Raw genomic sequence first — 144,179 nt, forward strand, 5'->3', positions numbered from 1 at the left:
GATAGGTCCCTTGTAGCGGAAGTAAAACGGAAGTCACTGGGACACTCTATAAGACTACACATCATGTTAAACTGTTTCCTCTGTCCACAACTGTTTCAAAATAAAAGTCCTCACTACAATAATTCCCTATTAAATAATTTAACCATTTAAACTATCCAACTATTTAACTGTTCAGTCATTCCAACTATATTAAACCTCGTCTACCTAGTTCAGTCATTCCAACTATATTAAACATCATCTACCTAGCAAATAATTTAACCTTTTAAACCATCCACCTATTTAACTGTTCAGTCATTCCAACTATATAAAACCTCATCTACCTAGCAAATAATTTAACCATTTAAACTATCCACCTATTTAACTGTTCAGTCATTCCAACTATATTAAACCTCATCTACCTAGCAAATAATTTAACCTTTTAAACTATCCACCTATTTAACTGTTCAGTCATTCCAACTATATTAAACCTCATCTACCTTTCAAATAATTTAACCATTTAAACTATATTAAACCTCGTCTACCTATTTCAGTCATTCCAACTACATTAAACCTCATCTACCTAGTAAATAATTTAACCTTTTAAACTATCCACCTATTTAACTGTTCAGTCATTCCAACTATATTAAACCTCGTCTACCTAGTTGTCATTCCAACTATATTAAAACTCATCTACCTAGCAAATAATTTAACCATTTAAACTATCCACCTATTTAACTGTCCAGTCATTCCAACTATATTAAACTTTGTCTACCTAGCAAATAATTTAACCTTTTAAACTATCCACCTATTTAACTGTTCAGTCATTCCAACTATATTAAACCTCATCTACCTAGTTCAGTCATTCCAACTATATTAAACCTCATCTACCTAGTTCAGTCATTTGAACTATATTAAACCTCATCGTGTTGGTTGCCAATTAGCACATCATCTGTTTTACCAATATATTTCACACCATATGTTTTGCATTTTCATGCACTGGTAATTCCCTGGAATTGCATTTTCTAGTTACAGTGCATGAAAATGCACTGTACTGTTCTTCCTAGGCTTCTTATTCTTATACTTCTTATTACAGTGCATGAAAATGCACTGTACTGTTCTTCCTAGGCTTCTTCTTATTACAGTGCATGAAAATGCACTGTACTGTTCTTCCTAGGCTTCTTATTACAGTGCATGAAAATGCACTGTACTGTTATTTCAAGGCATTTTATTATTATTACAGTGCATGAAAATGAACTGTACTGTTATTCCAAGGCATTTTATTACAGTGCATGAAAATGCACTGTACTGTTCTTCCTAGGTTTCTTATTACAGTGCATGAAAATGCACTGTACTGTTCTTCTACTATGTTACGTAGGTCTTACTTAGGACAAGAGTGCTATGTATTTTTCAGCTTTGTAACTTTTATACTTTTTAAACTATTAATTAAAAACTGTTCAAAATTTCCCCATAGACTTAACATGGGCTGATGACATCACAATAGAGCCGTTAAGCAATTATAATCCTATGGCAGTTCAGGCCACCTGTCCCAACTGCCATTCTCAGGCTTTAAGCATACAAACTGGCCCTATTAAGACTACACATCCTGTTCAACTGCTTCCTCTGCCAAAAACTGTTTCAAAATAAAAGTCCTCACTACAATATTTCACTGTTAAACAATTTAACCCTTTAAACTACTGAACTTTTTAACTGTTCAGCCATTGTAACTCTTACTTATCATCAACTATGACTCCTATCCACTGTAGCTAGTTAGCATGGTTAGCATAGTTAGCATATTAGCATTGTTAGCATTTTAAACAAAACTGCTAAAAATGATTAGCTAAGTTAGCTAAGTAACGTGGTTAGCATAGTTAGCATTTTAACATTGTTAGCATGTTAGTTAGCAAAGTAACTTGGTTAGCATTATTATCTTTGTTAACATAGTTAGCATAACTACTAGCAAACATTAGAGCCATTCCAAGTGTCAGTTATCGTCAACTATCTACCTAAATAATTTAACCATTTAAGTATCCACCTATTTAACTGTTCAGTCATTCCAACTATATTAAACCTCATCTACCTAGCAAACAATATAGTTTGTTTTTACTCTGTATGATATTTCTCATATATTAGTATCATATTTTTGCATTTTCATGCACTGTATTTCCTTCAGGAAATGCTTTTCTAGTTCTTATTCTTCTTCTTAACGCACTTAAAGCAGCTTCAACCGTTTAACGTAGAAACTTCATTCAAACTATGTTACGTAGGTCTTACTTAGGACATGGGTGTTATGTATTTTTCAGCTTTGTAACTGTTACTTATCATCAACTATGACTCCTACCCACTGTAGCTAGTTAGCATGGTTAGCATGTTAGCATTGCTAACATGGTTAGCATTTTAAACAAAACTGCTAAAAATGATTAGCTAAGTAACATGGTTAGCATAGTTAACATACTAGCATACTAGTTAGCATAACTGCTAAAAATGATTAACTAAGTTAGCTAAGTAACATGGTTAGCATGCTAGCATACTAGTTAGCATTTTTAGCAAAAGTGCTAAAAATGATTAGCTAAGTTAACTAAGTAACATGGTTAGCATAGTTAGCATACTAGTTAGCATAGTTAGCATAACTGCTAAAAATGATTAGCTAAGTTAGCTAAGTCACATGGTTAGCATACTTAGCATTTTAACATTTTTTTGCATGCTAGTTAGCATAGTAACTTGGTTAGCATTATTATCTTTGTTAACATAGTTAACATAACTGCTAGCAAACATTAGAGCCATTCCAAGTGTCAGTTATCGTCAACTATCTACCTAAATAATTTAACCATTTAAACTATCCACTTATTTAACTGTTCAGTCATTCCAACTATATTAAACCTCATCTACCTAGCAACCAATATAGTTTGTTTTTATTCTGTATGATATTTTACATCATATTTTTGCCTTTTCATGCACTGTATTTCCTTCAGGAAATGCTTTTCTAGTTCAAAGTTTGACGTTCATTTGAATGATTAATATAACATCGTATTTTGTCATTTTTGGCAAAGACATGCATTCTGTTAGGGATATTGAACATATTTAACATTCTCTAACCATCGTGATTTCGAATTGGTGCAGTTTTCAGCACAAAAACTCATTTTATTCTTTTGCTCTTTTGCATTGCTCTATGCTGTTTTATGGTGCTTTCTGCCTCTTGGTTGCGCACGCATGTTTTCATGACATTCCATAGAAATCCATGTATAGACGAACTATGGACCCTTTCAACAATAAAAACAAAAACAATGCTTGAACGTTCTATTTGGGCCCCAATCTACTTCCTCTACATTAAGATAACATATGGAACGTTAAAAAGGAAGTCTTGTGGGGCCAACTATGATGCTGATGTTTACTTAGGCTACGTAAGAATCAGGAGCGTAGAATGAAAACGTAGCCTGGCCTATTTGATACACAAACAAGCGGTGTACAACGTTAAACATTTGTTAAAATAAAAACAAGGACCATATTTGCTAGCTTTAACTAAAATGTGAAAGGTAGAAGCTATAACGTTATGACCATCAACAAGTAGCTAACGTTATTCATGCCATGAATGAAACCCATGATGGGTTTCATCAGGTCCCTTCACACAGTAGCCTAGGCTACAATCAAGCACCATGCAGTCTGCATTCATAAGCTATTCTACAGTAGGTGCTTGATTCTGCCGAAAGTGACCTGATAGAACCAGAGCCTAGTATCTATATGCCTAACATTACTTCTCTGGTTTACGTTAACGTTGTAGTTAAAACGTTAGGCCTATGGTAGGCCTATGAACTAATGCACTAATTAGTGCATTACGTTTGATTGTCGTTCGCTATCGAAACCTACAGCTAATCGGTCACTGTAAAGTTGACGACATATTAACGTTGATTAACAGTGGGTTTCTTTACATAATACATATCAACGTAGCAAAGTGCTAACGTCAACTATTTCACTAACGTTACCTAACGTTATAACGTTAGTTTAGTTATTTGTGACCCATCATTTCATACATATAACGCTAACGTTACATAATGTTTGACGACATAAATGACTCAAATACCAAAAAACCGGAACACTTACCTTGTCTCTAGTTAGAGAAATGTGCCTCTGAAGGTTTACGAGCAAATAAAGTGACCACGGCACAGCAGGCGAAGAAGTTCAGAAGATTCACAGCTCCAGCGGTAGCTCGCGTTCAGCTGTTAATTGTTTTCAGCTGCAGGTCACGTCATAATGCTTAAAGTTGCCGCCATGGAGGTCAATGTTAAGTCAATGGGAATGTATTGCTCTTTTATCGTAAATATCTCAAAAAGTATAAAGTTTACAAATGTAAAAATTACGTTGTACAATTGTTACAAGACCTTTGTAGGAGTGTTTCAATGACGTCAAACGGTTCAGTGGTTTTAGTGTCATTAAACGTCAAATTTGGTCGGAAGAAGAATAATAATAAAAACAGATAAGAAGAACAGTGATAATAGTCCATTGCATTTACATGCAATGCAATAATAAAATGCCTTGGAAGAACAGTACAGTGCATTTTCATGCAGTGTAATAATAAGAAGAAGCCTAGGAAGAACAGTACAGTGCATTTTCATGCACTGTAATAAAATGCCTTGGAATAACAGTACAGTGCATTTTCATGCACTGTAATAAGAAGCCTAGGAAGAACAGTACAGTTTCATGCACTGTAATAAAATGCCTAGGAAGAACAGTACAGTGCATTTTCATGCACTGTAATAAGAAGAAGAAGCCTAGGAAGAACAGTACAGTGCATTTTTATGCACTGTAATAAGAAGAAGAAGCCTAGGAAGAACAGTACAGTGCATTTTCATGCACTATAATAAATCGGATAACAATAGAGTGCATTTTCATGCACTCTAATAAGAAGCCTAGGAAGAACAGTACAGTGCATTTTCATGCACTGTAATAAATCGGATTTCAATAGAGTGCATTTTCATGCACTATAATAAAAAGACTTGGAAGAACAATATAGTGCATTTTCATGCACTATAATAATAATAATAAGAAGAAGAAGCCTAGGAAGAACAGTACAGTGCATTTTCATGCACTGTAATTATAGATATAGTCACCTACAAATGAAACAGAGGGCGCTTGTTTTATTGAGCAGGTCTTGCATAGAAGCCATTATAAGGCCGTATCTGTGTATTATTTGACATTTTAGGCTATGGTATGTTTATTTTTTCTTCAAACAGGATGTTAGTGTGCCATGGGACATTTTAGGTGTCAAAAGTGAAAAGGTTGAAAAACACTGGTTTAAATGGTTAAATTATTTGCGAGGTAGATGAGGTTTAATGTAGTTGTAATGCCTGAACAGTTAAATAGGTGGATAGCTTAAATGGTTAAATTATTTGAAAGGTAGATGAGGTTTAATATAGTTGGAATGACTGAACAGTTAAATAGGTGGATAGTTTAAAAGGTTAAATTATTTGCTAGGTAGATGAGGTTTAATATAGTTGGAATGACTGAACAGTTAAATAGGTGGATAGTTTAAATGGTTAAATTATTTGCTAGGTAGATGAGGTTTAATATAGTTGGAATGACTGAACTAGGTAGATGAGGTTTAATATAGTTGGAATGACTGGACAGTTAAATAGGTGGATAGTTTAAATGGTTAAATTATTTTCTAGGTAGATGAGGTTTAATGTAGTTAAATTGACTGAACTAGGTAGATGATGTTTAATATAGTTGGAATGACTGAACTAGGTAGATGAGATTTAATATAGTTGGAATGACTGAACAGTTAGTGGATAGTTTAAAATGTTAAATTATTTGCTAATTAGATGATGTTTAATATAGTTGGAATGACTGAAAAGTTAAATAGATGGATGGTTTAAAAGGCTAAATTATTTGCTAGGTAGATGAGGTTTAATATAGTTGGAATGACTGAACTAGGTAGATGAGGTTTAATATAGTTGGAAGGACTGAACAGTTAAATAGGTGGATAGTTTAAATGGTTAAATGATTTGCTAGGTAAATGAGGTTTAATATAGTTGGAATGACTAAACAGTTAAATAGGTGGATAGTTTAAATAGTTAAATTATGTTGTGGACAGAGGAAACAGTTGAACAAGATGTGTAGTCTTATTAAGAGAATGAGACTGTATGTTTAAAGCCTGAGAAACTGACAGTTGATGCAGGTGGCCGGAACACCTGGCCTAGGATTCTAATTGCTTAAGTGCTCTATTATGATGTCATCAGCCCATGTTAAGTCTATGGGGAAATTTTGAATAGTTTTTAATTAATAGTTTAAAAAGTATAAAAGTTACAAAGATGAAAAATACAAAGCCCCCATGTCCTACGTAACATAGTTTGAATGAAGTTTCTACGTTAAACGGTTGAAGCTGCATTAAATGCGTTAGCGGAAGAATAAGAATAAAATGCCTAGGAAGAACAGTACAGTGCATTTTCATGCACTGTAATAATCGTAAGAATAAGAAGACTTGGAAGAACAGTACAGTGCATTTTCATGCACTGTAATAATAATAAAAAGATTTATTGCTTGAATGATGGCTTTGTTCGTTAATTGAGGCTTTGTGTTATTGGGGGGCAAGCAGCGAAGCTGTGTAGGCACCTATTGTGTTTGTATGTTTTCTTCCCTATTATTCCGCCATGGGAGTCTGGCAGCCCATAGAACCGTTTGGTAAAAAGTTGTGAAATTTGGCACACTGATTGGGGACAGTCCAATTAATAATTTCACCAAATCAAGTTTCATGCCGGCACCTCTAGCGCCACCAACAGGCCAAAGTTGGATGTGCTGCTCATACAGAACTTTTGACCCATTGGCCTGATTTTCAAAAATGAGGTATCTTTGGAATCCTTGGACCAAGCCGAGTTCTACACATCTAATGCAGTCAATTTCCGCCATGATGGATTTTCCGCCATATTGGATTTTATCAAAATTGAAACTAAATTTTCACAGGTCACAAATTTCATCTAATCGTCACCAAACTTGACACACATTATTTTCAGACCATGCCTTATCAATGCATTACTTTCTGGAACAATTGACAAAAGCATGCATCTGTAACAGCCAATCGAAATTGGTAGCGAAGCCGCCAAACAGGAAGTGAGCGCATATCTTGGAAACCCTTTCAGGCATCAAAATCAAACAAGGGTCAAAATAGGAGAATGCTCAAGAAATTTGGTGACCTTTGACCTCTTAGCAAAAGTGCATTTTTGCTTGAAACTATTGATGTGTTTGGAATTAAAACTTACTAGTGGTGTCTGTTAATACTGTGGGAGGTCTGAAAGATGACAAATGGCAACTTCTGATGTCACTGTAATCGATCTAGCTGCCATCTTGGATTTTGACACAAAAACATTTTCACAGGTTACGCATTTGATCCGATCTTCTCCAAAATTGGCACAGACCATCTTCACAGAATGCCTTATTAGTGCATTCATTTCTGAAGCAATTGACAAAATCGTTTGCTCGTGACAGCCAATCGAAATAGGTGGCAACGCTGCTAAACAGGAAGTGAACTTAAATTCTAACCAATCTTCGGTTGTTTGACATGTAACTTGCTGTGACTGCTTATAGCCATATATCCACTGTAAAAAGTTCAACGTAAAATTTACAGCAACTTGCTGGCAGCAAATAACCAGTAAGTTGCTGTATTTCACTCTACAGTACACCTACTGTATATGAAAGTACCTATGCCTGATACTGTAAATGCAAACTACAGTAGTACTACCAGTGCTGTAATGTATACAGTATTGAATTGTCTACCGCATTTTTAATCACAGTACTTATGGATCATACTGTAACTAAGTACAGTAGTAATACCAGTGTTGTAATATATACAGTAATTTTGGGAAATTCATATCCTGCTTTATCTAAAGCCAGGATAAATTTGGCTAGGCCTAGGTATGGTTTAGGCTACACAAACTTGCATAAATAACCATTGACAACTTGTTATCAGTTTGAAAAGCAAGTACATTTATTCACTTTTTCCGTTTAGAAATTCTCGGTGCTGCATCCTAACGTTAGACCAACGGTTGCAGTCAGCCTGATCCACCACCAGTAGCAGAGTGAAGCAGCACCTAGCAGAAATAGAAGAAAAAAAGATAAACAGTGTTAGATAACAATTTTTTTTAACTGAAACTGAAGGCTACTTACAAGTGAAACTTTAGAATAATCATTTATATATATATATACTGTATGTTTTTTGAGTTTACTGTCAAAATGCCAGGCTGAAGATGGTGTTAGCATAACTCAGTTTCGCAAGGTATATTTAACGTTAGCCAGCTGAGTGAGCTCATTAATGATGTTTGCTTGCAGCAACAGCCATTCGTGCTGTTCGTCCGAACAACGGTTAATGATAAGTCAGATGTGACTTAAAGTTAACTTATATCAATATTGCTAAAGTTAGCCTATTAAACTCACAAAACCGTACATAATTACAAGGAGTTAACGTTAGAGCTACATAAGTTAGCTGGTAGCAGCTAAACCTCCACGTTAACGTTAACCAGCAGCACATCATCTTCAGCCTAACATTGTGACAGTAACATACTAGGCCTAGCACTACTAGCGAATGTTTTATATACATTATATGAATATAATAAACTGTAACTTACTGAGAACTAAGGTAGGCCTAATATAAATGAGACTGCCATAACGTTAACGTAACATAAAACATTAACGTTAATGCTACCGTCACAGCAACTATGATAGCTAGCCTAACATTAACGTTACTTAGGCCTACTTAGTTGATCCAACAAGCATGGATGAGTTTGTAAGTTAGACAGTACAACGTACATAGATTGTACACATGCCCGAATTTAATGTAGTACAATTTCACGATGAAACATTAACGTTACATAAATAAATGCTTGCTTACCATTAAGGTGGAGCTGCGAACTTGACAGAGTGCTGAACACCGTTGGTCTGACTCTGACTGAACTGTTGCTCAAAAATGATCTCCCACCGGACAGTTCAAACGTCGTCGCGCGGTGCACTACATTTTAATCACCACGTCAAAATTTCCCAGTAAACCCTAAATCCATGACTTTTCAATATCTTTGTATTTATGTGCAAAAAGAAAACAGAAAACCCCAACTGATTTTCCGCCATGTTTTTTCAAAATTTTCAAAAAGCTGACAAGTGAGGGAGGAGTCAGATTTATTACTGTGTTATGATTCACAGCTAATTTTTATTACTGTAGTTTGACCATTTTTGACCATAATTCATAGCGAAACCACAGCAACATACTGTATTCACAAATACAGTACACATTTTTCCCAAAAACAGCAGTGATGCTGTGAAAATCACAGCACAGTGTCTCAGTGTCTGATGTAACAACATTGAGTTGCATGGCAACTCCAGCTTGTTTGCTTGGCCCCCTCATTGCTGCTTGCAGCTATATTTAATAGTGTTTTTCTTTCTCTCTCTCTTCTCTTTCCCAAGGTGTTTCTATTCCATCAACCCAGCGAATAGATCTACAGTGGAGGAGACAAACACATCTGTCTTCATATGTACCCCAGAGTTCTCACCCCAATTCTGATGTCATGATGTCTGATTATTGACTAAGCTCAGTAAGATTTTACTTTGAGGTCTTTATCTGTTTAGTTCTTCAAGATAAAGAGTTTAAGATATATTTTTGTTCACATTCCATTGTTACTGAGTGCTTTTTGCCAATGTCAGTTGGTAGTAAACTAATGTCTGTAAACTCTTTCCCTAGAATTTACAGAGGTTTTGCTCCAATAAAGTATTTTTGATTAAAAAAAAAAAAAAAAAACTTTGTGAGACAACTCTAGATCTGGGTATGAAAAGATGATGAAACATACTTATATAGAAGGCTGGTATTTCAGATCTATACTAAAGTCTTTATACCATTGCAATATTCAGATATTGCTTTTGCATGAATAGTTATTAATGCATCAAAAGACATTACATCGTAAATAATTGTTGAGGAGTATCTACAAACAAATTAAATTAAATAACACTCCTATAATGAAGCTTTTACAGTGAAATAATGTTGCTTGTTTAATATTTTTCAGTAAAATTGAATGGGATTTGATGTACAAGAAGTGGCAACTGGTGTTAATTTTGTCACCTATTTTTAATTTAGTCTTGGTCTTAGTCTTGTGACGAAATGTCCTTTTTAGTCTTTATCATATTTAGTCATTCAAATATTGAATTAATATTGAATAAAATTTTTGTTAGTCAAGTTTTAGTCAACTAAAAGTCTCGTCATTTTAGTCTAGTTTTAGTCAAAAGAAAACTAAAGCTATCTTAGTCTTAGTCAGTTTTAGTCAAAACATTTTAGTCTTTTTTTATAACAAATTATTTCTGATTACCATTTCAGTCAAATAGTGTTTCACACATCTCAATTTTCTAACAATATTGTGTGTCCACAGGGCTACTCGACTGTTATAATTACTCATTCTGATTTTTTTTGTCAGTCAGTACATGCACAGGTACAGTGATGGCCAAAAGTATTGGCACCCATGCTAAAGTTGACTGAAAAGAGGAATATAAAATCATCTTTTGGAAATTGATCTTAATGCCTTAAGTGAAAAATGAGGAAATATCTAACCTTTAAGGACACCAATTTTCTTAGTGAATGAATAATGTATCATAAATAAATAAATGACGTAAAACTACGTGAGATCGCGGGAATACGTCCGTAGCGGCGGCTGGTGCGGCGGCCGGTGCATCAGGCCGGATTCGAACCGGTGATGCAATTCTTAAAGTGCTATAGCACAGCGCTGCCTTTTCTATGTGTGCCACGGAGACGCTGATTAATGCAGGATTCTCCCCTAAACGCCAAGATTCCACGGCTCCTGACAAAATATAAAACTCACAAAAAGAACCATTCCACCCTCTAAACTCTAACTCTAAACTCTCGAAAAGAACTTCCTGATGGTTTTATTTTAAAATTCTGCACTTTGTTCTAAAATAATAAAATATGTTGAATTACACTCTGTTCATTGTTGTTTAACCAAACTTTAATGTTTTCTGAAAATAGATGTCTTTCCCATTAACCCATGTCCAAATACCAATATAATACAATATTTTTTTCAGGGAAGGCATAAACCAAACATAGGGGTACACTCTGTAAAGTGAAGCTATAGTGTAATTTAGTTGCTCAAATGCTCAGTACTAGTACCTAGCAGTGGTAATAGTAGTGGATTGGTCTTTGTAACAGTTCTAACACTGCTATTATGAGGTATCACCATATTTCATTCTGTTTTCTTTAGATTAGATTATATGATATCAAGGGGAATGGTTATACTTATACTAAATCCTGGGAGTTGTGACACTGTAGATCTTTTAGATCAACAAATAATAACAATGATTGTCTTAGATACTGCCATGCATATGACTTGTTTTTTTATGTCCTAGACTCGGTCTCGAATCTTTTTGGACTCGGTCTTGTCTTGGACTCGGGCCTCTATGGACTCGGTCTTGACTAGTCCTGGTCTTGGACTCGACAAAGGTGGTCTTGACTACAGCCCTGCTACATGGTATCCAAATTGGAGCTGGAATTCCAATGCAATAGTAGCCCAAAATAATGACGTTTCCATATCAAAGAATCAAAAGTTGATTATGACTTTTAGTACAGATTACACTAAAAACTCCTAACCCTAACTCTCAAAAGACTATATTATATTTTACAGTGTTTACTATTAATTTATAGCCTAGAAATCTAGACGCACCCTAGCTCTAGCAACTCTCCGTTGGTTTGTGAGCTGGAAAAATTAAACTTCTATCAGGCCAATCAAATCGTGTATAGAGACAGTAGGCGGGCTTACCATAATGATTGATGGCAGAGTTGCAACGGTTTGACTTGAATTCCTTGCTACTTGAAAACAAAGAAGATGGATGTTGCTGTTGGCGAGCAGCATGACACGAGTTAAGCTTTTTTTAAGTTGGCAAAAGTTTGAACTAGCACCTGTTAAACATTTTCTGGGGGCGCCACAAGCAACATACAATATCAGTCACCGCAGACTGTTGTTATAACCAGCAATATAATCAGCAATATTGTGAGAGTGAAAACTAATGACATTCTGTCCCTGTTAATGCTATTGTACCAGTATATCCTTCAATTCATTGAAGCCCTTTAAAGGTGTGATAAATGTTTTGGCGCACGCATTACCTCCAACTCTTGGGTCTGAGCCCCCCTGTCTTTCAAACCTAGTGACGCCCCTGCTCAGACCGCCAGTAATAAAATGCAATTTGTTATGCAGGAATAATAATATGGATGATATCAGGTGCGTAAAAGACATTTGGATATTTTGTGTAGCCTAGCCTACTGTTGGAAACAATAGGCTATGACCAAAATGAAGGATCTTCGACAGGAAGTTCCTAGTAGGTGGGAATTTTCAGATGGGAGTGGGTAGTCAGCGCCTTATATGGCTCTGGGGGGTAGTAATATTCAAATTTCCCTTATTTGTGACATCTCAATAAGGGAGATTTTTGACTGGCTCACAGAAGCGCATAGTTTCAGACATCAACCTTTCTCAACTAACTCGCAAAAACTCAATGCACGGTTTTGTTTTGTACCTGGAGTGTTTGTAGAAGCATTAGAGACTCAAATGGAAGTACAAAAGCACAGAAAAAAATGAGTTTTGCATAATATGGCCTGTTGGAACTACATTAGTTTGCTTTCAGTAGTGGTAATTTTTCTAATTAATTTGTTTATTATTATGATTTTGCTCATTATAAGTTAATTGTTTTGAATTATATGTTTAGTCTTTATTTTGGTTAGTTTACTACAATATTTGGTTTAGACACCTGGGGGCAGTAGTGGGCACAGGTAAAGGTGAATATAGGTAGGAGGGGGCCTGTATGCACCTGGGTGGAGGGCATGTTTTTTTTTTTTACCAGTGCGAGAGAACAAATAAACCAGCCACAAAACCTTAATCCAGCCTGCTGCTTGAATGTTTGATTTAAGTTTAATTTCTTTTTGTTGACAAACAGGCCACTACATGGCCCCTTTAAGGGAAAAATCTTAAGGTGCTTTGTTCAACCGGGCCCAGGCCCTGGGACCACATTCCGAAGTTTCAAGTTTCTTGGTCTGATGGGTTTTGCTGCACAAACACTTTTAGGTGGAGAAAAATAATAATAATAATAATGAGAACAAAAACAATAGGGTTTCTGCAGCTTCGCTGCTTGGACCCCTAATGATGAGAACAAAACCAATAGTTTACCGCAGCTGTGTTGCTTGGACCCCTAAATATAGCCGTAAGCAGCAACGATTAGGCTCTAAGCAGCCCTTTGGGAGCCTTGTTGCTTATTGAATAATTTCTGAATTTTGCAGCATTTGTTGCTGCTGTACTGTAAGCCACAGTGTCACAGCAGATCTCAGCCTTAGAATTTTGGGCACTGATAATATAGAATTGTGAGAACTGAGGAGGAGTCAAGGTAACATCATGTCCTTTAAACAAACATGGGCAGCGCCCGCGAATCGAACTCTGGTCTCCAGCATTAAAGGCAGTGAAGTTAATACTGCACCACCATGCCCAGAAGGATTGCAGGGTGTGTATGTCTGTATTTATGTGTAACATATTCCATGATAAAAGTTTCTATGCTGAAATTCAAAATGTAAGTTTGAAGTTAATCCACTACTTGTCCCTTATTTTTTACATATAAAATATATAATAGTAGAACTGTTTACTCTATAAATAAATCAAACATCATAGGCCTATATGAATGCAAGTAAGGAAACAAAAAACAACAAAAACATCAAAACAATCAATTCAGAGTGCAGTTAGAACCAGTACATTGGCATAAAGCCCAGGTTTTATTTAAAATACTGTCTTAAAACAAGACACAATATGCACACACACTTACACACAAGCACACAACACTGTGGTACTATCTGGTGTTTCTTTGTGGGGGTGATGAGGACGACATCTGTGGTTTCCCCTCCTTGTTGACTACAAGAGCATTGTGAGAGAGTCCATAACCTCTGACCTCTCTGAAGTTCTCATTTATTGAACCAAACTTCTTGAATGGTGATCAGAAAAAGATCATGTAAGTCCAGTGTTTCCATCCATCTGATGAACGCTTCAGCTGTCAACAAATGTGAAAATGCTTTTACTCTAACTTTCTTTAGACATACAGCATTAAGAACAACAGTCTGCATGCAAGAGTTTTGGTATCAACTCGAAGGACAAACTAACAGACATCTCATTCAATGTAGTATATGCCCTGTAGTACATAGTACCACATAAAACTGAAACAAACAACCCTCTTATCCCATATCTCAAAATTCCGTAACCGTAAGTTACGGTCTCTGACGTGAATATTGAATATCGATATTTTTACTCCATTCAACATGTAGTTATAGAAAACGTGAAATTACAGATTCTGTCAGAAATGTCATTAACTTATTGCCTTTCTTCAGGTTGTTACCTTGCTAGGCAGTTTGTAGTGAAATTTTAGCTTGCTAACCTCTGTGTAAATGACAAACATCAGACGTGCTTGTCTGAACATTTTCTAAGATAGCATAACTTGAAATAGATGATAGCTATTCTACTCCTCTCAATATGTAGTTATAGAAAACATGATGTGAAATCACATATTCTGTCCGAAATGCATTTCAGAAGTTAGTTACTAGGTAATGTCTTTCTTGATGCCAGCCAGGTAATCAGAATTAGGGTAGCTAAACCCTTGTGTAATAAAAATGACTTTTCATACTTATACATATTTTGAGTGATTCAGAACGCTTCAATAGTTTAGGCTACCTGTTCTTGCGTGTGTGTGTGTGTATGTGTGTGCATACACACATGCATCTGTGGTTTTGTGATTTTTTTTTTTTAATGTATTACATTTGTATGGTTTTGCTGTTGTTTCAGATGGAGGATGATAAGATTTCAGATTTCATTTATTAGTTTGACATGGCAAAAACATTAGAAAAATTTAATGTTTTTACATTCCTGAATTTAGTCAAGCAACAACGTAAAACTCATAAATAAGGGCATATATAAAACAAGCTAAATTTATCAAGAGGACAAGTACAGTAAGTATAAAATTACTTATAGTACTGTTTAAGAGCACGAGGGATAAAATAGAGTTAATGTTTTTTGGTTCTGCTCCTAGATGTAACCACTTCCCTATGTTTTCTCAATGAGTAGACAGTTGTAGACAGGTCTGACTTGGGAAATCATATATTTGACATGAGCGTCCCAAGATAAATCTGATGAAATCTGTACTCCAAGAAGTTTGAAGGTTTAGGCTCTAGTGATTTCTTGTCCAGCAATCAAAGGTATGGGAGGACAGGACAAGCCCTACACAGACCTTCTTGTAAGCCTGAAGAGGAAGAGGCAGCTGACTTCTGATGAGTGTGCGCTCACAATGCTGAAGACCATGAGGGGATGGAGGAAGAAGGTATAGATTTAGGTGGTGTGCATAGGGCGGTGCAGACTGCCACTAAAACACAGCATGAAATATACTTCTTCAAATGTTTTTCACTCACACTATTGTCTCAGACATATGTGGTTTTATAAACTGGAAGGGGTGGGAGCTTGTGCTTAGTAGGCCGTCGTATGCAAACAGTGCAGGGACATGGGACGAAGAGACCCCCAGAAGAGTTTCACAGGTTTCTGGGATTGATCATTTACATGGGGTTCACTTCCCTCCTTAATATCCACTGCTACTGGGGAACCAAGTCTCTGCAGAGATCGTGTGCCAAATTGTTTATGCCACGTAATCATCTAAAGGCTTTTTGGCTGCTCTGCATGTAGTAGATCCAGCTACAGAAAACAATTAAGATCGTCTTAGAAAACTGCATTGGACCATTTGATGGACCACCTCAAAAATAATGTTGTGGGGACATGAGGTAGTGTAGAATAGAGGGCAATGTCTTAGCAGTACAGTGGAAGGACACTTGTTCATTAACCTGCCTGTCCAATTTCCACAATGTGAATGATTTGATTGATGTACTGTATGTAGACTAATGAAGAACAATTCAGTTTGGGACCCAAAAACCCAAAAAACAATTCAGTTTGGGACCACTCAATAACCCGAAAAATTCCCTTTGGTCCTACAGCCCACTAGTCCGACGTCCCTTTGTTTTGAAAAAAATAAACCCTTTTAACCATGCAACGATTGCTCCCTTACCACAAAATTTTAAGGCACTTCAGAAACTGCTCCTGACTCAGATGCTGATCTGTTTATTATTATTTCTTCTTCCTCCTCCTCCTTCTCCTCCATCCAGCCACCCAGTCTTCTATTGCTGGGAATTGAGTGGTTGTCTGGATTGATGGATGCCACCTGACCTGCAGGTGAATGGAAAGGAAGAGTAACAGTTTTTTCCAAATACAGAAATGTCTTCAGAAGAGGTCACATGCACCTAGCCTGGAAAATCCAGACCCTGTTAACCTAGAAAGATTAAGGGTCTAGCCACGAATAATGAAATTGGCCCAACTCGAGGGGGGGCACCAAGCATGTATTTGAAAATCTCACTGCCCGCAATTGGATAACACTACGACCAATGTTTACTGACTAATTCCGGACTTCGACGCAATTGGATGACACTACGACCAATGCTTACTGACTGATTCGTTGCAGCGCTGTCGTCATCTGTTTAGCTCGCCATTGGCCCGCCTATCAGATACACCGATGTGACTGGTTCCTCGCGATGAAAGGGGTAAAAGTAACGTGCATCATTACTCATTGCCAGAGTGTCTTGCAGAGACAATTCAAATTGGGCTCTCGCGAGTACTCTGGATTTCCAGGGTAACATGCACCACCACTGATGAAAATAACTGTTTTTGTAGTATTAGAAAATATGCAACAATCAATTTGACACTCTTTCAAAATACTATTCCTGGTTGTCTTGGACATCAACAATATTGTCAGTGAATGTTAGCTGTTTGACTATAAGTTAACAAAATGGGGTTCTGGGATTCTGCTCCATGTATACTTATTCCGGTATCTAATGACACTTTGAAAGTGGATGAATTATGATATACTCTTACACTCATATCTCAACTCTGAGTAGCTCAGTAGATAAAATGGTAAGTCTTCCAAGGAGCCCAGGAGACCTGGGTTTCGAAACCCACCTGAGACATTGTAAGTCTTGTTTCAACCGTTTAACGAAGAAACTTCGTTCAAACTTTGACAAGTAGGTCTTGAAAAGGACACTTAAGCGATGTATTTTTCATTTTTGTAAACTTTATACTTTTTGAGATATTAACAAAAAACAAGCTTAATTTCCCCATAGATTTTGCATTTAGCATTTTGACATCATAATAGGCTATTTACGATTTAGAATGCAATCAACTGCACCTGTGCTCTCTCACTGACTGCAGCAACTTCAGTGGAACCTCTCCTCTGTGTCTCTCTCCATTCAACTGGATAGCTCACTTTTCTCTTCCCCACTTTCTTTCACTTATTTTTCTTCACTGCATCCATTAAACTATCTGTCTATCAACATCCATCAAACTATCTACCTATACACATTCATTAAACTATCTGTCAACATCCATAAAACTACCTATCAACATCCATTTCTAATGTAACTCCAGAGCAACCAACATGATTACCCTAGCAACCAGCATAGCAACCACCATATCAACCCTAGCAACACCCTAGAAACCATCACAATTACCCTAGTAATATAAATACAATATACTTTCCATTTAATTATCTCTCTATCCATCTACTTCCAACCATTTATTCATATATTAAACTATCTGTCTATCAACATCAATTAAATGTTCTATCTATCAACATCTATTAAACTATTCCAATATATTAAACCATCCATCAACATCCATGTCTAATTCAATTACTACTTAGCAACCTCCATAGCAACCAACATGATCACCCTTGCAACCAACGTAGCAACGTAGATTATGTTTTATACCGATTTTTTGTCAACTTCACTGTACATCTATGCTTGCATTATCTTGTTTTAACTACATGATATTTTACATAGCATTTTCATGTACTGGTAATTCATTGGAATCGCATTTCTAGTTATTCTTGCAACCATTTTTTCTACATATAATTCAGCAAGATCCATTTAATGTAGAAACGTTGTACTTCGTACAAACGTACAAAGTTTCGACATAAGAATGACCTGACACGGTCATGAACACGTCACTTAATAACAGAAGCGTTATGTCATAAACATTTTTTATGACTTGTTTATGACACGTTCATGACAATGTCATGTCACTCTTATGTCGATACTGTCAAGTAAAGTGTAACCCTTTGTTCAAACTTTGTAACATAGGTCTTGTAAAGGACCCATGAGCAATGTATTATTCATCTTTGTAACTTTTATACTTTTTAAACTATTAATTAAAAAACTATTACAATTTTGTTGGTGATTATGACATTACAATAGGGCCATTAAGCAATTAGAATCCTGTGCCAGGTGTTCAGGCCACCTGCAGCAACTGTCACTGTCTCACACAATGTCCTAATAGGATCCGAGCGAGCGACTGTCTTGTATGTCTGTCCACGCTGAATCCGTTAAATATGCCGTTTATTGCGACATATTTCTTATTCAAAATAGCAGAGCAACAGAAAGAAAATAGACACGGGGCGGCCGACAAAAGTTCTCTCAAAATGTTGCATTGCATCGCGCTGTTCACTTGCAGTCAGGACACTCCAACAAATTTTATCGCTAATAATCGCTCGCATCGTATCCGGTTAGGACATGTTGTCAAGCTTTAAGCATACAATTTGGCTCTCTTAAGATTACAGATCCTGTTCAACTGTTTCCTCTGCCCCACAACTGTTTCAAGAAAGTCCTCACTACAATAATTCACTATTAAATAATTTAACTATTTAAACTACTGAACTATTTAACTGTTCAGACATTTCAACTGTCAGTTGTCATCAACTATGACTCCCACCAACTGTTTCAAAATAAAGGTCTTCACTACAATAATTTACTATTAAATAATTTAACTATTTAAACTATCAAGCTATTTAACTATTCAGCCATTCCAACTGTCAGTTGTCATCAACTATGACTCCTGCCAACTGTTTCCTATTCCCACAACTGTTTCAAAATAAAAGTCATCGCTACAATAATTCACTGTTAAATAATTTAACCATTTCAACTACTCAACTATTTAATTGTTCAGCCATTCCAACTGTCAGTTATCATCAACTATGCCTTCAGCCAACTATAGTAAAGAAGACCTCTGCAACGGTGGTTGAATGACATTTGTATGGTAAATGGTTCGAGCTGAATTACTTTGGTTGGAAGAAGAATAAGAAGAAACCCAGTGATAACAGTACAGTGTATTTTCATGCGGAGGAAGAAGAAGTAGAAGAAGAGGAAGGAAAAAAAGAAGACGACAACGACTAGTGATAACTGTACAGCGCATTTTCATGCACTCTAATAAGAAGCCTAGTGATGAGTACATTAATATCAGATTTTACCAGGGCTGCAGCTGGATTCCTTCAGTGACACAGGGATCTGTGAAAGTGCTACCCCTGCACGTTGAGACAGTGAGTTCAGCTGGTGTACCTGTATGATACACAACTCCATTAGTGATATCTATCATATAATGTATCTTTGATACAGAAGAGCAGAGTTCACAGAGATATAGACAGATTTTGAAATGAAAAAGGTCAAGCAAACTCAACTTATACCATGATTTGGTTGATATCTACAGATCAAAATATAGAAATGATATCCACAAGTGGGACATAAGTGGGGCAACAGTGGTATAAGTTGTATAACAGACTTCACTGCATTATTTTCTACTGCCTAAATGTTGTACATGATATAACTTTTGCAGAAATCATCTTGTTGTGTGCACCAATGTATTTCATTGTGAAATTGTATTGCTCAATGATAATATGTACTGCACCAACAGATGACATAGTAAAAGTTTAGTAAAAAGTAAAACATATTTATACATACTTTATCTACGCTCTCAGAATAAAAATAAAGAGCTTCATGCACTATGGAGACTGTCTCAATGTATTACATGTGTACTTATTTATATGTGGAGCTTACCTCATGCATGTAAATAGCATGAAGGCTCATCTCTGCAGAGGCATACTCCATCAGCAGTGCCGAATTATGGAGCCTTGTAGCTTCACTAGCAGACATGCTGGCAGACACACAAAATAACCATATAGGGTCAACTACACAGATATAACCAGGTTGTATATAACATGCATCAAGCCAAATTATTCACTTTGGGGATCAAAATTACAGTGTTTGCAAAGCAATTTTAGTACTTAAATCTGAAGTGCTTAACATAAAACTTTCTTGTCTTATATGACACTTGTTATTTAGATTTTTCTACATTTTGTCTCTTTAAAAGGCATACTATGCAGTTTCAGGTATTTTTGGTGACTATACAGCTCCTCCTAGAGTGGTGATATATTTATATTTTACTCTGCCGTTGTAAATAGCCTACTTCTCATGACTTGTTCCCCCTGTACACAATGAAATGCTTTTGTTGCGGAGGCGAAGGATTAACAACAGGCAAAAACTCCAAGAGCTATATCAAGTTAATGTTTCACGATTAGCGACTCGCTACGGCTATGCTGTATGGCTATGCTAGGTGAAAGATTCCCATATTACAAGTTTGTTTACCATAAAATTGGCTTTGTAAAGGTTATATTAAGGTGAAAATGTTGCATAGTGTACCTAAATATGTATGTATTTTCATCACATTTCTATACATTTTTTTCTATTCTATTTTCTACATTTCCATATTTGATTTGTTTTGATAACCTTTCCAATACAATTGTCCTCACACAGCTTTGCTTTTCCCTACCTCTCCCCACTCTCTGCGCATACCATAAATATAATTTCAACTTTGCAAAAACAAAATATTTGTTTTACGCATCTTATTTTTTGTAGTATTTATTTCAGAAAATGCAAATGAAGTAAAGTCCTCAACATGTGATAACTCTTTATATCACATAACTTCCAACCATTATGTACTTCAGACCAAGATCAGAATGTATTTCAGAAAAAATTCAAACCATTTACCCAAAGATCCTTTATAACTAGCTCCGCTTTAACCCTCTCTGATTTACCATTATGTCTAAGTTTATGTTCTAAACAGAACTCCTACCAGCATCAAATTGGACCTCACCTGTCCACTACAGTGCGGTCACTGAAGTACATAGTGCTACCATGGTGCTGTGATAAAGAATGGCGGCTGTTTGAGGGCAAAAGTGTGTTCACAGAGTGGGTACGGCTGGCTGGGGAAGGTTGTGAAGCAGACAGTGAAGCCAGCACGGAAGCAGCAGCTGAGGCAGTAGTGTTTTGGGGGAGGAAACGCCAGTCCCGGCTAGGCAGACCAGGTGCTTTCAACCATGGATGAGTGAACACACTAGCCAGAGGATTGTTTGGCTGGGAACAGAGAAGAGTGAGGTATAAAATATAGTTCAACTTATTCGTCATTTTGAACACCACTAATTTTGTGTTAATTTCAAAGAAAATGTATCTGCCCTTTGAAAAACACTTCATTAATTAAGTTCAGCTACTCACACTAGTGTCGGACTCGTTTGAAAACAGTGACACACAGAGTGGGGCCTCAGACAACAAAAGTTGGGTGGAGGGTCCTGATTGGGCATCCTGCTGGACTTTCTCTTTCAAGTGACTTATGAAGACAGAACTATCCTGTGGTGGCTGCCAACGTGGGTTCTTGATAGTGAAATGCATCAGCGACAGTTCTGTCTTTCCATTTTCTGCTTGCTGATAGACAGAAGCCTCTGTCTGGCCCTCAGACAGCCACTATAATAGAAGATTAGTCATTACATATTCTGACTTAAGAGCAGATCTTTAGTGGTTTAATCATATTCATATAGAGACAAAACAGGTATTTCATTTCAGATGGCATCAGTCACCTGTGGATTTCCATGGCGACGTATGTCCATTTGGGCAAAAGAGCATATATCCCCAACGCCTACCACTTCCACAGTGAAGTTGCGGAAAAAGTCTATGATCTCAAGAGATTTATGGCGCAGGAGGAATATAAGGATGAATGGAGTAATGACTGGGCTAATCAGTTCCTCCAAGATGAATACCTAGAAATATATGACATTTGATATGTGGGTGAATACAGCACTTTGAGTAATAATACAAATGTCTCCATGTGCAAGTTTTGAACATGAGCCAGCAAAAGCATATGATTGAGTATGCATAATGTCAGAGCAATCCAAGTCTACCAGTGGTAAATGTATCATTGCATTACCTAATAATATATTACAAAGAACCGGTCAACAGTTAGGAGATGTGTTTCTGTTATACAAAAAATCGTTGATAACCAACCAGATGTATTTTAATTTATTGTCATTTCCTGTTAATGTCTTGTCATTGTATTAGCAAATACTGTTGAAGTAAAACATAGTCATTTCCTGCTACCCTACATAAATATTTGTGAGGTAAAACACCCTAGTTTCAGTCTCACCGCCTTATACTGAAAAAGTTGAGCCAGCTCATCACGTGTTTCACACTTGTTGGCATTTCCCTTCCAGTGGTCAGGCATATAGTGGATATGTGCTAGGACACACTGCAGCAATTGCTCTGGACACCACACCATGTGTTCATCTGGGATAAATGATCTATGGACCACAGAATATAATGTTGACAATTAGGCTTTCTGCTGTCAGCGTTCAGATGGAATGACCCTTCTGAATCAGTTTAAACACCATCAGCTAAAATGCCCACCTTGTTACAGTGATGACAACACCCAGCACTGTAATTGCTGTTAGAATGTGTTGCACCGTCAGCACATCCTCATCATAGACTGTGAGTGCAATCAACACAGCCAAAACTGAGCCAGAGAAGAAGGCTACATTACGGGCCAACACAGCAAGCAGTGGAGAGGCAAAAGAGTTCATGTATTTGGCAGCTGGTTTATAGCCATGTCCAAGCCGTCCTTGCAGTTCATGGTCTAGTTCGTTGAAATGGCGGAGGTAGAGTCGGCCATATAGAGACCAGCGGCGTGCTCCCAGGCTGCCTGGTTCACGCTTGATCACTTCAGCATAGCTAAAGAATGCATAAAGTACCTGCCAGACTAGCACCAGAGGGCAGAGCAACAGGTTTGCCACACCTGCTAATAGGATTACCCGGCTTAATTGCTGTGCCAACTCCAGTCGATTGCTTGCACGCTTGTATTTAGGATGAAGGTTCCATTTGTTCTGAAAGAGTGAACCAGGACCCCAAAAGAGAATAAGTTCAAAATTGTATTTGAGTCCCTGTGTGAGAAAAACAACTTCACCCAACATGGGGAGATGTAGCCGCACAGGTAGCACTGATTTGTTGACCATGGCCACAGTGTAGTTCTTGAAACGTAGGATTCTGTGGTAGATATCCAGTTCTGTGAGCTCTTTTTTGTGGATGCATATCTGCTGTTCACGCTGCAAGCTGATGAGACGGTCTTGCACTTCCTGCCAAGTAAAGTTACAGAGCTCATCCTGAAGACATAAGACACAAAAGCAATCATTACTTTTAAGATTTGTACACTACACTTAGATAAGACATTTGTGAGAACAAATTTAATTTACATTGCATAAATATTTGTAATTCTACAACAAAACACACTTGGTAAGGTCCTAGTATTATCTTCATGTAAAACTTGTAGAACCATGTGCATGCACAGTTCCATGATTAATGCATAGAGGCTTTTGGTCAGAGCTACTGAGCACAATGCACACACGTAATATGCCTATTCCCTTCATAAGTGGGTCAAAATAAAATCATATGGTATGTGAACATACTTAAAGGATAATTCCAGTATTTTGGTCAGTGACATATAAGGGTTGGTAAGATGAGAAAATTAAAAATATGTTAAAACCTTTAAAACAAAACATGCCTGAGATTTGCTAAAGTGAATACTTTGTATTTCTGTTGTATTCATATTATTTAATATGACGTGTATACTATTTTTTAACAAAAGATAGAACTAACAGCCTGTTAAATTGTCAAATGGTCACAAAAATGACAAATATCTAATATATCTCACCTCCTAGAGTTCATGCAATTGCTCTCATGAAAGTTTATTTTGTAATATCCTATAAGAATATGTTTATTATATTTATTTCTAAATTTAAATTATATGGGTTTTTCATTGTACTGAGCAAGACCATATGCTATAAACATCTTCTTTTATGTCTATTCTTTGACCATTTGAGTAAAAATGGTTTAAACAACCATTATTACAGTGAAGTAGAGTATTAAATCATTATCCATATTAACTTTTTTGTACATTATTAGTCTTTTAGACAAAATACCGGTTACACCAATTGACATAAATCGGTTACACCAATTGACCATAAAACGTTTATAGCAATAGGACAAGAAATTGACACAGAAAATAGGCATCAAGGTAAACTGAGTTGGATATTTTGATATTCATGTCATTCATCATATTCCATATCAAATATCATTTCATAACATCAATGAAGAAACTTGTGTTATATTTGATTTCAGATCAGTTCTCATACAATTTCAGTCTATACCCATTATTTTCAAAGAGAGTGAGATAAAGGGCCCTATTTTTGCGATGCAAAACCTGGCGCAAAGCGTATTATTATTCTGATGCAAAGTTTTTTCCTATCTTACACTTCACTTTTATTAAATAATGCGCCCAGGGGTGTGGAAATTACGTACATAAGGTGTGGTCTGGCACATGATCTAAAAATCGCTATCTTACATCTAAAAATTATTACGCCACTGACCAAGAAATGTCTGGTCTATGGCGAAAGGCGCATATGAAACACAACTGAAGACGCACTGTCACGAGATGTAAGCAGCAATTCCTCTGCAGAATAAATGACCTTAGGTTATTTATTCAGTCATTCGAACATTATAGGGGGAAGTTTTTCAGGCTATGTTTTTGCTGGTAACCCATTGTCAGTCAATAGTGAAAGTAATTAACTGTGTATAACTGTTTTGTCGTTGACTATTACACCACGGTGAAGTTAGTTTCACTTTGCCTATAGTTCAATTAATAGACAAGTGCAGATGTGTGTAGCCTATACTCTGCTAGGTTTTAATAAAGAATGGCTTAGTGGAATACCTGTTCCATATGGTCTTGCGTACAAGCAGATTCCTTCACCGCTGACTATCAAAATACTGATGCGCTGTTTGATGTTGCCCTGCTTGCTGTTAGAGGGAATGACAGATGTCCTCCTCATTGGTTTAAAGGATGTTAAGCCCAAAACACATCCATGACTGATTAAGAAATATAAGAGCCACCTTTTTACGCCAGGCACCTGACGTTTGATAACAAAACCACCCCAAATGTGGACTGGACAAACCCCTAAATGTATTTACGCTATTCGATGGTGACCATGCATTTTAGATGGCTAAAATAGGGCCCAAAGTGTGTGTCAGAGAGAATAAGAGTGAGTGAAAGAGTGGGTATGATCTTTTTTTAACAACCAACCAACAGCAGGATCTGCGTTCACTTGCACTCTGTGGCGAGTTTTCCTTGCTTGTAAGTGGCATCCATTGGGGGACAAAAGGTACATTTTATATATAATAAATGTATTTATATTATTTATTTATAATTTGAACATACTGTTTACATACATCATAATAAAATATTAAAAAATAATTATGGAAGTTTAAATTTAAAATGAAAAGCTTTGACATTTCAAAAATCGCTTAAATTGCAATCTAATTAAACCCTTTAAAAGCTATTGTTCATGCTAAACAGTTAGTCACTATTTAAATTATAAAAATAATATACTTGGCACCTAAAATTACATACTCTTGGCCCTGAATCTGACCAAACTGGTCTCAAACAGAAAAGAGTATGAAACTGCATATAAACTGCATATAAACTGAAGCAAATGTAAACAGCCCCGTTTCCGGTGGTGCAGTAATATCAACGTGCAATGAGTCTTCCAACAAAAATCAATGGGATTTTACAAAATGCCAAATAAAACATGACAGAAACTGTATTTCGCTACGCTACTTGTTTTGGAACATCAACGAACACCACTAACCACTCGGTGAGTTGCACAGTTTTGAAAACGAACATTAAGGGTTGTTTTAAGGACATGTTTGTGCATGCCCATAGGCAGCCACTGAAGCAGTAAAGGCGATTCAAATATCATTTTGAATCAACCTAACTTTTGAATTCTATGAACCATCACAGTGAGATAAATTGAAAATAGTTGTATGAAGCAATTGAAAACTACCATGTAGTTAAAAACTGAACCTAGTCTGCACTCACTTAACACGTTGAGTGCCAAAAATGCAATATTGCGTTTTTAGCTTTTCTTTTAAATTACGAAAATAAACACACCTTATGTGCGATTTTGGGAACTCTATCATGAATAGAACTGAAACAGATGACGATTGAAAACTCATGAAAACGCACAATCTGGACATTTTATCATAACTCGGCTTTTGATGGTTGCCGCCAGGTCAAAAACATTAGAAAGTGTGACTGATCATGGTGTTTTGACATGGAACTATACTCTCCTTCAAGTGTAATAATCAAGGAACACCATGGGCGCAGCAGCACAATGGTATCATGCAGCACCTGAAAACAGTCCCTGTAGGCTAACTTCCAGCAACAAGGTTGAGCTGCAGCAGACAAATTGGTTAGTGACTGGATTATTACGCCTGAATAAGAGTACAGTTCCATGTCAAATCAGCCTACAAAATCGCCACGTTTCATATTCCGTTGGTCTTATTACACTTTCTAACTTGAGAGGAGACAAGTTTTAAATAGGAAAATTACCAGAAATCTTTGTCACTTTTAAATGTGATGCTAGCAGGCGAGATGCTAATGGTCTAATCCAATTCAATGATCTACTGTATGCTAGGCTGGAGCTAAAAGTGGTATCGCCAGACTCAGAGAACAGCTGGATGAACTGGAGAAAGGTAAAAATCAATTTTTTAACTCAAGGGGAGGAGGCAAATGGGTGTAATTCCCCAAATGGTGGAATATCCCTTTAACTCATTGAATGCGGCGCTGTTTTCGGAAGCTTTGGCCCAGAGTGCCAGCAATCTTGATCATTGTTGACGATTTTTGTAGAGCCACAGCGTATTCTATGTTATAGCTATGGACACATACTATGGCTTGTTTGAAAGGTGAGACTTTAAGCTCTCAGTGGGTACAAACTGTTTATTTATTATACATGCCTCTGTTCCTAAGAAATCCCAAGCTAAACAGTGGCTAGTTTTCATCAAAATCCCTGTTTTATTTCTAGAAATGGAGATGTAGCGTCTTTGATGAAATATGAAGTGTTGCCTGTAAAGTTTCCGGGAAGTGACCTAGTGAGACCTGGCGAGACTGCCACCTAGTGATAAACCCACGAAAATGGCCTGGTTTTGACCTGATGTGCATGTGTCACTGATTCAACCCAAAGCGGCAACCATCAAAAGCAGAGTTTTAAGATTAAATGTCCAGATGAAAAATGTCGCGATTGTGAGTTTTTCGATCGTCATATATTTCATTTCCATTCATCACAGGCTTCCCAAAATACATATAAGGTGTGTTAGACAGCTAGAGTGTCTAGTTTCGTAATAAAAAAAAAAGCTAAAAACGTAATATTACGTTTTTGGCACTCAATGAGTTAAGTGCCCCCTGCGTTCCTCCAAAGTCTGGCACTGCTGCCCCACACCCACAGCAATCCAATTTTTTTTTTTTAATCTGTGGTCCCCCGAGGTAGAACAATCTGCCAAGTCCTACCAGCTGTTTCAGACGTTGCAGCAAAGGATTGTGGGTAGTAGGGATACATCGATGCTGCCTTCAAAAACAACTACTATTCAGGTAATTTTAAGAAGTCTTATAAGGCAGCAAAAAGTCTTTTTTCAGTTTTGAACAGCACTTGTTGCCTCGCTCCCCAGTTAGATGTCTCTCGAACAGAGCCGATGTCTTCAAAAAACTCTTCCAAGAATACCTCCTCTCTGACAGCCTCACACACCTGATACACACTTACCATGCTCTCCCCTCCTCCCTCTCCACTTCCCTCTCTTCCCTCCTCTACCTCTTCAATAGACCAAAGAACCTTCTTCCTTTTGACCTTGGAGTTTTCCCACATCTTTGGGCAAACTTTAGTAATGATTTAATACGAGCTTTGCCACTTGCCCATAAAGCTTTGACTGGTGAACACAGGCAATAATTGTTATACGCAGAGTCTCTCCCATCTCAGCTGCTCAATCTTTTAACTTCTTCAGAAGTACTTTGATGGCTCTCCACCTGTCTTCTTGCACTATAGAGTGATTTTTCTGCCACTAGAAACTGAATGTGAATATTTTGTATTTCCATTTGAATTGATGAATTTGAGCAATTGTATTGAAAAATAATATTTGAATGTTATATTTGGAAATTAAATTCATAAGTTTGTAACTGAATCCCATGAACTGAATGTAATGTTTTGAAATTGAATTAATTTGCTCTGATAGAATGCACTTCCACGTTCAGTTCTCACACAGTTTCTCAGTTTCAGACCGCAGATCGCAGCTGTCTCTACATAAAGCCTGCGGGCCAAATTTGTTGCCAGTCTTGATTACAGTGACCTGAAAAACTATAGGCCTATTTTCAAATGACCTTTTGTTTCAAAGATCCTGGAAAAAGTTGTTCTCTCTCAGGTCACTTCTTATTTGAATGCTTTCAACATCCTAGATAAATTTCAGTCAGGTTTTAGAAAACTTCATAGCACCGAATCTGTTCTACTTAAGGTGCAAAATGATATTCTTTGCTCAGTAGATAATAGTTTTTGTGCCCTCTTAGCACTTCTTGACCTTAGTGCTGCTTTTGATACCATTGACCATAGCATCCTGTTAAAACGTCTGGAGGATGAAGTTGATCTGCAAGGGATGGTGTTGAAATGGTTCACATCATATCTGAATGATAGAACATCCTCTGTAAGATTAGGTAATTGCTCTTCGTCCATTGCTCCTATCAAATGTGGTGTCCCTCAGGGTTCCATTTTAGGCCCTCTGCTATTCTCCCTATATATGCTGCCTCTTGGCTCCATTTTTAACAAACATAACATTCAATATCACTGCTATGCTGATGACTCTCAATTTTATCTGACATTAACAGCCGACAGTTCCTGCATCTTGGAAAGCCTGTTTAACTGCCTTAAAGGAATTATCCGGAGTAAAATGCACTTTAGATAAATTTACGGATGATTGGGAGTACATACGTTGAGTTGACATCCAAATCATGTCATTCGGATGCGTTTTGAGAAAGTTCGATGTTACCATTTTTAGTCAAAACTCGTTAGCCTGGAAGTGACGCGGGCATGTAATTTCGCCCCTACAAAACGCTATTTTTATACCTCTTCTACAGTTCCAAACAACATTACACTTACGTGGTAGTGAGTAGAGGGTCCCTAAAGCCAAACCGAAGTATCCCGAGGTCTTTATGTGGTCGGATAAAGAGTCCAGAATGAATTTCATCAAGCCAGTACCTTTCCGGAAATGTTGCCATCTTTGCTGCCCTCTTCAGGGGAAAGTCCGTAGGAGTCGATTGCTGAGTGTGGAGTAACACGCTCTGGAAATTCACAATTTCGTCGCCGTTTTTTTTTTTTTTTTTTTTTAAACATAGTCCAGTATTTCCTTCTAAATTGAAATGAAGTTGTATGGACTGGACTATGTTTTTTTTTTTTTTTTAAAACGGTGACGAAATTGTGAATTTCCAGAGCGTGTTACTCCACACTCAGCAATCTGAACTAAACTGAAGATGGCAGCAAAGATGGCAACATTTCCGGAAAGGTACTGGCGTAAGTACGTATGTACTCCCAATCATCCGTAAATTGATCTAAAGTGCATTTTACTCCGGATAATTCCTTTAATGACATAAAGAGTTGGATGGCTGCAAATTTCTTACAATTAAATGAAAAGAAAACAGAGATAATTATTTTTGGTCCACTCAGCTCTGTTCTTAAGATAAGAAATGCACTTGGGCCACTGGCTGTAAATTGCCACAGTGAGGTCAGAAATCTAGGTGTTTTCCTAGATTCCTCTTTGAATTTCAATAAGCAAGTCAGTAGTGTGGTTAAGGGAAGCTTTTTTCAACTAAGACAAATAGCTAAATTAAAGCCCTGGCTCTCATATACTGACTTAGAATCTGTAATCCATGCTTTTGTTACATCTAGGCTGGACTATTGTAACTCTCTATATTTAGGTCTGAACCAATCTACCCTTCTTCTTCTATCAGTCCCAAAGGCAACCCTTAAAACTAAAGGTGATAGAGCTTTTTCTGTTGCTGGAACTCTGGAACAATCTCCCTATAGAAATTAAGTCCTGTCCCACCATCAGTAGTTTTAAATTAAATTTAAAGACCCATCTATTTTCTTTGGCCTATAATGTCCATTAATTTCTCCCCTTGTTTGGTTGTTTATTTTTATTTTATTTAATCTTATTACTATTTTTTTTCTGCATTATATTAACTGGCATCTAACTTTACTGTCCATCTTTCTCTAGGCCTATATTAGTAGTAGTTTCAGTAACCATATGTTTATTTTTATCTACAATCATAATCTGTTTATTATTATTATTATTATTATTATTAGTGTGCTTGCAAGCAGCACACTTATTGTTCTTCTTAAGTTTTATTATTTTTCCCTTCTCCCTAATTTTTTGTCAGCTCTAGCGCCTAGGCCCTTTGAGACAGAGACACCGTTCCAACTTTAAAACGTCTGGTCAGTACCGGTGTAAGTTGCTCGCGAAGATGATGTCAGGTGGGCGTGTCGTTCGTCCGCCTTATTGTATTGAACAGAAAGTGAAACTAAATTTTCACAGGTCACAAATTTGGTCCGAACGCCACGAAACTTGACATACATTATCCTTGGACCAAGCCTCACAAAAGTAACCAGAAGGATTTTTGATTTTTGAAAGCGTTTGCCCGTCACAGCCAAACGAAATCGGCGGCGAAGCTCCGAAACAGGAAGTTGTCCATATCTCAGGAACACTGTCACATATCGATACCAAATTTTGTATTTGAACTCAGGACTCCAATGTGAGGGTGCATAAGCTAAAAAAAAAGAAAACATTCCAGTAGTTTACAGCATTTGGCAAACCACCCACCCGTATTTGGCAACTATCACCTTTCACATTTGCACTTGCACTCCATTCACAATGCCTTCCAAGTATGCACAATGTCTCTGGGCAGCCACAATGTTTCTGGGCAGCCTTGCCCAATCATGATATCCTTGCTCAGCCATGGGATAGTATGGACTTACGAACTGAAGTGGTAAGGAGAACATTAGCTGTTTATTGCTGACATAGTACAGTTATTTTCACATTGACGGTATTCAAAATAAATTTTTCATTATTGCTAAATATCATGATGGGAGAGTATTATTAAAAATGTTACAAGTATGCAAATTCATATTTTTACGGGCATTTAGGTTTTACTGTGTTGTTTTGTTGTAAAGACATGCAAGGCATTCTGGGCCATGTAATATACAAACAGTGGTCGGCAGCATTAACTTGATTTCCATACGTATTAATATGAATAGGTGTTTCTGTAAACCTAGGGACAATAAACAGCCATCTCTGTTACAAAAACGACCTGGTAATCGCTCACTGAAGAGGAAACTATGATAAAAAGATTGTTTTCCTCAGAGCATGGAGTTGACGACACAAGCAAGAAATGTCACGTTAATGTATACATCTGAACGCTAGGTGGCAACGTTACATTTCACATACATACAGTGACATCATTAGAATTATGTGAGCTTCACAAGTAAGGAAGGAAGGTGCAAATATTATGTAATTTATAATGGGAAATTATTGGAAATGTTATTTCTTGTTTATTCTAATTGCAAACCACACCCATTCGGAATCACACGTAAACATTTAATACTGAAAGACTCATTTCGTTTATTTGATGTTGCCTAGCAACGCAGCCTTCAGAGCAAAGATTCTAGAATAGGGCTTCAGAGAGACACGTTTTGAGTTTGTGGCCAAGAACCTAAAATATCGGTTTCCATGTCTATGTCAGTGTTTTATACAGTTAACGTTACAGACATAATGAGTCATGTTGTAGTGGTCAACATAAATGTGCCCCTTCTGTTATTAGAATGCTAAGCGGAGAAGCATGCTAAGCAGAGATTTAGTATCATTAATTTCTTGTGTGGCTAGATATAGGGAGGAGATGTATGTTGCTAATTGGGATTTATGTTGTTTAGCGTAATGCCATGGTCATTTGATATGAGATGCTTGCACTCGTAACTTCGTCACTTGTAACTTTAGGACTGCTATTTAGCACATTAGCCCTAAAAGTAGCACCTGTGACAGCTTAAAAGAAGTAGGGAGGACTTCTAACTCCTACCGCGATGTTTTGAAATGCGTCTAATATTGTCTACAGGAGCTTCCAATCGGAACTTGGCATAACTAAGGGATGCAATAACACCACCAACAACCAAAACTAGCCTACTCATTGTCAATGTGTACATTAAATGTAACGTTTCATGTGAATCAAATTAAAAAGTTTTCTTTGCAAACGTAGGCATAGGCATATGGTGACAGATTAATTTAATAATGCTGCTGTGTGTGCTGCGCGAATGAAGTGGCCACTTCTTAATGGGACCCACTGTATGGAAGTGGGCTAAGTAAAATAGAGATGTTTCAAATAAGGTTAATCAGAATTCTACGATATGCCCGCTTGACAACGGCAGAGATAGAACTGGCCTTTGGCCATAGCAACCATCCATTTAGAACGATTGGCCTTCATAGCAACCAAAGATCTGAGCTGTGTTGCAATGTGAGGCAAAGTATAGAAAGGTGATGAAATATACAGAGACAGGTCAAGAAATATAGTGCAATGTAGACAGTAGTATACAGTTGATTTACAGATGGTGGTTTAGAGTAATATGAAGTATTCCTTTATTCTGAGATACATCTAAGGCTCTCAAAACAACCCCAGGCTCACAAAACAATCCCAAACAAATATAAGGTCTTTATAGAGCAAATCCATATAGATTATTTGTCAAATAAACCAGTAAAACATAATTTGTGGGATGGAATATATAACATTCACACTCATAGCTCATATTTTTTTTAAATAAATCAGTGAAAAAGTATCCTGACAAACAAGCAGCTTTTTAATGCCTTGGTCATATTTCATAATTTCAATTCCTCTGTAGGTTACCTGATAGCCCAGTTTGAGAGACGCAAGACGCGTGACATTATTTATTTTTGCAGCCAATCACTGCTGTCGTTTTATTTTATTGATTTGATCTCAGTTATAGAAGCTAAATTCGAAGGCAGGCCAAAGGTAAAATCCAACAAACCGCATTCAACCCGCATGCCAATAGTTGAATAGCCCTCTCCTAGAGCTTTTGAGATATTGCCACTGCTCCAACACTGAAAGGCACTGTTACAATGTCTGGATCAAGCCAGGTTCAGCATAGCGTATGCCACTGTCTGCTCACATTGGTGACCGGACCAGGGCAAGCACACTTTCGCAGTTCCCGCCGGAAATGCAGTCTAGTTATTATTATTATTTTGTATTTTCATTTATTTATTTTTATTTTTTGTCATTTATGTCTTTATTTTTGTTTTTATTACTGTTTATTTTATTTCTGAGCACCTTGGGTCAATAACATTGCGTTTAAGTGTGCTATATAAATAAATATGACTTGACTTGACTAAAGTGTGGTCTGGTGCATGATCCAAAAATCACTACCTTACACCCTTTAAAAAAATCATTCCGCCACTGACCAAGAAAAACCTGGTCTTTAGCAAAAGGTGCATATAAAGCACAGCTGAAGATGCACTGTGACAAAATGTAAGCAGCAACTCCTCTGCAGGATAAATATCTTTAGGATTAGGATTCGAACATTATTGGGGTAAGTGTTGCATTTTTCAGGCTATGTTTTAGATGGTAACCCCTTGTCAGTCAATAGTGAAGTAATTAACTGAGAACTATTTTGTCGTTGACTATGAGACCACTGTGAAGTTAGTTTCACTTTGCCTATGAGTTCAAACAGACGAGTGCAGATGCATCTATCTATCTATCTATCTATCTATCTATCTATCTAGTCACAAAGCCAGAACTGAGAGACTCAGGAGAAGTTTTTATCCCCAGGCCATCCGAACTCTGAACTCACACTATACTGACTTTGCACACATTCACTCCTCAGCACTCTCAAACATTTCCCAACTCTGAACTCACATTATACTGACTTTGCACTCATTCACTCCTCAGCACTCATGACCCCCCCCCCCCCCACACACACACACACACCTACAAGACTTTTAGCACTTTTACATCCCTCACCATATGCTATAGACCTTTTTATTTATTTTCTTATTTCATCACACGTCAAAACACACACACACACACACACATATCTGACTTTCTCCAACTTTTGCACATCTCCATAGAACACACACACATCTCCCCAACACACACACAAAAAACACACACACTTACATCATCACTGTCATCACCTCACATACATACAGCACACTGTTTGCTACAGTAAGCCTCCTCTACTTGCTGCACACTGCCCCCCCCCCCCCCACATACACAGCACATTGTCTTCAGGATCTTCTCCAACACACATCCTCTACATACTTACAGCACACTGCCCCCACCTACCCACACGCACACTACACACACACAGTCACTGCTACACTCCCCTCCCGCCCACACACACATCTTCATCACTCACATACATCGTACATACAGTACTCTGCTTGCAATAGTAAGTCCCTTCACCATATTTGCAGTACACTGCCCCCTTCTCCCCTACATACACAGCACATTATTTCATCAGGAAGCTTCTCCAACACACATCCCCAACATACTTACAGTACACTGTCCCCCCCACACACATATTGCACACTGCCCTCTCCCCACATACACAGCACACTATCCCATTTCCCCTGTCATCCCCCCAACACACACACCAAGACCCCTGGCAGTTGGGTTAGCCCCTTGAGCCGTGGATCTGCCCAAGGTTTCTTCCTTGGTAAGGGAGTTTTTCCTTGCCCCTGTTGCTCTTGGGTGCTCCTTGTTGGTGCCCCCCCCCCCATTCCAATCCTCCCCCACCTTTCTTATGCAGCCCTTGCCACTTAATCTACTAAACCCCTCTTCTACTGCACTTTTTACCCCCCCACTTTGCACAAATAGGCTGACACCAGACATAATTTCACTGCATTTCTTACTTCCAGTAACTATATGCATGTGACAATAAACTTCCTTGTATCCTTGTATCCTTGTATCCCTGTACACATCTGACTTCTGCTACAACACCGAGTCATGCCACATGCAGAAGTTTTCTGATGATACTGCAATTGTGGGGTGTATCAGGAACGGGCAGGAGGAGGAGTACAGGAGCCTGGTGGAGGACTTTGTGCAATGGTGCAAACTCAATCATCTTCAACTTAACACTTCAAAGACCAAGGAGATGGTGGTGGATTTCCGGAGGTCTAAGCCCACTCTGCTACCAGTCCACATTGATGGGGTCAATGTGGAGGTGGTTAGCACCTACAAGTATCTGGGTCTCCACCTGGACAATAAACTGGACTGGTCAGCCAACACTGATGCACTCTACAAAAAAGGGCAGAGCAGGCTGTACTTCCTGAGGAGGCTGCCGTCCTTCAATGTGTGCAGTAAGCTCCTCAGGATGTTCTACCAGTCTGTTGTTGCCAGCGTCCTCTTCTATGCAGTAGTATGTTGGGGAGGAAGCACAAGGAAGAAGGATGCGGGGCGAATTGACAGGCTGGTAAGAAAAGCTGGCTCTGTAGTGGGAGCTGAACTGGAGTGCATCACTTCACTATCTGACAAAAGGACCCTGAACAAACTGATCAACATCTTGGACAATGAGTGTCACCTACTCCACAGCACTGTTGTTAAGCAGAAGAGCCTGATCAGCTGGAGACTTCGCTCACTGCCTAGCACAACTGACAGACTGAGAAAGTCATTTGTCCCCAGGGCCATTGAACTGTTCAATGCCTCACTTAAGGGAAGAGGAGAGATAGACTTCTCTGCATAGTCTGTCTGCCTCTTCACCCCCTCCATGTTTGGTACTGTCTGTCCACTAGCCACTTTTCCCACTGTCTATATCAAGTCAAGTCGGCTTTTATTGTCAATTTCTTTACATGCACTGGTCATACAAAGAATTGAAATTTAGTTTCTTACTTTCCCATGCAGACATAGACATATTTTAAATACAGACATAGACATACTATAGACATAGCCATAGACAATAAACATTAAATTAAAGTGCAAGACTGAAATATAGAACATGTATGTATCAAAATAGAAATATAGGACATATATATATAAAAAAAAATAGAGGTAGTTGTGTTGTATATTTATATAGTCTTAACAGTTACATGAAGTTTAAACTTGTGCTTGTGTGACCTGTATATTTACATTGATATGCAGTATGCAGTAATTTCAAGTATATCAGGCTTGATGTGAAGCAGCAACACGTTAGGGGCTGCGCAGTCACAGTGCAGTTCCACAAGTTGGGGGGGGGGGGGGGGGGGGGTTAGGGTAGACAGGATCCTAGTTTCCCAGGTTCCTGGCTGGCTGGTGGGTGGGGGGGGCTGTCAGTGATGGGAGAGTGGGTAGAGTGTTCAGCATCCTGATTGCTTGGTGGATGAAGCTACTTGCCAGTCTGGTGGTGCGGGAACGGAGGCTCCTGTACCGCTCTTGACAATCATTAGTGCTTTGGCGGGTGAGGCGGGTGGTGTAAATGTCCTGCAGGGAGGGGAGTGGTGCTCCAATGATCCTCTTAGCTGTGTTAACAGTGCTGGAGGGTCTTCCTGTTCTGATCTGTGCAGCTTCCGCCCCACACTGTGATGCTGCTGGAGACGATGCTCGATGGTCCCTCTGTAGAATGTAGTCATGACGGGAGGCGTGGCACTTGCCTTCTTCAATTGGCGCCAAGAAGTAGAGGGCTGCTGGGCTTTCTTAGCCAGTGATGCTGTGTTGGTGGTCCAGGAGAGGTCGCCGCTGATGTGCACCCCCAGAAATTTTGTGCTGCTCACTCTCTCCACAGCATCTCCGTCGATGGACAGTGGTGGCAGTTGTTTGTGGCCTCTCTGAAAGTTGACAACAATCTCCTTGGTCTTGCTGACATTTAGCAGGAGGTTGTTGTCTTTGCACCATTTAGCCAGCAGGTCTACTTCTTCTCTGTAGTAAGCCTCATTGCCCTTAGTGATGAGGCCCACCAGTGTTGTGTCGTCCGCAAACTTCACCAGATGGTTGGAGCTGTGAGTGGTTGTACAGTCATGTGTTAGCAGTGTGAAGAGCAGGGGCTGAGCACACACCCTTGAGGGGCCCCCATGCTCAGGGTCAGAGTGCTTGAGGTGTTGTCCCGACACGCATTGCTTGTGGTCTCTGCAACAGGGAAGTCCAGCAGCCAGTTGCTGAGGGAGGTACTGAATCCTAGCTTGTCCAGTTTGCTGATGAGTTGTTGTGGTATTATGGTATTGAATGCTGAACTGAAGTCTATGAACAGCATTCTCACATATGAGTCTTTATTGTCTAAGTGGGTGAGGGCTGGATGGAGGGCAGAGCAGATTGCATCCTCCGTGGATCGCTTGGCTCGGTATGCAAACTGGAAGGGGTCCAGGGTGGGGGTAGGGTGGCTTTGATGTGTGACATGACTAGCCGCTCAAGCACTTCATGATTATGGGCGTGGAGTGCTACAGGACGGTAGTCATTGAAGCATGATGGTGATGATTTCTTTGGCACGGGTATGATGGTGGCAGTTTTGAAAAGTGATGGGATGACTGCTTGCTCCAGAGAGGTGTTGAAAATGTCTGTAAAAACATCCTTCAGCTCTTCTGCACAGTCCTTCAACACTCGTCCTGGTATGTTGTCTGGGCCTGCTGCTTTGCGTGGGTTAATGGTGGCTAGTGTCCTCTTCACGCTGGCAGAGGACAGGTACAGGGGTTGGTCGTGGGGGGGGAGGTGGGGTTTTCTGTGGGTGAGTGTCATTTTGTGCTTCAAAAAAAAAACTGTTCAGGTCATTTAGCAGAGAGGTGTTGTTCTCACAGCTCTGTGGCGCAGGCTTGTAGTCAGTGATGGCCTGTATGCCCTGCCATAGGCTCTGTGCATCTCTGCTGTCTTTGAAGTGTGTTGTTATTTTGTCTGTGTAATCCTTTTTTGCCTTCCTGATGCCCTGGGACAGGTTAGCCCTCGCTGTTCTTAGGCCAGCTACATCTCCAGCTCTGAAGGCTTTGTCTCTGGCCCTCAGCAGTCTGTGGACGTCTCCTGTCAGCCATGGCTTCTGGTTTGCCCGAGTGGTGATGTGTTTTATTTCTGTAACATCATCGATGCATTTGGTGATGTAGGAGGTCAGTGTCTGTGTATTCCTCAATGTCAATGTGGTTGTTGTGGGTGTCAGCTGTTTTGAAGATATCCCAGTCTGTTGTTTCAAAGCTGTCCTGAAGTCGTGAGACGGCCCCCTCCGGCCACATTCTCACCTCCTTCAGAACCGGTTTGGTGACTTTTGCTCTTTGTCTGTATCGGGGCAGCAGCAGGATGCTAATGTGGTCTGATATTTATTTATTTACAATACATGATACATTTAAAAATAATTGATGTCCTTAAAGGTTTGATTTTTCCTATTTTTTTTTTTTTAATTAAGGCATTAAGACAAAAGGCAAAAGATGTTTTTTATTCCTCCCTTCAGTCAATTTTAGCATGGGTGTCTTAAAGGAGAATTCCGGTGTGATTTTGACCTAAAGTGTGTTGAAACATGATACCGAGTGTCAACGTATGTCTCATAGCCCATCTCGGCTTGTCCCCTGCACTCCAAAATCTGGCGCTAGTTAGCCGATGCTACCAACAGCTTTTTCAATGGTGGTGCTTCGGCATCGGGCTAGCCATGCAAATAAATCACTGTTTTACACCATTTACGAGGCTCAATGTATCTCCACACTTCATTGGTAGACTTCCGAGGGCCCTGGCATTTAAAACGAGACATTGAGAACTTTGAAAAAGCACTCGTAGTTTACTTACAAGACGATTTATACAGACAGTATCTTCCGCGAAGTTTAGCGTTTGCAGCCATCTTGAATTTAGTCACGATAAAGTCGAAGCGACGAGTAAGAATGAACAGGTATGATAAGATCAGATTCCAAAAATAATTCCGTGGAAATGCATGGATTCCAGTTGCTGCTACTGGAAGAAACTGGAATCCATGCATTTCCACTTAATTATTTTTGGAATCTGATCTATATTATTCAGTGAGGCGTGGTGGTTTATGGGATGAGTAGTTCCTTTGCTCGGAAATGAAAATATGTACACAGTCTTGTACCTTTGACTTTTTTTGGATTTTCTCTTCGTTTTTTCACTCGAAATAATATGTTGTATGCTTATGAGTTATGCCGTAGCTGGTTAGCCTAAGACATGCTGTAAAACTCTTTAAAAACGGATTTTTCCAAACGTCAATGGGACAAATGAATGGGAATCTTACATCCGGCACCTAACCGCATTTTGGCTGTGGGCGGGACTGTGCAGCTCTATAGGCTACACCTTAGTTTCTTAGCCTAGGTATGTTAGCAACACAGGGCTTGAAAGCATTGACTGACAAAAACGAAACAATGTGTGGAATTGACCTGACTCTTCGTTCCACCGAGCTAGCCTAAAGGTAGGGGCGAGCTACCTCGCTGGCGTGTTTAATTTGGTTCCTTCGTTAACATAATGTAGGCTACGTTTTTTTTGCACAAAATTGCGTCTGCTAATAAACTTAAACATAAACACAAACAAACATGATCTCCTGTGGAATCCCTGACTGCGCCTTCAACGTAGCCTACTATTATTTGTTGACATCAAACCTGAATGAACGGCAGCTGTTCCTGAAGTTCACTTGCATGTTTTTTTTTTTTTAAATTAGGCAACTTTTTTGCAGCGGCACTTGAATTCCAGGAGTGCCGCTGCGCCACTGCTGAATACATTGTAGGGGAAAAACTGTATTAACCTATAATTATTAATGTGCAGTAGGCCTAAGCAGAATTTAGGCATGGCTGCATGTGACATTTCTACAGATCAGAATGACATATTATTAAGCCTAATAGCTGTTTTGAGTTAGGGCTATATTATTGTTAAGCTTTTTGGTTCGAGAGATATGCGGCACATACACACACACACGTTCCTGCAATTTATAGATAGATAACCCTTTCTACTCATATTTAGCAGGGGTGCAGTAGAGGGCACTGTATTATATTACTCATAAACTATGTGTTTTCTTACCATCCTTATTTTCAGAGCCTTAATGTAAAACTGCCGGATCTCCCAGTAACTGAGGATATTGAAGATGACTTTTATAAGACGGTAGATCCAGAAGACGGCTGCCATTATCAGCAGAGAAATAATCCAACTACTGCCTTGAATTCTGAGAGGGAAAAAGACATGTAAATCAATGATCAAGTCTGGTACAGGCAAGGCAAGGCAAGTTTATTTCTATAGCGCATTTACATACGCAGAGGCAATTTAATGTGCTTTGCATCAACAAAAGCAAATTATAGATGGTACAGTCCATGTATTACACTGATTGTATTAGTCTTGTGCGTGTTTCCCATCATAAGAGAAGATTATTGGTTGAGATTATGTGTGTACGATTGTCACTCGATTTTAAAATGGTATAAGATTTAAAAATCCTGTACACTATTAAAACAAATGTGTTGTCCCTATCTGGACACAAAGATGTGTTAAAAAACAAGGTAACACTTTATTTTAATGTGTCGCTGTTACAGTGTACCTACCTAATTAGGTACAGTGGTACAACCTGTGCTACAACATGTACTATCGGGTACTATCATTGTACTTGCATTATGTATTTGTGGGTACCTACATATAGTTGTTACATTGTAATACTGAGTGCTTTTACAAAACTTTGCCAATTTGCCTAAATTTTCATCAGAGGCAAAGAGCTGACCTGAGACCTGCTGGATGGGGTAAATCTGGTCATGATAGATTTGATATACAAAGCATTCTTAGCTCCAGTCAAGGCCTCATTGTCTTCAGTGTACATGTAACAGCTGTGCTGCTACAATCTTGTTACTCTTGTGATTTGGGGAAAGCATTTAATAAGCATAATTTTATTGCAGTAATTTTACCTACCACCAAATGATGGACAGAACTCATAATAGTCCTCAATAGTATGGCAGTCAACAACATAACAGCCTAGCCCTACAGTATGTGTGGCTCCTTTAAGTGAACCTGACGTGAATTGCGAGTGAGTGGCTAGAGAGTTTAAATCGTTTTCATTTAGGACTAAACGCTCATAAACGGCTCAGCTTGGAATAAGCTAGAGTATAGCGACCAAATCAGAGTTTGCGAGGGAAACTTTCAACTGCGGGTAACTGAATAAAGCTGCAACTCCTCAGACTGTATCTTATGTCCGTCTACTCTGTTGCGCACAACCTGCTGCAGCAGAAATGAAAGGCGTTAGCCCCGAAGGTTTTAATAACTTATTATGATGACCTGTCTGGAACTGAAGCACGAATGGTTAGCATATTTCTAGGTAATAATACAAAACCCAAGCTAAAGTAATGCAAATATAATACTAAAACACAACTTAGAACTAGGCCTTCTTATGTACTCGTCCCACTAACGAGTTTGTTTATTTGTTTCCCGACCAGCGGTAAAGCATAAAAACACACCAGCACAAGGCGGCTCTAGATGGGGCTGAGCTCCGCTCTGTTAAGGTTAAATGGCGGATCATTCACGAGAGGATTTTGAGATGCACAGATTCCCAAATGAACGCATATCCACAGATTTTGTTAGAGTGGTGAAATACATTCACACCTCTAACATTATATTGAGGAAAAAGTATAGCCAACCAAGCTCAAGTAGCTCAGTGTAGCAGGACAGACCTTACGTAGGCCTAAATTAGGACTTTAAAAAATATCGGCGCAAATTATCGGCCAGAATTCTGTTATCGGACCGATAATAATATTTTCATTTTTTCACTTATCGGCTAATAATATATCGGCCGCCGATATATCGTGCATCCCTACGATAGAGATAATTGCCCAAAATGTTGGCATGTTCCTTTAAAAGTATGTCAAAGGTATTTGCCAGTATAATGACATTTAACAACATGTTAACAGGGAAAGTAGGCCAGTGCGCACCGTGTATTACTAAAAGATTCAGTGGCGGTATGCAGTATCGGAAAGAGGAAAGGAGCTGCCTGCCAAAACCAAGGCTGAATACTCTTAAGCACTGAGCGTGAGACTCGCACTTGACACCTTAAATCTTTCACACTACACATGCCTTTCGTCACACCAACTCTTTGTCTACACTTACTCCAATGTATTTCTGATTTTTAAATTAAACTGACAACAAAATCTGCACATTAAGGCAGATATAAAGTGGATTTAAAACATGCTGGTAGCTACAATATGTATTTGTACTATGAGTGCATCTGACCCGGTCTCAAATCAAAAGTGCAACAGTGTCTAATTTATTATCGAACTGTCTAAACAAATTAAGGAATGCAACTCACCGCCTTTTATACGATGTATTAGTATGTATCTTCATTCACACTGAGAAATATCAGTGACCGATTGAAACTAACTAAGCTTCTAACTAAGCTTAGCTATTTGGAAAGGTACTCTAACATGAAGCCATGCAAAAAGAAAGAGAGGTGAGTTAAGAAATTATACATTTTAAGAAATCAGGGAATGCCACATTTAATTTTTATAAAAATATATTAGCTATATATTTTTCATGAACATGTTAAGAGTGGCATAAGAAGCCAAGGAGGCTTTCCAAAGAAGGATGGAAAGATGAAGGAGTGAAAGAGTGAGCCAGATAACAGATCCTGATGAACACTGTAAACTAGATGTAACGCAAAAAAGGTATAAAATATGACCGCCGCTCAGTCCTGCACATTCTATCCGCAAAAATAAATCATGCTTGTCAATTTGTCTCCATCTCCTACTCTTGCAACTTTTGTGTAAATGAGTGTGTGCATTTGCTTTTGTATGTGTGCTTCTCTGTGCATGTGTTTTTGCTTGTGAGTGTGTGTGTGTGTGGGTGTGTTGCATGTCTGCTTGCCTGCATATGTGTGTGTGTTTTATGTGTCTGTGCGTTTGTGTGTTCGCTTATGAGTGGGTGTGTGGGGGTAATGGTGTGTCTGTGCGTACTGTACGTGCGACGTGCGTGCATGTCTACTGTATGTGTATGCGTGTGTTTTTATGCGCGTGCTCGTATGTACTGTACGTCCGTATTGCGTGCTTGTGTGCATGCATGCGTGCGTACCTCTGTGTGTGTGTGTGTGCGTGTTTGTGTGTGTGTAGTGTTTACTCTATGTTGATCATGGGCGTAGGTTTAGGGGAGGATGCTAGGTACTAGTCCCAAACAATATTTTGAGATGACAAAATTGTCCCCACCAATATTTTAGCGAACTCCTTTGTGCTATTTGGACTGATTCCGACGGCCAGGACAACAGTAAAAGACACACTGTCATTTGATTGGCTGAAACCGAAAGGTTTATCTGACACACACAACAGTGTCAAAGCATAGCCTACTTAACTTTGTGGTGACACTGGCAGACAAGCGAGTGAGTGTGTCGGTATAGGCCAAGTTATCAGGGATGTCTACCAATATATAAGGCCAGTGTAAAACATTGTAATATTCCCTTTGTCCTTCAGCATGCACATTTTGCCCCTTTTGTGCTTTGTAGATCAGACATGGCACCAAAGAAGAAAAGGAACATACAAAGCTTTTTTTCATTATGCAGAGTCTAAGTAGGCTAGGCAAAATAACTAGCCACACAAAGTGGCAACTAGACTACAACTGTTTCCAGATAAAAGTTTGTTTTGCATTTTAATGCACTCTTAATTCCTCGAAATTACATTTTCTAGTTATTTATAGTATTTTATGATTTGCATTAGGGCTGGGAGAACGCGTCGACATAATCGATGACATAGACGCAAAAAATACATTGACGCAAAATATGAGCGTCGATTCGTCAAGCATAACGTGTGCTGCTAAATATTTTTAATCTTACACATTCAGTGTTTTCCATACGTTGACTAATCTGTGGCTGGGCACCACGAAATCAAAACCGGCCACTACACGTTGATGTTCTATGTTGTAGGCCTACTATTTAAATTAAAGATAAGATAAAATAATTTCATTGAGCTGCACTTTTTACTCACACAGCCTTTCCTCGCCCCGCCCGCTCTCTCTCGTAACGAGCCCGCTGCTCCTCCCCTGCATGGGCATTTAACTAAATATTCACGGTTGTTGAAGGATTGTTGTTGCCACATAGAAGCACTGCATAGAACACAGTGGGCTAAATTGCTATTAAATCCGCTTAGCATCGTGACCATGCTGCGCAAATTTGTTCAAAACTGCTGCATTAAAGTTAAAGTAAACTCTGCTAGGCACTCAATTAGACATACACTAACTTTATTGAATGCTACCTCTGACTAAGAATGCATTACTTTGCACTTGTATAGTCTTTTATTTTGTATCTTTTATCTTAAAAGCAATAAACGTATATTGCAATATTAAAGAATTCATGTTTTTTCATTCAGATTTGTAAATAAACATGTATAAGTTGCTATTAGTGAATTAATGGGGAGATAATCGATAATCGAATCGAAATCGAATCGGACAGAAAAAATAATCGTTTATCCCAGCCCTAATCTGCATAATTACTAATAGCAAATTTCTGTAAGCAAATTTAGTAATTTGAATACACCATATTGATATTTATCACCCGGAGAGAAGAAATCTCTTTCTTACTCTTTTCCAATTGGCTGACGGGGTGGCTTTTAATTCTGAATAACGGGACACCTATGAAGTAGATCTGGTAAAAAGAGTTTAATCGCCGTTCCATATCAATGCCTGTGAATGGTAACTATAACAACAATAGCAGGACGACGGTTGAGCTAGTTTAATGGACGAAGTGAAGAAAAATAAGTGAAAGAAAGTGGGGAAGAGAAAACAGATAATGTAGAGATAGTTACAATGATTTTGCTTAGGTAGACATGGTTGTTGCAATGCTAAATAAAGCTGTTTCTATGACAGTTGCTAGGGTAATCGTGTTGGTTGCAATAGAAACTGACATAGATGCTTTATTTCAATGGTTGCTATGTTGGTTGCTAGGTAGGTGGTGGTTAAATATAGTTGGCTAGAGGCATAGCGGGTGATAACTGACAGTTGGAACGGCTGAACAGTTAAATAGTTGGATAGTTTAAATAGCTAAATTATTTAATAGTAAATTATTGTAGTGAGGACTTTTATTTTGAAACAGTTGTGGGCAGAGGAAATAGTTATTGATTTATGTTTAAAACTCATTGAATGCCAAGCTGTATTTGGAAGCTTTGTCCTAGAGTGCCAGCAATCTAGACCATTGTTGATGATTTTTGTACAGCCACAGCATATTCTGTGTTATAGCTATGAACACATACAATGGCTCGTTTAAAAGGTGAGACTTTAAGCTCTCAGTGAGTGCAAACCGTGTATTTCTACACGCCTCTGTTCCTGAGAAATCCCAAGCTAAACAGTGGCTAGTTTTCATCAAAATCGCTGTTTTTTTTCTAGAAATTGAGATTTCACGTCTTTCATGAAATATGAAGTGTTGCCTGTAAACTTTCCGGGAAGGGATCAGTGAGACCTGGCGAGACTGCCACCTAGTAAAAGACCCACGAAAATGGCCTGGTTTTGACCTGACGTGCATGCGTCACTTATTCGACCCAAAGCGGCAACAGAGTTACGATAAAATGTCCAGATTGTGCGTTTTCATGAGTTTTCGATCGTCATATATTTCATTTCCATTCATCACAGAGTTCCCAAAATCACATATAAGGTGTGTTAGAGTGTCTAGTTTCGTAATTTAAAAAAAAAAGCTAAAAATGTAATATTACGTTTTTGGCACTCAATGAGTTAATATCTCAAAAAGTATTAAGTTTACAAAATACGAAAAATACATTCCTCAAGTGTCCTTTTCAAGAACTTACAAAGTTTGAACGAAGTTTCTACATTAAACGGTTGAAGCTGAATTAGATGCAGAAATTTGGTGGGAAGAATAACTAGAAAATGTAATTCCGAGAAATTACCAGTGCATGAAAATGCAAAACATATATTAACATAAAATGCAAAACAAACTTTTATTTGGAAACAGTTATGGGCAGAGGAAACATTTAGCGGGAGTCACAGTTAATGATAACTGACAGTTGGAATAGCTGAACAGTTAAATTGTTGGATAATTTAAATAGTTAAATTATTTAATAGTGAATTTTTGTAGTGAGGACATTCATTTTGAAACAGTTGTGGGCAGAGGAAATAGTTGAACAGGATCTGTAGTCTTAAGAGAGCCAGATTGTATGCTTAAAGCCTGAGACAGAGTATATACTGTAGTTTACAAGTTGAATGTAGATAGTGTAATGGATGTTTATAGACAGAAAGTTCAATGGATGTTGATAGGCAGTTGATACAGGTGCAAATCAGTTTAATTAGCCCTTTCTGATGTCATAATGCCAATGCAAAGTCTATGGGGGAAAATAAGCTTGCTTTTTGCTAATATCTCAAAAAGTATAAAGTTCACAAAAAACTAAAATTTGTTAAGTGTCCTTTTCAAGACCTACGTTCCAACGTTTGAACAGTTTCTGTGTTAAGCAGTTGAAGCTGAATTAGACACAGAAATTTTGGTTAGAAGAATAATAAAAAGAAGAAGAAGAAGAAGACTTCGGATAACAGAACAGTGAATTGTCATGCACTGTAATTAACAAAATATAGAGTTAATATGAATTCTAAAATATGTAATAGAAACCTGTGACAACCATCACTTTCTATGTGTGTGTTTGTGTGTGCCTGTGGAGGGTCAATCAAATTCTATGATTGCCACTGATGTGAATGATCACACAATATTCAATATTACTGATGGCGTCAAGGTGGTGAGGGCCCCCAACTCAAAGCTGAGACCAAACCTACGCCCGACACAGCAAAATGAAAAAAAGCTTTTAATCTCTTGGTCTGGTTCAGTACACACAACCATAATCATGGAAAAGACTGCTGACTTGACAGTTGTCCAGAAGACACTCACCGACACCTTCCACAAGGAAGGTAAGCCACAGAAGCTCGATTGGAAGTTTGGAACAAAAGTTGATTGGAAGGGAAAAGTTTGGTAGGCAAAGGTGCACAAACAACGTGGATGACCACAGCCTTGAGAGGATTGTCAAGCAAAACCAATTCAAAAACTTGGGGGAACTTCCACTGAATCAGTCTAAATCAGTGGTTCTCAACCTGTGTAGCATGGCAGAATGCCTTGGAATTTTGAGGAACCCAAATATTTTTTATACAGGCTCATGAAATAGGCTAGAGGTATATTTCTAAATGCATCAATGACACAGCTTCTGAATCAAAACGGTTTAGGTTTAGGTAGTCATGAAGTGATTGCTATAAAGTACCCTGATAGTGATCTATTATACGGCTCCGTCAACATCATAAGCATATGCCTATCACTGTGGTCTTAGCTCATGAATCATGTATGGAAAAAAATGGCCATAAGAATGAACACACCTGTTATAGCCTATAATAATGTTTGTAACATGCTTCATAATCAGTAACAATTAGTCGGTATGCCTTGATGTGTTGGTTTATGTTACCCAAAATGGTTGAGAACCTCTGATCTAAACCATATCCATATGGATATGACCAGTTTCAAGTTAGATCATTATCTTGTAATACTAGAGTCTACTAGACTATACTATTCATGAATAAGTAGTGTCTGAATGCCCACTCCCACACTACAAACGTTTAAATCAGGTTGTTGTTTTAGGTCAATGATATTGCATATTATCCTGTGACACTATTTACACATTGCCTGTGCTGTAAATAGACACTTAAGTTGCAACATGGCTGTAGACATCAATTTTAGGGAGCTAGTTGTTTGTGTATTTTAATACTATGACCACTATCTCTATCATCCTAACTTGTAATGGATAGCTGCTTAAATGTGCTGATATAGTTGACAGTAAGGAAAGCTGAGCTGACCTGTAAAAAACCCCCCCCCCCCCCTTTTAGATTATTTTTTTTTTAGATTTGAGATGTAATGTTGACTCATTGCACTCCTCCTTCTCCTTTAAGAGTAGCATGAAAATAGATCAAACCGGTTGAGACACATCACATATTAACAGCCATGTAGCTACACTGCCTTAGTGCCTCATTTCACTGTGTAATCTGATGTTATCTAATTCACAACAAGGATTGTGCTAGTGTTCAAGTAAGTTGTGTGAAAAGGTTTATAAACCAGTTAATAACAAGAGTTGTGTAATGAGTGTGAAATGCAACCTAAAAGCTGATCTGAATGAAGCATGATACTGTGTTACGTGGGAGTCACTAGACCCTTTTTACAGGGGCACATGCCCCAGTATTTATAAGCTGATTTACAAATGCTAATAAATGAAAACAGAATAGGCTTATGAGCTGTACAGGTCAGTTAGGCTAACTCCCATAGGTCAAAATAAACTGATTTGATCCTATGAAATGTTTCGCACACAAAACTGAACTTAACACAGCAACCTCAAACACCACTGTTGAACCTACTGCTTCAGTCATGTAAGAAATAAGCAGTTTATGAATTATCCTTACCCGTTTATCAATCAATCAAGTCCACATGCCCAAAATGACAGCATATTTAAAGGCTGTTGAGCTAGCATAACAGCCTAATATAGCCGAACTTTAACAATCTCACATTCTGAGTTTTTCTGGGTGTATATATCCATGCAGATCGACTTTGAATAAGCCATCGTTGTTTATATATATATATATATATATATATATATATATATATATATAGGTCAATGACGTGACGCTCATTTTTTTGTGTACATATGGGTTACATACATTTAAAATTGTTAAAATTTGAAAATAATTGACAAATTGATCAAATTGTCAAGTGGTGTAACCACCATTTAAGGAACAATTTTGTATGTATTATGTCAGAGAATCATGTGACAGGAAATTATGTCATAGAGAAGGACCCTTCAAGACCCCAACTGCTATAAGTCAAGGTTAGCAACTCTCTTAAAGTAACATAATAGTGTTTTTAGGCCATGACCAGGCAAGCTTAGGTTACATGTCAAATGGTATGACCTTTTAAAAATGTTGATAAATCATAATAATCATAAAATATTCAATTTAATGTAAAAACTGTGTTTGAATATTCACATAAAGGTGAAGTGTGTACTTAGTTGTCCATAATAAAGCCTGCAAATTTTGCTTTTAAATAGAAATGTCAAATGATGTAACCGGTTACACCATTTGACTTATTTCTGTTTGAGACAAGTTTGATCAGATTCAGAGCCAAGAGTATGTAATTTTAGGTGCCAGTTACAAACATGTCCTTAAAACAACCCTTAATGTTCGTTTTCAAAACTGTGCAACTCACCGAGTGGTTAGTGGTGTTCGTTGATGTTCCAAAACAAGTAGCGTGGAATTTAAATACAGTTTCTGTCATGTTTTATTTGGCATTTTGTAAAATCCCATTGATTTTTGTTGGAAGACTCATTGCACGTTGATATTACTGCACCACCGGAAACGGGGCTGTTTACATTTGCTTCAGTTTATATGCAGTTTATATGCAGTTTCATACTCTTTTCTGTTTGAGACCAGTTTGGTCAGATTCAGGGCCAAGAGTATGTAATTTTAGGTGCCAAGTATATTATTTTTATAATTTAAATAGTGACTAACTGTTTAGCATGAACAATAGCTTTTAAAGGGTTTAATTAGATTGCAATTTAAGCGATTTTTGAAATGTCAAAGCTTTTCATTTTAAATTTAAACTTCCATAATTATTTTTTAATATTTTATTATGATGTATGTAAACAGTATGTTCAAATTATAAATAAATAATATAAATACATTTATTATATATAAAATGTACCTTTTGTCCCCCAATGGATGCCACTTACAAGCAAGGAAAACTCGCCACAGAGTGCAAGTGAACGCAGATCCTGCTGTTGGTTGGTTGTTAAAAAAAGATCATACCCACTCTTTCACTCACTCTTATTCTCTCTCACACACACTTTGAGCCCTAATTTAGCAATATAAAATGCATGGTCACTAGCAAATAGCGTAAATACATTTAGGGGTTTGTCCAGTCCACATTCGTGGTGGTTTTGATATCAAATGTCAGGTGCCTGGCACAAAAAGGTGGCTCTTATGTTTCTTAATCTGTCATTCCCTTTAACAGCAAGCAGGGCAACTTCAAACAGCATATCAGTATTTTAATAGTCAGCGGTGTATTTGAAGGAATCTGCTTGTACGCAAGACCGTAAAACAGATTTTCCACTAAGCCATTCTATACTAAAAGTAGAGTATAGGCTACACACATCTGCACTTGTCTATTAATTGAAGATATAGGCAAAGTGAAACTAACTTCACTGTGGTGTCATAGTCAACGACAAAAGTTATACACAGTTAATTACTTTCAACATTGACTGACAATGGGTTACCAGCAAAAACATAGCCTGAAAAAAGCAAAACTTAACCCTATAATGTTTGAGTGACTGAATAAATAACCTAAGGACATTTATTCTGCAGAGGAATTTCTGCTTACATCTCGTGACAGTGCGTCTTCAGCTGTGTTTCATATGCGACTTTCGCTATAGACCAGGCTTTTCTTGCTCAGTGGCGTAATGCTTTTTAGACGGTGTAAGATAGCGATTTTTAGATCATGTGCCAGACCACACCTTATGTCGGTAATTTCCACACCCCAGGGCGCATTATTTAATAAAAGTGAAGTATAAGATAGGAAAAAACTTTGCGTCAGAATAATAACAACTTTTGCCAGGTTTTGCATCATTGAAAATAGGGCCCTTTATCTCACTCTCTTTGAAAATAATGGGTATAGACTGAAATTGTATGAGAACTGAATTGAAATCAAATAGAACACAAGTTTCTTCATTGATGTTATGAAATGATATTTGATATGGAATATGATGAATGACATGAATATCAAAATATCCAATTCAGTTTACCTTGATGCCTATTTTCTGTGTCAATTTCTTGTCCTATTGCTAAATGTTTTATGGTCAATTGGTGTAACCGATTTATGTCAATTGGTGTAACCAGTATTTTGTCTAAAATACTCATAATGTACAAAAAAATGAATATGGATAATGATTTAATACTCTACTTTACTGTAATAATGGTTGTTTAAACCATTTTTACTCAAATGGTCAAAGAATAGACAGAAAACAAGATTTTACAGCATATGGTCTTGCTCAGTACAATGAAAAACCCATATAATTTAAATGTAGAAATTTAGTAATAAAACATATTCTCTTAGGATATTACAAAATAAACTAATAATTTCATGAGAGCAATTGCATGAACTCTAGAAGGTGTGAAATATTAGATATTTGTCATTTTTGTGGTTACACCATTTGACAATTTAACAGGCTGTTAGTTCTATCTTTTGTTTAAAAAATAGCATACACGTTATATTAAATAATATGAATACAACAGAAAAACAAAGTATACACTTTAGCAAACCTCAGGCATGTTTTGTTTTAAAGGTTTAAACATATTTTTAATTTTCTCATCTTACCAACCCTTATCTGTCACTGACCCATATATTATAATATGCTACAGGATTCATGATTTTTAACACCATTAATGTTACATGATGCTGACTGACGCTGGCTATAACTGTACCGTTTAAACGTCTACTGGGTCTACTGCCTACCAAAACCTGTCTGTTCAGTTAAAGTTAATGATCAAATATTGTTTAATTTAGTGTCAACTTTCAGAGGGAAACCATCTATGACTCCTTTCTGGCCAAATTTCACAGTTTCTAAGAAATTCTATTGTCTTCGTGTAAACAGAGTTTTGAACAGAGAAAAAAAATTTAGGCTCCCATTAGCCTACATCTTTGCCGGTTCTCCCATAACGTTAAAGATCAATGCACCAAGCCTGACGTAGTCATACTCAATTCTAGTCAGAATATGAGTCTAATACTGCTCCATTGGGACATAATTATGGGGCGTGTTTCAACCGATACGGGGGGGGGGAATACCTCTGCACTCAATTGGATAGACCTACTGTCACCAATCAGAGCAACGAAATAGCTTACCGTGAGGTGTAGGAAGAAAACACACAAACCATCCTTCTTCTCCACAAATGCCTTAACATTGTTTTCTGCTCTTTTGTAGTTAGTGCTGTCAGTAACTTCTAGCCTACAACACTCATTAGCGAAATCTAAGAGATACGTAGTAGGGTAGGCCATTAGGAAAAAACGGATAGCCTATATCCCCTCCGTTTTTAAAAATAATTCTGTTGAACACTGATATGCGACAAACATGGTAAACAGCTGGGAAAGGCTGTCGCAAATCCCTCGAACAGGTGGTCTATAACATGTCGCAATGCAACAGCGCTGTTTTCCCTTGATGAAAGTGAAACCACGAGTTTTCCCACATCTCAACTTTGGCCAAAGTTTTCAGAAATAATCGTTTTCAGTGATAAAACCTCATTAAATAATATGCATTTTCCATATGGGGTCTTAAAAACCATGTATCCTTCTAGCCACAGCGTTTTTGTTTCAAACATAAGCCTAATCTAAGTGTGCTCAGATGACGTGATAGACAGGTGAGCAACAGCGCCTGGTCTATCATCGTAAAGCCCGATTTGATTGGTCCGCCTGATCTAGGGCGAGCATACTTGCTCCACAATGGAGCAATGCCAGACCGAACTTCCCGACCTCAAATGTTGTGGGCGGGACTAAGTTCGGAATGGCACCCAGGCTACCAAATCAGGGCAATTTTAGCGAAATAACGTTCCTGTGACAGGCTATCAAATATTGAACAATGGGATTATGTTTCATCATAACCTTTATTGATGCCTGAAATGTTGACATTGCTGAAATACAGAGATGTAGCCTACTGAGAGGTAGCTGCAGACAACGACGTTCAATAGGTTCAACGTGTCCCTTGCCTACCAGGTGGATGTAAACAAAGTGTTATAGAACCTAGAATACATCACATGAAAAACCTTAATAGGAGCTGGGCTGAGCTTTCCGTGTCTGTCAAGGTGTGTGCATGTAACTTTTGACCCGTATGTCCGATTTTCAAAAATGAGGTACCATTGGAATCCTGGAATCCACGATCTGTGGAGCTTACAGACAATATTAATGTAAGAATGGTTCTGTATGCTATTTATATAATGTTTGTCATGGCATGAAGACTGCAATTTGTTCAATAATTATTGCCCAGATGTAGGATAGGTTACCCGAAATGAGCTAATTAAAGCCCACGGCAGGCAGGCATAGATAGATAGATAGATAGATAGATAGATAGATAGATAGACAGATTGACAGATAGACAGATAGATAGATAGATAGATAGACAGACAGATTGACAGATAGACAGATAGATAGATAAATAGATAGACTTTATTGATCCGCAGGGGAAATTCAAGAAAGCATAATACCACTGAAGCGTGTTGACTCCTAATAATAGCGGCTTATTGTTACGTGGTAGCAAATAATGTTATCAAGGAAATATACATAGGCTAGGCCTAATGTACACAGATATATTGCAACAGGTAATGGTGTAGGCCTATCGTATGTCGTATTTGTACACTTGGAGCAAAGAAGACTATCTTCACCTTTTCCCCTTTGCAACTGTCAAAGAAATCGCATAAACACGGGAAGGTCTAGAGTAGCCTACATCAGATGGCCTAAATATTAGGCCCCTCTGCATAGCATTCAGTGATTTGCATGTAGTAATTTCTACACTGACCTTGATCTAGCCTACTTTGGCTATTTAAAGGTACACTTTTGCCAAAACACAACACAATGTAAATGAACTATAACAAACAATAAAGGACTTAATCACACACTTGATTACTATTTATATTACTATTTATACTATTTATATTACTAGATATATACTAACTATTTTACTGACTATAAAAAAAATGATGTAGGAAGTTTAGAACCCAGAATTGACCTGCACACTACAAAAGTGCACCAAATGACTCAATACTCTTGGAGGAGGTCTGCGTTAGCCTAGAAATCTAGACGCACCCTAGCGGCGGCAAATTAATTTGCTCAGCCTGTACGTCTAGTATCAAACCATAGGGATTTCTATTGGCTGACGCCGTGGACTTCATCCAATCACAGCGCTCTATTTTGTTAGAGAGTCTTAAGGCAGGCTGAACAGGATAACGACAGTCCTGTGACGGTGAACAACATGGAAGGTGGCTATGGCTAACGAAGAGCGGTTGTTTGAATCGGCGTTGTCGTCAACTTATATATAGGATATAGGATGGCCCGCCAGGCTAGGTCTGCGTCCTTTCTATTCCAGATATTTAAGGATTTCGCTTTGGTATCGTTTCAGTATCGAGCATCGGGATATTTATGGCAGGTATCGTATCGAAGTCATAATTTTGGTATCGTGACAACACTACAACCAACGTGATTAACATAGCAACCATCATATGTACCCTAGCAACACCCTAGCAACCATTCAAATCACCCTAGCAACCACCATAATTACCCTAGCAACAACCCAGTAACCACCACTATGTCAACCTAGCAATCACCATAGCTACTAACATGATTACCCTAGCAACAGCCATAGCAACTGCATTATTTAGCATAGCAACCACCATATGTACCCTAGCAACACCCTAGCAACCATCCTAATTACCCAAGCAACAACCTAGCAACTGCATAGCTAGAATGTCAACCTAGCAACCAGCATGATTACCCTAGCAACCACCATAGCAACCGCTTTATTTATGCATTCTGGCTTATTGGATGTTGCGTTAATGCAGATAACTTTTGATCCTTGTGCCCGATTTCCAGAAATGAGGTACCATTGCAATCCTTTTGGCGATCTGCATCTGATCAAACCCACTCTTGAAGTTCCTCGGAAATGCAATTCTAGTTGTATTGTGAGTTTAAGTCAAATCAAACATATTAACACGGAACTTAAATAATTAATTCAGTAGACAATTCAATAAATTACCTGCTCACGGAACAATCCAAATTAAACCATTTTCCCCCATACAATCGAAAATAAAGAGTTGTACTGTATTTAAACAAAAAAATAGTGAAAGTAATTTTATGGAAGTGTTTTAATTATTTGCGGAAGGGGAATGTGAATCGGAGATGAGTGATGAGTGTTGTGAATTTAGAATTATTTTCCAATTAGGCCCTGACCTTATATTATTTTACAGTCCTGTACTATGGATGGACTTTGTGTAAACCCCTAGTTTGAAATTACAGGAAGTAGAATTGTGTGTGTTGTTTCCGCAAAATCTTTAAGTTCCTGTGTGAATGTACAGTGAATGTATTCTGCGTGAGATTCGTAGTAAAGACGTTAAGTTGAAAACACTCGCCTTGTTCTTTCACTATAAGTTCATTACAATGAGTGTTACCAGCGGGAGACCAGCCACTGCGGCCAGGTGAACTGGAGAGTAGGACTACGAGTCGATATTGAAACAGGGATTTCAGCAACACCCCAACAAGAGAAAGGAGACATCTTGCCATAACGCCGATCCATTCCTGTGTGTGCAACACAAAGTAGTTTGAGCCTGTCCTATTCTGCGCAGGATCTGTAATGCTTCATATTAATTCCCTCCAAGGATTAATCCACATGGGTACAATCCAGAGGAATTCAGTGTAACTATAATCTTCAATGTGTACTCTTTCAAATGCTCCTACCACATCTCATCCACCCTCGGCAACCACTCTGACTCCAATAGAGCTTCTGTGTGCACCTTGCTGTTGATCAGGTAATTAGTTTTCTACCGCGCCGGTTTGGCCGGGCAGCGTTTTACCCCAATTACATTTAAGTAAACCCGGTTGTATAAGCCTATTGAATATGGGATTAGATAAGATAAAAAATACAAATAAGAAATTTGACTGTCACAACAGCACTGTCCTGTGCATGTGTACAAACAAACATTTGCATCCCTCGCTTTAATGGCACATCCCCAGCACACCACTGCATAAAAAAATGGCACTAGATATGACGGACTGGTAGAACATCTGTAGCATCTTGTTGCAGACGTTGAATGATCTTAGTCGCCGTAGAAAAAGTAAAGCCGGCTTTGTCCTTTCTTGTAAAGTGCCTTAGTGTTCATAGACCACCCAGTCTATCATCTAAGTGCACATGGGTCAAAACAGGCTTTTTCCTCTGGAAGTCCACTATCAGCTCTAACCAGCTCTTTCATCTTGTTCACATTCACATTCTTGTTCAGTAGAAATCGTTCTTTACGATTCCCTCATCCTCTCAAAGGAACTCTGGATCTCATTCATAGTGACCATTGGGTCCTTGGTTACCTTTCTGACCAAGATCCTTCATCCCGGACTACTCATTTTGGCTGAATGGCCAGATCTAGGAAGACTGTTGGTTGTTCCAAACTTTTCTATTTGAGAATGATAGAGGCTACAGTGCTCTTGGACACTTTCAATGCTGCAGAAATGCTGTTGTATCCTTCCCCAGATCTGTGTCTTCACACAACCCTGTCTCACAGGACTACAGACAATTCTCTCAACCTTTATGGCTTGGTTTTCACTTTGACATACACCATCAAGTTGTAGAAGCATCTCAAGGACCATTGATAGAAGTAGGATGCACCAGAGCTCAATTGCAAGCATCATAACAAAGGGTCTGAATACTTATGTAAATGGAATATTTCAGTCTTTTATTTTTTATACATTTACGAAACACTCCAAACACCTGTTTTTTATTAGTATTGTGTGTAGATTGTGTAGTGTGTAGAAATTTGAAAGGGTCTGAAAACGTTCTGGTTGCACTGTACCTCCTCTTCTTTAATCTTTGTTTAATGCCCACTCTGCAGCCACAATATTTTCTTCTTATTTCAGATGAAATATGTTGTAGATCCTTGTTCCTATCTTACACCCATGGCGGTGATGGATTTTTCCACCGAGTTTGGTGATCAGTTTGGAGAGGATGAGTGTATTGAAAGCTGAACTAAAGTTAATAAACGGCATTCTCACATATGTGTTGCAGCAGCTCAAAGAGACATCCAACATGAATTAGGCATGAATCTGTATTTTCTTAAAGCAAAAATATGTTCACTGGTTACACAAAGACTTCAAAAGTTTTAAACTAAATATGCTAGGGCAGGGATGTCAAACTCCGGCCCGCGGGCCATTTTTGACCGCGAGGTCATTATTCAATCTGTATTAGAAGTGGCCCGCCACGTAGTTTATACAGCGCATCCATATCTGAGCTGGCCCAACAGTATTCTCTTCAGCGCATCCACGTTAGAGCTGGCCAAGCACGCTATTCTATTCAGCGCATGAGCGCAGCCCAGGGCAACGCAGCCCATCAAGTTGCTACATACTGTACATATAATGTATCATACACCGATAACACTTCAAATCCCAAAATGCGTTGCATCGTTAATGCCGCCTTTTCTGTTCATAAACAAAACACGTATCCATGCAACCAGACAAACTATCAACGAAAATGGCGGTTTTAAAGATTGATAATCGGAGACTTTCAAGATAGGTGGGAAAACGATTATATGTTCATATTATTCAAGGACAAATCCGTTTGCTTGGTATGTGGATTCACCGTAGCTGTCACTAAAGAGTACAACATAAAACGGCACTACAAAACTAAATATGAAGACAAATACAAAGATCTGGATGCGAAGCTTAAGCTACAGAAAGTGGGAGAATTGAAAGCAAGTCTGCTTTCAAGGCAGACAAGCCAAGTCACAAAGTAATGCTGCTGTAAAAGCGAGTTTTACTGTTGCACAGGATATCGCATGACGGCCATTCTCAGAGGGAGAGTTTGTTAACTGTTAATAGTTACAATTACAATTTTGATAATTGTTAAATGTTATTTACAATTTTTATAGTTCACCTGCAAAAAATAGGCCAATATATTTTTTCTATTCAGATATTCAATGTATTTTTTCTATTAGGCTGTATTCAGAAATGCCTGCATTCTATTTTTTCTTGTGTGTATACAGTTTTAATTCAATAAAAACATCGGTTATTCAATAAATGTTGAGCTTGGCCCGCGACATACTCCCAGTTCTTAATTTTGGCCCCCTGTGAATTTGAGTTTGACACCCCTGGTGCAAAAGGAAATTTATAGGGGTGTATAGATTAACGATACGAATCGGTATCCGTTTTTAACGTGTAAGATACGGCTACATCGATATGTGAAGCCCCGTATCGGAATAAAACTGAAATGAACTGGTCGTTATATCGATTTACTTGTTACGAATCGGTTCACAATCTTTTCTGCTCGTTCAGACTCTCATTTACGTTGCAAGCAGCGCGTTCATCCCACTTCCTGTTTTGAAACTACACGTGGCACGGATTTGTGGGTAATGCAGTTCGTTTGGGGTACATTCATTGCCCAAAGTTGTCAAAGGACTTCATTACCCATACATCTACTGCAACTTAAGCATGTGACAACTCGCACTCGGTCGTTTGTTTGACAGTTTTTATTACTCTTTTGTTTTCAAAAATCCTTTAAATTAAACACTTACTATAGCATTTTCTAAACGGCAACGATAGTCTGTAGAGTAGCCTTACGTTTGATGAAGGGATTTCCTTAATGTTAAAGAATAATTTGGCCCTTGCTGCTAAAACGATGCACAAATTATTATTATTTTGTTCATATTCACTCAGACTTGGAACAAAATAGGCCCAGTTCATAGGCCTATTTTATTCTTGTAGGCTAGGCTATATGAGAAGATTGTCTTAAACACAGTTTTATTTTATTTTGGTATTGTCTTACCTCAACAATAGGTCTGTAAAAATGTATTTTTATGTTGTATTTGACTGCTGTGTTTGACTGAAATGTAGACTATTCTTTTTTTCATTTCAATACAGCATATGATACAAACCTCAGTTAAGATAATCATATTCACACATTTGTTTTTGCCTAATTGACATGACCATGATAATTGATAATATAAAATTAATGTGCACCTTAAGCAAATGATAAAAAATCTTTCAGAATGCTTTCCATTCTTCAACTGCATCGAACTGCATCGAATCGTACTGAATCGTTTTTTATGAACATGTATCTTTTCTTGTATCGAATCGTGCCCATGTATATAGATGTGAATCGTATTGTCTTTAACATGAGAGATTCACACCCCTAGAAATTTAGCCTAATAGCCAAACCAAAACACTTGGAATAAGCCTACAGCAATAGGATATATTTAAAATGAATAATAGATTATTAGAAATCAACACAGACTCACTGACTTGAGCCTGGTGATTAGCGTAGAGTTTTTTAATTCTCGGTGAGATTGATGAGAGGGCCACCCGCAAGTCATGCTCTACTGAGAGGCGCGCTCTTCTGTTGTTTTTCATGTAGGCGAGCGAGGAGAATGCAATGTCGTATAGGTAGGTGGTGGGGAAATGTAAAAGTTCAGGAATAGCATGCCTGGAGATGATGGGGTATTCAACTGCTGCAGATAGCCAGAATACATGAAGAGCCACCTGTCCAAACTGCAGTTTTAATGTGTCCATTCGGCGCTGTGCACACTCCTCCTTTTCTTTAAACGTGAGCTTCTTTGTGGAAGACATCAAGTTGAATGGGTCACATATCCAGTCGTGCTCTTCTACATCAGTAACAGGAAAGTAGCGCTCAAACCTCTCTCGCAAGGATTGCAAGTGTGAGGCGATAACTGCGTGTTGGCCTAGGCCTTATCGACCTCCTTGTTGGCCTAGCACTATCGTGGCCAGAGGGAACATTTCCATGCAGCCTTCACGCAAAGCTTCTTGCCAAAGATCCAACTTTGCCATGAATCCAAGAACATTTCTGCCCTGCATCTTTGTGTTTAGCTTGTTCAGATGAGCGAATATGTCGGCTAGATAGGCGAGCTTGGCGCACCATATCTCATCAGATAACTGCCCCTTGTGTGGCACATCATGCTGCTTTTAAAATTCTACAAGTTCTTCTTGTAGCTCATATAAAGTCAAACTTCACGGCCTGGCCTAACACCTCTGACAACTCAGGAGGCAAGGCTTTGGCAACTAGAGCTTCACTGTGGAAAATGCAGTGGTTTATTTTCACATTGGGATGTTGTGTTTTCACTCTAGATTCAAATCCTTTCACTCTCCCCTTCATTGCGTCAGCGCCGTCTATGCACACACTGGAACACATCCTTCAAGACAGATTTTTCTCCCTTAGGTAGTTATCTCCTCTCCTGTAGCCCAGCAGCACTCCTGCGATTTTCCGACATGCTGGCAAGATCAGGTCTCTGCAATAGTGTGAGGTATTTTCTGCTTTGCGATAAGTTCAGCGACTAAGTAACTCCTCCTGCGCTGCATCATACAGCTTCACACAGTTCGTCATAAGGTCCTGTTGCCTTTGATTGTGGTCCATTGATCGTCTGAAAAAGGACACGTCTGTGTCTTTCAAGTGAGGATGTTTCATTTCTAAATGCCTCTTCAGCTTACTTGGCACCATGTTAGAATTAGCCAATTTCTCCCGGCAGATGACGCACTCGGGTTGTGGGCAAGTGCTATTACCTGACTGGGTAAAGCCAAAAGCAAGGTAGCTCTCATTATACTGCCTGTTTACAGTTTTCGTTTTTTCCTGTTGCATCTAGGCCTGGTACTACCTGGTGTTTTGCGGTTAGAACTAGAATTTTTTCCATTTGCAATGTCAACGTAAAATAGTCCGTTTTTTTATTTTTATTACAAGGAAGTAGATGTTCTATAGATCTAACAGCTCAGACAACGCTCATTGGAAGGTGCAGCAACTTCAGGTGAAATTACAACAAGAAAGTCAACGAAATGAGAGCAATGACATGATGACAGGGAAAAAAGGGACACGTTTGCCAGCATCTTTCAACAAGAACATTGAACTAAGGAAAGTAGGCTACAACTTAATTCACAAGCAAAGCAGATAGTTCAAAAATTGAACCTATAGCATTCGTTTAGGCTATGTAGCTTCAATGTTGTCAATGCAGGTTAATGCAGGACTGTCGGCTGAGTAAAAAAAAAAGAAATTCAATCGATCTGTCCGAGTGACATTATATTATGTAACCTAAATATATCCAAAATATAGCCATTGCCGTAAGGGCTAATTGTGTGTAGGCTACCCTATGGTGAAGTTATAATCAGACTTAAAGCAGTGCAAAGCAGATGCAGCAGTTGAATAGGTTGGAAATGACTGCTTTTCAGCCACCTGATGCTCATTCTGGGGGAGGCTGTGACAAGATGTATCAATTAATGTTGTTGCTTATGAGTGCAGGTACATGTAGGCTATACTCTGCTAGTCACACACGTTTTAGTAAAGCAAGGTTTAGTGGATTCCTGGTGTTATATACACATGTCAGCAGATTCCTTCAGATGACTGTTAAAATAATAAATCGCTATTTGATGTTGTACTCCTTACACTTAAAGGGAATGACAGATGTCACTGTAATTTGTTTAATGGATGTTACGCACAAAAAACACATCCATGACTGATTACGAAACATATGAACAACCCTTTTGAACAATGCTAACGTTTTTACGCCGTCAAGAAAGCTATTTTGGACTGGCCACCCCCTAAGTGTATTTAGACCATACGGTTCAGACTGTGCAATTCAGATCGTTAAAATAGAGCCCTTAAATTCTTAATTGCAAAAATGTCATTTCTATTAAATGATAGCTTGCTAACATGATTGCTATTTAAAACATTATTAGTTACTACACTGAGCAGCAACTAGACAAGTAGGAAGATTTGCAAAAATACCACTGTTGGCACAAAAAAACATGTTAATTTTAAGGTTTCATCACTACATCACTTTCTTATACATTCTGTTGTTAAAATCATGACAATTCTGTACATCACAATTGTAATAGAAATGGCGGCTATTCAAAATATAGGCTATATTTTCATCCAACTTCAGTTCAGAAATATAGCTGACCTGGTTGAAGTTATTTAGCAGAGGAAATTCGTCAGATATGCATCAAACAGCCTACCAACAAAATCATAATAACTGATGGAATTGCAAAACTTAACCACTAATGTTTTCGGTCAAAAAGTTTTCTGTCCATTTCTTTAAATATGCTATAAAAGTACAATTAGGATGATGCAACTTACTTAACCAGTCCTACTTGAATAATGTTTAATTAACCTTACAGTGTTTCCCATAAGTTGACTAATTTCTGGCAGGACGCCACAAAATCAAAACCGGCCGTCACACATTAATGTTCTATGTTGTACTATTTAAATTAAAGATAAGATCAATTCTTTCATTGAGCTGTGCTTTTTACGCACGCAGCCTTTCCTTGCCCCGCCCTGCTCTCTCTCGTAACGAGCCTGCTGCCCCTCCTCTGCATGTGGATTTAACAAAACATTAACGATTGTTAAAGGATTGTTGTTTGTGCCACAAGGAAGCATTGCATAAAAGACGGTGGGCTAAATTATTTTACTGTCTATGGCTAAATTGCTATTAAATCCGCTTAGCATCGTGACAATGCTGCGCAAATTTGTTCAAAACTGCAGCATTAAAGCAAACTCTGCTAAGGTCTTATTACAACATTGAGGAGATTAAACTAAAGTTAAGCTGTGCAATCAAGCAGTATCTCAAAGCTAACATTAGAATACGGTTTGGATGTCGAGTTTAGCATGCTTACTTACAGCTGCTTGTCAATTTCGTTACTCACGCAGGGCTCATTTTATTGACTCGGTCAATGAATGTTTACAAAATCCCGATGTAAATGGAAAAGTGTTTTCCAAGACTCCAAGGCCGATATATTATTAGCCGATAAGTGAAAAAATGAAAATATTATTATCGGTCCGATAACAGAATTCTGGCCGATAATTTGCGCCAATATAAGTCCTAATATAGGCCTACATAAGGTCCGTCTGGCTACACTGAGCTAGCCTACTTGAGCGTGGTTGGCTACACTTTTTCCTCAATATAATGTCAGCGGTGTGAATGTATTTCACCACTCTAACAAAATCTGTGGATATGCGTTCATTTGGGAATCTGTGCATCTCAAAATCCTCTCGTGAATGATCCGCCATTTAACCTTAACAGAGCTCAGCCCTATCTAGAGCCATCTTGTGCTGGTGTGTTTGCACTTTACCGCGCTGGTCGGGGAAACAAATAAACAAACTCGTTAGTGGGACGAGTACATAAGTAGGCCTAGTTCTAAGTTGTGTTTTAGTATTATATTTGCATTACTTTAGCTTGGATTTTGTATTAGTATTATAAGTTATTAAAACCTTCGGGGCAACGTCTTTCATTTCTGCTGCAGCAGGTTGTGCGCAACAGAGTAGACGGATATAAGATACAGTCTGAGGAGTTGCAGCTTTATTCAGTTACCCGCAGTTAAAAAAGTTTCCCTCACAAACTCTGATTTGGTCGCTATTAAGGTTTTGCACCTACGTCATAATGTCATGTGACCGTTTGTTTACAACTAGAGTGGTAGGCAAGGCACTGCAGAGAGTGGTAGGCAAGCCTACAACAGTCGGGTTGCATAGGCTACACTTTACAAATAGCTTCAAAATTGAAATTTTAATATCAAATATAGCTGCAAGCAGCAATGAGGGGGCCAAGCAGAATAGGCCGGAGTAGCCACGGTGAGAAGATAGAACTCAGCAGACACCCGGGATCAACAGGGCTGAAACAGGGCTGAGTATTGCCACCGCCTCCGCCAGTCAGCCCCCCCCCACCTAATCACCCCAGCCCGTCCCAGCCCGTCCTGCCCTGCTCTTGCACGCACGCATTAGAATTAACTGGATGGAACATGTCGTCATCAGTTTCACATCAAAAAATAAAAGATTGATAAAACACATCAGCAACTACACATCAAAATGCAATATTGCTAATTGCAGCACCACCTACAGGTCAAAGGTCACCAAATGTTTTGAGCGTCCTCCTAATGGGGTCATGAATATATGTAGTAAGTTTGGTTATGATACATGGAAGGGTTGCTGAGATATGAGCTCACTTCCTGTTTGGCGGCTTCGCCACCAATTTCGATTGGCTGTTACAGCTGCAGACAACGATGTTCAATGGGTTCAACTTGTCCCTTGCCTACCAGGTGGATGTAAACAAAGCTATAGAACCTAGAATACGTCACATGAAAAACGTTAATACTGTAGCTTATTCCAAGCTGAGCCGTTTATGAGCGTTTAGTCCTAAATGAAAACGATTCAAACTCTCTAGCCACTCACCCGCAATTCACTGACGTCAGGCTCACTTAAAGGAGCCACACATACTGTAGGGCTAGGCTACTGTTATGTTGTTGACTGCCGTACTATTGAGGACTATTATGAGTTCTGTCCATCATTTGGTGGTAGGTAAAATTACTGCAATAAAATTATGCTTATTAAATGCTTTCCCCAAATCACTTTTCACAAAAGAGTAATATTATCGGTTATCGTATCGGTATCGGCCACAACAAACCAATAAATATTGGTTATCGTTATCGGCCCTAAAATTCCATATCTGTGCATCTCTAAACGTTATGAATTGCATCCACACACATCAGCAGCCTTTAACTGTGTCCCCTTACGAACGTCTTAAAGTGACAGGCACTCAATTAGACCTATACCTATAAAGGGCTAGTAACAAAAGAGGGATGCCCGTCAACTATTATACAGGAATTTTGCATTCAGGAGAATTACGGTTCTGTTGAATTGCAGGAAAGTTAAATAAGTCAGCTGATACAATGTAGTACTTATCCAAGGGCCGAGGACAACCTAGGACACCTCAGTTTCTGTCTGCCCTGCTATTACAAAGACAAGCCAAAGGTCCTAATAATATTGTGAACATGCAATAAGGAGTGTAATGTAATGTAAAAGTAATGTAAAAAGTAATTGAACTAACCTCTCGAAGCACTGATGACTGGGCAAGATGGCATCTGGCAGTGTAACCTTACTCCTGTCCAGAGGGTTGACACTGGGTCCCGTGTGGTTAACTGCCCGATTACCAAAAAGGATATCATACTCAACACAGTTGAAGAGAAAGGTTGTGAATGTGACCACAAACAGCAGCTGTCTGCATAGGAGGGAAAAGGTTGTATTCAGCATCTTACGGAAGCAGTCAAGAGGTTGAAGATTCTACAAACAATATCTTGGTGAAATATCTCATAGTTTCTATACTGGATATCTGATTATTCACCCTAAATTGCTAACACTTGTATTAGTTTGTTAAAGGTGTCTGACTCAGGCGGTCTTGGTGCCCCCTTTGACCTTGATGTTGAGATATCCACCATATCTACCCTAACAACATCATAGCAGCCATCTCAGTTACCATAGCAACAACTCAACCTAGCAACCAACATGATTATTCTAGCAACCAGCATAGCAACCGTTTTACTTGGCATAGCAACCACAGCAACACCCTAGCAACCATCGCAATTAACCTAGCAACAACTTTGAAACCACCACTGTGCCAACCTAGCAAGGAGGGTTAGCTTCAGTCAATTAGCATGGCATTTGGCCGTTGCAACTTCCGGCACCAGTTTTTACATGCTGATTGGTAGATGACCGCTCATGCGCGAGTTTAGAGTTGGACACGGGCATCCTTGCGCGTTCATGTTGGTTAAGCATTTCTGGAAGACGACATATAAAACGACTGCCTATTTAGATTAAGCTACGGATACTTCACTTAATGTCAACATGGTTTAGGCTGTATTATACCAGGCTTTGTGGTAAATAAAAGAAAAAAGTAAATGTTCATCATATTAGGCTGCTATTATTTGCATTTGTGGGTTGGCAAGGTCACTGACTATGACAATAGGCCTACATTTTAGCACAGGAGTGGGCAAACTTTTTGGCTCAAGGACCACATTGGGTTTAAAATCCCATACATGCTCTCCAAACATCGAAATACTGACTGTCAACATACGCCCATATTACATCCCTCACGAATTTTCACACGTGATCCTGGTGGCGGTGTATGTGCCGCACAAGAATGCTTCTAAGGAAGCGGCTGAGAAAATACAGGAGGCCGTGCACAGGATCGAATCAGCGTCACCGGATGCATTTGTTATGATAACTGGGGACTTTAATCATTGCGCAGTAAAGACCAGTGGGTCATACTATTACATACAATCCTCAACCACTGTTACACCAAAGTCAAGGATGCCTATGTGTCCCAAAGTTGCCAAGTTTAGGCAAAGCCGACCATAACTTGGTGCCGTTATGCCCCAAATACATCCCGCTGGTACAGAGACAGAAAATGAGAAAGATCACAGTGAAAAAGATGACCAACGACTGGGCGATTTTTGAGAACACTGCAAAGGACATTAATGAATTTACTGAGTCTGTTTGCGGATACTTAAATTTGTGTACTGATGTGGTTGTCCCACATAAAAGGGTCAAGCTGTATGCAAATTGTAAACCCTGGATGAATGATGAGATTAGAAGGTTAATATGGGAAAAGAGAAAAGCCTCTGCTAGGGGGAACAAAGAGTAATTTGAAAATGGTCCATAAAGAACTTAATTAATAAAGAGAACTATATAGTTAGGCTGATAAGCAAAACAATTGTGCATTTTATGACTAAAGCATTAAAGTTTCACCATATAATCTTCACCCCCTAAGGTTTAATTTCAGACGTGGAGCCACTTCAGATCTGACATCTGGGACTAGATATTTGCTGTATAATATACACATCTTTGAGGAGTAAAATATTTTTACAAATCATTCCAGAATTCTACTGTGAAGATCTAGAACTTACATTAACTGCCATTCAAACTGGTTGCTTAAATTCATTATGACAGTATCAAATGGAACCTTTAACTGGCAACATTCTAATCACATAGAAATGTGATTTATTTTTTCACCTTTAGGCCTATACTGCTATGCCTATAGATAGATAGATACATAGTGGAATGGTAGATAGTAAATAATATGATAAAGAGCAATTTAATAAGGACCCCTTTCAAAAAAACACAAGTATTTGTCTCAACAATGTTTTCCTTTTTTAATGTCATGTCTCTATTGGCTGTGTCCAGTCTCCTGAGCAAGAGCAAAGATCAGTGCACTTGAAGGCAGCCTTCTTGCACCTGCAACGCATAGTACACCCTTTTGCAGCCACAATGGATCAGTTCATAACAGCCATGGGAGGCCTCTGGAAGAGTGTTCTAGAATGGCTGCCATCCTGTCTGATGTCTGAAGTTGACTATGATTCACGACTATTGTTCAAATAACTTAGAAATCAGTGTTATTGTCCCATAAACTAGTGGCACAGTTGATACAAAGCAGTTAGGGATTATGGGTAAATGCTAATTTCCTGTTTATAATGTTTCTCATTACTGTTTATTGTGGCTTTTTTGGATTTGTATGAGGTAGAACAAAATTAGTGTGTAAGAGTTTCAGAGAATTGTCAGGATTACCTACCCTGGAAATCCAGAGTTCTCACAAGAGCATAATTTGAATTCTCTCTGCAAGAGACTCCGGCAATGAGTAATGATGCACGTTACTTTTACCATTTGCATTTTGTGTAACCAATCACATCGGTGTATCTGATATAGGCGGGCCAGAGGCGAGCTAAACAAATGACGGCAGCGCTGCAACGAATCAGTCAGTAAACATTGGTCATAGTGTTATCTAGGGATCGACCGATATATCGGCCGGCCGATATATTGGGCCAATATTTACGTTTCTTACGTGTATCGGCATCCGCCGATAAGTGGCTGCGTTCGTTAGTTTTTTCCCCCGCATTATTTACATACAGGCGTCCAGGCAGCTCTGTGTTGCTGGAGACGCTGCAATTCACGTGGAGACTGCCCCTCCCCCAAAAGCAGAGTGCTGAAAGCCTGCTCTTCAAGACAACAGTGAACTTTAAACTTTCAAAGCATCTTTTAACTGTTTGACTTAGCTGAAATATTGCCATACACTTTGAAGGTGGAAGCAAGTATGTGGGTCCAAATGGAAAACGTGAATGATAGATAGGTAGGCTACTTTATTTAATGCTTAATGCCTCATTTATAGAACTGCTTGCCATTGTATTTAGGGAGCTGCAAATAGCTAAGTTGTAGGCTAGGCTATCCATGCATGCTGTAGCTATTACAAACACCGGTCATTTGATTAAGTAGGCCTAATGTCAACGTTGTTCTGTGGTATTTGTGGGAGTTTTATTCAGCGACCACCTGGCTGAGTGTTGGACGCGTGGGGGTGTGTGTGTGTGTGTGTGTGTGTGTCTCCCTCCCTGAATGCCTCTTCTATAAAACTGCTTGCCGTTGTAGGCCTATTTAGGGAGCTGCAAATAGCTAAGTTGTAGGCTATCCGTATGTATGCGGTAGCGGTAGCTGTTACGAACACTGGTCAATCATATGATTAAGTAATGCCGCCGGTGTTCCGTGATATTTGTGGGAGTTTTATTCAGCGACCACCTGGCTGAGTTTTGGACGCGTGTGGTGTGTGCGTCTCCCTCCCCCCCTCCCTTCGAGCTGGGCGGAGTTGCCATCGCAGTGATATCAGAACTTTAATAATGAGACGTGTTATATGTAGTTGACTATTAATTCGTGTTAACGTTTACCATGTACCAGACATACTGTGTTTATGCCTTACTTGTTTAGAGCCGTTTGCTAACGTTATCATTATCAATCCATTTCAATGGTGGTTCGTCAGCTACCAAACAGAAGTTTGTGTGTGCATCACAGCTTATGAGAGTGCTGCGCTACCTGAAGGAGAGATTTTAAAACTTTGAGAGATATATGTTTTATACCATTTGACGTTAATGCCGTTTAGAACAGAAACATCTGACACCACATTATTTTCTTCTGCTGATTTATGTTCTGAGCTTTTAAAAAAATACAGAACATAGAAAAATTGAAACCATGCAGTCTTAAATTACAAATCAAGCACTTTATTTCAATAGCTACTTTTCAGGCTTATTGTTTTCTTAAATTATTTAAATGTGTTGACAAAGGACATTTTGTGATGACCTGAATTATGTCTTATAGTCAGCAAGCAATGCATCATCAAGGCTGTGTTGTAAGATGTTGATAAAAGCATTTTGCACAGTTAACCATATCCAGTGCACCCATCCATAAGTTCAATAAATGTTCCTTTTTTAAATTGAGACTTATAACATTTGTTATCATCATTTGTGTAATTATGTGTCATTTCTATTACGTAAATTGAGGGAGCAAAATTAAAGCAGGCTAAGGCTGATGGGAAAAAATCGGTATCGGCACTAAAAAATCCATATCGGTCGATCCCTAGTGTTATCCAATTGCGTCGAAGTCCGGAATTAGTCAGTAAACATTGGTCGTAGTGTTATCCAATTGCGTGCAGTAAGATTTTCAAATGCATGCTTGGTGCCGCCCCTCGAGTTGGGCCAGTTTCTAGATTATCAGGGTCTGGATTTTCCAGTCTAAAGATTACCATTAAGGAGAATACCATTATTAAAATATATAGAATATTTTAGAGAGTAGACAAATCTCCTTTCCGGGTTCAATGCAAAATTGATTACTTTCTCAATTAGTTTTGACCTGCCCACTTGGAGGTGTCACAAAGTTGGGCACTCAATGCTTACTTGCATTATGTGTCTGTGTACTTCCTCCTGGGATTGATTTTATCTTCACCATATATGGTTGTGGTTCTTGGACTTTATATGTTTACTATGCATATAATGGATATGAAAGCTGTAGCAACTGGATTGATAGTTGTAAAAAGAACGTTTATATTCATGATGTCAACACTGCACAACTAAGTTTATATACATCTGTTCCTGACTTCTGATGATGTGTCGACCAGACATAAACGCTAGGTCAAATTCAAGACTCTTTTCCTCAGTGGTTCCTTGTTAGTGGAATGAGTTGCCCAGTGCTCTCTGTTCCTGAGATAGTTTTGGGTCTTTCAAGAGGGGTCTAAAGGCATATCTGTTCAACATTAGTTTATTAAGTCTTTCTTATGCATTATGGTTTGGCCCGCTTAATATGTTGCTCAAGTGCAGCCTTTGTGGGTGGGATGTTCTCTAAAGCTCTAGATTTCTTTGCAAACAGGTTTTCTGGCTTTATTCACCATGATGTCACTTGTCCTATACATTAGCACTATAAAGCGCTCCAGCAGTTCACTCTGATCATTCTTCAATTGCATGAGCTCATAGAAAGCTTCAGTAACTTCTGTGGAAGATTTCCATGTCTCCCATGCAGTTTGAGGTCATTGGTATCAAGGACCAGCAAATCTTGGCTCTCTTCAAGAAATGGGTTACCCATCTCCTCAATCACTGTTATGAGGGACCTAACACGCTTCCTGTGCTGCTCTATGCTGGTGATGGTTTTCAGGTTGTGGTGACCTTCCATTTTCAAATTCAATAATTATTCTGGCAATTTCAGGGCCGGGCCAAGCCACCATCCAGCGTCGCAGTGTCCCGGGATTCTCTGTTAGTCTAACTGGTCCACCAGATCCTTTGATGAGTGCATTGTTCTGTTCATGACACTGGTCTATTACAATGGCTGAGAACTTGTTGCATGTCTTATGCACAACGAACCTCCCAGCATGGAATTCTTTCAGGATTGCTGGGTGTTTCTTTGAAATGTTTGTAGCCATGGTGGTCTGTGTTGAGCTTGGTGTTTGATGTTTGCTGCATCGAAGATCATAGACATCAATGCAAAAAGTGATGGTGGGACAGAATAATTCTGACTACTGGGATGGAATGAGTCGTCAAAGTGAAACATAGAATCAAAAATCTCTTTGCGCACCACTTGTGCTGCTCTCACCAAATGCATAGCATCACTGTCATGATCGTGGTCACAGGCCTTCATGAGAACATCTCTGATATCCTCTTGAATGTTAGAAGTGTTTCTCTCACCTTTGCATGAGCCCTTAAGTCTGGTTATACTGTACATCTTGCCTAGATCTATATATCTGTTATAACTTTATAAATTAGGCAAATTTCCAATATTAATGAAGGAACAGTGCTTAATACATTAATAAAATGTGCAATAGTACTGCCTCATGTGCTAGACTTTGTGTCATGTCTATGTAGTGTTTTATTATGGTTTATCTTCATGTAATAAATCCCACTTGTTGGGTACATTTTAAAAGGTGTTACTGATATTTATTAGGATTTGGGGTCAGTGGTGGGTTTTTGTTCACCCCTAAAGGGCCACATAAAGGTGGGGTGTAACAAATGGGGGCTCGTCCGGGATATGAACCCGGGGTGTAACAAATGGGGGCTCGCTGGAAATTAACCATCCATGAGATTAGGTAATGTCTATGTAAGTTTGTGTAGCTGTGATAGACTTGTGTGACCTTGTGGTAACTGAACTCCACATTTGTTGGGTCACTAGTTGGTTGCAGCTTATGGTGGGTTTCCACACAGCGAAACACCTCGCAACTTTCGGCCAGCGAAATTTCGCCTCGGGGGCGTGACGGTGAAACCGCTAACCTTTTGACTGCAGTGTCTAGCCAGTGGTGGCAAGCGAGCTAATTACGCTAATCAGCTAGTTCAAACGTTTAAGTACTTAATGAAGATATCCAGGGGTCATTATGCCTCGACTAAGTTGATGTTGCCTATAAACAACAATTCATGTTCATAGAAACAACAAGGTCATAAGACATAATATATTTCATACCTGTGTTGCAGCATGTAGCCTAGCTGTCTAGCTAGGTTTACAATGCAATCCGATGTCCTAAAATACTAGCATTTCGCCTGTCAGCTAGCTAAAAAGCTATGATTGAGTCCTTAAACTAACATATATAGTGGTCTATTTAGTGGTGTATGTACTCTGACTAAGTTCGTGTAGCATATAAACCACAATTCGTGTTGATACAAGTGCCAATGTTCGTGTAGAAACATTTGAATCGCATACAAATTTTCGTGTTACAGCTCAGGTAGTCTCCGCCATCTTGGTCAGACTTTTTTGTAACTCCCGCCTCCAAACACAAAGACGCGGGCGGACCTGATTGGTTCTCGAATGGCCCTCATTTAAATAAAGTTAAACTTTGGCCAACTTTGTTTCGCCTGCCTCGGCGATTCGCTTTTATTTCGCCCAACCAGAGCGAATTTCGTATCTATTCAACCTCAATAAGAGCGACGCGAAATGTCGGTGTGTGGAAACACACCGTTAGGTGTAAGTTGCCAACATTTTTGGTGTAGGGGTTGACTACACTGTGGCCCATTTTGTGTCGTGGTTGTGCAGTCCACTTTTGGTTAGGTCACTTGTGTTACTGTTTTTGTTTGTCTAGTCACAGCTAATTAATGGTTTTGTGACCTTTGTGTGGGATACAGTCACTCCACAGATCAGTGGATCTTTGTTTAGTGGGTGTGGCTTCCCAATTTTGTCCAGTCACTTTGTGTTACTGGTTCCCTATACACATCCGTTGTTAGGTTACGGGGACGCTGGCGAGACGCGCCGCTCCGTCTGGCATCATGTTTTTGTTAGTTTTTATGTAATGTTCGTAATTTTATGTAATGTTCTGTTTATTTTTTTTGTATTTTTTGTCTAGTTAAATGTATTCTCTCTTTATTTGTGTTATTTTTGGGTAGTTTTTGTGTTATTCTTAGTCCTTTATTTGCTGACAAGTCTGTTGATGCTGTGACGTTAAGTGCTGAGGACCTAGCCATGGCTAACGTTGGCGTTGGTTTTTGTCCTGGGCCTCTGGTGTACTCCATCCGTGAGCGCCTAGCGCGCCGGAAAGGGATTTCTCGCTGCGCGACCACTGGATTGACCTGCGAGCTGCCATGCTCTGCTGCCTGGAGTCTGGATTGAGTAGGCTAATGTTAACGTTAGAAGGAAGTTTAAAGAACTCTGGCGATCTCACTGAACAACAAACGGTCGCTGTCAATGTTCACCGAGTTGCTGATCTGTAGGATCACCTACGACTTCAGACTGTTCATTGCTTCCAGTGCTCTCCAGACTGCCAGGAAAACGTTAAATCCTCCGGGTTGGACACAGCTGTGCGCCTTCATCATTGCCCTTGGACTATTCAGCCGCTTAACTAGATCCAACCAACTGGACTACTAAGTTAACATGAGTTTTCTTTTTAAAATGTCTTAATTATTTATTTTATTATTTGTTTTTGTTTGTTATCCGTCTTGAATGTTTCATATGTTGTATGTTTCACGTGTGACAGGTACGCTGGCGATTACACCGCTCCGTTAGGCATTTTTGTTATTTGTTTGTTTAGGTCTTGTGTGTGAAGCACTTTTGCTGCACTTTGTGCATAGAAAAAATTCTCTTCATGTTTGTCTGTAAGCACTTTGTGTTCAATGCTTGAAAAGTGCTGTATAAATAAATATTATTATATTATTATTATATTAGATAGATAGATAGATAGATAGATAGATAGATAGATAGATAGATAGATAGATACTTTATTGATCCCCAGGGAAAATTCAAGGTTTCAGCAGCAGCATACATACAACACAAACACATTCTTTAACAGCAGAAAGACTAATTAAAGTATATAATATAAAAACACAACTAAGCAGTGAGGACAGTAGAAGATAAAGAATATGCTAAATATACTAAAATACAAATTATACTAACACTTAATACAATATATAAAAATATACTAAAATACAAATTACAAAAATACAAATTATACTAACACTTAATCTAAATCAATTCAACAGTATCCACATAGTGGTGATTAATAAATCAGAGGCGCTTGCAATGACTGAGGCAGGGACTGAGCCTGTGATTCTCTGTGCATAGTAAGGTATGGTAAGGTGCTCTAAGGTGCTCTGTGTGAATGAGTGTCATGGTGGTAGTGCAATGGTGATAGTGGTCATGGTGATAGTGCAAATGAGTAAGTCAACAGTGCAACAATGCAGAAATAAAGTAAAGTAAAGTCTATATATTTAACTATTTAAGAAAATGTATAAGTGTGGCCACAGTTCCGCTGTGGCATGGAGGGGGGGGTATGCATATGTGCTGATGTGCTAATATAGCACGCAAACAGTGAGGCATAAAGACAGTGGTACAAGTGGCTAGTGGACAGACAGTACCAAACATGGAGGGGGTGAAGAGGCAGACAGACTATGCAGAGAAGTCTCTCTCCTCTTCCCTTAAGTGAGGCATTGAACAGTTCAATGGCCCTGGGGACAAATGACTTTCTCAGTCTGTCAGTTGTGCTAGGCAGTGAGCGAAGTCTCCAGCTGATCAGGCTCTTCTGCTTAACAACAGTGCTGTGGAGTGGGTGACACTCATTGTCCAATCCTGAGGAGCTTACTGCACACATTAAAGGACCGCAGTCTCCTCAGGAAGTACAGCCTGCTCTGCCCTTTCTTGTAGAGTGCATCAGTGTTGGCTGACCAGTCCAGTTTATTGTCCAGGTGGAGACCCAGATACTTGTAGGTGCTAACCACCTCCACATTGACCCCATCAATGTGGACTGGTAGCAGAGTGGGCTTAGACCTGCGGAAATCCACCACCATCTCCTTGGTCTTTGAAGTGTTAAGTTGAAGATGATTGAGTTTGCACCATTGCACAAAGTCCTCCACCAGGCTCCTGTACTCCTCCTCCTGCCCGTTCCTGATACACCCCACAATTGCAGTATCATCAGAAAACTTCTGCATGTGGCATGACTCGGTGTTGTAGCTGAAGTCAGATGTGTACAGGGTGAACAGGACTGGAGAGAGCACAGTTCCCTGTGGCTCGGTGCTGCAGATCACAGTGTCAGAGAGACAGTTCTTCAGTCTGATCTAACTGTGGTCGCTCCGTCAGGTAATCTGTAATCCAGGTTACCAGGTGAGCGTCCACAACCATCTGCAAGAGCTTGTCTCCCAATCTGAGGGGCTATATATATATATATATATATATATATATATATACACACACACATCACAGTAACTTGTAGATGTGGTTGAAGGCCACATGATGTCCATTTTGTTGTGGTAGTGGCAGATCACTTTGGTTGGGTCTTTGTGTGTTGCTGTGGCAGCAATTGTAGTTGGTCTACTTGTGTTGACCCTTTTGGTTGTGACTGTTGCATTCCACTTCTGTATTGGTCACCTTTGTTGCTGTATGTGTTACAAGAATGTAGTAATGTTTGTTTCGTTTGATTTTGTTCTGTTCATCTCATGGTAGGTAGCCATTTTGTCTAGTGGGAGTGGCAACCACTTGTATGGCTACTTGTTTGGCTGCTCAATTTAAATCCAGTGGCAGCACCTTAACCCTTTAGCCGCCAGGGTTTAAAAAATATAAATTGGATTTTTTATATCAAAATTTCAAAAGGCCATGGCTTTCAAGTGGTCAGAGATAAAGTCCTACCGTAAATGTGAAAATCATTGAGTATGACCAGAAGTTTATGAAGGGGGTAAATTTACTCATCTAATTTGCATATTATGACGTCACTGGATGGCAACCACCGTGAATTATGCACATTTCAGTAAATACTAGATGTTGAACATATTTGAGCAGTTTTACTTTCTTTTTTTGTGATTTCACCGACATAACAAATTAACAGGAAAACAGTCTCATGTAAACCAACAATAGTAAACTATTACTATAATCACAAACCCTATGCTACTATACAATAAAGTAGCCTGGTCAAATCAGTTCCATATTGCGGGTGACTTTGAAGTTCTTCAGAGCCCTATTTCTACAACCCCTGCTGTCTATACCACGTCCATTACGGACACTATCATCACTACTGTCACTGGCACCTCCAGCTATGTTGGGCAGAGGGTCGAAATAAGCATGGTATGCTTAGTGGACACTGTCGAAAAAGACGCACCTCCATTCACAGACGCTCGGTGACAATCAGTCAATAGACGATCGATCATATTCTCCAAAAGGCAGATATTCTCCTTCAGAATCAGAATAGGTGAATAACAGACCCAAGACTTCATCACACGTGAATTTCTTTTTCAACATTTGGTGTATTTCTGCTTCAATTTGTGCAAAACTAAGGCCTGCATCGCTTCCGCGTTATGGAGGAAATGCACGTCTTCTTCGTGTGTTTCTCGCGTCTCTCGTCTGTTTTATTCATTAATGACGCTTGTCGCAATATTGCGACATGGGCGGTTAGAGGGTTAATTGGCCCATCTTTTGTAAGATCTTGTTTGAACCACCTTGGCCCTAGTTAACACCTTTTTTGTCAGCAGCAGTCCCAGATTGTTTAAGTTTTATTTAAAGTTTAAAGTTTAAAGTTTATTTAAAGTTTAGTTAAAGTTTACTGGAGGCTTGTCTCATTCATATGGCCATTACAGTATGCCTTAGTAATGTTGAATGCCAGACAAGTGTTTAATTGGCATTAGTCCACTTTGTTTGATGGACTGGGATTTTGGTCTGACCTGTTATAAGTATATAGCCTTCAGTACATTTGTTTTTGCAATTTGTGAAGTTCCAAGGTGGGACTAATGTATGTTTGTCTATGTCTTTCATACTGGTGGTGGTTACATGTTTTCTGCATTTTTGTAGCTCAGGTTTAGTAAGTGCAGAGTTAAGAAGTGGACCGGAAGACTTCACTACTTTTTCTTTTCTCAGGAGTGAGGTAAGCTGCTGTATACCTTAGTAAGGAAGCGTGAGGCTTTTCTTTTGTTTTTCTGATCTGTCATATGCTCTGTTAACTGACCAATCTTTTGATTCACCTACTGTATGTGTAAACATACAGCCTTAATAGTACCCATTCGTAAGTGACCATGGTATAAACGGGATAATGCCCTTCGATGCGTCCATTATCAGAAATAAATGGACTTTGCGGAAGCGTCGGACGGTTCACATCTCTGCGTCGTCCATTTATTTCTGATAATGGACACCTCGTCGGGCATTATCCCTTACGTAATAAATCCCACTGGTTGGGTACATTTTAAAAGGTGTTATTGATATTTATTAGGATTTGGGGTTAGTAGAGGGTTTTTGTTCACCCCTAAAGGGCCACGTAAGGTGGGGTGTAACACTAGTCTTAGAGAGCAGTTAACCAGCACCCCAGAAGGAGATATACCCTACAAACTAATGAGCATGAGGTGTATAATATGTTTAGAAAGTTGAAGGCCACCAAAGCGGCAGGTCCTGATGGGCTTACAGCTGTGCTTTTCAGTTAGCCAGTATCTTCTCTACTTTGTTTAATTATTGTTTTTCTGCTAATGTTTTGCCTGATTTATGGAAGGAGTCCTGTATTATACCGGTACCTAAAAAGAAAGCAGTGGAGTGTATGAATGACCTGAGACCGGTGGCCCTCACCTCGGTCGTCATGAAAGTGTGAGAAAAAATAGAGAAATATCTTGATACCTGCCAGTTTGCATACCAGAAAGGAAGGGGGACAGAAGAAGATGCTATTGGACCATATTACACCAGGACACTAGTGGGCGTTGCGTCAACATTTTATATTATAGTTCAGCCTTTAATACTATTCAACCACATATCATGGGTTTTCAGTTTATTTATTTTACATTTTTTAGAGAACAAAACCCAATCTGTCAAATTGAACATAAAGTCAGGAAAAATCACAACAAATACAGGTTCTCCCCAAGGCACAGTTTTATTCTTCTACAAAAAAGAACACACGTGCAGATGTGGAAGCTATCGCGGACCTCGTCCTAGAAAAGCAACGTGGTTTTCTTGAAGCACGTTTTGACCAACTCGAACAAATTGGGAAAGATACGGAAGAGAAATTGTCTGCTATACAGGGAGATTTGACAACTTTGAAAGGAAGTATTGGAAAGGTGAAGGCAGAAATGGGGAATATTAGCTCCGATGTTAGACATAATGGTGCTATGCTAAGCAACCATGAGTCCATACTTGAGCAGATGCAACTCAAGCTAGCAGACATGGAGGACTGCAACAGGAGATGCAACCTCCGTGTCATCGGCTTAGCTGAAGGACTGAAGGGATCGAATGCAGTGCAATTTTTGGAAAATTCCCTACCACAGTGGTTCCCCAGTTTGGGAGATATGCATGGGGAAATCATGAGAGCACATCGGATATACAGTGACGATAACAAAAGCGCCGGTCCCCGTACCATGATTTTTAATGTTCTCCGCTTTACCACCCATCAACGCATCCTGAGGGCAGCGAGGAAGTCACCTGTTACAGTGAACGGACGGAAGATTCGCTTTTCCCCTGATTACAGCGCCTACACCCTCAAGAGACGCCAGGCATTCTCTAAAGGCATGGATACAGCTAGAGCCAGGGCTCCGAACCGGTTCAAGGAACGAAAACGAAAAACGAAAACGAACGGAATTTTACGGAATTTTACGAGGAGCGGAAACGGAAACGAAAACAAAATGGTCTTCAACTGTTCCGGAACAGAAACGTTATTCTGAAATCCACAAAACCGGTTAATAATGTTTTTTTTCGTTCTCTATATATTTTATAAAATTTCACAAAAGCATATCCTAAGTGTTCTACTCGTTTGATTGTAGGCGAACAGCCTAATAATTTGATTTCTGCAGTTTGAAAAAAAAAAAATAAATAAATGGACATTTGGTCCAAATGTGTATATTTTGTCTTGCTGTTGTAATGTAACCTATCCGTCTGCCACTTCGGATGTTAGGCCAGCTCGTAGCGTAGGCTACTGAAACTGATTTGGAAATTGAGTAATAATGAGTACGTCTATTCTAAAGTCCACAAAAATAGACTTGATAGGCCCGCCAAACACTGCCGGAACTTTAAGAACGAACGATATTTTGCGTTCCGAACCGGTTCAGGACCGATATGTTGGTGGCAGAACGCATGCAAGAACGAAAACGTTAAACATAGGCCTACCTGAACCGTTCGGAACGGAACGTTTGAAAAATTATTTTGTTTTCAAGCCCTGGCTAGAGCTAAAGGAATTGACTTCTCCCTACGCTACCCTACCGGTGGACAAACGGAGTCGTTCCTCTCTCCTAACGACGCTGAGGATTATGTCAATTCCCTGCCGGACATTGCGACCGGCACTACGAATAATCTACCCCAAGACGTTCAGTTGGAGACGGAGGCTGATGAGGAGTAATTGCAGATGAAGCAGGGGCTAGACTACTATCCTCACCTCTCCATTTGTTATGTTTTGTTCAAGGATGCTACATCACCTGGACTGTATGGTGGTTTGGTTTATTTGAGCTAGCTAACCTATATGCTAGCATTTGCTAGCTGTAACCATGTTATAGCTAGCGCTTATCGATAATTTAGCTAAACCTGGCTGCAGTTGAAAATTGGTCTTTTGAACTGTTTGGATCCTTGCTTTCTCGGTTTTTTCTGACGATTCCGAGAACACAACATTTTCTTTTTGGATTTTTCCTTTTTACTTCTGAATGGACACTATGGTTGGCTACGATCTTTTCAGTTTTTGGACCATCATTATTAATAGACTGGTCGGACTTGTCTGACCCTGATATCAGAGGTGAGGAGTAAGGATAGCCCTTCATTTTGTACGTGCATTGTTGCATTATTCTGTATTTTATGCTGTTTGCTTAACTTAACACATATTTTGCGGATTGACATAGTGATACACAGTTAACTTTACAGTTTGATAAGTTTAGACACAAGTCATTGGGTTGAGCTTTTAGATGTTGCTGCCCCATATCCACGCTTGATCACGGATCAGCTTATAACTATTTTGTTTGCCTGCCTAGTTTATTTTATGCGTATTGTCTTGTGTTTTTTGTCAGTGTTTGTCTCCCTTGTTTATTGTCTTCGTCTTCAGGGGATATTTTACAATATGCTATTAGGCATATTGTAAAACATGTATACCACGTCAGGGCCGTTGTCTATTTATCTCATTTTCCACGGGATTGTTGTCTTCGGTTGCTGCCAATGTTTTCTATTTCCCTGTTTTGTCATGAGATTTTACCGATACGATAATGGGTGAACTGTCTGTTTTCGTATGGAATGCTGGCGGTTTAAATGCACCGCATAAGCGGGCTAGTGTGTTGTCATTGCTTCGCCGTAGGAAAATTGACATCGCCCTTCTACAGGAAACGCATTTGTTAAGCCATGATTCTAAGCGCCTGGCTAATAAATTCTACCATGTCATTGCATCTTCATCAGTCAATGCGAAAACTAGGGGAGTGGCAGTAGTAGCTAGACGTAATCTTCCGATTAAGGTTCTGGACGTCAGGGCAGACACTGTAGGCAGAATGGCAATTGTCAAAGCAGAGCTTTATGGACTGAAAGTCGCTTTTGTCTCGGTTTATGCTCCGAACAAATACAAGAAAGATTTTTATGATAGTTTAACGCGTCATATGCTAGAACTGACGGAGTATTCAATAGTAGTCGGTGCTGACATGAATGCTGTGTGGGATGTTGCTCTGGATCGCTCCCATCCAAGAGCCTCAAGGGATCAAGAGTTGGCCACTGCTGCTCTACGATCTTGGGCACAGAGCCTAAGTCTTGTAGATGTTTGGCGATCAATGAATCCGACCCTTAAAGATTATTCTTTCTTCTCTCATAGGCACAAATCATTTTCTAGAATAGATTTTCTTTTTTCATCCCCTCGTCTTTTTCAGAGGATTGATGCAATTATGTTGCTTCCCATTGCTCTGTCAGACCACAAAGGTGTCTTCTGTCGCGCTACTCTGAAACGCTTGTCCAAACGCGCCACTAGGTGGCGTTTTAACACTTCGTTACTAAAGAAAAAATTGGTAAAATATGTCTTGTCTTCACCGTGGGATAGTGAGAAACGTAATTTCGATCTCTTTGTATGTCTGGAACATGTGAAGAAATTGACAATAAAGCTGACTTTGACTTTGACTTTGACTTTGAATGAGGCGTTTAAAGCGCAATTTCTGTCTGGGTTGGACGAGTTCCTTTCTTTTAATGTGGGCTCAGTAGATGACTCTAGGGTATTATGGGATGCAGTGAAAGGCTTTATCAGAAACAATGTTACACTTTTTAAGTTCCAATTTGCGTAAAACAAAATCCGCCAAATTACAAATCCTTGAAGCGGAATTTTCTAGACTGGATTTTCTTTTGCAAAGTAATTACTCTTTAGACATAGAGACTAAACGTGATCTTGTCAAAAAAGAAATTAATGACATTTTGAAACAGCAATCCGAATTTCTATTGCACAGAACTAGCCAAAGGTACTATTTTCATGCATCCAGACCCAGTCATTTACTGGCTATGGAAATTAGATCTAATGAACACTTTGCAGACATCCCCTCCATTAGATCTGCAAATTTACTTATTACAACAGAACCCAAACAGATTAATGTAACTTTTAGAGATTTTTATTCTACTTTATATCAGTCTGAGGGGCAACTAGATGAAAATGGATCTCAGAACTACCTTAAACAGCTAGATTTACCATCTTTGTCAGCAGAAGATTCTTTGAGCCTTGACAACCCTTTAACATTAGAAAAGCTGGAAAGGGCAGCATTGTCTATGCAGTCTAACAAATCCCCTGGGTTGGATGGAGTTTTATGTTACATTTTGGGAAAAATTAGGTCCTCTACTTTTAGATATGATCATGGCATCAATTGAGAATGGTGGTTTTACAAGAGATTACAGCTCTTATTTCACTTCTCTTAAAGAAAGGAAAAGACCCCACAGACTGTGCTAGCTACAGACCTCTGAGTCTACTAAACGCAGACCTAAAAATCTATGCTAAGCTACTTGCACGGCGCATTGAAAAGTTTATGCCACTTCTGGTTCAGTGCGATCAGACTGGTTCCAGACTTGCCTCTGATGTTAGGCGACTTCTTCACGTTATTGATGCTGTGACAGATGTAAAAGTTCCAATAGGTGTACTGTCCATTGATGCCATGAAGGCCTTTGATAGGCTGGAGTGGGCCTTTTTATGGTCTGTATTGGAAATTATGGGATTTGGCAAAGGGTTCATTCATATGATTCAGGTGTATACTCTAGCCCCTCAGCTCAAGTTCTAACCGGGCAATTATTCTCCACTGCATTCCCTGTCACTAGGTCATCAAGACAGGGCTGTCCCTTGAGCCCTTCGCTCTTTCACTCGAGCCCTTGGCGCAAATGATACGACAATCTGCCTCCATAAAACCCATTTCCATTTAAAATACAGAACATAAAGTAGCTCTTTTTGCAGACGATATTTTAGTTTTTGTGGAAAACCCAAACCAGTCTATACCAAATTTGTTATCGGTTTGTGAGGAGTTTGGTGCTTACTCTGGATTTAAAATCAATTGGTCCAAATCTGCTCTTCTTCCTTTGAATGCCACTGCAAAATCACTGCCTTCTCCCGCTAAGGTCCCTGTTGTCCAGCACTTTAAATATCTTGGAATTCAGATTTTTCCTTCTCTACATCGTACCACAACTCATAATTTTTTGGAAATAAACAAAAACGTTAAGAGTGATATGGATAGGTGGACTATTCTGCCTGCCTCACTTCAGGCCCGAATTGCCATTGTAAAGATTAACATTTTGCCAAGAATGAATTTTGTCAGCTCAATGATTCCGCTCTGCCCCCACAGATTTTTGGAAGAAATTACATTCTGACAGTTTATCTGGAACAAAAAACTATTTATTTTATATATTGCAGAGAAGTAGAGGAGATGGTGGTTTAGCGGTACCTTATTTTAAATATTATTATTGGTCCTTTGTGCTTCGTCCTATTATTACATGGAGGGATGCTAACACACCAGTATCTTGGCGTGGGTTAGAGGAAAAAATGGTACAACCATGGAGTTTAGAGGATGTCCTCTTTTCTGTCTCAGATAGACAAACCATGATTCGAACATGGCGCTTAGTAGAAAAAGAATGTAAGATTTCCTTTAAGTGGCATACACTTTCCCCTCTATTCCAAAACAAAGGGTTGCTGATTGGGGGGGGGAGACCTATTTCTCCATCACATTGGAGGGATAAAGGTATCCGTTATTTAAAAGATCTATACACTAACACCACCTTAGGTTCTTTTCAGGATATTAGAGCCACATTCAATCTACCAGGCTCCTCTTTCTTTTTTTACTTACAGATCAGATCAGCTATGAAAGCTTATGGAGTTCCTTGGCAGCAACCATTGCCCATTCACCCCTAGGTAAATTGATTTCAGTGCAAAATGGAACCAAGGGCAGGGTATCTATGTTTTACAAGTTTATTTTAGAATCCTCATGTCCTGCAATGCCTTTAGACAGAGTATGGAGACAGGATTATCCTGCTCTGGATCCAGAGTTTGACTGGGAGGATGTTTGGGAAAGTATAAAGGAGGCGTCACGTAACCCTAACCATCAGCAGATACATTTTAACTTCATACATAGAACTAGAAGTGTCCTGGGACATTTTTGCATATGATGTGGGAATGCCCACCAGTGGCACAGTTCTGGAATGAGGTCGCTTCAACGCTGTCAGATCTAGTGGGTGAACCAGTGTCAGCGACCTTGCCTGTTCTGATGTTAAATGACTTATCAGAGCTAAACACATCTAGGCTAAACAAGCGCATCTTTCTAGCTGGTCTGACAGCTGCGAAAAAGCTAGTTGTTACGAGATGGAAACCCTCACAGACGCTTAATGTTAGACAATGGATCCTGACCTTCTTGGACGTGGTTTATATGGAATTATCAACTGCCCGTATTCACGGTGCCACAGAAAAAACTCTATGCACTTGGCAGACAACTGCAGAATCTTTAAAAGGCTTATTGAGGTAACTTTTTAGTTCCTGTTGTTGTTACCCCTTGTATTGTTGACTGGAATAACTTCCTTTCCCTGAAGTGGTTGTGTGTGTGTTTTGTCTGTCTATGTCACTATTCTTGTATGTGTGTATGACATTGTTTTGGATGCATTCCCTTGCATACAGGCAGGAGTGCATGGGACTGCCTTTTCATTTATCATTTGTCTTGGTATTTTTTTTACATTTATTTATCTTTGTATCTGTATTACATGTTGTATGTTATTTGTTGTGTTAGTTGGGTATTACTTTGAGTTTTGAATGGGTTGGGTGGGTAGGTGCTGTTTTGTTTTCTTTAAGTCTTCAAGTTGTATTATACTTTATTTTGAATTTGAATGCTTACATTTGTGCTAATTAATGACTTCATATTTGTCTTGCCCACTCGAATTTATATTTTTGTACTTGATGTGCAACTTCTCAAATAAAAATTTGATCACAAAAAAAAAAAAAGTTGCCAAGTAGTGAAATTTGCAGACGACCCTAGGTGACACGCACTAAGCGGTATGCTAGATAGACAAACTTTTGTCACAATTGTGGGGGGCGTTGTGGTGCGGCAGGCTGCAGCGCCCGTACCGTGTGCGGGTCTGAGTGCCCATTGGGACCCAGGTTCGGATGCGACCTACGGTCATTTCCCGATTCCCACCCCATCTCTCTCTCCCACTTACTTACTGTCACTCTTCACTGTCCTGTCCAAAAAAGCCCAAAAAATATACTATATAAAAATAAAAAAAACTGTCACAATTGTGTCCTTTCTTACTGGTTCTGGTTATATTTTCATTAATATTTAAACACTTTAAACCAATATTCTTGCATATAGCATCTTTAAGACAAAAGGGCTTTACACTCACATTAGTTCAAAGAATTCAGAGAGCATCATACAGGCGAAGCCATTTTTCTGGTGAAAGTGATATATGTGAGGTCATGTTAAGGAAAAGCAGAAATACAAGGCAAATCACATTTAATCACATTACACACGGCATACGCTTCACTCACCGCTAGGTTGCTCTTGGTTGAAGTAATGTCCCAAAGATTTTTGTTGTGCTTGCTGCCGGGCTCAGCACAAAATTCCTATGATTTACAGTGCACCGAGGTCAAAGTTCAACATGGTTGAACTTCGACCGCGGTACACGCAAGAGCGGCAAAATGCCGCTTGCGCTGCGCTTTGCTCAGCAGTGGCAGACCAGTTGTTGTGCAAGCAAGCCATTAAAAATAATGTGTTTCATAGTGCAGCGATTTGCGTGTGCAATGTGAACTCTGCCTCATGGATGTACCAACTTATGACTTTTTCTACAATGCACTGGGAAAGTTCAGACCCTTTCAAGTTTTCCACATTTTGTTATGTTTCAGACTCATCTCATCCAAACTTTTCCATTTGAGAATGATTGAGGCTACCATGCTCTTGGGCACTTTCAATGCTGCAGAAATGTTCTTGTATCCTTCACAAATGTCTTGACACAATCCTGTCTCGCAGGTCTACGGACAATTCTCTTGACCTCTTGGCTTGGTTTTCACTCTGACATACACCATCAACTGTGAGACCTTATATTAAGATGTGTAAGATATAAGATGTGTGCCTCTCCTAATAATGTCCTAAACCTAAATGAATTCATTTAGGCACAGGTGGACTCCAATTAAGATGTAGAAGCATCTCAAAAACCATTGATAAAAGTAGGATGCACCAGAGCTCAATTGCAAGCGTCATAACAAAAGGTCTGAATACTTGTGTAAATGGAATATTTCAGTCTTTTATTATTTATAAATGAACAAAACACTCCAAACACCTGTATTTTGTGGATATTGGAGTATTGTGTATAGATTTATGAGGAAAAAAAATTCATTGAATCCATTTTAAGTCTGAAACATAACAAATTGTGGAAAACTTGTCTGGTATGAAAACTTTACAGGTGCACTGTAAATACTGATAAAATCAAAGAATGACAAAGATTTTTTCTTTGTCACACATGGTGATTAAATGCCTGTAACTGACACAAAGACTTCAAAGGTCATGTGTGACAAGTGTGTGTGTGTGTGTGAGAGAGAGAGAGAGAGAGAGAGAGTTCTGTTCAGACACATCCAAAACATGCACTTCCAAAACATTGGTTGACTAAGGATAAGCTAGCAAAACAAAATAACTACCCTTAAAGGAGAAATCCGGATGATTTTTACATGGTTCTTGATCAATAGACTTCGTTGAGTAGTGTCGATAGGAAATTATCAAAATTGGTGCTACTGAACAGAAGTAGCCGCAGCTAACAGTGCTCCCAGTGAGCTACAATGGTAGGTCAGGGGGCATCATCTAAAGGTGCTTTTTTGCCTCTTAACAGACTCAAAAGATCCATGTAAAAATCGGCCGGATTTCTCCTTTAAAACATGCAGTGTTATGACCTCAATTGTAAGGACTAATACCCTGGTGAACCCTTTATTCAGAACCAGTAAATGACTGGCCTTGGAAAGGATATCCGTGTGAAAAAAATGTCCAGATTCTCGATGTGATGCCATGAATCTGTGAGAAAGATAAGTATTATTTAGTAACAAGTTCAAAAAAAGTTCAAATGTGTGCAGAGGTTGTGATTTAATGATCATCAGCACCAGGAGTGTACCTCTCAGGCCTTCAGGAACATGCACAAGTAAATCCTCTTCTCCTGGTGGGGAGTCTTCAAAGTCCTCAATTCTTTGATACTCCTGATAGGCCTCAAAGTCAGCCATTCTTCCTTACATACTCACTGATGCAAGCTCTTTAAAATCATGATACAAATAAGAATAGACAAATACAAGCAGTCAAAACAACAAGCAGTCTAAATACACCGTAAAGACCAAGCAGCTTTTGGTTCCCAAAAAAAGAAAAAAAACTTTGTCTGCTTTGATCTTACAGATTTCGCTCAATAAAAATGATCAACACTACTCATAACACAGACCCATATAAGTTGGGGCGAGGGCGTCTATGCAAAACAGTAAATTCATGCAGATAATAATACATTCACAGCGATAACAATGGCTGCCAATCTACAGAACATTTATTGTTATGCCGTACCCTACCATTTTGATGCAATTCTATGGCAGTGAAGGACATTCAGCCAAGCAAGACACCAATGCGCCAATAATGGGCCTGACACACATCTAATTTTTTGACCAAAACTATATTTTTAGCCTACAGTGTCACAATAACATATTGTATTTGTCCAGACAGGAGCAAAGTACTCCCTTCTTGGCTCCTGTGTATAGTGTTTTGCAGACTGCTAACGCAAAGCAGGAATCTGCCTGACTCACACTCCTTTTTTAATTTGATGTGATTAGTAACAGCAGAAGGAACTACAGTCTAGGGGTGGTGTTAGTGTAGTGGTTAAGGAGCTGGTGGTTAAGGAGCTGGGTAGGGCTGGTGGTGGTTAAGGAGCTGGTGGTTAAGGAGCTGGTGGTTAAGGAGCTGGTGGTTAAGGAGCTGGTGGTTAAGGAGCTGGTGGTTAAGGAGCTGGTGGTTAAGGAGCTGGTGGTTAAGGAGCTGGTGGTTAAGGAGCTGGTGGTTAAGGAGCTGGTGGTTAAGGAGCTGGTGGTTAAGGAGCTGGTGGTTAAGGAGCTGGTGGTTAAGGAGCTGGTGGTTAAGGAGCTGGTGGTTAAGGAGCTGGTGGTTAAGGAGCTGGTGGTTAAGGAGCTGGTGGTTAAGGAGCTGGTGGTTAAGGAGCTGGTGGTTAAGGAGCTGGTGGTTAAGGAGCTGGTGGTTAAGGAGCTGGTGGTTAAGGAGCTGGTGGTTAAGGAGCTGGTGGTTAAGGAGCTGGTGGTTAAGGAGCTGGTGGTTAAGGAGCTGGTGGTTAAGGAGCTGGTGGTTAAGGAGCTGGTGGTTAAGGAGCTGGTGGTTAAGGAGCTGGTGGTTAAGGAGCTGGTGGTTAAGGAGCTGGTGGTTAAGGAGCTGGTGGTTAAGGAGCTGGTGGTTAAGGAGCTGGTGGTTAAGGAGCTGGTGGTTAAGGAGCTGGTGGTTAAGGAGCTGGTGGTTAAGGAGCTGGTGGTTAAGGAGCTGGTGGTTAAGGAGCTGGTGGTTAAGGAGCTGGTGGTTAAGGAGCTGGTGGTTAAGGAGCTGGTGGTTAAGGAGCTGGTGGTTAAGGAGCTGGTGGTTAAGGAGCTGGTGGTTAAGGAGCTGGTGGTTAAGGAGCTGGTGGTTAAGGAGCTGGTGGTTAAGGAGCTGGTGGTTAAGGAGCTGGTGGTTAAGGAGCTGGTGGTTAAGGAGCTGGTGGTTAAGGAGCTGGTGGTTAAGGAGCTGGTGGTTAAGGAGCTGGTGGTTAAGGAGCTGGTGGTTAAGGAGCTGGTGGTTAAGGAGCTGGTGGTTAAGGAGCTGGTGGTTAAGGAGCTGGTGGTTAAGGAGCTGGTGGTTAAGGAGCTGGTGGTTAAGGAGCTGGTGGTTAAGGAGCTGGTGGTTAAGGAGCTGGTGGTTAAGGAGCTGGTGGTTAAGGAGCTGGTGGTTAAGGAGCTGGTGGTTAAGGAGCTGGTGGTTAAGGAGCTGGTGGTTAAGGAGCTGGTGGTTAAGGAGCTGGTGGTTAAGGAGCTGGTGGTTAAGGAGCTGGTGGTTAAGGAGCTGGTGGTTAAGGAGCTGGTGGTTAAGGAGCTGGTGGTTAAGGAGCTGGTGGTTAAGGAGCTGGTGGTTAAGGAGCTGGTGGTTAAGGAGCTGGTGGTTAAGGAGCTGGTGGTTAAGGAGCTGGTGGTTAAGGAGCTGGTGGTTAAGGAGCTGGTGGTTAAGGAGCTGGTGGTTAAGGAGCTGGTGGTTAAGGAGCTGGTGGTTAAGGAGCTGGTGGTTAAGGAGCTGGTGGTTAAGGAGCTGGTGGTTAAGGAGCTGGTGGTTAAGGAGCTGGTGGTTAAGGAGCTGGTGGTTAAGGAGCTGGTGGTTAAGGAGCTTAAGGTGGTTGCTAGGCTGTTGCTAGGGTAATTTTAGTGGTTGCTATACTATGAAAGTGGTTGCTAGGTTGTTGCTAGGATATTTAAGGTGGTTGCTAGGCTGTTGCTAGGATAATGATAGTGGTTGCTATGGTATACAAGTGGTTGCTAGGCTGTTGCTAGGGTGGTTACCATGCTTTAAAATGTGTAAATAGTAAATAAAAAGTAAGAATAGTTAAAAGTTATTGAAATTGGAAGAAATAGAGAGAGGGATAGAGAAAATGGGGGAAAGTGAAGAAAAAGAAGTGAAAGAAAGTTGGGATGAGAAGTGAGCTATTCAGTTGAATGGAGAGGGACACAGAGAAGAGGTTCCATTCAAGTTGCTGCAGGCAGTCCGTGAGAGAGCACAGGTGCAGTTGATTGCATTCCATTTCCTTAATAGCCTATTATGATGTCATAAAGCCATGTTAAGTCTATGGAGATTTTAAGTTTAGTTTTTATTTAAAATGTCAAAAAGTAAAAGTCGTAGAAATATGAAAAGTCATAGAATGAAAATTTAGAGCAAGAGCTACATGACGAAATTTGAACCAAGTTTCTATGATAAGCGGTTCAAGCCAAATTAGGGCCTGGAAGAATAATAATAACTAGAAATGCAATTCCAAGGAATTACCAGTGCATGAAAATGCTAAAGTTGTGATGTAAAATATCATGTATAGTTAAAACAGATAATACAGAGATGGTTACTACGGTGATGCTAGGATAGACATGGTGGTTGCATAGCTTAATAAAAGTTGATAGTTTAAAAGTAGACTGTTTAAAAGCTGAATGTAGATAGTTTAAAAGTTGTTGATAGACAGTAGATAGTTTAAAAGTTGTTGATAGGCAGCTAGTTTAATAGATAGTTTAATGATAGTTTAACCCTCTATACCCCGTAGCGGCCGTCGACGGCCGTTCTGTATTCTCCTGTAACGGCCGCGGCCGGCCGCAATTCTTAAAGAGACATCTGCTACAGTATAACCTTCATACATGAAATAATACAGCGTTAGTGGATAAATAAACACCAGACTTTTATTTTGACACACTTAAATGGCTAGGTCGCTATTGACATTTCTCCGGTATTTTTGAGTTTAGTCTGTTGACTGACCGGCTGAGGACTTACGGTGGCTCTGGAGTTATGGCTTCTAACAAGCGTCGGTATTGATGTGCATCCACCATGTTTTGATGTAAGTGACGATCATATTGATGTAAGAAAATGACAAAATAAAAACATGAAAGTGTAATAAATTTAACGTTAGCATCCTCCCGTTTGTCATGACTGACTTAGCTGCCTCTCTGGCATAAAAAAAATCGTATGGCTGTCACTGTGAAAGTCAGTTTGAGTTTAGCTAGCACCAGCAAAATATAGGCATAATTCAATGATGGGTCATGGCCTAATTAACAATAAAGTTTATGATAAACCCATGCCAGGTTTATTTGCAGTTATATCTTAACACATAACATTAACATTACCCCTTTCTGGCATGTACAGTAAAGCTAACATTATTGTTATCCCACTTACAGATAGTTATTGCAAACTACTACTTATGCATGTCTCTCTAAATGAGTTTTTGTTGACTAATAACCAAAGTGGGAACCACCGTTGTGTTTTCTGCTTATGGATGTCAGGAAAATGTATTTGTATACAAGTAGGCCAATGTCTCGTCATCTTCGTGATTACAAAAAAGCCTGCTAATTTGCTACCTTCCCTGATGTAACGTTAACGTTAGTCTGAGACTTGTAATGTTAGCACAGGATAGGTTGAAGGTTAGTGAACGAGTGCAACAGGTTCATTATCATCAACTGATCAAGTTTAGATAAATTATATAACATGATGTGCATATAAAACAAAAACGTAAATCCATGTCAGGATTAACAGTCCCTGTTGTTGGTGACATGTTTATCAAATGAGTCACGATTTCATGCGCTATGCTTCATGGCCTACGTTAGTTCATATCCTCATCATTTTTTAGCTGTAAGGCTCACTGTCCAGCTAAATCCCAAATAAGTGCAAGATATGCCAGTCTATTTCAATGAAATCAGTACTCATATAGTATCTTGTTTCCCAGCTTCTAATACAGAAATATGTGAACCATATTTATAACTTTTTCTTAGTGAAAAACTTTGAGACTGTAAGTGAGTAGGCCTATGGCCGTCTATGGGAAACATGAATATATAATTTTTAATGGATCATATATCATTTGAAAGAGCAATTTCTAATCTTTAAACTGAAAGAAACTTACAATTGACACTTTTCATTAGATTTTTAGTTATTCTTGGTTATTTGAAATGTTTCTCAAAATGCCCTTTTCTCTTAGAATTCCCAGGAATCTGGGGCATTGTTGTAGAATTCCACTGGGGTATAGAGGGTTAATAGATAGTTTAAAAGTAGACTGTTTAAAAGTTGAAGGTAAATAGTTTAAAAGTTGTTGACAGACTGGAAGTTTAATGAATGTTGATATTCAAATAGTTTAATGGCTGTGTATAGGTAGATATTTGACGATAACTGAAAGTTGGAATGGCTCTAATGTTTGCTAGCAGTTATGCTAAGATTTTTAACTATGCTAACCATGTTACTTAGCTAATGTTTTATAGCAGTATTAGCAAAGCTAACATGCTAACCATGTTACTTAGCTAATGTTTTCTAACAGTTTTGTTAAACATGCCAACTATGCTAGCAATGCTACTTAGCTAACTTTACTAATGTTTTCTAACAGTTTTGCTAAACATGCCAACTATGCTAGCAATGCTACTTAGCTAACTTAACTAATGTTTTCTAGCAGTTTTGCTAAACATGCCAACTATGTTAGCAATGCTAACATACTAACTATGTTAACCATGTAACTTAGCTAACCTAGCTTATCATTTTAGTAGTTATGCTAACTATGTTAACTAGCATGTTAACATGCTAACTATGTTAACCATGTGACTTAGCTAACCTAGCTAATCATTTTTAACAGTTATGCTAACTAGCATGCTAACAACGCTAACATGCCAACTATGTGAACCATGTTACTTAGCTAACTTAGCTAATCATTTTTAGCCGTTTTGCTAAAAATGCTAACTAGCATGCTAACATGCTAACTATGCTAACCATGTTACTTAGCTAACTTAGCTACTCATTTTTAGCAGTTTTAGCAGTAACATGCTATGCTAACTAGCTACAGTGGGTAGGAGTCATAGTCGATGACAAGTAACAGTTACAATGGCTGAACAGTTAAAAAGTTCAGTAGTTTAAAGGGTTAAATTGTTTAATAGTGAAATATTGTAGTGAGGACTTTTATTTTGAAACAGTTTTTGGCAGAGGAAGCAGTTGAACAGGATGTGTAGTCTTAATAGGGCCAGTTTGTATGCTTAAATCCTGAGACTGGCAGTTGATCCAGGTGGCCTGAACACCTGCCATAGGATTCTAATTGCTTAACGGCCGTATGCAATGTCGGCAATGTTAAGTCTATGGGGATTTTTAAAAAGTTTTTCTTTAATAGTTTAAAAAGTATAAAAGTTTCAAAGTTGAAAAGTCATACCAACCCGATCTGTTTGAAGACCTACGCTACAAAGTTTGAATGAAGTTTCTAAGTTAAACTGTTCAAGAGAAATTGCGTACGGAAAAAGTGGTAAGCGGAATAAGAAGAAGAAGAAGAAGAAGAAGTAGAAGAAGTTGCCTAGGAAGAACAGTACAGTGCATTTTCATGCACTGTAATAAGTCGGAAGAAGCCCGTGGAATAACAATACAGTGCATTTGCATGCACTGTAATAAGTCGGAAGAAGCCCGTGGAATAACAATACAGTGCATTTGCATTTGCACTCACACAGCCTTTCCTCGCCCCGCCCGCTCTCTCTCGTAACGAGCCAGCTGCTCCTCCTCTGCATGTGCATTTAACAAAATATTCACAATTGTTGAAGGATTGTTGTTGCCACATAGAAGCACTGCATAGAACACAGTGGGCTAAATTGCTATTAAAGCCGCTTAGCATCCGCTTAGCATCGTGACCATGCTGCGCAAATTTGCAGCATTAAAACTGCTGAATGAAAGTTAAAGTAAACTCTGCTAAGGTCTTATCACAACATAGTACATTGAGGAGACTAAACTAAGTTAAGTTACAGTATGCAATCAAGCAGTATCTTAAAGCTAACATTAGAATACTGTTTGGGTGTCAAGTTTAGCATGCTTACTAGCAGCTGCTTATTCGTTGCAGGGTTCATTTTATTGACTGTTTGCAAAATCCCGATGTAAATGGAAAAGTGTTTTCCAAGACTCAAAAGTGCTTGTCCAAAGGAGAAGTACGAACCGTTATTTGAACTAACTACGTTATGAATTGCATCCACACATCAGCAGCCTTTTAACTGTGTTAATGTTAATTGCAAGGATTCCCACACGAACGTCTTAAAATGACAGGCACTCAATTAGACAAACACTACTGAACTTTATTGAATGCTACCTCTGACCAAGAATGCATTACTTTGCACTTGTATAGTCTTTTATTTTGGAATCTTAACAGCAATAAACAAATCGAACTGAAAAAATGAATCGATGCATCGAAAAAATAATTGCTAGATTAATCGTTTAACCCTTACAAGCCCGACTGTTCTAATTTCGTTAAAATTTTAACGATGACCAATCATCTAAAATCACAAATGACTGATTTTATTTCTGAAATCTTCCCCGTAATGCTGACAACATAAGCTTCAATTTGATATGATTGGTTAAGGGGTTTATGGCGCGAAATGTAATGTGGATACTTGAAGATGAGTCGTGAAAACAACTTTTCACTTCATTCGTACATTTTGATATGGACCGCCAGATGCCACCTGCACTTTGTTGGATTTTACCTCGACTGGAAACCACACAGCTGGATAAACTGAGGTAATATATGTTTTTACATCGTTTCTAGTTATGGTTAATCTCAATTTGTAGTCATAAAATCATGTTATTTGACAGTTGTATGCTTTCTCATCAGCGTCAACATTATGGCATAAGGGGCTAAGTGCATCGTCATGTAACTTTAGCTAGCTGCATTACTCTGAACTGCTTGCAGTATTCTCGTTTGCTTTTGATATCAGTTATTTTCATTTGACAATTTCATTTAAAAACCTGTTAGTATATAACCTATAAGTAAGTTTGTTTTCTAGTACCAATTTGCTTGTTAGGTCAGCATTATATTGGCAAGTCAGTATAGCATACCAAAGCTGAATAAATCAATGGGCGCCGCGTTTTTAAGTTGCGTTCTCTTACATGAAATAAGTTGAGTGATATTTTTACTCCACTCAATATGTAGTTGTAGAAAACAAGATGTGAAATCACGGATTCTGTCAGAAATGTAGTGCTAATTAACTTATTGCATGACTTGATATTCTACTCTTCTCAATATGTAGTTATAGAAAACATGATGTGAAATCACATATTATATCAGAAATGTCATTATTGCATTTCAGCAGTTAGTTACTAGGAGAAATGTAATCTGTCTTTATCTTAATGCCAGCCAGGCAATCAGATTTAGGGTAGCTAAACCTATGTGTAATAAAATTACTTTTCATACTACATGCTTCAATAATTTAGGCTACCTCTTCTTGTGTATGTATGTGCACACACGCACGCATCTGTAGTTTTGTGATTTTATTTTTTAAATTAATAAAGGTATTACATTTGTATGATTTTACTGTTGTTTCAGATGGAGGATGACCTACACAGACCTCAGCCTGAAGAGGTAGCTGACTGCTGATGAGCTTGCGCTCACAATGTTGAAGACCATGTGAGGATGGAGGAAGAAGGTATAGATTTAGGTGGCGTGCGTAGGGTGGTGTGGACTGCCACTAAAACACTGTGAAATAGACTTGTTATGTTGTTTTTTATATGTTGTTGTCCCAGGCATATGTGGTTTTACCAACCGGAACGGGTGGGAGGTTGTGCTTAGTAGGCCGTCGTATGCAAACACACAGTGCAGGGGCACGAAGGGGACGAAGAGAAGAGACCCCAGAAGAGTTTCACAGTTTTCTAGGATTGATCATTGACATGGGGAACCAAGTCTCTGAAGGGATAAGGGAGCATTGACCAAAGAAATACATATTGTGTACACTTTTTCTCCATTGACATTGCCGTTGTCAGTAGTTTCTTATTATTTCAAGTAGGGCTGCACGATATAAAATCTATCGTTATCGCGATATCAACATTTGCGATGGACATACCGCAAAGATTACTTAATTTTCGATAAATTTCGATACATTTTCTGTGCCGTGCGCATTCCATACAGTCTATGGTGTATTCACATTCTGAATGTCAACATATTTTACCAAACCGATGCGGTCATGCTGCCCTAGAAGCCCGTCCCCTACCAGTTTAGGTGTGTGGTGTTTTAGGTGTTGAGGCGGGAGCTAATGTCGTGATGGCTGAAGATAGTGAGTCGAGCGAGGTAGGCTACGCTTGGGTGAAGAGGAATTGGTGACTAAAAGGAAAAGCATGTCTGTTCTATGGAAATATTTTGGTTTTATTAAGGATGACGTGTTACAAACACAGCGCCAAATGCGTCCTTCTCCACTGTGTTAAAATAAACAATTTCTTTCGTTATAGGATCAGAAGATATCTGTCTTTCACTGTAAGGCTTGTATTTCATGATTTGCATTTAGCAAAAGCCCCAGACAGCAGCAGAGAGGTAATCAGGATTCGTTATTTGTAAAAGTTGTTTAGCCTACTTCGTTGGACAGTGTGATCGCAACCCCTTACTTTCACTTTCCGCTGCACTCGACATGCCAGTAGCCTAATAACGTGGGATGCGTAGCGTATGAGGTTGGAGAAAAACATTAAATATTTAAATATCGCAAGTTATATCGTTATCGCAGTACTCAATAATGTTATCGCATATCGCATGTTTTCCTAATATCGTGCAGCCCTAATTTCAAGTTTGGCAATGCAGAATCTGGTGTTGAACCTAGGTTTGGTAGCTACTAGGGTTGCAAAATTCCAGGAATTTTCAAAGTTGGAAACTTTCCATGGGAATTAACGGGAATATATGGGAATTAACAGGAATAAACTGGAATTAATGGGAATAAACTGGGAATTTTAAATATGGCAAGTTAGTTTATAACAGGGAACTTAAATGTAGTGGACAAAACCCCATCGTGCAGCATAATATTAGTTAAAACAATGCGATTTAATGCAATTTCAGTCAAATTTCTACCCTGCACATAATCAATCACATGCACACAGCAATCGGCATAGGCTGCTATACATAAAGGAAATCTATGGTGCATTCATATGCATGTATGGGGAAAAAATGTTCCAACCAATCAGATTTTGTTGTGGAGTGGTGTAGTGTATCTTGGGCAGTTCAGTGTTGCTGGTTGACTAGTAAACCATAGGCAGAGAATGGGATTCCCGCTAGCATGCTAGCTAGCTTTTTATGCTAAGCTAAGCAAAAATCCAAACATACAAATCATATTGCTTATTACGAAACAAAATGTTAATGTTTGTATATGAAACAGTTTGTATGAATTACCTAAAATTCCATGTTTATTCCCGTAAATTCTAATTAATTCCCATAATTTCCTTTAATTCCATTAAAGTTTCCAATTTGGAATATTTCCAAAATTCCCCAGCTTAAGTTCCCATGGTAAGTTTCCGGAAATTTACCGGAAGTTTTCCGCCCCTTTGCAACCCTAGTAGCTACAGACAGAAAGACTTTGGCGAAAATCTATCACAACAGCTGGCAGGCATTTCCTTCAAAATTTCAGCCTCGCCTACACTCAAGTAGCTTGTATGGCCTGGAGTTTAGCGGTAGGTGACTGTTTTTTTGGGTAAACAAAATTGCTGTCAGATTTGGCATTCTACAGAAGGGGATGCGTTTCGTTATGAGTCATAGGTCTTCTGTGTTTAACATTCAGGTTCCCCACCCCACCTTTCCCTATCCTCCTCTATGTGTGTGTGTGAGTTTGTGTGTATATGTGTGTATGTGTTTATTCTCAACAGGCTTGTTCTATGTAATCCACTTTCAAATGTTTAGAACACATTGATTTTTGAGTGATGTTGAAGTTGATTGTATTCCTAGCTTTTCATAAATAATACATTTTATAGATTTATATCATTTTCATATTACACTAATTTATATAAGGAAGTTGTTAAATAGCCCACAACTTGCTGAACATATCATACACTCTATATTTTTCACTATCCCGTATAGAAATATAATGAAAATTCATTTTTATGTGAATGAAATTCAATTTTAACGAATTTCGGTATACATTTGGAGAGGATTTTTAAAAGACTGTTCATTACTATATCAACATTACCATATGTATTTTACATCATGTGATAAAACTGACCCTTCTGATTACAGTGATGTATCCCATTGATGGTATGTATCAAGAAATAAGGTTTTTTGTGTGAGGTCATCCAGCACCAAAAATGGAATGTTCGTTTATCACAGCCCTAGAGCTGGGCTAACTTGCAGTAGCAAGAGAACTTGTGGGTTCAATTCCTGGCTTCCACCGTTGTGCCCTTTGGGGACTATGGTCCATATATATATATATATATATATATATATATATATATATATATATATATATATATATATATATATATAGATACTTTTATTCATCCCTGCAGCGGAAATTCAGATATCCAGCAGCCATGTGTTGTCTAAGGCAACACTGATACACAGAATAATTTCAATCTTGATTATGCTTTCTGTAACCATGTTAAATTAGATTAAAACCTTTCCTTCCAGCTCTCCCCTATTTTAAGCAAAGGGTTAACTTACTCCTTAGCAAACCATAACGAAACAGTGCTCCACCACCACATAGATTAAGCCACACAGCTAACTCAATGTAAGTAAGATAAACAAGGATGTTTATTGTTCTCAGCATTGCCAGCATTGTGTATAATATGATTGTCACTTGGAAGAGACTTGTACATAAGTAACGGTAGCATAGTTAGCTAACCACTGCTAATGTGCTAGCATCATCACGTCAGAAAAGCATAGGGCTGTGCACAGCAGTGTAACATTTATTCACCATAAATTAAAAGTTGAAGTGGCTCTGCAATGTAGGCTTTGTTTCCGTTTATTTGCAGTATCATGTTCCTTACACGACATGACCCAGTGTCCATGTAGTATGCAAGTCTATCTAGCACAGCTAATATTAATATCAGTGAATCACAGTCGCTTCCCGTCTAAGTTTGTCACCCAACAAAGCTATATGATTTTTTATGTGTGTCCATGTCATACTGGAGTCTTTCGACGGAATCTAAATGAAATCAGGTCCATGGCTCTCCAAAAGAGTCTCTTGGGGTGTAACTTTTACAGACAGACTTAAAGAGTCTAGATAAGATTAGGTAAAGATAGATACCTAACATTGAAGTTCTAGTTAACTCCAGTCCGAGGTTGTCGGACTAGCAACAGTAACTAAGGGGGGGGACTTAACAAAGGGTCAATTGTACCAGTTCTCCCCTACCATTGTGTTGAATTTTGTAGAAAAAAATAAACTACAGCGATAATATTGGCGCTGTCGCATATTGGCCCTATCTATGTATTGGCTACTGGCGCTGCCTATCTATGCATGTCAACAATATGGCCGCCACGAACATTGATTATGTAGTTCATTAAGTAGTTCGAATTCGCCTTATTCACCCGGCGGCCAATTAGGGGTTTGCACCGACGTCACGTTCTGGCCGGTAACTACGGTAACCCAGCACGCGCGGCCATATTGGCGATACTCAGTGAATGAAGTACAATGGAGTATTATGCACTTTGGATATCTTACGTGATTGTAGCCGTGTCTAAACAACAGAAAAGCTCATCAAAATGCGTCTAAGATGCAAAGGCATATAGGGCAGGCCTTGGACCACAAGAAAAGGCGCAATATTTCGAGAAATTACGGATTATTGGCAGCGCAGATCCATCTGAGTTGGGTGAGGGAGACGAAGTACCAAGTTCAACCACAAGCGCCCCCCTTCCTCTGATAACTTCTGGCATTATTGTCCCTTCTCCCTGGTTTTTTTAATAACTTTTGGAAGTCGATACCTACACCAAATGTTTTTCTCAGTCTGACCTATTGGTACAACCTAAAACACGACAATAATTAACCATTTTCCTTGACGATGTTAGGGATTTACTTTAGTGCCTAATGCTTTCTAATGAGGCGAGTATCTCCAATATGGCGATGTCCAGATCTGATGACACGCTGTGCAAACCCCTAATATGAGGCTAAAGGGTACACTTGCCATTACACCTCAGTCCAGCAGATGGTGGTGGTAATGCACTCCGTTTACAAACTGCTCGCTAACGTTTCTCCCTCCCCCTTCCTCCCTCCCGTGCATTTTGAAACTCTCCTAAACGCGCATCTCATCCATAATTGGCTGGATTTGTTGGCGTTTTGGAGCCTGGACTGTCCACAGAGACCACTTTGCTTTTTTTCCAGTGTATTCCAGTGCACAGGCAACTAGTGTTGCACGGTGTATCGATACTAAAAAGGGATCACGATGCCTTCACGCAAAAAACGATACGATTTCAGACGTTTTTAGAATCGATACTTTATTAAAATAATAAAGTTCTGTCTGTGTGAACTGCTGCTCTCACTGCTCCTTGCACGCATCTAGGCAAGTGGGCGTGTCAAGTAGGCAGCTCTGAGTGAGTGAGTGAGTGCGCAGCCAACGTCAACATAGTTCTTTGCCGACAGTTCTTCTAGGCCTTGTGGATAAAACAAAAGGTGCAGTGAAATCTGCAACTATTCCGGATACATCGCGAATAGTGAAGGCAAGCCATCAGGTACACAGAGCAACTGTCAAAGAAATCCCATGAACACGAGAAGGCCTAGGGTAGCCTATACTGTACATCAGATGGCCTAAGGATTAGTCCTCTCTGCATAGCATTCAGTGATTTGCATGCAGTAATTTTAACACTGACCTTGATCTAGCCTAGTTTGGCTGTTTAAAGCTACTTTATTGCCAAAACACAACACAATGTAAATTAACTATAACAAACAATAAAGGACTTAATCACACAAAGTAGGCCTACTATTTTACTGACTATGAAAAAAAAAAATTATGTAGGAAGTTAAGAAGTTTAGAACCCAGAATTGACCTGCACACTACAAAAGTGCACCGAATTCAACACAAATGACTCCATACACTTGGAGGAGGTATGAGTCCTTTCTTCTCCAGATATCTTAAGATTTCGCCATAGTATCGTTTTAGTATCGAGCATCGTGATATTTATGGCAGGTATCGTATCGAAGTCATAATTTTGGTATCGTGACAACACTACAGGCAACTAGCGGATGGTGAGGTGATGTTTGCTGTATATGACAAAAAAAATTGTTTAGAAACCGCGCAACATCGCTTAGAGCACCTCTAAATAGTTGGCAACTCTGAAACAAGCAATCCTCACCAGTCAACATGCTCACCAGACTAACTGGAATACCTAGCATACCATTGCCTATGTATGAGTGGGTGTGATGCAGTGATCGTGAAGCCCAAGACAAATTTCCCCTTGGGGACAATAAAGTATACTTTACTTTACTAGCCTGACGAGCCAGACCCACATTAAAATGTAGGGTCTGGGGACTTATCATTCGCAGTGCCGAGAGGCGGGATAATCGGTTGTCTTTCAAATTGCCTCTGCACGCAATAGGATAGCGCTACAACTCATGAGTTACTTTTTGCCAACTTAAAAAAAAGCTTTAACTCGTGTCACGCTGTTCGCCAACAGCAACATCCATCTTCTTTGTTTTCAAGTAGCAGGGAATTCAAGCCAAACCGTTTCAACTCTGCCATCAATCATTGTGTTAGGCCCGCATAAAGACTCTATACACGATGTGATTGGCTCTATCGAAGTTTAATTTTTCCAACTCGCAAGCTAGCGGAGAGATGCTAGACTAGCCTGGGCACGTCTAGATTTCTAGGCTATGGAATACCCGCTTATCAGCAAGATTTTGTTCAGCCAACTGTGTAACTGGTCAAACTTATGCCACAAAGGCATCACAACTACAGAGTTCCCAGAAGGTCATGGAATTTCTGGGATATCATGGAATTTTGATAAAGTCTATTACCATAGACTGTATATAGAACTGGACAGTGTGGCTGCATTCTACAGTGTTCTATGGAATTGAAGCCGCCGAGGCGACGCCATCTTGGAAAATTTGGAGCCAATTTGAAGTGCGGCTGCGCAGCAAAAGTCGAAGCACGCGCAGTGAAGAGGAGTCGCGGTCAGGCACGCCCCACTCAGTTGCCACTCAGCGAAGTTAAACACGCCCTTGTCAAGTGAAACCCGCCCCCTTCTCCTTTCCACAACGCAGGTCGACTCGGCGCCGAAGGCTAGCTGGCTGGATGAATTTTGCGGCTGTGAGTTAGCTAAACAGTACAAACAACAATCGGGTTGTTCTTGTCTGGTAAGTGTTGCGTATCAACTGAAACATTTTTTTTTTTTTTGTCTATTGGTGTTCTTAAATACATCTAAGAGAGCTTATTATGTTGATTATAGACTGTGACAATTTAGTATGGTGAATACTAATGAGCTAACAACAGAAATACGGACAGCGAATTAGATGCTAACGTTAGCAGCTACATTAACGTTACCATTAACGGGAGGCTAAGTTAGTCGTTGAAGTGAAGATTAGCACACAGCTCCCGTAACAGTCGATGCATGATATACTTGGTTTTATTAGTTGTTGCTGTTTTCAAATATCTCAATGTATGCCATCTCAACATGGAGTAACCATTGACTGTACATGGGGATTAATAACACTAGACAGTCAGTACAGTATATGATGTGATAAAGCAACGGTATGATGTGATAAAGCAACGCAAGTTAACGTTAACGTAATGTGAAGTATGGACCTCATCAACCCGTCATGTTAATGTAACTACTAGCCATTTTGCCAGCATTGCATTTTTTCTAACGTTAACGACAGACACCTCTGTTAGAGCTACTTCTGTGATGGTAGGTCGGTAGCATAGACTGTAAAAAAATAGATCGGTAGGTCGGTAGTTGTAGACCGCATAAGTGAATGATCGATAAATGAAACGCCTGCATTAAACACTACGCCAAGAACCAGTCACTTCCCAGGGATATCGGTGAACATTTGAGAAAGACCTTAGTTTGTCATCTAACGTCCATGATCAGTCATACTGATAACGTTATTTTTCAAGCTGACGCAAGTTAATAACATTCACACCGCATATTTAAATGTGTAGTTAACATTAGGTAGGCTGTGAAGTTTATTGCACACACATATTTAATTAATTGGTATTACTAGTGGTGTTGAGTGCCTGATTAGATGCTTTGTAATGTTGTAAAATTGTCTGACTAACTTTATTGTAACTTTCCTTTTTTGCAGGTAAGATATGGGTGATGGCTGAATGTACTGGAGGTGGCGGCAAGGTGGTCTCCATGATCTACATTAGTCTGCAAGCAAGGGAATGCCTATGTGAAGTGGTTTGGCTGGAGTGGTCTGAGGTGGCATGTCCTCCCCCTTTCTCCAAGTCCCCTGACATCCATCTCCCTGACATCATCACCCACCGTCACTGGATCAACCTGAAGCCCCTTATACATGGGACATGGCACAGCTCCACTACGTTCTGAAAACACATGACTTTCAATAACTTGCGTGGCACCAAGAAAAGTCTGCCGCTGCTCTGAACCTTCTGTTAATGTGACATCATTCATACTTGAGGCTGTACACATCCCTTTGTTTCTATTTTCTTTATTGATGTCACCCAAACTTCAACTTTCTGTATGCCCCTGAACTCACACAAATTGTAAATTGCAATGCGCCATTTAACCAGTGGTGTAGTCTAGTTAGTTAGTTAGTTGTAGTGGTGGGTATACTGTGAGCAACCCCAAATGTTATTAAATACGTTTCCTTGCCTATTTTAAATGGGTATACTGAGATGATGATGCTTTTTAAATGGGTTTACTGTGTAGTCCTGTGTATCACGTAGACTATACTATACCACGATCATTTAACTGCCTTGGTATTTAAGTCAGAGGCCATTGCTTAGTATTTAACTGTAGCCTACACAAAGATGTAGATGTTACTAAAATAATTATTTGTTGATACTAAATCAATATTGAATGTTTTTATTGTATTTCTTTTGTGTGATATATCATTCAGAATGCTGTAACATGACTGGTCTTCAATCAGCCAAAGAGGACACATCGTAACTCCTCTCCTAGTTACTCTCCATTGGCTCCCTACAGTAGCCAGAATTCAATTTAAATCTCTCACTTTGGCCTATAGGATACTGACTGGATCTGCTCCTTGTTATTTTAATTCAATGATCAAGATATACATCCCCAACCACTCACTGCGGTCTTCTGATGAGCTTCAGTCTTAAACGCTAGGTCAAATTCAAGACTCTTTTCCTCAGTGGTTCCATTTTAGTGGAATGAGTTGCCCAGTGCTCTTCGTTCTTGTGATAGTTTTTGGTCTTTTAAGCACTTCTTATACATTATGGTTTGTATGCAGTAGTACTGTTTTATTTTCATTATAGGCTGTTGATTAATTTGACATTTTTTATTATTGATATTCTCCTTAATGTAGTCTTACCATGTGTAAAATGTTTACAGAGTATCCTGATGTAGTAGGTCCATGTTCTCATATTTTTACAGCTGACATGAAGGCTGCAGTATTACATTTTTGATTTATAATGGAGCACCCTCTCTGGTGAAAGACTAGCAAGCCTGTGGTAGAGGCATACGATTACAGACATATTGAGAGAGCCTATCAATGAGTTGTCACAGTTTTCAATTTAGACGTATTATTTTGAAATGGGGTACGTCTATGGGAGGATTTACACATCACTGGCAAGACCTGATCAAATCATACCAATGCAAAATGCTTCTCCAGCAGTGCAATCGCAGGTAACAACGATACCTTAACTCAGCATTTTCAGATACCGCTGTTATGAGCATACTAAGCAAATTGTCCATTTGTAACTTTGAATCCTACCTCACGTTAAGCTATGGTCCAATAATGTCTTCACTAAAACACAAGTAAAGTTATTTGTTGGGCTGATTCATAAATGGGCATACCGAGGTTGTCGACCTAGCAGGCTAGGTGGCGTTTATTGCCATTCGCAAAACTAAGCAAGAGTTAACGTTAATGAAACTTAACATCGCCTTCTCCAGTGACAAAGTGTATTCAAATGAAGTTGCAACGATGATGGCGGCAATCACTGGTTACATTAAACCATTTGAAACAAGTAGGACTGTAAATTATGGTGACTATGGCTAACGTCACTTCGGATCAATATAGCAGAGCCATTTTACTTTACCTATCAACTGGCTAATGCTAGCATGATGTAGCATGCTATGAGCTAATATACTTAGCATCTACGAAAGAACAGCACATATCTTTTTTCACAAAGAATCTGTAACAACTAACAACGATGTCTCTTACAAACAACTACACAATGTATGACTATCAATATGTATTTAGTCAGACTGTGATAAGATATAGCCTAATGATCATAACAGCAACACTTATTTAGGTTAGATTATGTGTCGAAATCAGGTGTCGTTAAAATAAGTGAGCGATGACGTGGTAGTGTCTGCAGCCTAGACGGTAAAACATAATGGACAAAGCGCCGCGTGTCTGCAGCCAGCCAGTTGTCAATCATAGGTGTAAACACGCCCTTTTTAGATTTGCTAATATAACAATAAAAAAAATAATTTCAGCGAGAAAAGAAAAATTGTGTGTATTGAAGCATCTTGAAAACTATTTTTTCGAATAAAAAGTTGTTGATACAAAAATAGTTTTAGGTGAGAAAAGTGACACGGAAAGTTGTCTACTTGGCCATTGAAATACATGGGGATGGGCGGAGTTACACGTTGTACTGCAGCCAGCCACCAGGGGGCTCTGGACTAACGCTCGCATCACTCTTAACAGACGACACACTGTCCAGTTCTATATATACAGTCTATGTCTATTACAGACACGGAAAGTAAGGGAATTTGATCATATTTGGGGCAAAGTCATGGAATATCAGGGAATTTTGTTGTAGCAGTTTAGAATATACTTGGCAAAACATTAATACAAATATAATTATTTCCATGCAGAATTTGTGTATATCTGGTTATTAGATTTGCTGTTTGTTTGAGTGGTGATGGTTAACCCAACTTTGTTTATTCAATGATCATTTATTCATATTCCGCTACAAAAAAGTCAAAGATTCTTGAAAGATTCATGGCTGCTCTGAAATCTTATCTCATTACATGTCATGGAAATTAAGGGTTTTTGTCAGGGAAAGTCACCTCAAAGTCATGGAATTTTACACTTGAAGTAGAGTGGGAACCCTGCATCTACGTTACAGTCCCAATGCATGACTATTTTTAGAATTCGCCTTGGCACTCACTATAAAGCAACAGCGGTTCAAATGACATATCATAGGCTAGTTGGCGGGTTGGATGACCTTACAGTTGTTATTAAACAAACGATAGAAACATTTAGTTAGTTCAGTTCATTTAGCAGGAAGACACAGGAAAGTCAGCCAGTGTTAGTGATTTATGACAGCAATATGGCTAATAACGTTAATCGATGATGAGATTTATGTTTAACGTTAAGAGTTAACGTTGACTTACAGCAATTGTGCACTGTAACAGTTAGGTGCATTACGTTAACCTTAGTTTGGTCAATTCATTTGAATGCTGAGTAGGCTATCGTTAGCTTTAGGTTGACAGTTAATGTTACATTAACGTTAGCTGGTCTCGAAAGGTCATAACGTTAAGTGAAGTTAACGTTACTTGTCACTTACCTTTGAAACTTGGCTTCAGGATCACCTGGGAACGTTCATTAACGTAACGTTATCTACAATTAAACTCAGAATGATGTCTAAAGTTATCTGCGTCGGATTAAGACCAAACTAAGTTCTAGGCTAAGTTAAAGTTAGCGTTAACGTTAAGTTACAATACTTGAATCTGTTAGTTATGGTAAGTCGTTCATAACAATGACTCTCTCCCCCCTTTAAGGTATATTATAACGTTATAACTTCTCACGTTAGCCTTGTTCTTGGTCTAATAATGTAGTTAATGTTTACGTAGTTCTAAATACACAAGATGTCCTGAATCTAACGACAAAATGTGGATTATAGCGGCAACTAATATTACGTTAGATGGCTGACTTCAATCAGAGACGTTTAAAGGAACGCTTTAGCTTCACACATATCAACAAACACCGTCACCTGTTATTTTGCCCCGCTTCCCTTTACCCATCGACACAGTCGTCAAAATAAAAGTTCTTTTTCCCCCCATTCTTTTGTGTTCAAGATTCTCACTTGCCCTCTCACTCACTCCCCCTGCCCGGAAGAAGGGGATATTAAATTAATCACATGAAGGCATTATTATGAAGGCATCAATCAATTCAACAGATTCATTTTATTAAAATGCCAATCACATTTTTTATCTTGTGATGTCAATGAAATGTCACTCAAAATACCGTAAATATCTAGTCTCTCTCCTACTTCCTAACTTCGATAGGACCAATCACATTGTGTATAGAGGCGGGCTTAACATTATGATTGAGTTGCAACGGTTTGGCTTGAATTCCCTGATACTTGAAAACAAAGAAGATGGATGTTGCTGTTGGCGAACAGCGTGACACGAGTTAAGCTTTTTTAAAGTTGGCAAAAGTTTGAACTAGCCAACTAGCTCCACTGGTGGGAAAATGCATGGGACTCATGAGTTGTAGCGCTGTCGTATTGCGTGCAGAGGGAATTTTAAAGACAACCGATTATCCCGCCCCTCGGACTGAGCACTGCCAACGGTGAGTGCCCAGCAGTGTTGCCAGATTGGGCTCTTCTTCTTATTTTTCTTTTTTCTTTGGCGGTTGGCAAACAGCTTTTAGGTGCATTACCGCCACCTTCTGAATAGGAGTGGGTCTGAATACTACATCCCTCTGAATTCTATGGAATAAACCTGTTGTTTTCAAGTATTGAAAAACACATCTAAAACATTGTTCCCCAGAATTTCTTTGCAGTAAATCTGTTATGTCCAGACTTATTTTTTCTTGTGCTAGCTGCTCTATAAGTGTCTGTCGTTCCTGTTGGAATTTAGGACACTGTACTATGACATGTTCTACGGTTTCTTGATTGCCACACTCACAGTAACCATCAGCATGCTTTCTCATTAAAACTAGTGTGCTGTTCAACCCTGTATGCCCATACCTCATTCTTGACACAATATCCTCCTCCTGTTTGCTTCTGCTGGTACTCCTACTCCATCCTACATTCTTTTGAATTGAATACAGATGCCTGCCTGTACCTTCATTATCCCATAAATATTGCCATATTTCCTTATTCTTAGCTTTAATCATGTTTTTAATTTCAGCTTTGCTATATTGTACCTGAAAACCTATGCTATCTTGTTTTGTTGCCTGTTTAGCATACTTGTCTGCCACTTCATTCCCCACTACTCCTACATGGGCTGGAACCCACCCCAGAAGGACGCTAAACTCCTGAATTGGTTAACCTATTTACCAAATGCACTAGCTCATATATAATATCCTGCCTGGATTCAGAATGTACATTCCTTATTCTTAATAAAGCTGAACTTGAGTCAGACCATATTGCTACACTTTTAGATCTATACTCCTCCACCCATAATAACGCCAACCATATTGCAATTAATTCAGCTGTATATACTGTACAGCAAGATCATCACTAACTCTCTTAGCCTTTACCAACTGTAATTCGGGAATTGCATATGCAACTCCTACTCTCTTGTTTATTTTTGATGCATCTGTGTACACATGAATATTATTTCCATACTTTTCTCTGACATATTTCAAATGCATAATTATTAATAGTAACTCCACTCTCCCTTTCTTCCAATAATGCTAAATCTATTGCTACTTCTTTAAACATCCATGGAGGAACACTTGAATATGCTACACTGTTGGACTTACTTAGTGTTGTAATTTCCATTTCTCTTGCAACATTTCCTATTGTCCAACCAAAACATGAACTTTGTTCTTTTCCCTTCTCTTGGCAGGGCATTAGAACCCTCTGACAAGGATGGTCATCTTTGTGGCCCTTCAGGTTTGCCCAGTAAACAAGGGCCAACTGCTCTCTTCTTAGCTTAAGAGGCATCTCTCCCATCTCTAACTGGATTGCAGCCACTGGAGTAGTCTTATATGCCCCACTACATAATCTCAAAGCCTGATATTGTATTGCATCCAGTTTACTTAACTGAGTTGCAGAAGCAGACCCATATATAAAACATCCATAATCCAACACTGACCTCATTAATCCTATATAAATAGTTTTCATAGCTGGTCTGCTTGCACCCCACTCTACTCCCCTCAAACAACGCATAACATTTAAGACCTTCTTACACTTTTCCACTACTTTTTGGACATGAATTGCCCATGTAAGCGTCTTGTCATACCACAGACCTAAATACCTAAAGAAGTCTACTCGTTCTAATTCTGATCCATATATCCTAAGTTTTACATCTGGATTTATTTTCTTTCTTGTAAAAAAACATGGTCTTTGATGTATCCACTGAGAATCTAAATCCCCATTCAAATGCCCATCTTTCAATATTACTAATTGCTTGTTGCATTTTATTAACAACATATTCAACATTTCTACTCTTCTTCTACATAGCACCATCATCGGCAAACAGAGCTACATCGACTGAGCATCCAACATCTTTAAACACATCATTAATCATTATTGAAAAAAACAAAGGACTAATGATGCTCCCTTGACGAGTGCCATTCTCTACTTCATAATAACTACCTAATACTTCATTAATTTTAACTGCTATTTCCCTTTCTGTAAAGAAATCCTTACACCAGCTAAAAACTCTTCCTTTTATTCCCATTAGTTTTAACTTGATAAGCAGCCCCTTCTTCCACAGCATATCATAAGCCTTTTCAATATCAAAGAACACCACTAATACTGTCTCTTTATTTGTCTGAGCTCTCCTTACGTCATACTCCAAACACACCATAGGATCCATTGTTCCTCTTCCTCTTCTAAACCCACTCTGATAATTTTTGATCAGACCTCTAGTCTCCAGGTAGTATACCATTCTATCATTGACCATCCTTTCCATAGTTTTCCCCATCTGAGAGGTCAAAGCAATCGGTCTATAACTTTCTGGAACTGTTGGATCTTTCCCTGGCTTCCTTATGGGTATAATTATAGACTCCTTCCAACTTCTTGGAATAGTGCCTTCTATCCATACCTTATTGTACAAATTTAGCAACATCTCTTTCCCTTTATCACATAACAGATACTATCCCTTCCTGGAGTTGATTTACCCAGCTTCCTTGAGGCATTATTAAGTTCAGCTATTGTAAATAACCTATTTAACGCACTACCATCTTCACCATCACCTTCCTGACTGATACTCCCATATCTTGCAATAGTATCCTCCCTTCCTCTTCTTTCCTCTTGACTTAAATTGTCAGAACTATGTACTTTTACTAGTGTCTTTGCTATTAGCTCCGCTTTAGCTTCACTACTAGTCACACTATGTTGGCCATCCTTCATTACTGGGTAACCAAACTCTTTCCCACAGCCTCTCATTCTCTTTATAGTTCCCCATACTTTCTCCACTGGTGTTGACCTTCCAATTGAGTCACAAAACCTTTTCCAATATTCTTTTTATATCTCCTAATTGTTTGCCTCACTATTGCCTGTAGTCTCTTATATTCAACTAGATTTTGAAAATTATGTGTCTTCTTCAACTCTTTAAAAGCTCTATTTCTTTTCCGTATTACCTCACCACATTCTTTTGACCACCATGGCACAATTTTACACAACTTTGTGGGTTTAGACTTTGGAATAGCCTCTATTGCTGCCTGAATTATAGTACTTATCTCTGTATTTAACTCCTCAACTTCTTGATCATCTCTGATCCACATCAAAGAACACTCACTGATTTCTCTAAACTTCTCCCAGTCAGCCTCTTCCAACCTCCATCTCCCCTCCCTCACTACCTTTTCCACAGTCAATTCCATTTCTGTTTGAATTAGTATAGGAGAATGATCACTTCCCATAGTACTTTCTCTCATTACCTCCCACCTACACTTCCTAGCTATTGCTATTGAAGCTAGTGTAATGTCTACTGTAGACTCTGTCCCCCTTGCTACATCTATCCTTGTACCAGTTCCATCATTTACATGTAAACACACTAGCTTTTTCTCTTCCATAAATTCCTCAACAATGCTCCCATTACTGTCATCCTTAACTTCATCCTTAACATAATATGCTATGTGCATTAAAATCTCCACACCAAATAACTTCCCCATTTAACTCACCCCAAATTTCTTCCAAGTGCCCAATTTCCAGTTGCTTACATGGATTATAAAAGTTAATTATTTTAACACTTCCCTTACTTGTCCATACCTCCACTGCAATAAACTCCCACTCATTTCCCCTCCTTAACTCTCTATATTGTAACCCTTGTCTTAGAAAAATAGCACACCCTCCACCATTTCCCTCTAATCTATCCCTTCTTAAACTTATATACCCCTTTATCACAAAGTCTAAAATAGACTTAAGCTAAGTCTCCTGGATGCATACAATATCGGGCTTATCATTTAAATCTTCAATAAAACCTTTAAGTTCTTGGCCATTTGCAATAAGACTCCTAGCTGCTGTGTGATCCCCACCACAATTACAACACTTCCTCTCAGCACAAACTCCACACTTTCCATACTCATGATCTCCACCACACTTTCCACATCTTTGCTTTCCTTTACACACTCTTGCAATATGTCCATATCTCTGACACTTGTAGCATCTTACGGGTGGAGGAATATACTCCCTCACACTAAAACTCATAAACCCTATCATCACTTTAGATGGCAGCACCCCTTCCTGAAATTCCAGGAGTACTGAGGTACTGTCAACTTTCTCACCATTCTTCGTCATTTTAAGACGATTAATCTCAACTACAGTTCCTCCCTTAATAATCTTTTTAAGTTCCTCTAACTTCTCACCAAAAGGGATTCCTGATATTACATCCCTCGCTCTCCGGTGTTTGCCAAACATTCTCACTTCACTCACTTCCTTTTTACAGATTGTTTGTACTTGCATAGCCTTATCTCGTTGTCCTATGTCCTTACACTTAATCAACAACCTGCCATCGCGTAGCACTTTTGCCAATTCTACTTCACCCACTGATTTTTTTACTCCACTCGTTAAGGCAGAGAGACTTACGTCCTGTATATTACTACCCTCTTTAAATTTTATCACAACCTTATACCCGTCCTCTTCTGTCACTTTCCTTCTTACAACTCTTGTATCGTTTTCCTCCACTTCAAGTGCCCTCTTGGTTGTTGTTCTCCCTTTGCCTCCTCCACCATGTCCCTGACTCTGAGTATATACACTCCATGACTCGCTCCCACTCATCCCTTCATCCTCTCCACCACCCTCCTCCATCCTATCAATCTAAATTCAGACCCATTCACAACTCAGTTTATGCACAACCACCAATTTAATTAAATATCGCATTAAACAAACCGCCTTGTCTTCTTCGGAGCAAAACACGAAACACGGAAGTCCAAACGCATGCGCCGTCGACTCACTTTTCCAGATTGGGCTACGTCGGGCGGAGAGAAAAAGCCTTAGGCGGGCAGATAAAATATGGGCTACTTTTTTAACGAGATTGGGAGGTTTTTGTTTTCGCACCAATCATACATTTGATCAAATACAATTAAAATGTTGTTCTAATTTTAGGTTTATAATGTAGCGATCACACCCTACAAACATGGGCAGCAAGACATTTGTAAAGGCGGGCAGCGGCCTAAGTCAGATAAAATAAAAATGATACATTTCAGAATGTTCTGCCATTGTTCTATATTCTACCGCCATGCTACCCATTTCTAAAAGCTAGATCGATTTAGAGCAATGTCGAAGTAGGGTAAATATAAAAAGCACTACAGAAAGGAGTGGGAGGCTGATGAAGCTTTAAAAGCATGGATCGCATTTGTCGCGCAAGATCCGTCCAAGGCACAGTGCAAGTACTGCAGGAGCAAGATACGAGCTCAACTAAGAGATCTCAAAGACCACGCTGAAATGAAGAGACACACGAGACACTGTCTCCCGAGTGTAAATGTTAGCATTAGGTCGTTCACTAGGCCAACATGCTCTGGAGAGGGTGACATCAGTAATGATCAGAAGACAAGGGAACTTCTCGCAACATACAGTGGGCATCGCTTTCAAATGACCACTTCATTCGCGCATTACGCGGCGTGAAGCTGCGTGAAGCTTTAGTACCACTTTCAGCCACTGTGCGTCGCTCTGCCACTGTACATCGCTCTGCCTGCCGTCCCTTACATAATTGTTGCCGAGAGTAATCCCAGCCTACGAATTCAATAACAAAATAAATCATGCATAATTAAACATTACCTCGATTTAGGCTACGTGGGTATGGCTTAAGGCTTGACTACGAAAATCGAAATTTGCTGTCTAATTTATTGTCAGTGTTGGGGTTAGCGCAACTTCACATAAAATCAAAACAGTGGTGTGATAATTGAGCCAGTAGAGAAATAACTGTTCAGAATGAATCTGTAGCCTTGGGTAGGCTTCTGCAGAAAACAATGTTGTTGCCGATTTAATACTATCTGGTGGCGTTTTTAACAGGCTACGCCAATAGAGGCTTAGACAACTATGACCCACGTTTTGGTTTAGTAAATTAATTTGCCCTACTTCTTGACTGCAATGTAGTCAATTGACTGCTGACATGTCATTTTTATTTTTCTGTACAATAAACAATTACATCTGCTTTATGCCAGAATTACATTCATATTTGGCTGACTGCAGGCGCGCCACTTCCCTCCCCATATTCCAAGATTAAGATAGTATGAAGTGCTTTTTTTGTAAAAAAAATAGTTAAAAGCGAATAGCTATTTGCAATTTGACAAAACACTGGTCCTCATTTTGCGAATCGCGAGGGCGATATGAGCCTGTTGCATTTAGTTAGATGTCGAGTCCGCATAATGTTTGAAAACCACTGGCTCGTAATCACAATAATTTAACACCGCGACAGTTGGATAACCTACTTCATCATGTCCCCATGCCTACATTTTTGTGAGTAGCATAGAGATCGTTAAAAACAATAAAGTATGGCTCTCCGTTTGGGACATCGAAAACTTATATTTTTAATAGACTACCGTCGAAGATGCTGACTTGCAAAAGCCTCGGGATAACACGTTATCTCCACTATCATCAGTCATGCCCCTTGATCAAAGTGGGGAATGAAATAAAAGTTTGAGAACCACTGGCTTAACAAGTTACCTACAGTCCAGAACACAGAATCTGTTGCAATATTCTGATGATCGGCAATGATATCGGCAAATGTTTGTTTTCCAAAGTAAAATTTCACTTCACCATGCACCTTCGACAATACCTGGCCTACCTGGTATCATTACAAACATTATTCTGTGTCCTAAAACTGGCATATTTTATGGCATTGTGTCATGTAAGTTCGTTGCAAAATCTAGAGAAATGTGTGAGGTGGTCAGCGGGGGACAATTGAGACACACATTGGATTGTGTTATTACTTGAACACTCCACACTATCCACAGCTGTGGTAGGCCTATCAGGGGCAGGAGGATTACTGTCAGCGCCCAGGCTTTATATAAAATTCTTCAACAGAAGGCCTCGAATGTTGTCTTGTTTGTGGAGCTTTTGCTTCGGCTTCTGTAATTTCGGCTTCATTGAAAATGAGGGCTTCCCTCAATGACCCTCGAGAATAAATAAAGGTTGAATGAATGAATGAATGCAGGCTTGCCCAAAATAAAGGCATGTGGTTTTGCGCAGCCTACAGTAAATAACAGACCTGCCAGAATGTGAGTTATGATACTTTTTACGAGCAAGATGTTTTGGTACCCCACGCACACTGCATGTTCTTAAATAACAATGATCATCAGTAATATTGACCATTAATTTGGGTAAATGGGCAAGCGTGACCACCTTGATTGGCTGATTGGCTGATGATTGTAACGCGGGCATGATTCCAAACACCTCCCTTACGATGATGAGTGACAGGTCTCAGAATCGTCGCTACACAAGGGCCGGAAGATGATGAATAACTGGGGCCGTAGGCTATTCACAAAAGGCTTTTATCTTACTACTAGGAGTAGGCTACTCCTAAATCGCATAAAGATTTTAGATTGGAGTTTTCTCTTAAAAGTTATTCACAAAGCCTTTCAGACAACTCCTAAACAATGAGTAGTTTTGGTTGTTGTTGGTGGCGTTATTGCATCCCTTTTATGAATGCAAAATTTTTCCCTTGCGATTGGAAGCTCCTGTTAGCATAGGCTATTTCAAAACATGCATAGCGTAAAATGCCACAAAAAGCTGTTTATGAATAGGTCTTAGTGAGTTAGGAGTCCTCTCGACTTAAGCTGTCCCAGACTTAGGTGCTACATTTAGGTCTAAAATGCTTCGTGAATTACTTTTTTGTGAAAAAATTAGGAGTCCTAAAGTTAGGAGTGACACGCCCATTATTTTTAGGAGTTGCTCCTAAATTAAGCCAGTTAGGAGCTACTTTTAGCCTTAAAATTCTTTGTGAATCTGGCCCCTGAATAAAAGGCCTAGCCTAAATGAATCCAGGCAAAACAAATAGCCTAGTAGCCCAATGAAACATCACGGATTGATGTAGTATCTTTGTAACATTATTAAATTATTCTGTTACTATGCCTACGTTTTCAAAGAGAACATTTTAATTTGATTCACACTAATGTTACATTTAATTTACATGTTGACAATGATTAGCCTAGTTTTGGTTGTTGTTGGCGTTATTGCATGTTAGTTATGCCTACAATGCAAAATTGCTTCCTCATGATTGGAAGCTCCTGTAGCTGCATAGGATTTCAAAACCGCAGGTTTGTGAATAGGTCTGTGAGTAAGGAGTCCTCTTGACTTCTTTTAAGCTGTCAGAGGTGGGAAGGTGTGATTTTTTGGGGGAAGGGCCGGATTAACTGGGCACAATTGTCTGATGGCCCCCCTTCCCCCCAGCCAACGTGAATCGGGTGGTTAGTTAATAGGCATATCGTGAAGATTTTTCCTGCCATCTAAGGCACGAGCGCATCTGTGAGGCCAAGCCTCGCCAAGTAGCTCGTTTGTTTACAACTAACATTCCATTTAATTAAACTGCTTTATAGGCTATGCCGAAATAGTTTTCAACATTTTGAATATTAGTGTCGGGTGAATTGAAATGTTCTCAAAGTAGCCTTATGGCTGAAAGCTGAAAGCTGCTTGGGACCCCCGTCAAGCAATATAACCATGCAAACGCGCTTCCTGCACTCATTGTTTCAAAAGGAGTAATTTTGGCTTTGTCAGAACTGAAGAGCTGTGGACGGCACGGCACGGTATGCCCAATGAAAATAAATTAACGCAAGGCAACGCAACACAACACAACACAGACCCCGCTTCTCTCGCGTCAGTCACTGACATGAACGAAACACAGAACCCGCTTCTCTCACGGCAGTCACTGACAGTAACCTAGAATAAATGCATGGGGAAAAACACTTCCCCATGACAAAGACATCGTAAAACACTGAAAGTTAATATTTTGTCACTAGCAACATTCATCTGTCCTTTGTCAAATGTATTATGTTCCAAGTACCCTATGCGTAATTCTGCTTCATAAAGTTGAACAAATACATTTGCTTATTTCACAGAAAAATATAAATAGCCAGTCTACAGTGCAGAGTTGGTAAGTTATGGTAGGCCAACCTGCAGTGAACATACAAACAGGGGAAATTATTTCTCTTGCAGCTGAGTAGCCTCAGGTGCGCCGCGTGGGCTATAAGGCCGAACATGCAAAGCCAATGAATCGTGCTCTCCACGACAATCGCGCCGTTAAACTTAAATAGGTTAACATCACTCTAAGTTAAGCCTTCAAGCAAGGGAAAACGATGATTTGAAGACATCTGTTTTCGTTGGAAGGGCAAGGGGTAGCAACAGGGCAACACAGAGACAGGCCCGATGGCTGGGCTGTTTTGAGAGTATTCAAATATGGGATATTCTACGGGGAAAACATTAAAACGGCAAGACAGCGGGGAAAGTTAAAATCACGTGATAAACACGGAAAAAGTTGGCATGCATTGTTTTGGTCCCCGTGCACAGGGATTTTTTGTCATACTATTAATCACATATGATTATTTGTGAAATTGTGCAAACAGGCAACACATTTGAAAAGGAAGGACTGGTAGCATGCAAGCTCCACGGGAAAGATTGATTTAAGAACGTTATCACAAAGTGTGTGGCTGTGGCCTGGCGGGAAGACAATTGGCAGGGGAGGGTCATGTCTTTTTAACAATTCTGTCGGAGGGTCATTGAACAATTTCTAGCAGACAAGAGAGGGTCATGCAACTTCCAACTGAAGCACTCAAAATTCCTCCGGTGGCCCCTTCAATAAATAGCGATCAGTCCTTAGACTGCTGCTGGGCTATATTGGTTCTGTTAACAACTCATTGTCAAATGCATAGCCTATCTGGCGGTTGCATTTATTACAAACAAACATGCAATGTGAGCGTCTGGGATTGGGGAGAGCACTAAATGCTCTACTGAATAAGCACGAAGTCAAACCTTTAAATGAAAAACACTCTTTAATAATCCAAAAAAATAAACCGCTAATGAAGTAAACTTGTGACCATCAAAAATCGTTTATAAACGTAACTCCGTGATACCAGGGCGTAACAGAAGGCATTTGGCTGAGCAAGCGGAGGTTAATATGCTCCATGTTTTGTCCAAACTGTCTATCATCGTTGCACTTTTCGGAGAAAACCGGAATGTTTCATTAGCCCCGTTTCAATCGTCCGGTTGTACCTACTCAAAAGCAGACAGAACCTTATTATTCTAAGGTAGCGAAATAGCGTTCAGCATGATTCATGCCCAATTAATTCCCCTGTTAAAGTGTTAGCCTTTGTAGTTTGGTTTCGTGATAGCCTATGATAAGCGGCTTATGGCCAAATATGTGAAAACGTTCAAATACAGTAGGCGATAAACCGGAAAAAAGTTGACAGTGATTTTTCATAATCACTTTGGAGGGTCATAGAAAAATGTATTGCTGGCGAGGGAGGGTCACGTCTTTTTGGACTAATGCTCCCAAAACTCCTCCGGTAGCCCCTTAAATAAATAACCCTTAAATAAATAACGAACAGTCCCTAATGAAGTAAACTTGTGACCATCAAAAATCGTTTATCGCCTGTAACTCCGTGATAACAGGACGTAACAGGAAGGTATTTGGCTGAGCAACGGAGGTTAATACTCTATATTTTGTCCAAATGATGTCTGTCTATCAACGTTGCACTCGGAGAAAACCAGAATGTTTAATTTGTCCTGCGTCTCTACAGCTGCAAACGGGATTCAGTTAAGTTAACCAAATATTTCTTTATTAGGGCAGGCATATTTCTGGCTATTACATTATTTCTAAACCAGTCTGCTAAAGTCTGTAGTGAAGTCTGTGTAGGGTTTTCCAGGCTCCATTTCTTTTTACGAGACACCCTGCTCACTTGAGCCATCTACCGGTTGTTTGGGTTGTTGCAGCGTCTCACTGGAAAAATACAAATTAAAGTCGCGTGATACCGCGTGATCCCACGCGCGGACCGCGAGTGAAGCTGGCCAAGTCAAAGCACTGCCCACTGTACGTGGCCTGCCACATGTCAATCAATGCCGTGGACGACCTGTCAGATATCCTAGAGGAGGAATTTGGAGAATTCAAAATGCACCGCACCAAGTGCACGGCCATCATAAAATCAGTGCTGGCCCCTCACTTCAGATGTGCGTTAAAGGACGATATCGGCCCCTCACTTCAGATGTAAGTTAAATCAGTGCTGGCCCCTCACTTCAGATGTGCGTTAAAGGACGATATCGGCCCCTCACTTCAGATGTGAGTTAAATCAGTGCTGGCCCCTCACTTCAGATGTGAGTTAAAGGACAATATCGGCCCCTCACTTCAAATGTGAGTTAAATCAGTGCTGGCCCCTCACTTCAGATGTGAGTTAAAGGACAATATCGGCCCCTCACTTCAAATGTGAGTTAAATCAGTGCTGGCCCCTCACTTCAGATATGAGTTAAAGGACGATATCGGTGAGTCCTCATTCTCCCTTTACTTGGATGAGACCACCGATACATCTGTCAATAAACTGCTGTGCATATGCATTAAATACCGGTCACTAAAACATGGCAAATTCATCAGCTCTTACCTGGGGTTAGTTGAAGTGACATGCGCAAATGCCAGGGGCATCACAGATGGAGCGAGTGTTATGGTAGGAAAAAATCACAACATGTACACTTTACTCAAAGAAAAACAGCCCGATCTAAACCTTATAAGGTGCGTCTGTCATTCATTGGATATAGTGGCAAACAAGGCCATGGCTCAACTCCCTAGCAATATAGACTATATGATAAGAGAAACCTACAACTGGCTTTCTCACTCAGCCAAACATCAAACTGACTACAAAACTCTCTACGAAACTCTAAATGATGAAGCGTGCCCACTAAAAGTACTGTCACCGTCCACTACTCGTTGGTTAAGGTGTAGCTGACACTGCACTGAAGCTGGACTTCAGTCTTGCAGCCAGTGCAGAACACTGTTGAGCTGTTGAGCAAAATGTACAGTGATCAAGCAAACATACTTTACATGAACTTCCTTCAGCCAATCTTGGTGAAAATAAAAACAGTGAACAAGTTCTTTCAGTTGGAGACAGGGGACAGGCGAAATGAGAGCGAATCGCCGAGGCAGGCGAAACAAAGTTTGGCGAAAGTTTAACTTTATTTAAATGAGGACTATTCGAGAACCAATCAGGTCCGCATGTTTGTGTTTGGAGGCGGGAGTTACAAAAAAGTCTGACCAAGATGCCGGAGACTACCTGAGCTGTTACACGAAAATTTGTATAAAATGTTTCGACATTGGTACTTGTATCAACACGAATTGCGGTTTATATGCCACATAAACTTAGTCAGGGCACATACACCACTAAATAGACCACTATGTTAGTTTAAACACTCGAAATTCGCGAGGTGTTTCGCTGTGTGGAAACCCACCGTTGGCTACTACTGGAAGCCAATGCAGGGACTTAAGTATAGGAGTAATGTGGTCAATTATTTTTGTGAGAACCCTAGCCGCTGCATTTTGTATCATATGAAGCTGTTTGATAGTCTTTTTAGGAAGGCCTGTGAAAAGCCCATTGCAGTTAGTCAACCCTATGGAGATGCATGAATAAGTTTTTATAGATCGTGTTTTGACATTAGCCCTCTAAGTTTGGCAATGTTTTTGAGGTGGTAAAAAGCTGATTTAGTGCTTTCATGTGGTTGTTTAAATTTAAGTAAAGTAATCAAAATACCCATTGGATGTTAGGAAGGTTGTTAGTTGATTAGAGACTATTTTTCAATAATTTATCAGGGACTTAGGAAATGTGCCAGACAATAATGATACATTTACAATGTGAAGCGCGTCTGCTATGAGGTGAAGAACAGATCTAAAAAACTGGTAGGTAGAGTGTCTAAGCCACATGGAAGAGTTGAGGTCCTGTACAGTATTTACAAGAGCTTCATAGTCTATCAAACTAAACTCTGACAACAAGTTAAGTTCCCCTTCCCTTGAGGCTGGAAGTTCCAGATGTTGAGTACTGTAAGTTGTTGTGAAGATATGTTCAGTCTGATTTTATCAATTTTGCCTTTGAAAAAAGATGCAAACTCATTGCATTTATTAGCTGAGACAAGTTCAGGTGCTAATTGTGAGGGGGGTTTGTTAACGTCTCCACAGTTGAAAATAGTATGCGAGAGTTATTTGTACTTCTACTGATGATATTTGAAAAGAAAGACCGTCTTGCTTTGCTTTATTTCAAAATTATACATGCAGAGCATATGTCTTTATGGATTTCAGGATCTGAAGTTTGTATTTGCGCCATTTTCTTTCGGTCTTCTTACATTCTCTTTTTAGGATTTGTACCACTGTATTTTGTTTCCATGGTGCTTTCTGCTTCTCCTTAAATCTTTTGTATTTTAATGGAGCAATAGCAATAAACAGTTGCGTTGTTTACTTGATCTAACCATGCTCAGTTAAAAGTAGAAAATCGAGGTTGTGTGTGCAGATAAAATCATTGACTAAAAATTATTTGTTTGAAAGAGATCTTATATTCAGAAGTGCTAGTTTTACTCTAAGTGTTGAGGTAATATGAGCGGGGGGAATTTTGTGGTTGTTGTGGTTAGTGATGGACAAATGAAGCTTTGGTGAACCACTAAACCACAGCAGTGTGAAGCTAGCAACACTAATGAAAAAATCCAATATGGCTGCCACATGTAGATTTTTCAACATAAAAGTCCTTACCCAAAACAGTATATGCAACCAAAAATATTGGTTTGCTAAGGTCTTTTATGTTGAAAAACGTATGTGTGGCGGCCATCTTTTTGCTTTTCAGCTAGTGTCGCTGGGTTCACACTGGAGGTTCACCAAAGCTTCATTTGGCCATCACTAGTTGTGGTACAGGTAGGAGATTTGACCGGTTTACCCTGTCGATGCTCTTGACTCGTTCTATTGCTAATCAATACAGGAATAGAGAATGTCATGGGCCTACTGGGTCCCGGCATATTCTCAAAACTACTGCCAGTTATCAACCATTTCTATTGCAGGGACCTCAACAATATCAAACAACCATATTGCAATCAGAGTTGGTGATTTGATCCCTGTTGTTGTTGTCAGTATTGTCCACTGCACATTCCATGTTATGTGCCGGCTGAGAATATGAAAAGATTCTTCAACTTTTTTGGTGCTGTAAAGGTTGGGAACACAGTTGAAGGTTTCGGGCTGATATAACACAGCCTGCCAGGGATCTGCGGATGGTATTGGGCTGTTAAAAGGCTGCTTGGTTATTGGCATTAGTCTCTGCATACTTGCAGGGAGTGACATAATGTTGGGGTGGAGATGGTGATGGGTATACAGGGGAGTTGGGGTGCAGTGTTGCTTCCATATGTTCACAGTTCCATTTGACTGCTTAGGTAGTTCACTTTCCACAGTCATTCCAGCAGTGTCCATGTTGTTATCAGACACTGGTATGTCAGCATAACTCTTCTTTCCTGACAGCGTCTCCGCAGCATTGGTAGCCTTGGTGATATAGATTTCTGCAGCACTCCAGCATAGCTTATCCCTTCAAGCTCATTTGTTCCAGTGGATGTGGCTGGGCATTGTTGAGCGGACATGTTCCTCCCAGGTCTTTATTTCGGGGGGGGCTACCGGGTGATTGTCATTTGGCCCTACAGCTTATCAGAGGGTCTGTTCAAGGTTGGCAGAAAAAATGCTGGGTGGTGCAGAGAGAGGCGATAGTTTTCAGTTAAGATTTTGGCTCCAATCCAGATGAGTTCTGTGCTACTTGGTCTGAAATATTATCTGAGATTCCAGAAAAGGTTAAAATTGTCAATAAAGTTCATTCCACCGGAAAAGCATGTTTTTGCGAGCCAGGTGTTTAAACTAAAAAGTCTTGTAAAAACAAAGCTTCCCTCGGCTGGGAGTGGACCACTGATGAAAATTTGTATTCCAAGCTTATATACTGTAGGACAGAAAAAAATTCCTTGAAATCTTCTCGGACATACAGCTGCTCTTTGTAAATGTCATTTGCTCCTACATGCACTGTAGCAGCCAAACATGTTGCTACGGTTGAAGTGTCATGTCCCTTTATTGCACAGGGTGTCGCTGTGTATCTGTGGTGCATCAGGTATTGGTAGGAAGTAGTGATGGCACTGTCTGACACTGAAGCTTCGATACGTGCTTCAAACCATTAACTACAATTCCATTTGAACCACTGCTCCGAAGGTTGCTTTGGTACGGAAAAATCACGTGACATATGACGTCAGAGCTTATTCTCTGAATGAATCACCTGAGTGGTTCGCAGCGCCACCGCCTCGCAAACCGATTGTGCTGCTACTGCAACTGGCACGGCCTTGTTTCTAGTCTGAATTGTAGCGCGCTCAAAGCATAAACACTTTAGGCTAACGGCTCCTACACACAGCTGCGTGCGTTGCGTTGCTGGAGACGCATCCCATTCACTTTACATTGGCTCACGTCATCCGTTGCCGAACTGAATTGTGGGTCCGTCGCGCCGCGTTTCTCCCATCGCTCGCGTTGAGAAGTTCAGCTGTTGCTGCACCGACAGACGGCACCGGCCAATCAAGCCAATCTACGGACGGCACCAACCAATCACATTACGGTTTTACTTCAAGTCATTTGCATAGCTACCGTCGGGAACACCCACTGGAATGCGTTGACGGAACGCAACTGTGTGTAGGAGCCGTAATGCACAACATTGCATTTGGTGCGTAGCCTTTAGTCTACTGTGACATAGTTGTTCGTATCGATTTATTTTTACTACAATGTAAGAGAGACAAAGGGAAACTTTATTCTGATTGCTCCGGATCAATCTTTATTTGTAAAAACAATGATATCCCATTATTTCACTAGTAAAGCTTCCTGTCCACTATCTAGCCGGAATAATTTAGATGCAGTCTTGGCTTTTCACCAGGAGAGGTTGCTGTTACTGAAGCTTCGAGTAATGAATAATCGAATTCTCGAATCAAATAATCCCATTTTCGAATCAACTGTTCAAAGTGGTTCAGTGCTTCAGCTTAATTTGCCCACATACGCCAATCCCGACAGTGCATCTCCTTGCTCAGTGTTGTGTTGTCTTATTGGCTACCCGCCAACGTGGCAGGTAAATGGACAGTTTCACCCGCCAATCACAAAAGTTACCCGCATTTGCCGTGTGGGCGGGTGCCAATTTCATGCCTTGCCCTTACATAAATGATTGAGTGTTATGCTGCAATCCATAAACTTGGGGTTTATTGCTTAAATATGTTAACCACTGTGCCACATAGATAACCTGACAATAGCCAGATGAATTTCGCTCCACCTAGCTCCACTCATCCATCTGGAACCGATCCATTGAAGTGTTGCTTCAGAAGGCTGGGCCTAATCAAAAAATGCTTGCATATGATTGAATAAGCCACTTGTCCGTCATCTATTGACGTGCTACTTCAACCACTCACATTGAAGCCAACCCGTGACGCTGATAACAGTCTCACAGTCGCTTCTACGCTATGTCACATCTATGAAACTCCCGCCCTGCGTCCTGATTGGTTGAACCATAAAGTCGGTTGCAGAAATCACTCTCAATGGAAGAGGTCCCAGATGGATGTGAGTGAAGCTAGGCGGAGCTAAGCGGAACGACATTCATCTGGCTATTGTCAGGTTACCACATAGATGCCTGAGGTTCAGAATAATGAATATGTGTGTAAGGTGAGGTTTGAACCCAAGACCTTCTCATTGCAATTCACTTGACTTATATTTAAAACTTGGTCAAAATTACAATCACATTATAAACTGAGAGGTGATTGATTCTTATTGTAGTCCGAAGTTACATTACCCTTTGTGGCCATAGTGGTTGTGGTAGAGCGTGCACATGCCTTTTATTTTGGTAGCCTATTAACTCTGTCCAGAAGTTGAACCAGCAATAGGCTAATTCAACTTCATGCAACCCTGCGCAGACCTGGCTGAACGCACGCTGGACTTTTGCACAATGCAAACATTAATTTAGCTAAGGGGCTCCTTACACAAACAACTGACAAGATTTGGGAAAGACTCTTGAAAGATTGTAGTCGTTTGAGTAAAGCTTGAATGGGAGGCATTCGTTAAAAGACTCCAATATTTTAAGAATCTTTTCCAAATCTCGTCAAAGTTGTTTGTGAGTCCAGCATGCTCAGCCATATCTGCGCAGCGCGGCATCGAATTAAGTATATTGACAATCCTCCCGGAATCAACATGCTGCAACAACGACTTCACATCTCTTAATTTTAGAGAGGCTGTTTAGATATTTTCTAACTATATTCATGTTGTCCAGTTATCGATATGGACCACGAAAATGCATTTAAGCAATGGAAGAGGCAATGTTTCAGCAAAGTTGATTTTAGCAAGAAAGGGAACATTGACGACGAAATTTATCCGGTTGTCTGCCTTATAAACGATTCTTCAAACTACTTCACCACAAGCTCTTGTTCGGGAAGAATTATTCTAATTGATGGGGTAAGAAAAACAATATAGCGTATTTAACTTTTTTGTTATTCGTTCATTTATTAGTTTATGCCTTAACCCTTGTTAGGTGTTTGTGTCTGTGGGACCCGATTTCAATGTTTGCTACACACACAGGCATGTATTTGGGTGTTCGGGTCTACTGGATCCGTGTAATGGGCTACTTGGAAGTGGCTCTCAATGCGGCCGCTTTTCCCCCGGCGTTGTGTTGTACCGGCGCTGTAAGGCCTATGCACTGTTTGGAATCCATTAGACCCACTTTAGAGGATTTTCGTGTTTTCCTCTTTATCGATAACGTTGAATCTAACCACGGGGGCAGCCATCTTGCCATTCTGTTGACAAAAAGCAGCTACCGTATTGGTGTCAAACGATCACGTGTCGAACCGTGCCACCACTCGTGAACAAAATCGTATTACCAGAGAATGTCTAATAAACAGGCTCTATGTGTGTGTGTGGGAATGTTGTCTTTCTGCATCTGCTGTTCCCACTTGCATCTGCTGCAAGTGCATTTCATGCACCTATTCTGACTAAGTTCTAAGAAATAAGCATCAGTAACCCTAGGAAATAATGCAAAAAATGAATGAAAATTATTCATATGATCATAAATGTGATCTCACAGGGGTAATTGGCAAATATGAACCATAAATGATGTTTATATCATTGGTATTTGATCTAAAGTAAACATCTGATAGCCTAAGTATTTTTACTTATTATGGCTGCATTGATTTAAAAGCCTAATAATTTGGTGGGTCCACCAGACCTGGGAACATTAACAAATATATGAACAACTTACATGGGTTAATGTCTGTTACGGGTACACTTGCGAGTCAGGCCGCTCCATCTGGCATCTTGTTTTTTGTCTGTGTTAGGACAGGGTGCAGGCCCAAGCTCTCAGCTGTCTAGGGTATGATAAATTAAAATAAAAGCCTCCCGCAACTTGTAACACAAACAGAAAACAAACACAGAAAGACCTAAGAGATACCCTACAAGCCAGCGTGTGGTGCACAAACTTGGAAGAAGGTCCTAACTGTTGTGTGTGCGTGTGTGTATGTCAGCTTGGCAGGAGCATCAGAGAGTGGTCAGATACCTGCGGCATCTTCGCACTCCCGGCCCGGTGCTCCTATACCAGCCATACTATGCTAGCCCAAGTGTTGGTTCTTGTAGGCTACAGTTCAGTTTTATTCTATGTGGTGGTTAGTCCAAATCACATCCCAAAACGCCAGTCTCTGTATGGCATGTGTCAACAGGCCTGAGCTCAAGCTGAGACTCCAAACTAGTTGCATCTTAAAACCGATTCCTCGAAAGGTCAGGTGGCAATTTAACCAAGTGACATCACTGAAGCCTTGCCTGAAAGTCAGTAATATCCCTACCATATGACCCCAACCTATCCTAACAGTCTGTTTTCACTTTAAAAAAAAAAAAAATTGCCTTAATGACTGACTGCGTGTGGAGCATTTCGGGTTACACTCTGCACCAGAGCCTTATAGATAGATATAGATATCTCTTTAGGGCTCTGATTTGCACTATATAAAGACTTGGGCTACTTAGACCTACTTCCTTACTATTTTTTACTTTATGCTTTACCTAATATTTACTCTTTTGCAGCTAAAGTTATTTGTGCTTTTACTGCCAACTTATATTAGTTTTCTTTGAAAAGCTTTCAGAGTGCTCGAGAGTGCAGAAACAGAATTGCTCTTGGTTGTTTGTTACACACCAGAAATGCAAAGTGGCAGACGTGGTAAGTGAAATAATAATAAGATAATTCTTTTCACACAAATTATGTACAAAAATATTTGACATCTTTAGAACACTAAACATATCGGAGGTGCCTATGTTGAGTTACTCCAGTCTGGATTTTTTGACATTATTCACTCCTATGAAATATTGCTATTGTCTATCCAAAATAAGGTGAATGTTTCAAAGTTAACTGATGGTCAAATCAACCAAAACTCCGATATTTTGCACCACCAAGTGTGGTCTGTAACATTATCTTGTGTATAAGTATATATAAGTATACTCTTTTGATCCAGTGAGGGAAATTTGGTCTCTGCATTTATCCCAATCCGTGAATTAGTGAAACACACTCAGCACACAGTGAACACACAGTGAGGTGAAGCACACACACTAATCCCGACGCAGTGAGCTGCCTGCTACAGCGGCGCTCGGGGAGCAGTGAGGGGTTAGGTGCCTTGCTCAAGGGCACTTCAGCCGTTCCTACTTGTCGGGGTTCGAAACCGGCAACCTTCCAGTTACAAGTCTAAAGCGCTAACCAGTAGGCCACGGCTGCCCCCATCATAGTGGTCCTTTCCACGGAAATCTTTAGTAAAAGGCGAAAGATTCATACAATATGAAGAGAACCATGAGTGTGTTAAAGACATATAAAGAAAGATACCAACAGAATGTTGGTATCCGATGGTAGCCTACTTACAGTTAGTTTATCTGTCACAGGTTTTGGGGTTACAGAAGGCAAGTGGAAATGCTGTTTTCAAGTTTGAGCCATTTGTACTTCATGTGCAGTGCAAGGATATAGAAAGTGCTAAACTACTGGTAAGTTCACCTATCTATCAGATGCGTAAACATTTAACAAAACAGACCTCCATGTAGCTTATGCTGGGAAAACCTGACAGCCTCATGAAAATTGGTAAAGGGAATAGGCATAGTTGAAACAAAATGAATGCCATTTTAGTCACAGAGAAATGGCTTTCATGTAGTTTTAAATCTCTTTTCCAGCTCTACGTTTTATGTAGATACTTTGTTTGCCGAAAATGAAAAAAAAAGTTAGTTTGTAATTTACTCATCATGTCCAGAAAGTGTGGTCTTTGGTTTTCGTTTGTTGCCGAGATATCATTACTTATGGTTTTCATGGCAGGGTGATTGTTTTCTTTTTCAAGGTTGTTTTTGGCCTTGTTTACTTATACCATATGCTGTTGTGTTTATATAGCTATGTGTTTCTGTTCCTTATGTCTCTGTCTCCACCCTTCACCTGAATCTGATTATTGGTCTGGTCAAAGACTACATGCACAAAAGGCTCTCTGTGATGTTGTTTGTTTCTGGTGGAGCCAGGGGGGTATTCCATCAACCTCGCTAATGAAGGCGGTGCTTAACAGAAATAGCCTGGCTTGAACTAGCGTAGACTTTCACTTGGGGCTGAAGCCATTCCATTAACTAAAGTTAGTGGCATCTTGGCCTCGTTTATTCAAGCGCGGTTTAGGTCAGCTTCATCTCTGCTCGTGCACGAGGTAGAAAAGTTGACCAAAAAAGAATATATGTTGTAAAATTAAGACAATACTAGACAATTTCTGTTTGATTTGCAAGCGCGCCATCTACAGGATTTTTGTCGAAAGTCATCTAATTTAACATCGAGAGAAAAAAATAGATAGTTGCCTACAGAAATTGGAGAATAATGAAAGCATACATTTAAAACAACAATGCTAATGGTTTGAAATCATTGCGAGTTTGATTGTCTTCACTCTTGAACAAAACGAGTGAATGAATAAATAGTATAGGGCAATTCCACGGAAAATTTACTTTTTGTCACATCCATAACGCCAGTGAAATGCCTTGGCATTTGTATGATGTGAATGATAACATTCATTTTTTGTGCATTTTTTCTCATTCACATTCTTCAGCCAAAAATAGCACTAATACTGTCACTGAACAGCCTACAAAATGTGCATGGCCCTTTATCACCAGTAGGACATGTCTTTTATTAAAGAGTATAACTAAAAATGCCATTTTCAAAGTAATATGCTATGTAGCCTAAATACTTCGCATGGGAAGCGAACCTGTGAACATGCACTTTCCTATGCTGTCTCGCTATGCATTACACCATCACAGAACGTAAATGACACAGAGTAGCAAGATTCCTAGAACCACACGCATGTCAAGTGAAAACATTTTAAGTCGCATAATCTTCAGAAATTCTTTGGAGCTAGTGAGTGTGTAAATCCATGCTTGGTGACCCTGTCGGAACAAAACATTTTACTTCTATTTTTGAAGTTGTAGGCTACAGGTGACGAAAACATCTTTTTGGACTCGTTTTCCGACTGATTGGGTTTTTTTGCAACACGGCTTAATTTAGCTTGAAAGTTAACCTGCTACGGACCAGGTTAATTCTGTGGCATAAATTCCCATAGTTACCAAGCTGGGATTCACGTTAACCTCACTAAAATTAGCGAGACTTGAGGTTGATGGAATACCCCCCAGGTGTGCTTGAACCTGCACCTATTGTTAATGTACCGGTAGTGTCTACATGGACCCGGTTGGGCGTTGCAATTAATGAATCAGCACGTTATGATAAAGAAGGATTTATGTGTTTGTTAAAGTTGTTAGTGTTGAGCAAACAAGATATTCAATGGCAGGAGCCGAATATAACAGAAGATGCCATTACAACACAGTTAACGCTCCACCGCTACCTGAAGATCCTTTTGTCCACGTAGCCTATTGTTTCCCCTGTTCCTTGATGTGTTTATTAAGAACCACTTTACACTGCGTTCCAAATTATTATGCAAATTGCGTTTTTCTCAGATTTTCCTAAATAGTTGATGCAAAAAACAGTCAGTATAATTTTCAAGTCATCATATTGAACAAACCAACTAATGATAACAGTATTTTGTTTTCAAAAATAAAAAACTCAAAATGCACTCTTCCAAATTATTATGCACAACAGAGTTTCAAGACATTTTATAGATTGTAAAGAACTAAAAATGGCCATTTGTTGAATTTGCAGCATTAGGAGGTGATATAAATTAATTCAAAAGTTATTTCAATCAAAAACATCTTAACAGGCCAAGTTACATGTTAACATATGACCCCTTCATTGATATCACCTTCACAATTCTTGCATCCATTGAACTTGTGCTTTAAGTTTCTGCTTTAATGTCTTTGCATAAATAGCCTCCCAGAGCTGTCAGAATAGTCTCCCAGAGCTGCTGCTTGGATGTGAACTGCCTCCCACCCTCATAGATCTTTTGCTTGATGATGCTCCAAAGGTTCTCAATAGGGTTGAGGTCAGGGGAAGATGGTGGCCACACCATGAGTTTCCCTCCTTTTATGCCTATAGCAGAGGTATTCTTTGCAGCATGAGAGGGTGCATTGTCATACATAAAGATGATTTTTGCTACGGAAGGCACAGTTCTTCTTTTTGTACCACGGAAGAAAGTGGTCAGTCAGAAACTCTACATACTTTGCCGAGGTCATTTTCACATCGTCAGGGACTTAAAGGGGCCTACCAGCTCTCTCCCCATGATTCCGGCCCAAAACATGACTCCGCCACCTCCTTGCTGACGTCTCGGCCTCGTTGGGACATGGTGGCCATTCACCAGCCATCCATTACTCCATCCATCTGGACCATCTAGGGTTGCACGACACTCTACCGTAAACAAAACTATTTGAAAATTAGTCTTCATGTATTCTTGAGCCCACTGCAACCATTTCTGCTTGTGAGTATTGTTAAGGGGTGGCCGAATAGTAGTCCTGAGTCCTGAGACACAATACCATCCATGAGTTTAATTGAAAAAACTAAATAAAATAAAAAAAATGTTAATGACACTTAAATCCAATTTGCATAATAATTTGAAACACGGTGTATGTAAGATTCATTCATGTTATGATACATGTTATGACCCCTTTTTTCTATTGAAACTTTTTCAGGCTCAGATAGATGGCCAGACAAGACAAGAGTAATATTGTAAACACTTTTAAAGTGCCGTGGGGCTGGGCGGAAAATTGAAACAGGTTACAATTCAGGACTTTACCATTCAAATCTTTTGGGTCACCATTCTATAACCTCCATTAATCGTTGACATAGTAGGTGCCTTTTGCATCATATCATCACGGTCAACTGAGGAGAGTCAGGTAACCTTTCAGTTACAGTATCTGAAAGTTAACAAGGGCCACTCCTTTTATTGAAACTCTGTGTACTACTTTGTAGTTTCCCTGCACCTCCCAGCACATTTATACAACTCTGCTTTATTTGTTAGACTTCTCCATCATGGTGTCTTGCATGATGGGCTCCATAAAAGCACTCTAATTGTTTCACTTTATTTTTCACAATAAAAACAGGTGATGTCAATGATATACGTACTCTGAGCTTCCACTCAAATCATCATCTGGTTCTGTCTTGAGATTATTTTTTTATTATTATTATTATTATTTACCCTCTGATACAACATTAATTTGAAAACCTCCACAATTTAGTTTTAAATGGTTCCAAAGACTAAAAAGTGTTTGTCCTTGTTGTGCTGTCCCATTCTAAAAAATGTTTGAATGGAAAATAAAGGGGTGATGTACCACAACATGCCTAAATCTTACAGAAAGTGGCTCTTAATGAACACAATGAGGCACAGGTGAAGCAATTAGCAGGCCAATAATCAGATTCAGGAGAAGGGTGGAGACAAAAGACCTTTTGGCCTTTCTAGAAACAAACCCTTTTTTATGTACACTTGTGTATTGTTTTGCAGCACTCTGTGGCAGTAAATTCTGGCTTCAGAAACTCCGGCATGTCAATTGGAAAGAGAGGCAAAATCATAATGGTATGGAAATTGCTGGGTGAGCCTATACTTTCAGTGATTTTATGATTATGTGGATATATCCTAGTCATGCATATCAGTCAGTAGACTTTAGGAGAAAGTTACATTAATGATTGTGATATCAAAGCACTGCATTGCTTGATGATAAACCTCTTAAAAGCTATTGTAAGATTGTGGGGAAATCAATAAAAAGTATATGGCTTTACTTTAAAGGTCCTCTAAGCACAGTTGGGTGACGCCACTTCTGTTGACGTTTTAAGTGAATGAATGAATGGCTATAACCCTATTACCTCAACCTGTTCTTGCACTGAAATAGTTTTTTATTTTACCTTGTCTACATTATACTTTACTCTCCTATTTGTCCATATTATTTATGTTGGTCTCTAGACCTTATTATTGCACTGTTGCACTGTTATGGACTAATGTTGGACTACTTTTTGCACCTTCACCATGACACTCTCTTGAGCACCTTGCCATGCACACATAACTAAAGGACTATGGTTGAACTACTTTTTGCACCTTCACCATGACACTCACTCCCTTTAGCACCTTACCAGTCCCGGCCCTGTCATTACAAGCGTCTTATGCTTGATTACCCTCAAGCACATTGGACTTTCTTAATTTAATTTAATTTATATAGTGTATTTAGTATTTAGTTTTGTTAGTTTTCTTATCTTTCTTATCTTCTACTGTCTTTATTGTACAGTGGAGTTTAGTTATATGTTTATACTTATACTTATGTTTACCATTTCTGCTGTAAGTGCATGTTGTGTGTGATGTCTGTATGCTACTGAGACCCTTGAATTTCCCCATGGGGATCAATAAAGTATCTATCTATCTATCTATCTATCTATCTAAGTATTCCCCTCCCTCCCGTGCTTGTATACAGGGACAGACAGCTAGTGGATTGTGAGATATTTGCTGGATGTGACAAAAAATGTTCTAGCTTTGAAACCACGTAACAAGACTTAGAAAACCTTTCATAGGGCAAGGTACATTAGGCTAGATACATTGGCGAACAATGCAGCAGTCAAGAGGACTACTAACTTATGAAGACTAACTCCCACTCAAACGGAAAATGGAATGAAGATGCAGAATCAAATGATACCAGGCCCTAATTTAGTAGAAGTGGACCGTGGGTTCATGTACACCACAAAGAGCATTGCATAAAGATATTTTGATCACTATTGTACTTGGTCAGAAACACTTAAACTAGGTAATGGTTCACTCTGGAAAGCGCCAAAGGCCCTAGTATACAATTTAGGCTTATGCCCTGGTTTGTTGTTTGTTAGAACCAGTGTTGCGAGTGTATTAATTCCTCTGTGTTACCTCTTCAAAGTTGTTTCTAATTTTGTCTGTTAAATGTGTTGATCTTTCATATCCAAAGGCTGTTCGCAGTACCCACTGTCTTGAAGTTCCACTTAGCCACAAGGGGGAGATCTTGGTGAATGAGAACTACATCCACTTCCTAGTGCAGACTGCTAATCAGAAAATGGCAGAGAATGTCACCAGAATAAAAAGGTATTTTCTCCCTTCATCAAATCTATAATGTATTGTTTCTTTCAAATGTGTCTTCTCAGATGATTGAAAATTGCTATCCATTGGTTTCCAATTCAGGTTCTATGATGGCCTACAGGCGGTTCTTCAAGCAGATGGATCCTCATCCATGGCGACATGCAAAGACAAAACAACAAAAATAGTTCAGAATCAGCATCAGAGAAAAACACAAGACTCAGTTATTGAAGACAGCCAAATTCCCGCAAATAAATTCAGTGATTCAGAAGATTACTTAGAAACCAGTTTGATTCTATTTTCATAAAATCTCACACAGCTTTTTAAATATTTTAATAATAACACATGGCAGGCCCCATCAGCTATTGTAAACATTGCCCATTTTGTTGAAATATTTCAGATGTCACATCCAGTCCCTGAACAGTTGTAACATTAATGAATTGCATGTGATGCAACAGGCTGGAAATTGGTGTTCTTACTCTAAATCCTTTTCTATTTACCTTATTATTTACATTCTATATATTTTGAGGGAACATATTAAAGGTCAAGGTAGTACTCAAAAACAGCATTTATCTTTTTCAGACCCTGTTAAAGAGACTTGTTCTGTATGGTATAGATTTCTGGTCATGACCTATATTCAACAGTAAAATTTCTAGGAAAAGACTTTATGAAAGGTGTACTGTCTATTCGTTTTTTGTTACTTTTCTTGTTCTGTTTGATGTTTTGTTAGTTTTCTGTAGATGGACACTAATTTAAATGAAATACATGCAATGTAAAGTGTTTGAGTATGCCTTAACCTTCAGTGCCCTGGAGTGAACTAGACCTTGACCTCTGAGGACATGTAACAATTCAATGTATTACAACAAATTAAAAAGATCACCAACACCGTTTGTACTATTAATCGTGTTATTTATTCGCTAGATGGTGTGAGAAAAGAAGAAAGGGCCTTCATATAGAGCAGGCTGCATATTAATCTCAGTCCGTTTGTATTCCCCGTCAAGTCGTTAATTCAGTTCGTTTTAACTCAGTCTTTGTTCCTATATAATGCAAATAGTAATCCAAATCCCAAGAAAGATAATCCAACAAATGAAAAAATAAGTCATAAGTCAAGTTGCCATTCTTTTTTAAGCTTGATCCAGTTTTCCGCGACGTTTTCTTCAAAGATTAGGGGGTCTATCCGTCAGAGTCCTTGCTCCATTCTGACACCATGTAGATGAGCGCGTAATAACTCAACAAGCAACAGGCTAGGTTGAAGATGCCACTCTTTACTTCACGTGTTCACTGGTACCAAACTCTCAGTCTGCTATTCCTAAACCCACTACCAGGAACACCCGCAAACCCGTTGCTACACAACCATGACAACACACTCTACAGCTACAGACAGTTTCTTTATTAAATGTTTTTGCATCGAAATTATTCTTGTTTTGCACCAGATAGAAAATGAGTAGGCTAGTAGACTACATTACTTCAATACAGAGCCCTGGAGGCGTCATTGCAAGAATTTTTTTTCCTTTTTTTATTTTTATTGCCCACAATTTTGTAAAATGATGCACTACTTATTAAAACAATACATTATACATCATATACGCACATCTTGCAATACACACACACACACCACACATAGGTTATATCAATACCCCCTGCCCCCATTCTCATATCAGAAAGTTGGCAACCCTAAATTCAATTCACATTGAAGTATGCCCATACAAAGCTTTTAAAATTCAAGATGAAACTAATAGTTTCCATTTCAACGTATGATGCCAATAGTAGCTTCAGTATCACAACACTGCTAGAGTTTCACAGAGTTTAAATAAGAGCAGCATAGACCTGCTGCTGTCAGTCAAACTGTGACAAGAAAAGCCTATGTTGGAAGCCCTCAGTGTGGTAAGTGAAAATTGTATGGGGCAATAGTGAAATAATAGTCAATTATATGACTAAATCTAGTAAGATTAGTAAATTGCAAACATATTGCTTGTCCCCCTACTTCACATACATGTGAAAATGCATATATGTAGTTTATTTCAAAGCATATACACTTAAAAGCTTGAGGCTTGAAATGGACAATGACTTCATGATGTAACCAGCCTTAGAGAGAGAAATGTGTCTATGAGCCACCATGCAGACAGCTGCTTCATACATCTAGTGGTCCCCAAAACGTTTACTTGAGGTCTTAATGCTTATTATTGTCAAACCATAAAATCACCTTTAGGGAACGGTAAACTTCTGTTAGTCCAACCCATAGACTGTATATATAGGACTGTGTCATTCCATTTCGAACCTTCTGTTAATGTGACTTCATTCATACTTGAGGCTGTACAGCATTTTGTTTCTATTTTCTTTATTGATGTCACACAAACTTGAACTTGCAGTATGCCCCTGAACTCACACATATTGTAAATTGCAATGTGTCATTTAACTGCCTTGGTATCAAAAGCCAGGGGCCATTGCTTGGTACTTTATTTATCAGTAGCCTACACAAAGATGTAGAAGCTAGAAGAATATTAATATCAGGTTGATGCTAAATCAATTTTTAATGTTTTTATTTCTTTTATTTCATGTATTATCATCATAATGTGGTATTTTCTTATGCCCTAAAAACAGTGTCTTTAATGCAGTACCACTTAGAATCCTTAGAATGAGACTATCCTTTTGTAAACACATCACTCACTTAACAGCAAAGTAGCTTCCTGAATATGTGTAAAATATTTACAGAGTATTCTGATGTAGTAGGTCCATTTCCAGCGAAGCTGCGAAGTCCCATTGTGATTCTACGTTTTCCTATTATTAGTGTACTTGCTGAAAGCGGCACACTATTGTTATTCTTACGTTTTCTCATTAGCTGAAAGCAACACACTATTGTTCTTCTAAAGGCGAGACACGGCAGGTGAAAACATTGTTTTTTCATGCACTGGCCAATTTTGAGATTTTGGGCTAGTTTGCTACATTAGCATTCTGTCACACTACTGGGTGTTTAGGTGTCTATGTGTTTATTTCACCTAGTCACCTTAGGTGTCTAGGTGTTTATTTTCATTACATTGTGTTTACTCACGCCTGTACATTTCTCCTAAATTCATCAAAAGTTAGCATTCTAACCTTGCATGCACTACCGCAACCGTGATCCGAAACATATCATGTGTAGTACCGTTGGAAAGCTCTGTTTATCCTTTATGACACTATGTGATCCATATATGGACATTTCCTATGTATCGTCATGTTTTTTTTTAATGAAAGCGAAACTCAAGTTTCACAGGTCACAAATTTTGTCCGATCCGAAGCCGCCAAACAGGAAGTAGGCTCACATCTCAGCAATGCTTTCACGTGTCGAAACCAAACTTGGTATATGGACTTAGGACCCCATCCTTAGCATGCACAATATATTTGGTGTCTTTTGACCACTAGGGGGGCGCTAGAGTTACAGGAAGTTAGCTCATATCTCAGCGACACTTTCTGTATCAAAACAAAACTTGTTACAGGGACTCCATTGTGAGGGCACACATATAATTTGGTGCCCTTTGACCTAGGGGTCGCTGCAACTAGTAAAAATGAGCTTTGGCGTTTCGGATGTGAGGATGCACAAGAAATGTGTTGTCCTTTGAACCCTTGGGGGCGCTGCAATTAGCCAAGGCATTTGGGCGTTGCATTAATGCACGTTACTTTTTACTGTATGCCCAATTTTCAAAAATGAGGCACTGTTAAAATCCTTGGATCAAGTCGAGTTCAACACATTATATGACCACCCTCCCCCCGTAGGCCCGGTTTTAAAAAATGAGGTACTGTTAGAATCCTTGGATCAAGCCGAGTTTATCGCTAATTAGTAAATTGTCATACTAAGGTTGTCGACCTAGCTGGCTAGCAGTTTACACTTCGGGTGTCCTGCAGGCGGGACAATTGTAGTGCCCCCAACTTCCCCAACATTCTAAATCAATTGTATGCACCATATTGCTATGTAGCATAGTAATATTATACACCATTAAAAGCTTGAACTCTTGGGAATCCATATATGACAAAATTTTTCATGTACAATCTGTATAGTGCTTTACATTATTAGATTAATCTTACTATGTCTCAGTTAAATTTGATCAAAAATGCTGCAGTGTATATCCCTTAGCAATAAGTAGATACAGCATATTGGGTATTCACAGGAATCCTTAGAAATTGAACATTCATGTTGTTTTATCCAATATTAGTTGTGCAGATGTATAGTCCATCTTATACACACCCATTGAACCAACAAATAAAATGCAAAAATAGAGACATTTGTGTAATCATTCCATATTTTGTGTAGTCATTCTATATCAGAAATCCTGACATACAGTACATTCCAAATAGTCTACAGGAAACCTCAAAGTGTTACCTTTCATTTGAGACCAGGATTATGCTTCTACACTAAGAGGTTGCCACACAGTAAGCATTTTATTTTCAGTATGCATTTTGGGTAGCCAAAAGTCCTATGGGGAGTTTCCATAGGGCATTTTACAAAACATAGATAGATAGATGATAGATAGATAGATGGATACTTTATTGATCCCCAAGGGGAAATTCATATGAGCAGATAAGGGTCTAAAGTACTCATATTTCAGCCTATATTGATTTACTTTGAGATACAGACTCACAAGACCTGGTAGTGGGCCTCAGTTGTGTTTCCAAAACAAAATAGAAGGGCAGAATGTGGTCATTTCCAGAGATGTACAAAACCGCCTAATCATTCTACCCTTTGCCACTCTCTGACAGTTCATCACACAGTCAATCCATTGGTACCAAAATAATCAACTAGGCCACTGCTTTCAAAAGAGGTCAAGCACTTGAATATAAGTCAAAGTATGTGGAAACAGGGCCATTGTTAGTAGACGGTGTGCAATTTCGAGCAAAAACTCAAAATAGGGGGGGTAAGTGTAAAGATCTAGGTGACGTTTGCTGCCATTCACGCAAAACTAAGCAAAAGTTAACGTTAAAGAAACTAAACACCTGATGCTAATTTTGATACCACAGATGAATAGAGACCCAGTCAGACGAATAGTATGAATAATCAGGAACAGAGTTTTATTTACAATGATGTGCATCAAGGGAGAGACAGCATGACTTCACCTAAAGATCCATCAGCTGCTCTAACTAGACTTCCAGGCTGACTGTAGATGATGTTGGTCATCCTATCTCACGTGGACTACACTGAATCAGACTCTGATTAGTGGCAACCTGGCAATCCGGAGCAGATAGCTACTGATGCAGCCAATATTGGACATAATGCAGAACATTAAACCACACATTGGTATTAAAGTGTAGTATTAAAATGAAGTTGCAACCATGGTGGCGGTAATCACTGGTTATGTTAAACCATTTGAAACAAGTAGGACTAAATGATGGTGACTATGGCTAACGTTACTTTGGATTAACTTATAGCAGAGCCTTTTTACTTTGCCTATCAACTGGTTAATGTTAGTGTGATTTAGCATGCTAGAAGCTAATATACTTAGCATCTACGAAAGAACAGCGCATATCTTTTTTCACAAAGAATGTCACAACTAACAACGATGTCTCTCGCAAACAACTAAGGGGGGAGATGCTTTGGTCATGTCTGCAGAAAGAGCTATCAATCAGAGGTGTAACCACGCCCTTTTTAGATTTGTTAAAATAACATTTAAAAAATGATAATTTCTCTGAGAAGAGAAGAGAAATTGTGTGTATTGAAGCATCCTGAAAACTATTTTTTCGAATATAAAGTTGTAGATGCAAAACTTGTTTTAGGTGAGAAAAGTGACACGAAAAGTTGGCTACTTAGTTTAAAGGGTTAAATTGTTTAACAGTGAAATATTGTAGTGAGGATTTTTATTTTGAAACAGTTTTTGGCAGAGGAAGCAGTTGAACAGGATGTGTAGTCTTAATAGGGCCAGTTTGTATGCTTAAAGCCTGAGACTGGCAGTTGGTCCAGGTGGCCCGAACACCTGCCATAGGATTCTAATTGCTTAACGGCTCTATTGTGATGTCATCAGCCCATGTTAAGTCTATGGGGAAATTTTTAACAGTTTTTAATTAATAGTTTAAAAAGTATAAAAAGTTACAAAGCTGAAAATACATAGCACGACTTGTCCTAAGTAAGACCTACGTAACATAGTTTGAATGAAGTTTCTACGTTAAACGGTTGAAGCTGCATTAAACGCGTTAGAAAAAGAAGAATAAGAAGCCTAGAACAGTACAGTGCATTTTCATGCACTGTAATAATAAGAACAGCGATAACAGTCCATTGCATTTACATGCAATGCAATTCCGTTCAGTAACTTTTGTGAGGCTTCATCTAAACATTGTCTGTGAGAATTTTGGTGAAGATTTGATGATTTTTGAACCCTGTGAAACTTTTTATGATGTTTGGCTTTTCTATGAAATTGAGGCAAAAGTAAAAATTTTTAGAGCATAAGACCAGGGTCAAAAAGATGCATCTGAGTTTAGAGATTAATATGTTGAAAGAATTTTGAGTCTAGGTAAATCTGGTAAGGAGAAATAAGCATAATTCACTTTTTTTGACAATAGCGCACCTTTGGGTGCAGTACGTCAAATTTTGGGTTATGGGTAGTGGGGGGTACTGGTAACCATACCTGAAAATTTCAAGTTTCTAGGACTTACGGTTTAGGCTGCAGTATGACTTTTACCGAATTTTGGCGAAAAATGAACGGTACAGAAACAATAATAGTTGTTTCTGTACTAATAATAAGTGTGCTGCTTTCAGCAAGCACACTTAATAAAAAGAAGAAGAAGACTTCGGATAACAGAACAGTACATTTTCATGCACTGTAATGATAGTCTTGGACACTGCTGTGTTTGTAACAGTGACTTTAGCATTGCCCATAGCGGGTTAAATGATTGCAAAAGACTAGGGAACACTGACAATCAGTTATGCCATTGGAAACATACTAACAACTAGGCTACATGCTAATACGTACATAATCATGTTTTTTCTGGACGATTGTTATAATCATCTTCAATATTTGTATAAAAAAAAAAATAACTGACAAAACTACTGTAATCATCTGTTAGCCTATGTATAGCATAAGATTTTTGATTTTATGACTCATGGTGGCTTTGTAACATGGCAATTTTACATAAAACAATGTCCAGTTTTATCTTCTTTTTTTGTACCAGATTCATAAGATAATCACTTAAAATCCTTTCCCACAAAAAAAATGATGTATTGTTAAAATATTTTGATAATATCCTAAACGGTTCGTAAAATATCACATCATATAAGCATGTTTTGTGTTATATCATCAATGTTTTAGGTGCAGTGCCCGTATTACCATCAACATAAAATCAACATGCCATGCAAGGTGGGTGCAGTGTTTTTTTTAATCGTTACCTCACCTATCTTTGTCATCTCAGACCAGTCAAAATCATTGTTTCTAATAAAGGACATTTGTAGTTACCATAATAACATGATTAGTGATTGGCTTCTAATATTTAAAGAGCCCAAGATGGAAAACCTTATTTTTCCCATTTTACCTGATGTCCCAGTTTAGCCTACCTGACCTGACACCTTACAGTAGATATGTTGATAACTATTCCTGTAAATCCAACCCAGTGTTTTAATCTGTGTTGGAATATGTTGTGATCAAATGCTGCACTTAAGGTCCAGTAGTGTTAGGAGTGATGTTTGCCTGCATCTGTATTGAGGCGTATGTCATTTAAAACCTTAATAACAGCTGTTTCAGTGCTAATTTGCCCAAAACCTGACTGAAAGTAATCAAAATACCCAATTGAAATTAGAAAAGTGATTAGTTGATTATAGTATATAAGTATACAGCGGGGAAAATAAGTATTGAACACATCAACATTTTTTTCAGTAAGTATACTTCCAGAGAGGCTATTCACATGAAATTTTCTCAAGACATTAGTATTAACTTAGATAATCCACACATATTAAAAAATCCAAACATTAATGTCCATAAGTAGAGTTATGAGTAAAAAGGTGAAATGCCACAGGTAAAAAGTATTGAACACGCCTACTGAAATTTCTTAAATACTTTGTGGAAAAGCCATTATTTTTAATGAGAGCTTACGCATTTCCTGTATGACTAAACTAATCAGTTGCAGTATTCAGGTGTGATTTTGGCCCATTCTTTTAAACAGATAGTCTTTTAATACTGAATATTCCAATGGTCCCTCTTGTAAATCCTGATCTTTAGGTAACTTCCAAAATTGTTCAATTGGATTAAAGTCAGGGCCTTGATTTCCTTTCTCTGAAACCAATTGAGAGTTTCCTTTGCTGAATGCTTTGGATCATTGTCCTGCTGGAAGGTCTAGCCACGTCTCATACTCATCGTCATGGAAGATTCTCCCAGGAAAAATCGCTCCTTCAACTGTGTGATGTTTGCCAGTACTATGAGATGAAAAACAGCCCCACACCTTGATGCCTCCACCTCCAAACCTCACTGTTGGTATGGTATTTTTAGGGTGATGCACAGTGCCGTTTCTCATCCAAATATGGTGTGAAATGCATTCTGAACTCTCATTTTGACCTGTTTGCCTGTTATTGGATTACTCTTTGGATCTCCCTACTCGGATTGTTTATTGGACTTGTGACCTGCTACCTGAACTTTATTAAATTAACCCTTAAAGGTGTAGGTTTTTGAACATTCTAAGTTCCGCAACAATTGAAGGTTCTAAAATTCTATGTTGAATTCAATGAACCCAGATATTCTTTAGAATGTTCATTTCTCAACATTCCCATCACACCGGTGTGACGGTACTCCTTTAAGGGTTAACTTGCTTGCTGCATTTGAGTCTGAGGTTCATTCATTACAGAAGTATACTTACTGAAAAAAATGTTGACATGTTCAATACTTATTTTCCCCGCTGTAAGTAGATATACTCTTTTGATCCCGTGAGGGAAATTTGGTCTCTGCATGTATCCCAATCTGTGAATTAGGGAAACACACACAGAACACAGTGAACACACAGTCAGGTGAAGTACACACTAACAAAGAGCAGTGAGCTGCCTGCTACAGTGGCGCTTGGGGAGCAGTGACTGGTTCGGTGCCTTGCTCAAGGGCACTCAAGGGCAAAAAAAAGCTCACCGAAAAAGAAGAAGGGTTCACTGGCCTGTTTTTGGCAGTTTGCAAACGGAGTGCATTACCACCACCATCTGCTGGACTGAGGTGTAATGGCAAGTGTGTCCTTTAGCCTCGTTCTGGCTGCTGGATGAATAAGGCAAATTAACCACTGACTGCAGTAACTGCATGGAACCTCTTCTCTGTGTCTCTCTCCATTGAACTGGATAGCTCACTTTTCTCTTCCCCACTTTCTTTCACTTATTTTTCTTCACTTCATCCATTAAACTATCTGTCTATCAACATCCATTAAACTATCTACCTATGCACATCTATTAATTCACTATTACATAATGTAGCTATTTAAACTACTCAACTATTGAACTGTTCAGCCATTCCTATAGCATTGATTTCTTTTTTTTTTTTTTAATGAACAAAGTAAAGGCAAAAAAGGTGTTTCCTTGTCGAACAAATTGGGATGCAATGCGAGCCTTGATTTGGATGCCATGCAGGAATTTGCTAGGGTCTCAAAACCGGATTATGAACATTCTTTGCCATAGAGAAACACACAATAGCGTTGAATTATTAACACGCTATGCCACAAAAACAGACAACGTGAGGTAAATTGAGCTATATGAAGTTATTATTTTGCAGTCACTTCGTCTGTTTTCATAAGCCAGAAGGATCGTACATACTTGGTACCAATGGATAGCCCTCTGTCTCCTCTTTCATCTGATATGCTTGCCATATCTATGCGTTCGCGGGTTTGCGAGTAATTCAAACGAGAATAGGCCAATGGGTGCGCAGGTGAACGCAGAGAAGTATAAACTGTAAATATGATGCAATTTGATTTAATTGTATGATTTCTTTTTCTATTTTCATACTTTAATGTACAGGCGATTACGTGGTCTCGTTGGAAAGCCCCACTTCTGCTCTGTCACGCATTAAAGGTTTCATCTCGCTGCGATGAACAGTTGCGGAGCAATGTAACAGAGAAGAAAGGGTGTGTTTTTTGACGCTCTTTGCGTCAATCGGGTTCTAAGGGTTAACAGACATGAACCAAGACGTAGCCCAGCAGCAATCTATCTAAAATAACACATATTTGAAGTAGCCTACCATTCATGATATGTTGTCAAATACTGAAATTGTGTTGGAGTTGTGTTTGCATAGCTTAGCCTAAGCTGTATGTTTCATTTCCCCAAAGGCCTAGGCATACTGTTTAATTTGCAGCCAGGAGGGACGAATGAAACAATACGCACGTGTAGCCTAGTAGGCTACTTCTCCTTAAATAACATTTGAACTGTTTTGTGCAGAGCTGTAGCCTAAATGCAACTGTATTTGACAGAGGACAGATGTAGGTTGCTACAAAATATGCCTATTAACTATCAGTGTTTTACGATTTCTTTGTAAATTAGGTTTAATTAAAAAGTGTTTCATTCGTCCCGATTCTACCCCGTTCATGGTTTAAGTCTACAGGCTACGTAAAGTTTTAGAAACCTTCTTTAGAAACGGCACACACGCGGGAAGAGGGGTAGGCCTAACTGCTGTGGCGATGGCTATTTTGGAAGGAGGCTGCAACGAAAATGGAACGTCACCTACTTGTCATCATGTAGGCTAGAACCACAGAGGAAAAAATATAGTGTCATCTGGCCTCCGAGGGAGATTGGGGGATATTTCACTACCTAGGCTACGGTATTCGACAGTTTCAGTGGATTTACCTACGGTTGTTTCATTTGGATCAAATTTAGGCCTACTCTATAGGCTATCCCACCAAGGCAAGGAAACTTTCTATTTTACACTTTTTTCCCCCCAAACTAAATGCTTGATACATAAGATAGCCTAGGCCTATTGTATATGATTTGTCCGTGAACTAAAATAGAAAAGGTCAGTAGCCTAGTTTTGACGCACAGTTCTGACTTTCTGATTCCTTAGGACAGACTAACTTGCCCTATGCCTATTCCAAATGTGTTTAATGTGCAGAATTCTTGAGATGGGCAATAATCTGGACCACAATTAGGCATTTCTATCGATTAGCCTTGAGCAAATCGAAGTGCATGCCATGTAACCTGTGGTGCCCTAACAAATAGACTGTTAGACGAAGGGCGAAGAATTCCTAGTTTCAAATGGAATATTACATCCCTACATCCGTCTCTAGTTAATTAGGCATGTTGTAGGCTAAGAAAAGTTCTATTGGTTTATTTGTCTATTGTTCCTGTGTGAGTCCGTCTGTCTCCGCCTCTACAAATGGCAATGGGAGTGAGATGGGGTCTGACAGCTGAAGTTATTTTTGGTGGTGGCAGCTTAGGGGAGTGAGGTGACAACGACGGCAAATGTCAACCGTTTCAAAGGCACATAGATTGTTAACTTGGTTATAGGGGAATGCATTTTTACACAGTTGCTGTAACACAGTTGTTTTGAGCACACTTTGGAAATTGTTCATTAAGTGTGATATTTTGTTGGCCTAATTTCAACAGGCTATTAGTGATGCCAGTATTATCTGTGTTGGCGATTAAGGGTAGCTTAAACTGGAAGGAATCTATAGGCTTTATGAAAGAAAAATAACAATTTCAAATAAGTGGATGACTTTTCTAGTAACTTTACTAGACTTTACTACTAGGCTAACTGTTGCCTGTATTTCAGGTTTTAAATTGAATAGGCTATGTTAGAATTTTGGGTGTCTCCATGATATTTAAGAGAATCATCTTTGAGTTAACCTACAGTAGGCCTATATTGGTCAGAACAGAAGACCAGGTTTTAAGTACTTCCACTGTAGCATTCAAAATAAATTAAGTTATTTTTTCAAAACAGTTAACTCAATTTTAAATAATTTTCCTAAATCATTTTAGTTAAGTAAATTAAGTAATATCAACCAAACTGAAATTTGATTATTTTTATTTGATACATAAGGATGTAAGGATACACTGACTCAACTCACAGTTCGGTACGATTCCCGATTTTAAGTTCACGATTGATTTTCTCACGATTTTTTTTTTAGCAGAATAGGCTGCAGATAAATTATGACTGAAAAATATTTCTTTATTTATATAAACTGTGAGGAACACAAGGTCTGAAATCATCACCTTGTCCAAGTTAAATGTGCAATCAGGGATTTGGCATGAAGTCGCTTTTGTGCAAAAAAAATCTAAAAAGTAAAAAAGAAAATTCCATTTTAACCAAGGACCAAACAAAACACACCAGAGAGGTAGCTCACCCCTACCTTCACTATTTCCTTAGAAATTCCATGCATAGTTTAGTTTTTGTTTGGGGGACAGGCTACCCCACTTTGTTTGTTTCCCGTTTTCGAAGCCTGGGAAGCCTAATTTTACAGTGTACTCACAGAATGGGCAGCTAGCGGTCATGAGGAAATTATTTCTGAATGTGGCAAAAAATGTTAGCCTATGGGCTTGAAATCGTGTAAAATCCCTGACTGCAACTTTAATGCATATTCTGTTTTGTCTGGCGCCCTGATGAGGTTGTTTTCAGTTAGGATAGTCATGTGACATTGAACAAGTGAAATCAAAAGCAGAATACTCCCTATTCTGTTTTTTAAAATTGCATCATGATTATTTGTTTTTATCTCAACAGGTTGTAATCTTCACACATTTCTATCGATTTTTAGCTGGTTCACAGTGCATTATTATGTCCTTATTTATACATTGACTTGATGAAAGCAAACCAACTACAGTTTGATTGATATAACCTGGAATATGCAATAAAAAGGCACAATTTTTGAGTATTTGTGAAAAAAGAACTCTTCAAATGTAGTAAAAATGAAAATGAACTCTTCAAATGTTATTGTGCATGGCTTTTGCCTTTAGTAGAAAAAATAAAGATAGAATTAAACCTTTGCAAATTAAACTGTAAATGAGTGATACACTAATGTTGATAAAAATGTGG

At 39.2% G+C, this 144,179-nt stretch overlaps 3 protein-coding genes and 1 pseudogene across 18 annotated transcripts in view; 2 read left to right on the top strand and 2 right to left on the bottom strand.

Moving 5' to 3' along the window:
* Positions 1 to 13,721: 13,721 nt before the first annotated feature.
* On the bottom strand, positions 13,722 to 105,362 carry atg9b (autophagy related 9B). Of its 4 annotated transcripts, none has more exons than XM_048240442.1 (16): positions 105,343 to 105,358; positions 104,917 to 104,941; positions 85,883 to 86,017; positions 85,742 to 85,785; positions 84,131 to 84,195; positions 64,653 to 64,823; positions 40,095 to 40,236; positions 22,625 to 23,373; positions 22,365 to 22,518; positions 21,802 to 21,981; positions 21,443 to 21,688; positions 21,045 to 21,304; positions 19,949 to 20,045; positions 19,366 to 19,453; positions 16,081 to 16,238; positions 13,722 to 14,031 (listed from the first exon to the last, which is right to left on the bottom strand). In XM_048240442.1, exons 3-15 carry the CDS (start codon positions 85,986 to 85,988, stop codon positions 16,090 to 16,092), a joined length of 2,451 nt encoding a protein of 816 aa, XP_048096399.1. In that variant the 5' UTR covers positions 85,989 to 86,017; positions 104,917 to 104,941; positions 105,343 to 105,358; the 3' UTR covers positions 13,722 to 14,031; positions 16,081 to 16,089. The 4 variants fall into 4 exon arrangements, with proteins under 4 accessions (XP_048096399.1, XP_048096388.1, XP_048096405.1 ...); XM_048240431.1 differs by lacking the exon at positions 105,343 to 105,358 and adding an exon at positions 105,269 to 105,305; XM_048240448.1 differs by lacking the exon at positions 104,917 to 104,941 and having other exon boundaries at positions 105,343 to 105,362.
* A 17,319-nt stretch (positions 105,363 to 122,681) lies between these two features.
* tyw3 (tRNA-yW synthesizing protein 3 homolog (S. cerevisiae)) lies at positions 122,682 to 132,132 on the top strand. 2 transcript variants are annotated; one of them, XM_048263616.1, is made up of 6 exons: positions 122,701 to 123,199; positions 124,863 to 124,943; positions 125,654 to 125,752; positions 129,667 to 129,738; positions 131,123 to 131,256; positions 131,353 to 132,132. In XM_048263616.1, the coding sequence occupies exons 1-6, from the start codon at positions 123,026 to 123,028 to the stop codon at positions 131,552 to 131,554; spliced, it is 762 nt and encodes a 253-aa protein (XP_048119573.1). In that variant the 5' UTR covers positions 122,701 to 123,025; the 3' UTR covers positions 131,555 to 132,132. The 2 variants fall into 2 exon arrangements, with proteins under 2 accessions (XP_048119581.1, XP_048119573.1); XM_048263624.1 differs by lacking the exon at positions 124,863 to 124,943 and having other exon boundaries at positions 122,682 to 123,199.
* Positions 125,448 to 125,570, bottom strand: LOC125308573 (annotated as a pseudogene).
* Positions 132,133 to 141,934: 9,802 nt separating the features above from the next.
* obscnb (obscurin, cytoskeletal calmodulin and titin-interacting RhoGEF b) overlaps positions 141,935 to 144,179 on the top strand; it is a 191,499-nt gene continuing 189,254 nt past the window's right edge. For all 12 annotated transcript variants that reach the window (XM_048246060.1, XM_048246078.1, XM_048246143.1 and 9 more), the window contains exon 1: positions 141,935 to 142,057. The gene's annotated coding sequence lies outside the window, so the exon portion shown is untranslated. The remainder of the gene's footprint in view (positions 142,058 to 144,179) is intronic.

This window comes from Alosa alosa, chromosome 1 (assembly GCF_017589495.1).
Source record: "Alosa alosa isolate M-15738 ecotype Scorff River chromosome 1, AALO_Geno_1.1, whole genome shotgun sequence".
NCBI classification, from domain to species: Eukaryota; Metazoa; Chordata; class Actinopteri; order Clupeiformes; family Clupeidae; genus Alosa; species Alosa alosa.

Coding starts and splice junctions, on each gene's coding strand:
- atg9b (XM_048240448.1), bottom strand. CDS start 85,988: ATGGCTGACTTTGAGGCCTATCAGGAGTATCAAAGAATTGAGGACTTT. Junction 64,824..84,130: donor TCTGAATTCTTTGAACTAAT/GTGAGTGTAAAG, acceptor CCTCCTATGCAG/ACAGCTGCTGTTTGTGGTCA. Junction 21,689..21,801: donor GTCGCCATGGAAATCCACAG/GTGACTGATGCC, acceptor CTTCTATTATAG/TGGCTGTCTGAGGGCCAGAC.
- tyw3 (XM_048263616.1), top strand. CDS start 123,026: ATGGACCACGAAAATGCATTTAAGCAATGGAAGAGGCAATGTTTCAGC. Junction 129,739..131,122: donor AGAGAGGCAAAATCATAATG/GTATGGAAATTG, acceptor TCATATCCAAAG/GCTGTTCGCAGTACCCACTG. Junction 131,257..131,352: donor AATGTCACCAGAATAAAAAG/GTATTTTCTCCC, acceptor TTTCCAATTCAG/GTTCTATGATGGCCTACAGG.